The sequence below is a fragment of the Electrona antarctica genome, assembly GCF_951216825.1.
Source record: "Electrona antarctica genome assembly, chromosome: 19".
NCBI classification, from domain to species: Eukaryota; Metazoa; Chordata; class Actinopteri; order Myctophiformes; family Myctophidae; genus Electrona; species Electrona antarctica.
This window is the reverse complement of record NC_136800.1, coordinates 17,829,679-17,973,857: the sequence shown is the minus strand read 5'-3', so window position 1 is coordinate 17,973,857 and position 144,179 is coordinate 17,829,679. Positions and strand designations below refer to the sequence as shown.

The 144,179-nt window shown below is 43.5% G+C and overlaps 1 protein-coding gene across 1 annotated transcript; it reads right to left on the bottom strand.

Annotated features, from left to right (window-relative positions):
- Window positions 1-49,123: 49,123 nt before the first annotated feature.
- On the bottom strand, window positions 49,124-131,652 carry LOC306943012 (vertebrate ancient opsin-like; the record flags this gene model as incomplete). Its single annotated transcript, XM_079529217.1, has 5 exons — window positions 49,124-49,591; window positions 49,680-49,868; window positions 63,786-64,019; window positions 114,826-115,154; window positions 131,238-131,652. The coding sequence occupies 5 exons, from the start codon at window positions 131,650-131,652 to the stop codon at window positions 49,124-49,126; spliced, it is 1,635 nt and encodes a 544-aa protein (XP_079385343.1).
- Window positions 131,653-144,179: the final 12,527 nt, after the last annotated feature.

Genomic DNA, 144,179 nt, shown 5'->3' with positions numbered 1-144,179 from the left:
TTCAGTGGTGAGGTGACCACTGCTCCGGTGGTGAGGTGACCACCGGAGCTGTAATAACGTGGAGCGTTGGTGAGAAAACAGAGAGAAGGGCTGGGGAGAGCGGTGGTTTGCTCTTCACTGCGGCTCCGTGACGTCATGTTCGGTGGTCACCTCACCACCGAAAATATTAGACTATGGATAACGCTTTATACTCTAGTCCCTGAAGACAGGAGCCAATCACCTGCGAGGTACAACCTACTAATCATCCAGTCACACTCAGCCACCACTCATTCACCATTTACACCAGCTGGTACTCACCAGTCACTCAGTCACCACTCAGTCACACTCACACACACAATAAGGGAAGACACATACACAGAAAAACTACACATATGACCCAGGATCATAATAACAACAGTATATAGGGCAACGGGGGTGCGCACGCTTATCCGACACACCAAAGGTCAGACATGCGGAAATCACCCATCGCTAACGACATGCGTGCGTTGGTCAGACATGCGTTGCGTCATGCTTGCGGCTAGGGTTAGGTTAGGGTTTGGGGTAGGTTGTCGGTCTAATGACTGGCGGACCTTTGGTGTGTCGGAACTAAAGCCTGTACCTGAAAAACGTGCTCCTCGGAGCACAGGTCTCAGGTCTCCACCAGGCCAGGTAGTAGAAGTCAATCTTAGGCAGAATCTTAGGCAGAATATGTTAAATCAGACAGGTCCGTCTCTGGATGACATGACTATAGAGATAATGTGTACCGATTTGCGCAATGTTACTTTGGACATCTGTAGGAGTAATGGCAAAAATTGGCCTCCTGGTGGCACTAGAACAGGCCAATGTGAACACAAACACACATGCACGCACACACGCACGCACGCACACGCGCGTACACGGACAGACGGGACGGGAGTGAATACATTGTATAGGCCACGCCTTCGGCCTGGCGGAGATCAATATCAATCACACTGCCGACTGAAATCTGAGATTTGGGTATTTAAACTGAAATGAGCTTTTGTTTTAGCTCTGTTGTATTGCACCCTGGCCGTATCGCTCTGTAAATCCTCCTGGGTGCTATCACTGTGTGCACATCATGGTCATAAGTCCCCCCCATTTCCAGCAGAGCCCTTTATCATTAAGAGGATTCTGCCTCGTTCCCAGTGTCAGGAGGGACTTCCAAAAGGCTTGTCCACAGATGATGGATTCAGTTTTCAAAGCTTTATCAAAAAGCGAACCATTTCAAAAGCTCAGTGTGTGTGATTATCTCCAGCAGTCACAGTTAAAAGTCAAAAGAGGCTCAGGTGTTTAGCCGTCGGGGGGCAGAGGTGTCCAGCTGTGTCCACATCAGTGCTTCGAACCAGCAAGGCTTGTTTGAAGTTGTTCTCTGTTTGTTTGAACAATGGAGCGAGAGAGAGAGTGGGGGCAAAAACTACATGAGTATGCATTATTTACTTACACACTGAGTGTGTCCTTTTGCTTTTTCTCCACTGGTACAAAATGAGCCCTTGTGAATTCAATAATCAGAAGCAACTCTGTCTGTACATCCTAGGAGCCTATTTCCTAGAAAACACTTAAAACCATTCCCTAGAACTGGATGGCAATATAAACTCTGCAGAGTACGGACCGTAGCGTTTATATATATATATATATATATATATATATATATACTGGAGGTGGTGTGACTCTGACTGTATAATGTGCTACTTGAAGAGCTAAATATTTGTAATTTCCAACACATTTAAAATGGTCTTGAACGCAAATGAATCTTTTGAGTACAAATAAATGTCAGGATTTCATATTTGGTCAATTATATACTACAGCCTCTGAACTCCGAAACAATGATACAAATTGCAAAACGTTACGAAGCAGTTTATTTAACAAATGTGCGAATAAAAAAACAAACTACAGTATATGCATTAATAGAACAATGCACCGTAAATGCTCAAAAGCAAAAAGAATCAGCAACAAAGCAAACACAGCAAAAATGAATGCAAAAAGTACAAAGTATATACGTACTCTTAAGGCATAAGAGGTCAAGTCCATGCAGCTGCAGTGCAGAGAAATGTCTAGTAGTCCAGGGGAATATGCCGGCAACTCAACGCCTGCACAAGCTGGCTCAGCATGCCAAGGAAAGCTTGATTGAATGCTGCAGTTGCAGCTGTCTCCTCTCTCCTCGAGGCCGCTTCCAGCTCCCTCGTCCGCACCACATCAGAGGGCCATCACTCGGCCCCTGGTTCAGCTCCTGCTGCACCGCATCTGCCACCTGCAGCTCCCTCAGGACAGTCACAACATGCTCCTCTGCCCGATGCCATTTCCTCCTGCCAGAGCAATAATAAAAACCGCACTCGTATGAAGTCAGGGGCGCCTTCGGGGACACACACAAAGTCCAAAGCAGTGGCGGAGGGAATGTCCCATGGGCCCTGATGCGAGATTGACAGTGGTAAAGTTAACGTGTGCATGTGTCCATTTTTATGATTACTGTTGTTGTCTTTCACCGGCATGTGACTTCACTCACCTCCACTCATTGTGGAGCTGTTGTGTTTGTTGTGGTGCCATTTCCAATGCCACCTTCACTCCATCTATCTTGCCCAGCTCTTTTGAAAGAGTCTGTGGTTCTGGTTCTTTTCAAAACTCAACTTTACCAGGCGACTGTCTGCAGCGCTAAAACGGTTCACAGTCAGCAACACCGGAGCAAATACGTCTAGCTGTAACGCGCAGCCAGACGAGCCAGACAGTAAGCAGTCCAGTTTAAACACTCTTTCCGGCGGGCGCCGTGAAGGGCTCTTCACAATAAAGGGTCTCCCTTTACCTCCCAATGAACTATATTTTACAGTGGTTACTATTGACAGGAAATGTAGTCTAACACCAGGGCTCCACCGGGCGCGTCAGCGTCGCGTCTCCGTCACCGCCAGGGAATGTTCCCTTTTTAATCAATGAAGGGTGGCTCCACTGCCCGCGTTGCGTTGACGGAGACGCGACGCGTGCATTAAAATTTAACCGGTGCGTTTTTTGACGTGCGCGACGGAGACGCAACGCGTCCGGTGGAGCCCTGGCGTTAGTCGCAGTAACTTAACAGTGTGTGTTTGTGGGAGAGAGAGCCAGAGAGAGAGAGAGAGAGAGTTTACTACGGTAGGAGCGGCCGCCGGGCCCCTAGCTTCCCCCCGCGGGCCCCGATGCAACTGCATCTACTGCTTCTACTATATGTCCGCCAGTGGTCCAAAGACTGCCCCACACATGATGTTGTGAGGGAGCATGCTTAAAACGGCTAGCGCCCCTCAAAAAGCTGGTTAACCCCACAGCACTCAATTCTTTGCATTGCATTCTTTGCATTGTTATAAAAGTATAGTATGTCCAATACCGCAGGCTCTTAATTTTAAAGCAGAAATTTGATTAATAGACTACTAGGATTTCAATTTTTTATTGAAGGGATGAGATGCAGCATCTAATTTCCAAGAGAGTCCCATAAAACATGCACAACAGACATATAGATACATACATGATACATTAATACACAGATAGCTTGCACACCCTCTCCCTAGTTTTCTCATAGTTATGGTTACAGAGTACAGCTTCAAGATGATATTTTTCAATAGTGAGAAATTATTCTATACAATTTGTGTACTTCTAGCAAAGGATGTACAGCAGTAGCCAATACCCATGGCATGTTTTGGGTGTAAGATGGAAAGCGTTTGCCACAGTTGGCAAACTCCCGCAATAATAAAAGTATGAGCATCATGTAAAGCTCCCAGGCAGTCTTTCAAACACATTCCAGAACAGTCCCTTTCCATCTACTACATCTTGAAGGATGATGGAATGCCAGCTTTTACTGTTGAAACAGTCACAGTCAGTGGTGCTCCTGTGATGGGTATGTGTGTGTGATCCATCAATGGCACCAGTACACTGCATGACTGCGGGAGCCCCCTCCTGTTCTCAGTGTATGCAGCCGTTTCTTCAAACTTTTGGTCTGGGAAACGAACCTGTTCCAATACCAACATACAACATATCTGCAGTGGTCGAAAAAGTACTCAAATGTTTTTCTTAAGTAAAAGTGTCAATGCTGCAATGAAAAAAATACTATGACGCTGTTACAAAAGTCCAGAATTCAAGATTGACTTGAGTAAATGTACAAAAGCATCTTGACACACAAAAGTAGTAGTCATTATGTAGAATATCCCACTTCACAACTTTTCAAGTGTATAAAAATCTTTTGAAAATAGCAGATCTACAAGCTCCCAATGCGTCGCCATGCAACGCATTGTGAGCTTGGCAAATTGGCTGAAATGTGGGTAATGTGGTTAATTATTAATAATCCAAATCTACAAAGTAACTAGTAACTAAAGTTTTCAAACAATTATAGGTTATGTCTCTGAGAGTAGAAATAAAAGTACTGATTATTGGAAATACTCCGGTAAAGTAAAAAATACCTCACAATTGTACTGAAGTACATGAGTAAATACACTTTTACACCACCACTGCACATAACTCTTGCAAACACCGACAGATAGTTGTAATGGTAACACCAAAAGGATTGCCAGGCACTTTTTTACCACCCCACAGTAAATGGTAAATAAATGGTAAATGGTGCATTTATATAGCGCCTTTATCCAAGGCGCTTTACATAGATTGTGCATTACATTCACCCATTCATACACCGATGGCAGCGGAAACCATGCAAGGCACCAACTAGCACATCGGGAGCAATTAGGGGTTCAGTGTCTTGCTCAAGGACACTTCGACAGTAACTCTGGGGGAGCCCGGGTTTGAACTGGCAACCTTGCGGTTCCCATCCAGGCACTCTACCCCTGAGCCACCGCCGCCGACAGTAAAAACACTAATCTCTTCTTTATAGGCAAACAAAGTGCTGTTCCTCTGCCTCTACATCACTGGACTCAGTTTGTTGTACAGGTAGACGAATGCACCCACTGAGTGGTAGTGAAGCTGGGAACAATTACATCCTGCCACTCTGTAGCTGTGTTGTACTCCCAAACAGATGGTCAGCACAGTGGCAACTTTGCAAAGAGTGAAGCATTTGCAATACACTGGCAGCATCAATACCGAAGTGGTAGCTAAAGTTCTTTAAATACCTTGAACTATTTATGTATTCAAATAAGATGGAAAAAAACCAAGACACTCCCCCAAATAAAAGCTTTAATATTGTCTGTTCTCTATCTTGTCTTTGTATTTGTACAGTATTTCTATTATTGTGTTGTGAGGTTTTATTCAATTGTGTGTACTGTAATTTTGTAACGGGTGGTTTGCATTGGAGGAAGCTATTATGTATCTACATACTGTAGTTCCAATTTTGACAATGAATGTTTCTGTGGGAAATGCAAAGTAGCCTAAATATCGTAAAAGCTTTAATATAATGCTAGTTTGAACAAAAGGCCATACAGGCCAAAACATGTTGCCTTGTTTTTATATTTCTTCAAAGATGAGCCTTTATATTAAAGCTTTTTAAACTTTTTTGGAAGAGTGCCTTGGTTTTTTCATCTTATTTGACTTATTATTGCCTTATGAAGTCAACTTATTGACTTATGAAGAGCACTGCCTTTAAGAAGAATAAGAATGCTGCAGCACTCCTTTTTTTCTTTTTTCTTTTCAAAAGTCTTGTACCGTATATTAGTAAAAGGACACAAGCATTTTTTTACTTCATTACTTGAGTATACTTACACGTAATGAAGTAAAATCAAATTTACGTTTTGTAAGATGTTTTTGAAAATAGTTGATCTACAAACTCTGCAAGTTGTGACCTTGTGGCTATTTTCTTATAGCCGAAGTATAAAATACGACTTAAATGGTTACTGTATTCATGACCGAAAGCTTTACTTTTCTGTTGTTAAAAAAGGTTAACAAAAACAGGTTCACTTTGGCAAAAGAATCTCGGACCGAGAACATAGTGTGTTGCCTACAGCAACCACACTAACTAAAGCTGTCAAATAATTGTAAAAGAATAAAAAGAAGAATATTTCCCTCTGAGATGTAGTAGAATAGACGCAAGTATTGGAAAACTGAAATACGCAAGTAAATTAAAAGTACCTCAAAATTGTAGTAGTACTTGAGTACTTTTATTTAGCTACTTTCCACCACTGCCTATAAGAGTAGAATCTGGTTGAGTCTAGCCGAGCCAGTATACCAATGGGAAGAAATGCTCCTATTGTACAGGTATGCCTCCTCTTTTCATTTCCTTTCCTCGTTTTCAGTATATTCATAAAATAAAGATCATTTTCAGTATAGGCCCACCTTGTTCATTGCCATCTGTCCACCTTCATCGATGTTCCCATCTTCATCCTCCCAACCCTCCTCCTTTCTCATCTTGTTCATCTTCATCATCCCCATCGTGACCACCAGTATGACCTCCCCTAACTATGCTGGGCTGATGGGGCTGTAGCTTTGGTGGGCTCATCAATGAGTAATGACTGTACCGTCCAGGAGCCTCCGCGTGCCAATGGCTGCTGTAGGATCTCCCTGAAGACCACACTGATACATTGTTGAATCCATCACATCTCATGTCGGAGACCGTGTGCACCTGCCGTTGTGTTACGTGCAAGCGTATACGAAGGAGGGGAAAATAAATGGGCTGGAAATGGAGGGAAATAACGAAGAGAGATGGGAGAAGTGCTGCACAGATGGATGGGAAAGGAGAGGGATGATGCACGGAGATGGAAGTGTTATTATGGTGTGACAGAAGGCTAAGCCTAAGGCTTAGCAGGGCTAAGCAAACATCAAACAGGGTTTGTCTGTATGTCTATATAGTGTCTGCCCTCTCAACAGTAGACCGGTCAGTACGTGCATGTTGCATCTCAAGAAAGAACCACCTCTGTTGTTGTTGGTGGTGTATTTGTCACTGGCGATAATGAATGCAGCATGAACCGTCTGGCTGCTCAACCAAAATCAAATGTCTACTAAAGTGACTTAATAATCCATGTAAAACAAAAGGAAACACATTGTTCATGTGAAGCACTTTTGTAGTATGTATTAGTTATACTTTAACATTGTTATTAGTTGCGACTGTAGGTCGCAGATTATTATGAAAACCTGCAATTTTGTCGATCCATCTGTTCTGACATTCCACATGTTGATCTGACCTCATCAAACATACACTCAAGACACTGCCCCTGCTGTCACCCTTAAGCTCAAACCACACCAAAGGGTCGGGTCTGGACAAAACATTTTTTAAGGTAAACTACACCAATGCAACTCATTGAGTTGCAAGGAGTTGCATTGGTGTGGTACAGTGGTTTACCTTAAAAAAACGTTTTGTCCCAGTGTGGTTTGGGCTTTAGATCTCCATATATGGAGATTCCACATGTTGATCTGAACTCATCAAACCCTGTACACTCATGAAGACATGCTCCACATATGGCCAGGATGTTGATCTGACCTTCCAAGCCAAAGCGCCAGCGCTCGCCCAGCAGTCTCCCTACACCCAGGGCAGATGCGTGCCGTGTACGCTTCTCGCCCTTTAAGGCGAGGTTGCGCTTCTCGCCCTCAGGGCGTCTTACTGTTATATATATGCCTACAACCAGTCAGTTTGTCGATGCTGATAGTGGTTTAGTCTGTATAGTGCAGCTTTGCTTCTGAATACTAGTGATTTGTGTGGGAGGCATACTATGGTCCGCCGGAGCATTGGTTCGAAGGAGCATTGGTCCGAGGTGCGTTGGGGGTCGGGAGAGGGTTGGGGTTGGGGTTAGGTTTAGGTGTGCTGCCCCAGGGGAGGTTAGGGTGAGGGTTTGAGGTAGGTTGTCGTTCGGACCAATGCTCCGTCGGACCAAACACATGAACCCGATTTGTGTGGCTTTGTTCACAACTTGCAGGGTGGAGTACCTGCGGCAAAGTGATGAGATGGATTAGAGCAGGCTGTGTGTATTGTCATTGGTTGTGCTGCAGGTGGATTCAATCAAGACGAGCTGGAATTAATTACTTCCTGTCAAACAACAGCGTGTACATCGGCAGGCCAGGCACCAATTATATCCTGATGACATCCAGCCGACATCAGTCGATCATCCCCACAGGGCAATGTTCGTTATTCTACAGAATAACACAGGCACATTACAATATCTAATTTTAAAGGAGTAGTTCACAAAAATCTATCAATTACACACCCCATGAGGCTATGAATTCATGCAGAGGTTTTTGTCACATTCTTAAGCCAATAATTTGGCAGGGTGTTAACTAGCCGCAATTTGCCATTGACAGCCCATACATCAAAAAATAAAAGTCTATATGATTACCAGATCACCAGCTGTATGAAAAGCTTGAATTATCCTCATTTTTCATAAAAATCCACTAGACATGTTACCCAGTATAATGATAGTCGGGTAAAAGATGTGTCAACCCTGTTGCTGCGATTGGCTGAGATGCACACAGCTCCTATTTCACTAGGAAATACATCATGATACTCTCCTAATACGATTTAAGCTTGTCTATTATAGCGGTGGACTGCACTCAGTGCACCAACATACTGGCTATTTTGACAGTGTGATGAAAAACATTATTTCTCCCATGGGCTAACTGATGTCCTTGTGCAGAGATGTCAGCCGACACATTTATGGCACCGGGCACCTCAGACTATGAAAAGGAAGTAACAAATGCACTTAATATGTATGGCACTGATCCTAAGAGAAGCATTTCTCAGTGTAAGGAAAATCTCTGGCGATGAGCCAAATAGCTCCTGGCATGTATACATCCAGCTACTGTAGTTCAATTTGACAGCATTTATGATATGGAAACACTATTTGGATATAATGCCTTAATATACAGTACAGTATTATGTGTTTGTAGGATACACATACTTACAGTAACTGTTGCCACATGTGGGTTAGAAATTATCAAAATTATTATTCAATAATAATGATCGAAATTATGACTCGAGATCCACATGTTTCAAAACCTACCTGTTTTGGCCAAAAATCTATCCATCCATCCATCCATCTTCAACCGCTTATCTGTAGTCAGGTTGCGGGGGCAACAGCTCTACCAGAGAGCTCCAGACTTCCCTCTCCAGAGCAACATTAGTAACTTAGTAACTGTTTTTGGAGATATGATCCCTCCATCTGATCCTTGGTCTGCCTCTGCCCGGAGGTCTCCTTCTAGTGGGACGTGCATCGAGGACCTCCCTAGGGAGACGCTCGAGAGGCATCCTTACCAGATGCCCAAACCATCTAAGCTGGCTCCTTTCCAAGTGAAGAAGCAGCGATTCTACTCAGAGTCTCTCTCGTGTGACTGAACTTCTCACCCTATCTCTAAGGGAGAAGCCAGGACGGAATCCACATTGCTCCTCTTGAATCTGAGGTTTGACTATCGGCCGACCCAAGCTCCTTTCCAGTACCTTGGCGTAAATGTTCCCCGGTAGGTAATGTGATACCTCTGTAATTGGCATTTGGCACACACCCTCTGATCCACCTTTTTGAAAAGTGGGACCACCCCCTCGGCACTGTCCCAGACTTCCACGCAATGTTGAAAAGACATATATCAACCAAGACAGCCCCTCAACACCCAGAGCCTTCAGCATTTCTGGACGAATCTCATCAACCCCCGGAGCTTTGCCACTGCGGAGTTGCTTAACCACCTCAGTGACTTCCTTCCGGGGAGATTGACACCAATCCCACATCATCCTCAGCCTCTGCTCCTGCCAGGAGCCAAAAATGATTGCAAAATATAGCGAAAATAGTTTATTATCTACAAGTTTGCAACATGTCATGATGCGGCACGTGAGCTTGTGTAGGCCTATAGAATGGCTATTTTCACTATTCAATAAAGTACTGTATTCACTACATGGCTAACTGTAAGTGGTTAAAGCCTTTGACCTCTTTCTCACTTTCTCATGTGGCATAGCATGCTGGCGACAAGAACATTGGTAAATGGAGAGGGGAAGGCAGAGGTAAAAGTGCCTGTGAAGGTAATGAAGGTGAGTAGATGGGATGGAGGAGAAAATAGGAACCTGTGGAGAAAATCGGAACCTGTGGAGACGATGACATAGACCTGATGAAGACAGAGGGAGAGTAGGTGTGGAAGGAAAATCTGGAGAAGAGAGGAGTAGTACTGGAAGGAGCTGATGGAGCGCGAATCATTGACCCTGCCTCTCCAATTTAGCCCAGCCGTCAGCCAGGCTGGTGATAAATGGAGTCTAGAGTGCCATCTGTTTTCCCTGGGAATTTTCCTCTCTCCGGACCAAGAGATTCCCGCTGCTGATATTCCCACTCCGTCTCTCTCTTTGCGCGCTCCACTCTACCGGACCTGGCAGCTGCAGTGATTTGGGACCGTTCCGCTCGCACCTTCGCCACCACTGTCCCACCGATTGTTCTGCTTAATGAGACGTGGGAAGAAGAGAGGGCGGGGGGAGGGAGGGAGAAGACAATAGAAGGTGTGGAGAAAAGGATATGAGATGGTAGTGAAGGCCTGCTCGATGAAGCAAGGCTGAGAGCCACGGGGCATGATGATCGAGGCAGCCTAGAAGATTAGTATCTGTTGTGGACAGTGCTGTCACTGAGGCCCACTGGGATTACAGTATACAGTATGCTACAGTATGCTGTCACTGAGGCCCACTGGGATTACAGGAGCTACAGTATGCTGTCAATGACAAGACGAGCACTAGCTGGGCTGTGATGTACAGTCTAGAGCAGGGGTTCTCAACGTTTTTGGCCGGGGACCCCCGGAAATGCTTTGGCAATGTCTCGGGACCCCCGCCCGCCCCCTCCCGACCCCCGATGACTGCTACAATAACCTTAATAATCGAGACAATACACCATAAATAAATACTGAAACCAGATATAATCATTAGGGAAGGTGAATGCATGTACTATGTGTACTATATGTAAACTCTTCATTTCCATTTTCCAGCCATTCAGTTGCAAAAAAAAAGAAGAATTTAATTTGTTTTTGGGGACCCCCAAAATAATTTGGCGACCCCCTGAGGGGTCGCGACCCACGGGTTGAGAACCCCTGGTCTAGAGGGGAAATTAGTTTTTTTCATCATCATGGCCCAAGTGAATCCATTTTGGGAGCCTAAACTTTGTGTTTACAAACATACCATTACACATGTTTTGAGAGGCGCTGGCCCTCCTATGCCCAGCTTTGTGTGTCTGTGTGTACGACGGGAATGATTTGATTGGTTGAGCATGGAATGTGATGTATGATTATGATCATACATACATAGTCACAAATCGTGCATAGAGCCCTGGGGACCCTGGTATATTGTTTAACAACATCCATTGTCATTTGTAACTCTTGCCATGGACATTTGGAGGCTAAAGTGTGGCACTTTATTTGCTCAGGCTAAAGTGAATTATGCCAGAGAGATGGTCTATCAAACAAGAGAAGGGCGCACACAAGTATTGATGAGGTGCTGCTGACCCTCATGGTAAAGAAGTGAAGAAAAGTTTTCATGCAGCCAAAGCCACGATACAGGATAATGTATTGAATACCCCTGGGTATTCAATAAATTATCCTGCAATACTGGCTATGAGTGTGCATTATCTTCACTTTTAGAATAACACGAGAGAGTTTGATTACACTGCAAATGGTGTATTAAAGGTTTCATGACATTCATTTTCATTTATTTTTATTTTTCGTTTTTCTTTTAGGTTTCATGACCTCAATCACACCCAAAAAACCTGAACTTTGAACATTCAGTGGATTTTCTGTGGTCTGGGATTTGTTCTGTGTCTGTGAAGCCTTTTCGAGCTGCAATGAAAACAGGCAAAACAGTGAAAACAGGGACATCTGCTGGCAAATCTCATTGTCATATGGGATTTGCAGGCTGTTTAAAGTTTAAAGTTCAGTTGTTTTGGGTGCAATTGAGCTCAGAAAACCTAAAAAACAATTAAGAAAAATTACAATTTTTTTTTTTATGTCACAATCCCTTTAAGAGTAAAAGACTGAATCTGAATCTGTCTACAGTGTACGGCGTACTTAATTTTGCAAGTAATGTTATTACATTGTGTGAACTCATTCGTAAAGCATGACTCATTAGATTGGACTACTGAAAGTTCACAGCCACATCAAAGCTCCTTTCAAGGTCCGTAAATGCTGGCTCCAGTCGGGACTGAAACCCCCCCAGTTCCAGCTATGTTCAGGACCCAGGGTGGGTAAGTGTGTTCAGGACCCAGGGTGGGTAAGTGTGTTCAGGACCCAGGGTGGGTAAGTGTGTTCAGGACCCAGGGTGGGTAAGTGTGTTCAGGACCCAGGGTGGGTAAGTGTGTTCAGGACCCAGGGTGGGTAAGTGTGTTCAGGACCCAGGGTGGGTAAGTGTGTTCAGGACCCAGGGTGGGTAAGTGTCAGTGGTGGAAGAAATGTGTACGTAAGTTAAAGTCCCAAATAATACCACACAATCTACAAAGCAACTAGTAACAAGTAACTAGTTTTCAAATAATTGTAGTGGAGTAAAAGTACAATATTTGTAAGTAAAACATTAGAAATGTGGACATTATTTCAGTAAAGTATAAATAGGCCTCGCAATTGTACTTACAGTAAGTACAGTACTTGTGTAAATGTACTTACTTTGCACCACTGGCAAGTGTCCCACACCCTGATATGCTTACACTGACTGCCCATTTGTACGAGGGGACGTGTGTGATGGGTAGGCCGTTAATAATACACGATTGTCGACATTGTTAAAATGCAGTTCATTCTCAACCTCAAGTAAAACTGCAAAACAGCAGTGTTACATCACTTAGTTCTCACAAACACTAATCGAATAGTACACCTTCAAAACATACAAATGTACAAAAACACTATTATAATTAAATATAGTAAAAATGAGATACAGCACTCATCTCAGTTATTGTACTAAAGAGCTTGCTTGTAAGACACACAGGTCTTTGCAGTTCTTGTTCAAGGACAATGTGAGGATATTTGCTTTAGGTTATAATGTTGTGTTAAGCAATGTTTTAGTTAAAAAAGATTCACTTAATTATTGATACATAAACAGGGGCTGATAATGGTGAGTCATCCACAGGGCAGACGCCAGGTTATTATTTTCTGTGACAGGGGAGGAGACAGCTTATCTACTTTAACTTGATGAATGTCCTGCGGAGCCCCTGGCCGGCCCTCGGTGGCGGTGTGTCAAATGCATCAATATCTGTTCCATTCCTGGGAGCCCTACATAGTTTGGCATCTTCGAGGCCTCCATCATCACAGTCCTCTTAACACTGCAGGGTTTTAATATCTGATGTGGAGGAACAGTGTTTACTTACTACTGCTGCTATATATGCTACAGTACATGGGGAAAGTTACAAAAGTCCCCTCAGGAATACGTGTTTTGCACAGGTACTGCTCCATTGGGCAAAGCAGTGGCGTGTTTTAAATATTTTGAACGATAAATTGATAGATACTGTAGATGCCTTTATTGATCCCGCAGGGGAATTTAAGTCACCCAAAGGCAGCACAACAGTTAACATTTATCTTGCCCAAAATGTCCACAGATGTAATTATAATTACACCCATAGAAGGCCCAGGAATCAGGATGTGTGGAGACGTCTTTAAGTCCTTTTTAATGGTATAAAACCGGATTACTAAAATCCATCCTAATTTCTGACTTAACCAAGCATCTTGTTTGGAATATTAATGCTTCTAAAGAGAGATCAGGCTTATTAGCGCAAGGTAGTAATGGAACATTATACCTCCCGGTTTTGGGGGGAAATAGAAGGCGGGGCTTTTCAGAGTAAAATCTGCCTCATCTGCTGGGCACTCTACCGCCTTTATTTTGGAAAATTCCGGGGCATAACAAGTATTTACTGTATAGGTACAAAGTAAAGAGAGTACTGTTATATACAGAAATAATATAATAAAGGCAAGAAAAACTATCAGATGCACAGCCAATACAGAACAACATACAACTAGCTTGCATGCACTATGTAGGAAAACACAAGGTTATAGTGTCCTCGCCGTAGCCGGCCCCAATACAGCGTCCATTACAATCAGTGCAATGCCAATCAAACAAAGTGTCCATTTCAATCAGTGCAATGCGAAAGAAAAGTGACAGTATTCACACTCACAGTGCAATCAGTACAACAACCATACACTAAACGTGTCATTAGAGGTCAGAGTCCTAAATTAGGGGGGCAGACCCAGGGGAGGAGGGGTCATACATCCATGAATAGGAACCTGCCCCTGTCTGTTGTAGGTAACTGTCATTTCTGTGTGATGTAATCACATTACCCGATGCAGTTGTGGCACAACAAATAGCACAGCAAAATTGCATGCTGTAAATGCCAACGTATCACTGTATCATCTCTATGTCATCTTTTTATTCAACAAATCTATTATTAGCCAAGTCAGCATCAGCCTTTGTCACATCTTCTCGATACACTGTACACCGACCTTCAAGCGTAGTAGAGATTTGATTCTGTGATATTTCTGCTCAGTGTTTTGTTTTTGTTTTCTGAAATGTCTGCCATTTCCATTAATGTTTTCTCATGCCTAATTCAAAATTCACATGAAAAACTATTGAATTGTAAAACCACCTTTGCTCTCTTCTCTACTGCTCTCTCTCTTTCCCGAGTTGTTATAGTGCTTTATGCTGCTCTGACCAAGCAGAGCGCTCATCATGAATGCAGCCAGGGAGCGTAGTGCAGTCAGATTAGAGCAGGGATGTCAGAATCATTTTACTGCAGGTCACAGGCTGGATTGGTCAAAATGCAACTTCAGATGGCATTTTCTTTTTACTTTGCAAATGGTGTATTAAAGGTTTCATGACATTAATTTTCATTTATTTTTATTTTTCGTTTTTCTTTTAGGTTTCATGACCTCAATTACACCCAAAAAACCTGAACTTTGAACATTCAGTGGAGTGTGCGACTGTGCATGCTCCCAATGCTGAAAAGACAGTGACATAAAGTAACTATGTAGTCTACATTATTTTACTCAAGTACTGGGTGCGGTCACACCAAACTGGAATTTTACCTATGAGGGTGGATTCTGCCAGTGCTTTTCAATGAGAACAGAGCAGTTGCTATTTAATTTTTGCAAAAATATATAAAACAAATTATTTTGCTCTGTTCCCATTGAAAAGCATTGGCAGAATCTGCCCTCATAGGTACAATTCTGGACTTTTACTTCTACTCCATTTCAACCTCAGAGGCAACTAGAAAAAGTGCACAGGTCTCCACCAGGAGGATAGGACTGTGTGAGATGTTTGGCAAAATGTTTAGGAGTAATATAATATATGTGTTTTTGTTTGTTTGTTTTTTGCAACAATTTTCTTTTGTTGAGGAAATGCAGAGCCAGATCACTCAGAGCATCTCTGAGGATGAGTAGGACATGTGCAGCATTTTGAACAAAACGGGCCACTCCTGAAAAGGCAATACAGAGTTCATGTGTACCGATTTGCGTGAGATTTGGATGAAATCTGTGTGACTAACATAAGCAATGTGTTTTGCAGAAATCGGCCTCATGGTGGCGCTATAACCAGGAGATGTGGAGGGATGCAGAGACAATGTTTTTCCATGGCCTCTAGGGAGTGCGCATACATAAGTTGTATACAGATCGATAAAGTTATAGCTAAAAACAGGAATTGGCCTGTTATAGCGCCACCATGAGGCTGATTTGGAAAAATGTGCGTGTAGTAAAAAAAAAAGGTAAGTGGTGCATTTATATAGCTCCTTTATCCAAGGCGCTATATAAATGCACCATTTACCTTTTGTTTACACATTTGTCCGTGTATGGACGACTGGACGTATGAATGACCCCTGAGCAAAAACCTGGAAATGGACTTCCATGGATTTTACTACAAAGCGCCTTGGATAAAGGCGCTTTACATAGATTGTGCATTACATTCACCCATTCACACATTCATACAACGATGGCGGAGGAAACAATGGCACCATTATTGAATGTCAGACTCTGTTTTGGTCATGTCATTCATTATAGGCTAAATGGCATTTATTACAATTCTTAACTTAATAAACTTGTAGATCTGCTATTTTTGACACTTTATAGTCTTAGTAGGACAATCAACCTGCCTGGCAGTGACAACATTTTATTTGGGTGCGTTCGAATATTAGCACACTGTGCAATACAAACTAATACGTGAGTGCGCTCAGGGTGTGCATATCCGAACGCACCCTTAGTACAGTATAGTCCGTATTCCTTAATGCATTCTCCTTCAAACTGCAACTCTACAAGATTGCAGACTACATTGATATTAGGTCTTGTTTTTAAACGTGAGAAAAGTTGGGAAATGTTGTTGAATGACCATAGCTATGTAAACAGTCAACTTGGAAATTGAATCTTATGAACCATGAAATTGTTTTGGGTTCTGACTGTTGTTTGTGTGTGTGTGTGTGTGTGTGTGTGTGTGTGTGTGTGTGTGTGTGTGTGTGTGTGTGTGTGTGTGTGTGTGTGTGTGTGTGTGTGTGTGTGTGTGTGTGTGTGTGTGTGTGTGTGTGTGTGTGTGTGTGTGTGTGTGTGTGTGTGTGTGTGTGTGTGTGTGTGTGTGTGTGTGTGTGTGTGTGTGTGTGTGATGTGGATCAAGTGTGAGTGTGTGAAGGATTCTATTTAATATTCAGGATAGTGAATTGTATAATAATAACGTGACAAGAGTCAGTTCATCCCAACAGTACACACTAACCTGCACGTGGACATATAATATGATTTTTATTGTAATGCTGTTTCAATCAGGCAACCTTGGAAAATAGGAGTTTATGACCATGTGCCTCTGTGAAAAGAATTTCCATTTAGCAATGCAGAGTTATTTTTATACAACACAGCTAGATATTTGAATACCACAAGCCTTTTTTATTAACATAAATGAATGGGCCTTGAGACTTCTTGCAAATGGCCTGATGATAAAGGTTTGCTCCTTCCGATGCTTCTCCATGAAGAGCTTCTAATGACAAAGGGTCATCTCTTTACCATTACAGGGCACTCAATTATCTTCGTAAAGTCACCTACCTCTCACTTCCCTCCTTATATAGTCCTCTCTTTTCATGGAGTCTGTAGGCCTACTGCTTTGTCATGTTCATATCCCACAAGGTTAAATAGCTTAATGTTCTTATTCATTCATTCAATCATCTATACATCCATTATTCTGTCCAGCTGTCCAACCATTAATCCGGTCTGCTTCAGGCTGGTGTGTGTGTGTGTGTGTGTGTGTGTGTGTGTGTGTGTGTGTGTGTGTGTGTGTGTGTGTGTGTGTGTGTGTGTGTGTGTGTGTGTGTGTGTGTGTGTGTGTGTGTGTGTGTGTGTGTGTGTGTGTGTGTGTGTGTGTGTGTGTGTGTGTGTGTGTGTGTGTGTGTGTGTGTGTGTGTGTGTGTGTGTGTGTGTGTGTGGGGTGGTTCAACACAACACAACAAACTTAACAAGCTGGTGAGGAAGGCTCTGGAAGTATAGTCGGGGAGGCGAGGATGAGGAGGAAGCTGGACACGGTCCTGGGAGAATCCCTCTCATCCGCTCTGTGAGGAGATAGCAGGGATGAGAAAAAGCACATCCAGCCACAGACTCCCTCGTCAGAACACTGCAGCAGAGTTTGTGCCAGTAGCCACCAACAGTGTCCAGTAACTAAGTACATTTAATAAAGTACTGTACTTATACACTTCAATATTTTCACTTCTACTCCACTGCATCTTGGGACAAAATATTGTCCTTTTACGCCGATCTTCAAGCTCACAATGCGTCGCGATGCGATGCATTGTGACCTTGTATATCTGCTATTTTCTAAAGATTTTGATAGGCCTACATTTGAAACCTTGAAATGTGACATTCTGCACAATGAATACTTTTACTTAATTGGTACTTACATCTTGTACATTTTGTAAATTTTGATGCCAATGCTTTTGTACTTTAACTCAGTATACTAGATACATTTTGAATTCCAGACTTTTATTTGTAACATTCTATATAGCACAATTGATACTTTTACTTAAGTAAAAAAATGTGAGTACTTTTTCCACCACTATATGAGAAGCACATCCAGCCACATGGGCACACTGCAGACCACACTGCAGTTTGTGCCAGTAGCCGTCATCAGGCTCCTCAACCACGCCTGACCCCCACGTGAAAGCTGAAGACCTGCACCGTCTGTTCTGTTCTCAAGGGCAAATTATCCCCCGAGGGCCAATTTGTTGCACAGCCAGCCTGCAGTAAATACAGTCATCAACAATCAACGCACAAATTATCACAGAAGCAACGTATAATTACACAGTGTGTTATTTAAAAGGCCAATAGTGGGTATATGGCTGCAACTATCGATTTATTTTCTTAGCAATCAGATCCAAAGTCCTTCTAAAGTCATTAGATCCTGTCTCGAAACAATCAATGGCTAATTTAAGAAACGGATTGGTGAAAAGTGTTTCTTGTATTATTAGTAATAGGCCGGGGAGTGTGAGTCAATGTTAAATCAGATATTATCCTCAGCACCTGTGGTTCTGGAACTCACACACACACACATACACTCTAATGAGCATGAGTTCTTTCCATTGGATCATCCAACTAAAGCACGTGCTCAACAGACAGCTGACGGTGCATCACTCTCTCATAGCCTAGTTGAACTCCTCCTATGAGAACAGACGTCTTGTTTACGATGGATGATCATGTCTGGATATCATCAAAGTTGATATTCAATCACCGGACAATTCTCCTCTGTGCCAACAGGTTAATAAGGTCGAACTAGATATAAAATGTGTATAAAAATTGATAATAATAAAAATATTATGTATTTTATTCACCACCTGGCTACATCGTTACAATGTTAATGAGACTGTGTTGCAGAAGCAGACTGTGGCGTTTACAGCTAGCCAAGAAAGGGTGTCAATGTCATGGTGACATTTCAGTTCAAATAACATTATTGTAGGTAAACTGTTCATCTCAGAATACACTGTAAACAGTGTTGTGTTTTTTTAAAATGTATTGTTCAGTTCAAGGTCAACCTTCATTAGTGTAGTTTTTTCTCTCGGCCCCCTACTATAGTAATGCGATCTGGCACCGTCGGGGTCACCTGATCACCCCCAGAATCACCCCCCTGCTGTCCCCCAACCGTCAGGCCCACCACTGTCAGGGAGGTTAACCAAGGCGTGATTTAAACTATCCTTATCCATATTTATATCACAGACATGCAGATTTATTTTTCTCCGACACAGGCAGGAGCAACCGTGCAGAAATCCAATGAATTCAATACTATGTCAGACAGATTTATATAGTTACAACGTAATTATTTATACATTATTTGCAATGCCACTACGAATACCACCAAGTGAATTTAATTAAAGATGACAAATCAAATTTAGTTCAAAGGAAGCGTATTGATTGTATCCAAACAAAAATGCCAACGATAGCACACACACACACACACACACACACACACACACACACACACACACACACACACACACACACACACACATGACATTCCAATCACTGGCTGATTTGCTTCTGTTGCCTGCACTCGTGTTGCTCCTTTTTTTATTTATTTAGTGATTGCACCATCTGTGAATGTCAGTGAGGAGAAAATCTACATTAGCTGATCCAATATAGACTTTAAAAAGTGTCTGCAGTCTGTCATAAGACACTTCTCCTTGACTTTTTGTTTTCATTTCAGTTTAGTTTTAATTGGTTTTTAAAGAGGGATTACTAGTTTAGTTATTGATAGTTTTATTGTATATGGATTAGTTAGAGGCAAGATTCAAAGGTAAAAAAAAATTGACCTTGTAAAAAATTGCAAATGTACACAGCGTTGCTGTGCGACACATTGGGTCTAAGCATGTATATCTGAGAGGAGACCAGCTCTGTGAAATGTAACTACCCTTTTTCTTTGAACGCAGGAACTGGTGTAAAAATGTCAGTTTTTCCTAATTCCTATGAAAGCAGCGGATCAGCGGCACTATGATATGTGGCTGCAATCATTTGCTTAGATTGATCAAGCACTTTTATAACTGCAGTTTTAGTGAAGTACTTTTATGTTTCGTAAAACTGAAGTTCTGAGGAATCAGACTTAAAAGGACTTTCACTTTCTCAGCCCAAAACATATTTTGAAAAATGATTGATGCCTGAATTGATATATACCCAACAAATGAATAATAGAACATGTGCTTTGATCTTCTACCTTATTTCCACTTTCAACCGGGCATCTCTATTTTGGGAATATAGGCAAAATGTTTCAAATATTTTCCTAAAATAAACAAAAGCCAATTTCCAAAAATAGTGAAAATAGGAGATCTACAAGCTCAATGCATTGCGATGTGACATGTTGTGAGCTTGTACGTCTATTCGGCATATAGGGATTAAATGGCTCATCAATGCATTTTTTGGTTCTCATGATAAACTATTTTCAACTTTTCGCCTGGATACATCCATCAATTAATAAATCAATTAATTTATGAAACTATCAATTTTTTTTAAATACGCGATTTAAATTGTTTACTTCTTGACTATTGCACCCTCAAAGTGATATTGATTACTCACCCTGTGATCTGGATATTTATGTTTTTGTCACACTTTAGATTCCATGCGCGGACAGAAGAAGCTGTGTTTTGCGTCATTTCCGTTTTTTTAGACAGCTGGTGGATGGAAATGAAGCTCCACCCACGCGGCAGGTTGCCGCGTCGGCCAGATTCCCGGAAAAGCTTTCCTTTGGCCGCGCATGAAGGGCCACCATCATCAGTGGGTGGTGTTATGACGTGGGTGGTGAGGGTGGGAGTGGCTGGGGAAGCCACATTGTCTCCGCCCCGGTCTGCCCCTATCCCACACGGAGGGGGCTGGGGCAGCCACATTGTCTCCGCCCCGGTCTGCCCCTATCCCACACGGAGGGGGCTGGGGCAGCCACATTGTCTCCGCCCCGGTCTGCCCCTATCCCACACGGAGGGGGCTGGGGCAGCCACATTGTCTCCGCCCCGGTCTGCCCCTATCCCACACGGAGGGGCTGGGGCAGCCACATTGTCTCCGCCCCGGTCTGCCCCTATCCCACAAGGAGGAGCTGGGGCAGCCACATTGTCTCCGCCCCGGTCTGCCCCTATCCCACAAGGAGGGGGCTGGGGCAGCCACATTGTCTCCGCCCCGGTCTGCCCCTATCCCACAAGGAGGGGCTGGGGCAGCCACATTGTCTCCGCCCTGGTCTGCCCCTATCCCACACGGAGGGGCTGGGGCAGCCACATTGTCTCCGCCCCGGTCTGCCCCTATCCCACACGGAGGGGGCTGGGGCAGCCACATTGTCTCCGCCCTGGTCTGCCCCTATCCCACACGGAGGGGGCTGGGGCAGCCACATTGTCTCCGCCCCGGTCTGCCCCTATCCCACACGGAGGGGGCTGGGGCAGCCACATTGTCTCCGCCCCGGTCTGCCCCTATCCCACACGGAGGGGGCTGGGGCAGCCACATTGTCTCCGCCCCGGTCTGCCCCTATCCCACACGGAGGGGGCTGGGGCAGCCACATTGTCTCCGCCCCGGTCTGCCCCTATCCCACAAGGAGGGGGCTGGGGCAGCCACATTGTCTCCGCCCCGGTCTGCCCCTATCCCACAAGGAGGGGCTGGGGCAGCCACATTGTCTCCGCCCCTGTCTGCCCCTATCCCACACGGAGGGGCTGGGGCAGCCACATTGTCTCCGCCCCGGTCTGCCCCTATCCCACACGGAGGGGGCTGGGGCAGCCACATTGTCTCCGCCCCGGTCTGCCCCTATCCCACACGGAGGGGGCTGGGGCAGCCACATTGTCTCCGCCCCGGTCTGCCCCTATCCCACACGGAGGGGGCTGGGGCAGCCACATTGTCTCCGCCCCGGTCTGCCCCTATCCCACACGGAGGGGGCTGGGGCAGCCACATTGTCTCCGCCCCGGTCTGCCCCTATCCCACACGGAGGGGGCTGGGGCAGCCACATTGTCTCCGCCCCGGTCTGCCCCTATCCCACACGGAGGGGGCTCGGGCAGCCACATTGTCTCCGCCCCGGTCTTCCCCTATCCCACACGGATGGAACGAATGTGCAAGCAAAAAGCAAAGAGGTCATTTATGCAATTCAGCGCTCGCTGTCATTTAGGGTAATTGTAATCTTTTCTCCACATAATGACCACAATAACTCACTTAATCACCACTACTGGGCTTGTTCTAGAAATTGCATCGAAGGCAATTTCCTTTCATTTCTTCTTTAGATCCAGAGTGCTCAATGACTACAACAATGCCACCAATGAGCACTATGCAATTATTAGCTTTATGCTCATTCCAAATCGTATCATTGCACTGTTCTGTGACAATCACTTGCCGCATAATCACCCATATAAAACATAGCTGAATAGCGAACCCGGGGTGTATAAGCACACCGCTGAATACATAACGTATTAATGAACTGCTTACACATCAATATTCTAGCCATTACATGCACTATCCCTCAGCGAAACACACAGTATAATAAGGATTTATCTCATTCATCACAGTCTGACTAACACATCCCAATGGCTAACAGAGAGATTATGCAGATGCACTCAACCACATGCATGCACGCATGTTGGCAGTGGTGGAACGTAACAAAGTAGCCAATCTAGAAAAGCTTACAACACATTTGCTGCATTTCCATGTCAGTATTGTGAGCTTACATCAGGTATTTTCAAAAAGGTTTTATACATTTTGAAACATTTCTGGACTTTTACTTTGGTACATACTACTATTTTGATGCCAATACTTATTTTTACTTTCACTCAAGTAGCATTTTCAATATAGGCATATTACAATAAAAGTGTTTTTATATTGTGGTATTGTTATAAATCTAAGTACTTACTTCCAAAACCTTTGCGACATTGAATTCACGTACTGCACATCCCCAAATCCCACCCTAACCGTATGAAACTTCTGTACAATCTATTTGGGGACACCAATTCTGTCCCCAATTTGACATGCCGACCCCAATCAACTGGTTTTCTGTCCAAGATTTGTCTTTAATTGTGTGTTAGGAACACACACACACGCGCACGCACACGCACACGCACACGCACACACATGCACACACATGCACACACCAACATGCACAAAGCGTAACAGAGAAAGGGGGGAGCTGCATCATCTGCAGGGAAAGTCATCAGGAGAAAATCCATGGGGTCGACTTCAGGTGCTTATGGACTTATTAATCAATTAGCTGTAGAATCCCTGCACTGCCCTGTCTGCCTGCATTTACTCAGTGTTTCATCATCGTTGCACTGGCTGACCCTGCTGCTCACAAGGCAGGAGGCCAGCTATTATAAAACACTGGTGTCTGCTTGTTTGGCAAGCAAAGACAAACCATGCATCCTCCACCTGTCCAGCAGGAAGCACATACTGTAGCAATAACGGATGTCTTCTAAATAGAACAGTTTTCAGAACAATGTATATTTCTAGATCAGTTGGTTCTCAAAATATTTTATGTCAGGGACACCCACAATTATATGTATTTGGTCGCGGACCCCCATCTCAAAATATGTTGTTCCAGGGACCCCCAGAAACAAAGATTTGAGTGAAAACTTTTCACTTTAAAAAAATGTATTCAAAGATTTTCACACATTTTCACGAAGACCTGCAAGCTCGCAAAAAGTGACGCGCTATGAGCTTGTACATGTACATATGTATGCAGCCAACGCTAAAATCTAAAATGACACAGACGCTTTCCCGGCAAAGTTGCAACTGTACTTGGTACGCTCTAGTCTACACCAAGTGTCTTCTGTCGGTGTGAGACGCCCTGAGACAATTATATACAGTCTTGTAGCTTGTAGATATAGTACTATTCTTGGTGAACGTTCCCGCTAGAATCAGGATGCTGGTATAGAAGTGGTAAGCAGCACCTCGTCTAAGGTTTGCAACATTTGTGTTAGATGTTACATCATGCGTGTCACCTGGCTCTTTTGATGCAAAGGGAAATATTTGGGCTTTTGCTAATAGGAAAACTTCAGTACTACTGGCTGTCATTCCAGGGACTTTTCCTTGCAAATTGTCGCAGCCTGCTTGTAATTCATGCGTTTGCACATAATTGTACTAATCCTTTTCTAGAGATTATTCAAACTCACAGAAAGCGTACTGTACCCCATATTGACATCCACATGCAATGTGGATGTACACCATAGTCAATCACACTGTGAATGTGTCTCCCTCAATACCAGATGGTCACACGCCAATTTTAGAGATGCACACATACAGTACATGCACACATACAGGTACATTACAGCAGGGGTTCTCAACGTTTTTGGCCGGGGACCCCCGGAAATGCTTTGGCAATGTCTCGGGACCCCCGCCCCGCCCCCTCCCGACCCCCAATATAAATTGACTGCTACAATAACCTTAAACCATTTTGGGCGGGAACCCCTTTTGGTGTTTTAAGCATTGTTATAATTTAGCTATTGAAAAATAGCAGATCTACAAGCTCATAGCGCGCCACCGAGTGGCGCGCTACGAGCTTGTAGGTCTGCTATTTTTGAAAAATCGTGAAAAAAACAAAAAACAAAACTTTATTTTTTTATTTATTTTTTGAAAATAATTTGGGGACCCCCTAAAATAATTTGGCGACCCCCCGAGGGGTCGCGACCCACGGGTTGAGAACCCCTGCATTACAGTACTGTCTGTCTGCACCTCAAACATGGGTCTATGTCTCTGCACAGCCTTTGTGATCTACTGGTAGATCGCAATCTACCTTTTGGGCACCCCTGGTCTATATGGTTGGCAAGTTAGGAGGAGTCTTACCCTGAATGAAGAGATTGATTGTTCTGAATGAACATTTGGTAATGGAAATCTACCCGACTTGGTTGAGAATTACAATTAAGCCTCTAAATACAGAGAAGCATTCATTTAAAGGACCACTTCACCACTTTTCAACTTCTCTTCCTATAATTGGTCCTAACTAATGTTCATGATAAAATACCACCATTTTTTCCTACTCAGTTTGTGTCTCATAGGAAGGCTGTGGGCAGTTCAGAAACCCGTCCACCAGTGACATCATCAATGGTGAATCCAAGCTAATAGAACCGGCAGGCTTTCTTTTCCTGAAAAGTTGCAATGCAAAAGTTGAAGCCATCGTTCTCACGATAATACAAATCTAAATATATTTTAAAACAAATCTTGTTTAAAAAAAAATCTGCCTAATGATGATGTCACTGGTGGACGGGTGTCCGAACTGCCCAAAGCCCTCCTATGAGACACAGACTGAGTAGGAAATAATGGTGGTGTTTTATCATGAACATTAGTGAGGACCAATTATATGAAGAGATGTTGAAAAGTGGTGAAGTGGTCCTTTAACATAACTAGACCTGTACGTGCCCGTCGGCCACCGGCCTACTTGGGAACGATGGAACTTGGGAACCTAATAATACCCGTTCTCATAGCACCCATTTTAAATATCTGTCTGTGTCCCTTTTGTGCCCATATTGTATATGGAGATCTCTGTATCTGCCTGTGTCTGAAGATGGCAAACTGACTGTGAAAAGTGGACTGGTAATCAATTGGCAGGTGTGGGGTTGCCATGGCAATCAATTGGCTGAGGCAGAGGCTGGAAATTGCACAGGTGAGGGGACTTTGGCTCATTAGGCCCACTGGCAGAGCCTGACCAGAGCCTTTTGTGGTGGTTCTGGTCCGACCGACTCTATACCGGGCACTGCACTCCCTGCGGGGGTGTGGAACGAACGGGGGTGTGAAGTCGGTGGGGCAAACGGTTCTCGAGTTACGTGCATTACAAGTTACAACCGTACACACACACACACACACGCAGACAGACAGAGACGTGGTGCATTTTTAGTAGGATATGGATTCCTATTAGGGCTCCTGCATTTTATGAACAAATAGCTCTGCCTAGAGCTAAGACAAAAAAAAAAGATCTCATGATTTTGTTTCCATACGCTCACACAATTCTGCATTTAATTTGGTTAAAAAAAATGTACACATGTGCATGCAACTCCTTCAGTTCTCTAGGCTTTTCTTCCAGGGTGAGACACAGTCAGATGCATTAATGTGAGCGTCTGCAAGGCCATGTGAGACCGTCTCCTCCCAGGGTTCAGGCTTGTCCCAGACAGAGCGGAATGGTGAAAGATTGCCCTGGATTTCTAAACCCAATTCTGGCTTTCCCAAATTATGTCAGAATCGAGGCCCCACCACAATTGCAACATTCATTTGCAGTTGTGAAGGTCGGGTATAGTTCCAGTGTGGGCTATGTTGTGCCTATGGGAGGAAAAATCATGGGGCAACCTCCGCCTGCGCTACTACTCAGGGATGCACCACTCTCTGGAGCTGTGAGGACCTGAGTCACATGCTCACGTGAGCCTTGCATACAAGGCCATTGATTGATTGATTGATTGATTGATTGATTGAATACTTTATTAAAGAGACATGTAAACAGCACAAGGTACAGTCAGACATTTGAGCTAAAAGGTTAACACAAAAAAGTCCTGCATGAGACTTCCATTCCATTGTGGTCTTATGTATTCAATTCATCAACATAGCATAAGAATAAAAAAGCTACCTGAGGAGAAGCACTGGCCACAGGTCTCCACCAGGAGGATAGGATTGTGTGTGATGTTTGGCAAAATGTTTAGGAGTAATATAAACATGTTTATTTGTGTGTGTGTGTGTGTGTGTGTGTGTGTGTGTGTGTGTGTGTGTGTGTGTGTGTGTGTGTGTGTGTGTGTGTGTGTGTGTGTGTGTGTGTGTGTGTGTGTGTGTGTGTGTGTGTGTGTGTGTGTGTGTGTGTGTGTGTGACGCGTGATGCGACTTGGCCTGTTGTAGCGCCACCATGAGGCTGATTTGAAAACTGTCAAGTGGCATTTCTTCCTCAGCCTAGTAGTGGGAATAGGCATGCATGCACAGTTTCACCGCAATCGGACGCTGCGTTGCGGAGTTGTGGCAATTTGTACAAAACGGGTACAAAACGGGCTACTCCTGAAAACTTTAGAAGCCAATCGTAGCCAATCAGGATGGATAATTATGAGAAATCAAACAAATCACATGATCACATGACTATGGAGAGCATGTGTACCGATTTGCGTGAAATTTGGATAAAATCTGATGGAGTAATATTAGAAAATGTGTTTTACATATGTCGGCCTCCTGGTGGCGCTATAAAGAGCAGATGTGAAAAATTCCAGGCAAAGGTTTTTCCTTGGCCTCTAGGGAGTGTGCATACATGGTTTTACACAGATCGGTGCAGTTATAGGTAAAAACACAAATCGGCCAGTTATAGCGCCACCATGAGGCTGAGTTGAAAATATTCAAGTGGCATTTCTTCCTCGACCTAGTGGGAATGTGCGTGCAAAATTTCACGGAAATCACACCATGTGTTCATGATTTGCAGTATTTTGTTTGAAACGGAGCACTCCTGCAAACTTTGGAAGCCAATCTTAGCCAATCAGGATGGAGTCTGAAAAATCTGAAAGACCCATTTCGTTGAATGGCTCTAGAGAGACTGTGTACCAATTTGCGTAATGTTTGGACAAAATCTGTAGGTGTACTGTCAAAACATTTGTTTTGCACAAAGCGGCCTCCTGGTGGCGCTATAACAGGCCAATGTGAAAACTTTGGGGCAGAGGTTCAGCTCTGGCATTCAGGGAGTGTGTGTGCAGAGTATGGCTGCGATCAAGCCAACGGTGCCAGAGATTAGCTGTTCACAGACGGACGGACGGACACACGGACGGACGGACGGACGGACGGACACACGGACGGACACACGGGCGGACGGACGGAGTGCAAAACATACTCTCTCCCCATGCCTTCGGCCTGTCTCTCCCCATGCCTTCGGCCTGGTGGAGACAAGAAGCCAACCATGAAAAGAAAACAGAAGAAAGCAATCACTACAGTATATGTACGTGTACATTAGACACTGACAATGGTGAAATAAAATGGAATCCAAAATGTCAATAATATGGTGTGTGATGAACTAAAATAATAATATGCAAATGTATTCTTCACCAAAATCCATGTCAAACAAGATTTCGGGAAATTAAGTGATTAAGTAAATCCAATTTACTTATTTTTGCACGACACTGTAGTAACACACCATTAATTTACGAGAAATATAGGCCTATACCGTTTCTGCCCAATAGCAACGTTAGTTGCAACCTCATCCTTACCATGGCTTGTTTGTGTGGTTCAAGACTCTTCAGGGCTGGTGCCCCACTAAAGTGTGTTCATGGAAATGCCCAATAGTTTGTGAACTAATGGCATGGATAATGCTCTCCTGGTTTGACAGAGGCTCAGTGATGGAAAAACGTACTCAGGTAATAAGAAGTATCAATTCTACAATTTAGAAATAGGCTACTCTGTTACAAGTGAAAGTCTGGAATTCAACATTTTGTATAAAAGTATTGGTATAAAATGTACTTAAAGAAGTAGAAAGTACTCATTAGGCAGAATGTCCTATTTCACAAGTTTTCAAATGCATAAAATGTAGATCTACAAGCAGATCTACAAGCTCACAATGTGTTACATCGGGATGCATTGTGAGGTTGTAGATCGGATATTTTCAAATGGCCGAAATGTTTGTATAGGGTTAATGTATATTTTGTAATAATAATCCAAATGTACAAAGTAACTAGTGATTATAAAGCATTCAAATAATTGTATAGTGGATTAAAAGCACAATAGTTGCCTCTGAGATGTAGTGCAGAAGTCAGAAGTCAAAGTACGAATATTGGAAACACAATAATAATGTAAATGTACATACAGTAGTTACTTGACCACCCAGCAGAGCAGCAGGTGTACGAGGTCTACAAAGTGGAGCAGGAACCGTGGTGGAGGACGTGGCTGCAGGGGTGGATGGTCTCAGGCGTCCATCTTGGACAGGGCAGCTACCGGCTTGCTGCCAGGTGTCACTGTCACTGCCACACGGCTGGGGCTGCAGGGGGCTGTGTGCAATGACAGTTCGTCTTTGTCACCACAGTGGGATCATGTGTGGAAGAACACAAATATAGCACTGTTCTGAGTAATGAGAACACAAACACAACAAGACATTTTGACAACTGTCTGTGCGAAAAGGAGTCGTGAGGTATTTTTAGTGTAAAATAAACTGCTGATAAAAAATAGTGTCTTGTGAAGTTTCATGTCGTATATAAATGGTAAATGGTGCATTTATATAGCGCCTTTATCCAAGGTGCTTTACATAGATTGTGCATTACATTCACCCATTCACACACACATTCATACACCGATTGCGGCGGAAGCCATGCAAGGTACCAACCAGCACATCGGGAGCAATTTGGGGTTCAGTGTCTTGCCCAAGGACACTTCGACATGTAGACAGGAGGAGCCGGGATTCGAACCGCCGACCCATGGATCATTGGACGACCTGCTCGACCTCTTGAGCCACAATTATGAACACATACAGCCTGCACACTTAGTGGCAATATATGCCAATTGCATTATACTATATGCTACAGCTACTTACATATCTTCTCTACTCCCTGTACACCCATGATTGCGTGGTTCTGTTCAGCTCCAACAAAGTGATCAAGTTTACAGGCGACACCAGTCATAGACTTGATCACAGACGATGATGAATCAGTCTACATGAGAGAAGTAGAGAACCAGCTGGAGAACAACCTGCAGGCCCTCAACGTCGACGAAACAAAAGAGCTGATCTTCGACTACAGGAGACCTCCCAGAGACCACTCTCCCATCAGGTGCTGCAGGGGGGGGGGGCTGCAGTGGAAAGGGTCAGAGTCAGAGAGTTCAAATTCCTGAGGGTGCACATCACTGAAGATTTCACCTGGGCAGTACAGACGGAGCGGGAGGTGAAGAAAGCACAACACCTCTACTTCCTGAGAAGACTCAAGAAAGCTGGCATGGGCCCCAAAGTCCTAAAGGCTTTCTACAGAGGTACCACAGCGAGCAAGCATCCTGACTGGCTGCTTCACTGCCTGGTATGGCAGCTGCACCGACCTCAACTGCAAAGCAATGCAGAGGGTTTCGTGGACAGCTGAATGCATCAGCGGATGTGATCAGCAAAGCTTGTGGAATTATGAAGGACCCAAACCATCCCAACTGCAGACTGTTTGAGATGCTGCCGCTGTGCTTGCTGTGTTTCTGTTTTTAATGTTATGCTATCTATCCTACTGCATTGTCTGAAGGAAGACACTATCCTGCTACAGACTACATTTGGCACTCTTATTCATACTAGCTACTTGTGTTCATTGCTTATTTAAATATCCTACATATACAACACTGGACAGTTGAACCTGGATCTCTTTTCTAATCTATATTATCTCCATCGTTCGTTGAGTCTAAAACCGGAACTCCACTGGCACTGTCTCACCCTGAACCTGTCCTATGAAAGCTCAACTCTTGCAGTTACCGTTTTTCGATGCGACATCCCAAATCAAGCTAAGCTTTGTGAGCTTTGTGAAAACATCATCTTCCACTGTAGAGATCAGATACACATCGGTGGCAATCATTTTGACAATCAACCTGGTCACGCTTTCTTAATACGTTTTGCCATATTTATTCAAAGTGAAAGGCCGTGCTGATATTTTCTGTGAAGAAGTTGGGCTTCTCATCACTCAACGTCACTGTCAAGTGTTTAAATCTTAAATGATTTTCCATTGCTCCCATGCTGTTAGAATATCAACTCACTGTCACAAAAATCTCCCACATTATCCCATGCTATTCTCTGTTTAAACGGCAATATAGATATGTTTCTGTCAGCTCCTCAAATGTGAGATGATCATGTCTTGAAGAGGGTCTGTCTGTGTGTCTGTGTTTCCAGGCCTAATCTCACTAACGGCTGGATCGATCACTGGCAGATTTCTTGTGCACTCTGCCAGTAGTGTCACCCCACATACGTATGTTTTATATTTTCATGGTACTGATATCATATATGACTGACATCGCCATAGACTGGCCACATGATGTCTGAGAAGCCACACTGTCATTAGACCCTGTTAACATTTAGCATTTAAATGTTTAGAAGTCACGCCCCTATACTGCAGGCACAGAGAGAATACACTCGGATGACTCCATCATCTTGGCAGGTGGATTTGACGAAGGTGAGGAGGTGAAGATCATATGCAAAACAGTCAGCGGTTTGACAGTGATCAAGAGGAGGCTGACACAAGTATATGCTTGCGTAGTATGCTTGCATCATTGTGAGGAGTGATGAAACACATGTGGAAGTATACGGCAACAATATATTCAAACCAATATTTAGAATAAACCAATAAACGACTTAATCTTGCTCATGTACAGTAGGTTAATTATTAAAAAATCACACCTGTGTGAGGTGAGGGGTGCTAATATATTATAACTCATGTTGATTCGGTGATCTAATGGTGATGTAAAACAAACGGGGCCAACACAAACATTAAACGCCATTAACAATAAAGAGACAATATGACGTAATGAGGCACATTATGACGTAAATGTTCACTTCATTGTCAATGGCGTTTACGAAACAAACATTGAACTAAAGACAAACATTAAACCTGTGTATAGGACGGGCTGGCGCCCCTCAAAAATATAGGCCTACTGGCCCGGGCGGTTACCTACTGGCCCGGGCGGTTACCTACTGGCCCGGGCGGTTACCTACTGGCCCGGGCGGTTACCTACTGGCCCGGGCGCTTACCTACTGGCCCGGGCGGTTACCTTTCTGGCCCGGGCGGTTACCTACTGGCCCGCCGGATGGCGTGCCGCGGGCTCGACTCCCGAGCCCGACGGCCTTTGCCGCGTGTCACTCCCCATCTCTCTACCCTTTCCTGTCCAATTACTGTACCCTATCAATAAATGCAAAAAAAACAATAATGATTCTGATTCTGAATCGACAAAATTGATGAGTGTGATTAACCACTTAAATACAAAGTAAGCCTTTTCTGTAGCGTGAGGCAACTTCATGTACATCCCCCAGCCATGATGTACAAGTACACCTCCTGGACATGACGCTTGTACTGTACGCTGCAGGGACTAACACGCAATCCAACCCTTGATGCCAACCAGGGAGGAACTTGGTCCCAGTCTTTGGTATGACCCGGCCGGGGATTGAAACCCAACCTCTCAGGGTGGACGCTCTAACCACAAGGCCACTGAGCTGGTGATAATCACTTAAGCCTGTGTTACACATCGTTGTACAATGGTGGCATACATAAATAGCAAAAGTATCCAAACTAGTAGATCTATTCTTTTTTTTTATCACACTGAGTGCCACCTGGTGGCCAGAATGGGTAGCGCTTGGGTGCCACATGATATGGGGCATTTTTATACTATGAAGCCGTCCTGTTTGTCGCCATCTTGGATGCTAACAGTAATGGCATCATCTAACACCAATGTTCCCTTCGCGATCACCGGATAATCAGAAATGACCTCCGAACATCACCGATCTGTTCAAAACCACGGACAGCTATGGAGCAACAGAAACAGTGTGGGCCGGAGGCCTATAGCAACCGTGTCTAGGCACCGGAGCGATTTGAGACAAAAGTTTAAAATGATCATGATATTGATTTGAAGTCATATCGCCCAGACCTCATGATTGTGAGGTGTGCAACATCGCAAAGGGGACATAACCATTATTAGAGCTATACATTTATATATTTGATCTCAGTTCATTTTGGGTCCAACACCTGGCTTCAACAGGTCTTTTGCATGACTTATCTTTGATCCTCCATTTTGGACTCTCAGCATGTTTGGAATGGTATTTGCTGGCCCAGTAGCGAGAGAATGTGTGCTTCTGCTTTACGGGGAAAAATTTAAAAAGGAAATGGATGGATGTGTACTTCATTAGGCTCATAATTGCATCTGTAACAGATGGAAACTGTAAAGCTGCAACATGGACATAATGGTGCCACTGTCACATCTGTAAACGCCTGGTGTCCGATAAGCAAGGGAAGGATTTTCAGAGACGCACGCATTGAACCAGTGGTGGAAGAAGTACTACTCAGTATTTACAGTTTTACTTAAATATTACTATGTTACAAGTAAATGTCTGGTAGTGGTATTGAACATTTACTTAAGTAAAAGTACAAAATTATTGGCAATATACTTAAATTACTCTATTACTATGTTTTTCCAAGTGTATAAAATGTGTACACATATTTTGAAAATAGCAGATCTACAAGCTCACAATGTTGTGCTCTGCTATTTTTAAATTGCCAAAGTTTAAATATGTGGTTAATGTATGTTTTGTAATAGGCCTACTAATCTAAATCTACAAAGTAACTGACTACATTTTTCAAATAATTGTAGTAAAGTCAAAATTATGATTATGTGTCTGAGATGTAGTGGAGCAGAAGTAAAAGTATATTTTACTTACTTTTTACTAAGTAAACTACCTCAACAAATGTGTTATTTTACAGTACTTGAGTACATGTACTTAGTTACTTTACACCACCAGTCCTATTTAAGAAACCCCAACCCCACCAGAGACATTTGTATTGCAGAGACATAAGATAGCTAGTGGAAAGTGCCATGCAGCAGATGCCTCTTTGTTGTGTTCTTGCTGGGCAGAATGTCAAAATACCCCCAAAAGGTGTCTGAAAAACCTGGTGTTTGACATTCTGGTAGTATCTCTATATGTTATCCCTTCAACACTTACAGACACACATATACATAGACGTACATATTTTGTAATCCTTTGTTTAACCAGGGTCTCATCGATATGTCTGTCTCCATCTCAAGTGGGCCCTTGGGCGTTTTCGGAAAAGCCCAATACACACATTCACATGGGATCCCTCAGCCTAAGTGCAATCACAATCAACTTCATCACATTTTCACAGCTGTAACACAGTGGGTGGAATTTGTTTTACTGCAAGCTCCATAATTTTTTTTCTCTCTCATTCAGAGAGAGAGAGAGAGAGGGAGAGAGAGAGAGAGACTAAAAGGAAGAGGGATGTATGTACAGAAAACTCATTTGTCAAATAGCCAATTTTTTTGCCTTTTTTAAGGAAATGTAATGTTTGTCTATTATGTTCATGTGTTTGACTTGTAGGCTATTATGATGACACCATCCCTCATTCAGAATGACCTCATTTGGCCGTTTCAAAGACGACATACATGCAAATTAACCTAATTTGAATTGAAACTGTACTAGACATACAAAGAGCCAGTGGTTATTCTGCATCCTAGACACTTCAGTAACAGTATATTTGACAGGATTTTTTTTTCCTGAGAAACAAGAGAGAAGTACTGGATATATTTCCCGCGAAGGTACAATTTCTGTATAAAGCAATTTTTTAGGACTATGTTTCAGTATATGTTTTTTGGGAAATTGCATTCTGACTATTTGGTGATGCAGTTCAAACACTTTGAACTGCATCACCAAATAGCTCAACAACTCATAACTCAACAAATCTGATGAAAATAAGAATGGTGTCACAACAGATCGGTGTAGGTCTAACAATAACACACAAGACGGGGCCTAATGACAGCACGGCTTCCCTGTGCAATCCGTAGCTATTGGTTGTGACAAATAAACGAAATATTTCTTTGACTAGACTAGACTATCTTTGTCTTGTTTTTGAATCCTTTGCCTCCCTTGCTTTAACCCATTAATACAAAAAAAACATCTGTGTAGTTTTTGCGTTGGCTATTCAAGAATACCAGATCTACAAGCGTGTCACTTCGTGCCATGCTGCAAGCTTGTACATCTGCTATTTTCGAACATTATTGAATTATCTTGAAAGTGTGCAAACTGATTTAGAAGAACTTTGTAGAATCGGCTTCAGGTCTTAATTGTTTAAAACTAGCAGCAGTTTGTCTTTCCAGTCAAATGTTATTTTATTTTTTCAGAGCAAGAGAATGTTGCACTTGACTGCTCATGTGAGACTGCGCCTGCTCATCCATTATCTAACACAGTTGAGTTTACTCTGTTCTGGATGTTAGTTTGAATCATTTCCCTATAGTTTATGAAATACACATCCAATTTCCATCTCCTAAAAGGTGGATAGTGAGGGGGAAGAATCACTGTGAAAAGCTTCTAAAGTTTTCAGTGTCCATTACATTTACAATGAAGCTCAAATGCAGCTATTCAGATTATAGGCCTACTTTAATCCCAGGTTTGGTCTGCACTGCAGGATTGTTGTTTTGTCCACTTCTATGTTTAATGAGGATAATATTATTATCCTCATTAAACCTATAGTCTACTTACTAGTCTACTTACTAGTACTACTTAAAGTAATAAGGAACCAGTGATTCTTTTCTTTTCTTTTTTCTTTTATTTAGATATTTTATTTAGACAAACGTGTCATACATCATTTCCACAATGATACAAAAAAAAAGAAAGGGCAACAACAAAAGCTAAAAACAAAAACACCCCACCCACCCAACCAACCACCCACCTGCACACACATCTACGGTACAGTACAAGTTCCATCTTTACATTTGTATGAATGAGAACATCCAATTTAGTTACCAGGGTGCATTGATGGTAATAAAGACAAAGGAACCCCATATTTTCTCAACTGTTGCTGGATTCCTCCTTACATTGTATACAATCTTTTCAGAAGTACAATGGGAAGTTAACTCGTTCAACCATGTCTCTGAGAGGGAGAATCTTCAGATTTCCAATTTTGAAGAATACATTTTTTCCGAGCTGTGCCAGCCAGCAAAATAAAGTATGTCTTATGATAGCTTAATGCGAGTCCCTGTATACGGTATCTCCCAAAATCCAGATCTTAGGATCAGGTACTATGTCACACCCTACTACTTCTGATGTTGTTCTAACTGTGTATTTCCAGAACTCCTCCAAGCGTGGGCACTGGGCAATTCCACAGCATGTGAATGCGATTTTGCATCTCTGGCAGTTGGGGGAATCATTATTGAATATTCTGTGTAATCTATGTGGGGTATAATAGGTTCTATTAAATATGTTAAACTGCATTTGTCTGTGTTTAGTGGAGATTAAGAAAGTCTGCGAGCATTCAAGTAAGTTATGCCAATCAACGTTAAAAACGCAGCCCAAATCAGAGAAGCAGTGATTCTAAGCCACGTGGGCTGTGGCCCATACAGGTCAGGGTCCTATGTCCTGTTTCCTTAGCATGAGGCAGCATGATGTCAAAGTACACCCTCTGAACATGATGCTAGTAATGTCGCATGGACAATCCAACCATTGATGCTGAGTGGCAAGCAGGGAGGCATTTTATCATTTTTTGTAATCATTTTTGGTATATGACTCGGCCAGGGATTGAACCCCCAACGTCCCAATCGTCTAACCACAATGCTGCTGTGCTGGTTGGTTAATGGACTGTTTTATTTACTAAGAAATTACACTAGTATAGTTATAAATGCTACATTTATGTGACCTAAAATGGTCTTTGAAATAGACTTCACGCATGGGTTGTTAAAGGACCACTTCACCACTTTTCAACCTATCTTCATATAATTGGTCCACACTTAATGTTCATGATAAAATAGCACAGTGACATCATCGATGGGGAATCCAAGCTAATAGAAACCGCAGGCTTTCTATTGCTGAAAATTCGCATTTGCAATGCGAAAATGGAAGCCATCGTTCTCACGATAATACAAATCTAAATATTTTCTTTAAAAAATCATGTTTAAATTTGTTTTGCCTAACGATGATGTCACTGTGGTGGACGGGTTTCTGAACTGGCCACAGCCCTCCTATGAGACGCAGACCGAGTAGAAAGAAATTGTGGAATGTTATCATGAACATTAGTGAGGACCAGGTTGAAAAGTGGTGAAGTGGTCCTTTAAGAGTACCCATTGAGTGTGTGCTCGCTTGTCCTCAGTGCATTCTGATAACGTGAGTCAGTGTCAGGGGAATGGACATTTTTCCTTGCATAGTTTGAGTGAAGCCTCTATAGTTTCCATGTGGTGACACTCACTGCCATACAGTACCCCTGGCATGCTTTCCTTTTATTCTGTTCAAGATCGGTAGCCATGCCTGCCGACTTCTCTATCTGCATTCTAATTGCCTCTCTAGGTAGTGCTGAATGTGAGGGACATATGGGCGTGAAAGCCCCAGAGACAGGAGTACTTGTCAAAAACGCACACCTTTCTAGGTTAATAAGGTTAGTCATTGTAGTAAAGAGTATTAGTTCACGTTTAACAAGCTTAGGGCACTGCTGTTTAGGGGATATTAAAGGGCATCATAACATTGCGATTATACAAGTTTTCCTCTCCACAGACTCTTGACTTTCTAAAAGTCAGCTAGAGACTGATAGGACATTGTGAGTTGAGTGAGAGAGAGAAAGAAAGAAAGACAGAAAGGAGAAGATCAATTAGGACACAGCCCCCTCGCTGGGCAGCTATTTATCAAAACAAAATGACTGGCTCTTATGTGTGCTCAGAGGTGAGTGGGATATGGTGACAAAAGGGGTCATATGAGATTCCATTCATCCCTGCTCCATCTGTGATGGAGGGTGGGACGGAATGGGACGGGCTGTCATAAGGCCATTCAGCGGGGTTAATCAGACACTAGCCTGGGCCTGCAGCAAACGTGTTAGTCCCAACGCCACAATACATTCTCACCGCCCCGTTTTCAATTATCAAGGGCGCTTCTTATCTCTACTTACCAGGGGGTTCCAATACAAATAGTGGAGTCCAAGGACCCGAGCGACACACGAATAACAAACAAGAAAATTCCTCAAGACGATACGGATCTGAGAAGAACGGTGCCGGGAGCTGATTTGATCAAACTAAAAGGCCCATTACCAGGACCCTGATCAGTCCATAAAATGTCCTCCGCAGAGGTTTACGGGTTTGTTTTTTGTGCTTGTGAGAAAGGCTGTTATATTGGGCAGATTGGGTTGTTACATAACTGTTGTTATAAAATATATTTCCTACAAAACAGGTGACTGACTGGCAAATGGAATATTATACATTGCTTGATATTACATTGCTGCCATAATAAAATTAAAATATATATATTTTATGATTTGAGGCATAATCGACCGGATTAACGGTGCCGGAGATTAGCTGGTAACAGACGGACGGACGGATTCACACACACACGGACAAACTTTGAAAGCCAATGTTAGCCAATTAGGATGGAATATGAAATATCGGACAGATCCGTCTTGAACACATGACTATAGAGATAGTGTGTAACAATTTGCGGGATTTTTGGACATCTGGAGGAGTAATATCAAACAAAAGTGTTTTTCAAAAGTCGGCCTCCTGGTGGTGCTATAACAGGCCGTTCTGGAAAATTTTGGGCAGAGGTTCATCGTTGGCATCCAGGGAGAGTGTGTGCAAAATTTGGCATCGACCGGATTAACGGTGCCGGAGATTAGCTCGTAACAGACGGGCGTACTCACTCACACACAGATGGAGTGCAAAACAAAACATACTCTCTCCTCATGCCTTCAGCCTGGTGGAGACAATGAAATTACATCCAGGATATGACAGTATGTAGTATGAACATGATCAGTGAAACAGTAATGAGGAGCAATTTTATGTTGCATCACCATACTGTACTGTACTGTACTGTACTGTACTGTACTGTACTGTACTGTACTGTACTGTACTGTACTGTACTGTATCATACTGTCGTGTTTAACAGTACCCGACTGCACTGTACTGTACCATAATGTACTGTACTGTACTTTACTGTACCAGACTGTAGTATGCAGTAGCATACTGTACTGTAATGCACTGTGCCGTACCATACTGTACTGTACCATACGGTGCTGTGCTTTACTGTACTGTACCATACTGTACTGTACCATACGGTGCTGTGCTTTACTGTACTGTACTGTACTGTACTGTACTGTACTGTACTGTACTGTACTATACTGTACTGTACTGTACTGTACTGTACTGTACTGTACTGTACTGTACTGTACTGCACCATACTGTGCTGTAATAAGGCCAACATAAAGCATATGTTATATTATAAAGCAATTTGTTTCTGTAAACTATGTGATTGATGTTGACAACAGACATGGCATGCATTAACATCAGTATGGTCCTTTAAATACGGGCCTTGCACTTTTGTGAAATTGTAGTTGCACTATGCAGATTAGATGTGATTATGTGCTTTGCACTAATATGACATTTCTTGCCTTAGATATAGACAGAGTTACGCAAACTGCGTTCACTTCATGGGGCCAGTCCAATGGTGGCTCTCCTTTCTCTTCTATTGAGAATGGGGACAACCGGGACAAGTCCCGGACTGGAAGCAGGCAGAATTGCAACAGCCCAGCTTTAATGATCTTAAATCCCTTTATTTTAGATTGTTTTGTAGTAATCGTACAACATAAACATTAAAGTTGTTACTGTACAATACTTTAAAACATTTGTCATGTTGCACACATGCTTAAATAGCTCTTATTTATAATAATAATAATAATAATAATAATAATAATAATAAAGCTTTATTTATATAGCACCTTTCAAGAACAAGGTCACAAAGTGCTTAACAACAAAGGGAACACAATAAAGAACACAATAATAATAGCAAAACATTGGATAACAGAAAGTGAAAAGAAAATACGTAACATTCACAACGATAAAGGATTAAAAGCAGCTTTATAAAAATGGGTCTTCAGGAGTGATTTAAAACGAGGAACCGAGTCGGCAATCCTGATTTCCAGGGGCAGGGCATTCCATAGTAAGGGTGCACGGACTGCAAAGGCCCGGTCGCCTATAGTTTTTTTTAAACCAGTTTTTATTGTAAGTAGAGCCTTGCCTGAGGATCTCAGCTCAAGGGCAGGCTCATAGGGGTCGAGTAGGTCCGAGATGTAGGACGGAGCAAGGCCGGTCATGGCCTTGAATGTAAAGAGCAGAATTTTAAAGTCGATTCTAAATGAGATTGGTAACCAGTGGAGGGTGGCCAGGATAGGAGTGATATGGTAAAACTTTCTTGCCCCTGTTAAGAGGCGGGCTGCATTTGGACCAATTGTAGCCGGTGAATGGATTTTTTTGAAAGACATGAGTAAAGGGAGTTGCAGTAGTCGAGGCGTGAGTAGATGAAAGCGTGGATGACTTTAGTTAAGTCGGGGCGTGAGAGGAAGGTTTTGATTTTGGAAATATTGCGAAGGTGGTAGAATGAGGACTGGACAACCTTTTTTACATGGCCCTCCAGGGAGAGGTTGGAATCAAGGGTGACACCTAGGTTTCTAGCTGCGGGTGTAATGTTGTGGCGTAGGGAACCAAGGTTGCTTTCTAGGCACGCTCTATCAGAAGGTGGGCCAAATATAAGGACTTCGGTTTTTGTTTGGTTAAGTTGGAGAAAGTTATTGCCCATCCAAACTTGAATGTCGGAAAGGCAGGAGTGCAGTTTGGCTAAGCTGTTGGTGTCGTCCGGGTTGATGGTTGATCGGCGTAGCAGTGGAAGTTGAGATTGTGTTTGCGTATGATGTTGATGAGCATATATAGGGAGAACAGGATGGGGCCAAGGATTGAGCCCTGGGGGACACCACAGTGTAGGGGGGCTTTGGAAGAAGTGGAATCACCAATACAAATGGAGAAGTGCCTGTCACTTAAATAGGAGGTGAACCAATTGAGGGCTGTGCCTGAAATGCCTACGTGTTTCTCAAGGCGGTTAATGAGTGTTGGGTGGTCTATCTATGGTGTCGAATGCCGTGGTCAAATCAAGGAGGAGTAAGATGGAGCAGTTACCTGCATCTGAGGCTAGGAGGAGGTCGTTGACTACCTTCAGGAGGGTCGTCTCTGTGCTGTGCAGGGGACGGAAACCTGGCTGGAATTTTTCAAAGAGATTGTTCGTGTTTAAGTGGCCTTTAAGAGTTTGGTAAAAACAACCCTTTCTAAGACCTTGAATAGAAATGGGAGTTTGGAAATTGGTCTGTAATTGCTGAGTGTAGACGGATCGAGGTTGGTTTTTTTGAGCAGGGGAGAGACTAATGCAGTTTTGAAAGATGGGGGAACAGATCCAGAGGACAGAGAGCTATTGATGATGGATAGAATGTGGGGACCAACAGTGGGAAACATTTCCTTGAGAAGGGAGGTGGGAACAATATCTAGGGGGCAGGAGGAGGGTTTCATGTGGGCAATGGTATTCTGGAGGGTTATGAGGGTTAACTGGTCAAAGGAGCAAAGGGTGGGGATGATGGGGGCATCATCTGCATCCAGGCATGATGAGGTGATTGAGAGGGGTTGTACGATAGCCAACTGGGATCTAATTGAGTCAATTTCGCTGATAAAAAAGTAAAAAATTGCTCACAGCGGTCGGGGGATGCTTCAATGCGGGACTGGGGACCTCCAATAACCTGCTCGATGGTCTTGAACAGGGTTTTGGAGTTGTTGTAATTCTCAGTAATTATATTAGAAAAACATTTGGCTCTAGCTTCTTTAACTGCAACGTTATAGCCTTTCAAAAGGTCTTTTAGCAGCTCATAAAAGACGACTAAATTGGAAGATTTCCATTTGCGTTCAGTTTTCCTAAGTTCTCTCCTCAAGGTGCGGGTGTGGTCATTTAACCAGGGTGACGCTATGTTGGTGGAATTTGACCGGATTTTAAAGGGTGCTACTGTGTCAAGTGTGGCCTGACAGACAGTATTAAAATAATGGAGTTACTGGGGGAGTGGTGGAGAGCTGGAGGGGTTACAGTAGAATTAAAAATATTACAAAATTTGGTGGCGGTTAATGAAGCGAGAGCGGGTGGGGGCCGATACTTTGGTGGAAGGGGGAACGGATAACATATTGAAGACAATGGCGGAGTGGTCAGAAACCCCCCCCCATTGCATTTATTTCAATATTCGAAATGTTCACCCCAGATGATATGACAAGATCAAGAGTGTGGCCTAGTTTGTGTGTTGGACCAGTTGGATGGAAAGTAAAATCAAATGATTCCATTAGGCTGAGGAATTCCATAGCCACCGCGTTGCTAGGGCAGCAGGTGTGGCCCGAAGGGGAAGCGGGGCATGTGACGTGAGTGCCCCTAGCTGTACAGCCGGAGTTCCCTGAAGTTGAACAGGCCTTCACTGAATCTGAAATGCCACAAATTTCAGGTTGCAGAATACCATTCAGATTTGGGCATTCGATGTACCTGGATCTGAAGCAAAAGTGCCCGATACTGAAATTTACCCTGATGGATGGAGGGGAGACGGAGGGTAACTGTCTGGTCGAGCTCCCGGGCCTTGGAGGAGGAGCAGCGGGGACGTATGGATCCATCGGCGGGGAGAGTTGCGTCAAGCTCCCGTGTCTTGGAGGGGGAGCGGCGGCGGGGACATTCGAGTCCGGTGGCGGGGACAGTCAGATCCAGCGCCTCGGCGGAGGGGGTGGTTTCAGGGTCGGGGGGTAGAGGAATGGGATCATGGTGGAATGAATCCAGGAACAGCTCATCGTCCTTTATTTGAAAGAGGATTGAAACTTACCAACCAGGCCTGTGAGTTGGAATGGAGTCGGATCATGTAGCGATGTTTCTGGTTTTGTATTTCGTCATCCGTAGCTGAGATCAAGTAGAGCTGGCAGAGATGAAGGTTTGCTCCCAGGCTAGCGAGCTGTCAAAACAGGCTAGCTGTCATGGCGCGCTGTGGTTGACAGGCCAGCTAAACCCCACTGTAACTCAAGACCGGGAGGACTGATCGTGATAAATCGCGGCTGTGAGTGGGTTTTAAGAAGGTGAAGCTTAAAATTGCTTAAAAGGCTAATATGTTGGGCGCAGACAGCGAGTGGAGTAGAACACCGGCAAAACGCCAGCGCATGCGCATCAGCCTGTCATGATTAGACGTACAGTACAGTACAGTACAGTACAGTACAGTACAGTACAGTACAGTACAGTACAGTACAGTACAGTACAGTACAGTACAGTACAGTACAGTACAGTACAGTACAGTACAGTACAGTGCAAAAACAGAGCGGCCACTTTGGAACTAATTTGCGCCGCCCTCGTTGAAAACAATGTATTTTCAACTCCAGCTTGTCTCAGTTCAGGCTGCATGAACAGCGCTCGAGCGCTCGGTTTCTGCCCCCTCAACATCGCAACTCTCCTATTAGATGGCTCTGACCTGCACCACCCTCCCTGCGCTTCTTGAATTGTGTGATTGTGGCAGCCATAATATTATGTTATCACTGTTGTGTTGGTTGGTTTTGAAGTGGAGCTGTAGTGTATGCTGTAGGCTACATAAGAAGAATGTTCTGTTCCTTGCAGCGGGGCAATTAAGGTCTCTCGCTGAAAAACTTGAAAAGTCGAAGCATAGGTAGGTATTATATATAAATCTGGAAATGATGGTGAAATAGCATTTAAGGAAAAGTTTTTATTCCCTGGTAAGAGAAGTGGGTTCACTGGAATATTTCCAGTTTTCAGTAGGCCTACTTTTACTTCTACTCCACTATACATCTTAGAGACAAATGTTGCACTTCTATTATAATTATTTGAAATCTTTAGTTACTTTGTAGATTTTGATTATTATTACGAAACATACATTAACCACTTAAGCCCTATATACTGTAGATTTTGACCATTTGAAAACTCGACAAACTCACAATGCTCAAAGTGTCCGATCCCTTCCTCTCAATACATCGCATTGTGAGCATGTAGATCTGCTATTTTCAAAAGATTTGTTATACATTTGAAAACGTATGCATAATTAGTACATTCTACTTTTGTTACTTTAAGTACATTTTGATGCTTTTGTACTTTTACTCAAATAAAAAAATAATTCCGGACATTTACAGTATTTCTACATTGCCATATTGATACTTTTACTTACCGTAAGTAAAAAATGTGAGTACTTTTTCCACCACTGCCAAACAAAACACAGTCATTTGCTTGTGTTAGCGAATTGATGTGCGTTTGTGAATATATTCATAATATATATCATACATGGGCAACTGGCGGCCCGCGGGCCACATGCGGCCCCCACCTTCACTTAATGTGGCCCTCAGATTAATTTTGGAATACTGATATGTTATTGATTTCAGCTGTTACAATTCCAAACATGACCCGCTTTAATTACTTAGTCGAAATTAGTAGCTTGCTGAGTAGTATTACAAATAATGTTTGTCTTTTATGTCCAATATATTTGTATTTAGTTAAAATGACTTTTCAGGATCCCAATTAAAAATTGCGAAAAATGATTCAGGATTTCAATTCAAATAGAGCAAAAAATGACATGCTTGCAATGTGGCCCCTCTGGAGTGAGTATGGAAATATAATGGCCCTCTCCATCGTCAAAGTTGCCCACCCCTGATATTCAATCATAACTAATACATTCCTCGCTTCACCTGCTGCATCTATGTCCACTGTCTATGACTGTATAGAGAAATAGGCTCCTACCATCATTTCACCATGCCTAATAGGTTTGAAATAAGGGCAGAAAATAGGAGTTATAAAATTAGGATTAGGAGGATTAACATCCTAAAACATTATACTTATACTGTATGAATAAAGAAGAAAGATAGTATGAAGTGTAATCAGCAAGTCGACTGCACTCACCAAAATACCTTTGATTCTTGGCATGGAGAGGAAGACTTAAATGCTACATTTCCCCAAGAGTCATAGGACCCCTTTTTCCTTATACAAAAAATAAATAAAATAAAATAAAAAAGAGACACACAAAAGCTGATCTACAATAAATATAATAAAATATCATTTTATGGCATTTCTGCTTTTATTGGAAAGTACAAGAACAAAAGTCTAGAGAGGGAAAAAGGCATGAGCCAGGTTTAAATCTGGAATGATGCGATATTGTGACCAACACACAGGTTTAAGTCTCCAGGCCATTTCCAAGAATCACATCAAATTTAATTCAGTGTTTCCAATAACAAAAAATATATATAGCCTAATAATAATAAAATAAATACATAATAGAATCCTGTGACCTGCATTCACAGTTGGCCATTTGTTGTAATTTCATATCCTGTTGGTCCCATTTCAGAATGTACGTTCATTACATTACCAGCACTTATTTCCTTATCACCTAGGAGCTTTCTGAAACGGCGGTTAGGCCTAGTATGTGAAGACATATGGACACCGCAATGATCTCATGTGATATCATTGGTTATACACATTTTATTTTCATCATAAAGAGACATAGGGAGTTCTTTGGGTGGATACGTAAATAAGTCTATGATGGAAACCCCTCCCGTAATATGAAAGTCCAGTCCACTTGTGGATGCAATAAAGACCATGCACATCTCAACTGGAGCCCGTTTAAGTGGGAGTCTTCTTCCCTTTGTGAGACAATCAGTGTTCTGCTCGGCACCATGCCTATACATTGGGGTTCTTTTGTCGGACGTGCGTGCCTACTCCTAATCACAAGTCCAATCTTTGGCAATGGTAACAGTACAGTCAGTAGCTATGCCACTCTTGTCAGCATATCAACGAATAAGGGGACACTCACTGTTGAACAGGCCCGACAGGCCGTTTGACACACATCATTATCAGAACATGGCAGGATGTTTGTCAGTAAAATTGGAGGTATTAGGGATGTTTTGTTGTGTGCCTCGACGGAGCGGGGCAGGAGAGTATCTGCTATCTGCGTGCTGGTTGTGGTGGGCCGGTCTAGGCTAAAATGTCATGGCCTAATTTTTGACACAGACTCTTGAATTGTGATTAGACTACCCCTCAAACAAAATTGATTAAAAAAATAAAATAAAACATTACTGAAAACAACACAAGGTATCAATATCCCACGAGTTTTGGCATCAACTAATTCACAATGGAGTAGAAAATGTCTTGACTATCATAAACAGTTTATGTGCCAGGAATAATACACAAAGAAATATTCATGCCGTAATCCAGAGGATTAGGCAATATAAATATCACAACAATAACACATTCTGACAATTAATAAAGCATTGATCTAATGCCTTTAGAAGCCCTACAAGTACTGTGTAGCAAGCAGAACATACACAGAGCATATCAAATAATGTTCTAAAAGTTCAACAAGATGCAAACAAACAACACTGTAAACAATACAACAATCTTTTAGGTGCTTGTTAACTTCCTCAGCTAAAAACTAATTTAAACTTGTATGTTTAATGTTACACCTTTTTGCCTTTTTACAGCATCAGGGATTCAAGTAATCAGATATACATACAGTATGTGCAATAGTGTCAGACATAGTAGACCGGTGGTTGAAAACATTTTCATTACCGTCTCTGTGCTGTTGGACAATCTTTTATGCCGTTTCCCTCTTATCTCCTTTTCTATAAATAAAGTGTCTGAAAGTACAAAATTTGATTTGACAGCCAGCTTTATTGAATTTGTGCTTGAGGGAGGTGTCTCAGTTTAATTGAACTCTGAGAGTGTAAAACGTTTTTACGGTGTACGTGGCTCTATAGCAGTGTTTCCCAAACCTTTTAGCTCAAGACCCAAAAGAGAGACGTTTTCCCAAACTAGTGAAAATAGCAGATCCACAAGCTATGTTGTGAGCTTGTAGATCAGCTATTTTCACTACTTCTTAAACCTTTTTTTTTAGTGGTGTAAACCACTCCAACAACTGGCTTTGTTAGTACCCGTGTGTGTTTGTGCCTGTACGGGTGAGCATGGTTGCTATGGTTAGTATGTGACGTCACTGCTGTTGCACCACTCGCTTCAGACTGGTCTGATTTTTTTAATTTATAGAACTTATTATATATATTTTTTGAGGGCCTATGCCCAGCTGGAGTGAGGACGCAAATTGTGATTTGCTGCCCCTCCTATGCCCAGCTTTGTGTGTCTGTGTGTAACACGGAAATTATTTGATTGGTTGAGCATGGAATGGGATGTATATGATGAATCATGAGGCACTCTTATCATCATACATCATCATTGATGATTTATGATGAGCGCCCCTCACTTCACACAGGTCTGATTTCTTTATGGAAATTGTGATTTTGTTTTGTTTCAACCTTTTGAACAAAACAACGTGTTCCTTCCACGCGCTAAGTCCAACCAGGAAGGAAGAGGCATTGAAGCATGAGGTCAGTCCGTTGCTCTCCCCAGGTTGGCAGAGGGAGTGTAGACTGTAGAGCCCATGAATACATTATAGATAATTGACACTGGGTGAAAAAATGGGTTACAAAATCATAGGTTAAAATGAAGAATTTCAAAATCTTTCGAAATATTATTATTTTTATATCTAGGAAACAAAAATCACACCTGTGTGAAGTGAGGGGCGCTTATATCATCAGATTCATCACACATCATCATGAATCATGAATCATTTCATTCCGGCCAATCACAATTTGCGTCCTCACCTGTGCACAAACCCTCAAAGCTGCTGCTGTACATAGGAGGGGCTATAGCGCCCCTCAAAAAAGGTGATAATTACTCATGCCACATAAAAATTGGTCCACAACCCAAACTTGGGCCCCGACCCGCTGGTTGGGAAACAGTGCTCTATAGCAGGTCTGTGTGTCTGCAGGTAATCTGCAGCAAACCGCTGGACCGATTAGCGTCACATTTCTTAGCATTGACGACCTTGCAGGCTTATGTAGGCTAAAATGTTTTTAGCCTATTTAGATAGCAGCATGTTATGTAGACAGAAGCCAGGTTCATTTGTTGACCTGTAATCCTATAGTGTTATAGTGTGTATAGTTTCAACCTACAGTACAGTACAGATTTTCTTTCTCTGATATTATATACCGTTTAGACTGATGATAGGTTCTTGGTTTACCTTATGATCATAGATACTATTTCTACTATTTGATGTATTACCTCATGTTTTCCTTGTTTACGGTACATCACTCTGGATCAAGAGCATCTGCTAAATGCCTAAATTGTAAATTGTATTTCTTGTGCACACTGCCACTGCCAGCAGGCCAATGAAGTATATATATATATATATTTAGAAATATATACCGTATATAAATATAAATACTTTGCTTTAATTTTATAATGAAATTTAATGGGGCTCTGATGGGGCTGAAAAACCTTGCCCAAAATTGGAGTCATACGTCATGCTTTAGTTGTGAAGATTGACGTCATAGATGACGTCACAGAAGTCCAAGATCCGCATTGGAGCCACACTCACATTTTTGCTACATTCTTCAGAGTTCAAATGTGACATGCATACATGTCCTTCACACTCGATGTGGTAATTTAAAATGACATCTTATGGGGAACAATATCTTGGGGAACAGCATCATTGCTGTGAAAGAAACATCCGCACTGTCTGAAGACGTTTAGGAGTCTTTCATAATTATTAAAGTCTCCTAAACTTGCATTCAGAGTGCTGATTTAGTTTAGTTCAGAATATATCTTTTCATTTCAAGAGTCTTAAAGAGTGCCTTTTGAGTTGAGCGTGTCTTTCCCTTGAAGTGAGCTGCTTTGAACATCATCATCATCAGCAGCAAATGCAAAGCAGGTCAAGTGATTAATATTTGATAGTTTGGCATGATGGTTAAAGACACCACGGCTATCCACAGGTTTCCATTCAAGCTGCTGCCCAAGTGCCAGTGAGCAAGGCACTGAATTTTGAATGGCTTCGGGGGACTTCGTGTAACTTGCGGAATGTGTTGTTTCTATTGCTTTAGACACGATGTGCCCAGGCTGAATTTAGATATTTAAGAACTTCCTACATTCACTACTTATCTCTCAACTTTAAAAAAAGTTAAAAACCTTTCAGAGTAGCGCTTTTCATCACCCCCTATCCATTTAAACATTGCACTTTTTTGTTCAAATTCAAGAGCCAAACATTCATTGCACATGCAATTATTTCTATGGCCTGATAGTTACCATTCAGAAATACAAATTTACAAGCAGCTACGGTCGTTGTCCCTTCTTTTTTTTTGCATAATATAAATATTTACAAAATCCATAAATCCATTTACTTTTTCATTTTTCTTTCATTGTACATCATGCTAACAATGCTAGAGGGATCAATATTTCCGAACATTCCCATCCTTGTGCTGAGCTCTTCATTTTGGTATTTATTGTGCTGGCAACTCGAGGGAGGGGAAAGTTGGGATCTAGAATCAATAATAGATCAATTGAAAAATGTATTCACACATCCCTCTTGCTGCACCAGGAGGACATTCCTCTCAAGTTGTAGGAATAAAACATTTGAACTGCACAAAACAATATCAGGCCATGTTTTCCCTCTTATTATGACCATTCCACACACTCTCTCTGCAAGCAATATCTTCTAGTATGTGACAAACAATACATTCTTTGAAATGACGGTGAGGAGAATTTTCTGTACAAGCTCATTTCTATCCAGACAGATTTACAATCATCCTCTCCAGATAGACACCCCTAAAGTCTGCCAGCTTCTGCAGATTTATCCCCCCCCCCCTCCCCCCACCCCGTTTCTGCTTTTTCAGACTGTGCAGAGCCAATCCAAGATCCACTCTATCTTATTTCCTGTCCATCAACCTCTCTCAATTTGCAGGCGCATATCTGATGCAACAGAGGCATTTAAATCCATCCAGGATGTTTCCTTCATGGCCTCAACAACTACACTTCTGTTCTCTTATCTTCTCTTGTTAGTGGGTCGGACCTCAGCCCACCGCCATCAGCCATTGTAGTAGGCCACCAGTGACACCACCGTGGGTGTGACTGGTTCTGACGGACCCTCGGACGGGCCCCCGGATGGGTCCTCGGACAGGCCCTTGGATGGGCCCTCGGATGGGGCCTTGGATGGGCCCTCGGAGGCATCGACTGCCGGTTCCTCTTCGGGAGTGTCCGTCTTTGGCCATGAGGCGATGGCTGGTTCTGGTTCTGGTTGGGCCAAGACAGCTGGTTGGTCCGAGACAGCCGGTTGGTCAGAGACAGCCGGTTGGTCAGAGACAGCCGGTTGGTCAGAGACAGCTGGTTGGTCAGAGACAGCCGGTTGGGCCGGTTGGTCAGAGACAGCCGGTTGGTCAGAGACAGCCGGTTGGTCAGAGACAGCTTGGTCAGAGACAGCCGGTTGGTCAGAGACAGCTGGTTGGTCAGAGATAGCCGGTTGGTCAGAGACAGCCGGTTGGTCAGAGACAGCCGGTTGGTCAGAGACAGCCGGTTGGTCAGAGACAGCCAGTTGGTCAGAGACAGCCGGTTGGTCAGAGACAGCCGGTTGGTCCAAGGTGGCCACCATGAAAGGGAGGTTGTGGTCGTTGGTTCGGCCTCTGACGACCTTGGTGGCGATCTTGGACGAGCTCCTTACGCTGGAGCCACGTTGGGGCGTCTTGCACTGCCACAGCGCCCAGAAACACCTGTAGAACTGTGACCAGCATCCGCACGTTCAAATGCATGCGCACATGCTCACGCACACATTTGTGTACGCACACATTTGTGCACGCACGCACATACACACAGACACGCACACGCACGCGCACACACACACACATAAAATCAGACACAATTGCATATAGAGAAAAGTCAAATAAGACGTAATGATCTGGAGAAAATGAGGGCTACTGCAGTTTGAGTTTGAACAGTCGAATATGTCACCTGACGTGTACCTGACGTGTACTCTTTCACATTTAGCCCAGTCTCACAAAGGAGAAGAGAAATTAATCTGCCGTATGCCCAGTTGCCCACTCCCCCTTGTATAGTGAAGCCCAGGAGATAATTATAAATAATTAGGACTGAGTAGACTCCTTCTCTCCTCAGTCCTTTCAGTCTCTCGTTCCCTTTGTCTCATGTCTCTCGATCCCACTGCGCTGCTCCATTGTGAGGGTCAGCATGTAGCTTGCCTTTTCATGAACAACAATGCGCTGAGAGCTGCTTGTCATTTGTACATTTCCCACAAGGTATTAAGTGTTCATCTATCTATCATTATGTGATAATAAAGTAAAGATGACCGCCATTATCTACTTTGTATGGACAGTTTAGATATTCTGTTAATGCCATTGTTATGGCTTTAGGGCAGTTCACAAAGTCTGGTCAGATCTAAGAGCTCTTATCAAAGTGCCCCAGGATATTAGAAAGTGTTGCCATGCAGAAAAATATTACAATACCTGCAAAATATTATTTTGCATGTCTTCTTTTTATTCAAGCTTTATATAGACTCTTTGCTGAATAGTCTTTACTCAACAATACTTTGTTTCAGCATCAGAACATGAAACGTACAATTGCACTTCTGTGAAAAATAATAAATAATAATAATCGTACTAGTTAAAGAAATTAAAAAAGGGGGGAAAACATACAGTATGGAAAAATTGGGGGGGTGGGGGTGGACTTTTACAGGGGCCAGTTTCGAATTGCAGCCGCCCATAAACTTCTCTTTGAGAGCGGTTTTGAAGGAGTCTAGGGATTCACATTTCTTAATGGCCGATGGTAGGGCGTTCCACATTTTAGTGGCATAGGTCGGAGCTAAATGAATTTGTGTCACATATCACCAGAAAATAATTTAAATGAAGACATGGGAAGCTGCGTTGGAAAAGCACAGCAAACACGTTGATTCAAGTGCACTGGCCAGAGTGCATAGTCAAATGACCCCATGGCCTGAATAATGTCCTGCACTTCGACAGACACAGTATCCCTGGTTTCCGCTCTTGCACAGAAGATCATCTTGCTTCGCACCAAACACCAAACTCCCAAGGTTCCTGAGATATCCCCAGCTCAAAGTCCAGGGTTCCTAATCTCACTGACAGACAGAAAGGCAAGACGCTGAATAATTGAAGACGTCAGGAGCAGGTTGAAAGAATAACAATGCACTGGAGGCACTATTGGCTCTGGTTTGAATTCCGAGTGCACGGATGCACACATAGAGGCAAGAACATACATATACATGCACATGCACATGCACACGCGCAGTCGCGCACACACATACAGTATACAGTCACACAAAAACACATGTGCGCACGCACATAGACACGTAAGCACAAATGCACACAATCCGTTTGTAGTTCGGTGTGTCTTCTTCAGCCCTGACTCCAAATTGCTGTCACTGCAGTCGTCTCTCTTGAGTAAACGTAGTGTACTTAGTATACTTCAGGAGTTTCATGTATACTTATAGTCTACTACATTTTCTCAGGGGACACATGACACTGATGACCCCGACGTCATTGTCTGAGAGGAGATATTGCACGTGTCAAACTCATACTTGGGATTTACATTGATAACATCAACTCAACAATGAACAAAGCTGATAAGAGAATAGGTAAACAAGACAAAGTGATTGATCGAATGATGTGATTTGATTTGATTTGATTTGATTTGATTTGATTTGATTTGATTTGATTTGATTTGATTTGATTTGATTTGATTGACGGATCACAATAGATGGGAGATGAGTACGGATGACACATGAGAAGGTGTATTCTAGACACCACTGGTGACATCCACTTTTTCTGCTGTCGGTGTACACGCACGCACGCACGCACGCACGCACGCACGCACGCACGCACGCACGCACGCACGCACGCACGCACGCACGCACGCACGCACGCACGCACGCACGCACGCACGCACACACACACACACACACACACACACACACACACACACACACACACACACACACACACACACACACACACACACACACACACACACACACACACACACACACACACCCCTTGTCAGGACATATCAGCCTCTGTTCATCCAGGTTAGCGGGAGGGGAGAGAAGCACTGATTGCCCAGGCAGTACCACTTCCTGTTTGTTGGGGCCCCCAAGCACACTCAGCTGTCCAAAAACAACTGCTTAATGTAACAACAAGCTCCACAGCAGGTAGTATAGCACCGTTGAAAAGATGGATGAGACAGGAGGGAAAGACAGACAGAGAGAGAAAAAAGAGAGACATTGTCGGAAGGGGAGAGAGTATAGAAGGATGTGAGAGAGGAAGAGAGACTGGAGAGATGAGATGGAAGAGTGATAGAGGGATGAAGGTGCAGGGAAAGAGATGGAGAGAGTTAAGGGAGGAATTGTAACGAGAGAGCTAGACGGAGACTGATAAAGTCAGCAGGAGCACACAGAGGAATGGAGACTGAGGTCAGCATAAAGGTGAGAAGAGTGACAGATAAATGGACGGAGCATGACAGAGAGATGGAAAGAGGTGCGGAGCGCCTGTATGTATGGAGAGAGGGGGTTAGCACGGTTTTCGTCAGGGTCTACTCAGACCGGTCAGATTGAGTTTGGGGATGCTTCTATAGGAGAGACGGAGAGATGTTCTCCTGCCCACTGGAATTGACAGTGTGAGGGTCAAATGTCAGATATCATCTCAAACAATAAGGCATTCATACATTTTTTAAAGGGTGGCTGGCTGAGTTCAGCTCTCCACCGTGTGCCTCTGTGTGGACTGTACTGTACAATGATGCTCAACTTCCCAGAAACACTGCCATCTCATCGGCCTGTAAAGGAATCCTTTTTTGAGTGGTGCAACCACTCCTATAATATTATGGAGCTTTGTGTGTGGCTGGGTCCCTGGCTGTGTCCCTGTGTCCCTGGCTGTGTCCCTGGCTGGCTGTGTCCAAGCACGAAAATAGCGTTTGGTTGGTTTTCACCACCAAGTATCACTGTTGCGCAGCCTCACACACAGTACAGTGACAGTACAGTATAGTACAGTAGAGGGCCCCCCTGGGGACACCCCCACATGGTCAACTCTGTCATTCCTCAACCGTTTAGGACATGGGGCAGCTCGCGTTCCTGTGGGTCTGGAAGTTCCGGGGACCGCCCTGGGACCCCCACATGGAGTTGCACCACTCCCTTCACACAGGTGTGATTTTATTTCTTTTTAAGGCAACAGGACTGATTGCGTGTGTCTTATGTAATGTGAAGTCATCGGTTGGAGCTGCTGTTGGTCTACTCGTTAACTCACGTTAACGATTAGACAAGACAAGTAGTATAAAGACAGAAATACACGAGTAACTCATAACTAAGGTGTATGAAAAATCTAGATCATTTGAGCTCAATTGCAAAATATACACAAGCACATTCAATGATCTACTGCTTAGTGGCTTTATATCAGACCCGCGAAGCCGGATCAAGAATCCCCAAATCATGTTTTAATTGAGCTCTTAAGTGATGGCAAATTTAAATTCAACATTTCTTAAATGCTGTTCGCAGGCCTCAATGATGTACTTTAACTGTCAAAGATAAATCCTTTCAGTCGATTTAGCCAATGTATTGCTCTCACACAAGTATTCAAACTGAACGGAGTGGTGCAATTCCCCCCTACCCCCCCCCCCCCTCTCTCTCTCTCTGTCTCTCATTAGCAGGCAACAGTGCAGCACTATCTCTCTCTCTCGGTTTCTGGCACAACAGCACCACTTTTGCCCCTACTGGTACTCATGAATAGTCACATAGGTGAACGAACACATAGGTTAACACGGACATTGCTGTTCCTTGGAGTGGTTGCACCACTCAAAAATAAGATCATGTAAAAGACAGTATAATGATGAGGAAAGCTATTGATATTCATCTCTCTACCTCAGATGATGGGTATGGTAAGTTGTAACCTCTCCCAAACTTTATATGCTCACTCACACTCCCGTGTTGGACTGTGTTTGGATTGTCTGGAAGCAAAGTGAGATAAGCTTCTTTTAATGCAAAGTAAAAGTAAACTTGTTATCAGCCACTATGTCAATGAAAATTAGGAAGATAAAAAATAAGCCTTTAGGTGACACACAGTTCTGTATGATAAAGTTATCTGTGTTTATGTCTGTTCAACTTTTATGCACACCCACACCCCAGTTTGGATTGGGCTGAGCCTTTCCATATCGGTGTGTTATGATCGGGGGAAGGTTACATGTACATGAAATTATCGACTGTTCTCTGTTTAATGCCAATGGGGTAATTTAAACAGATGTGATCTGGGTATCATTTCATTTTCCAAATCAAACGTTCCATTAACTGATGATAAAATAAGATAAGCATCTGCAAAAATCAAGACGTTCTGCCTAAAGGCACCCCCACATCTTGTCACAAATGCATTAGCCCATTTAGAATGTCCTGATTTGTGTTATGAAAACTAGTTCATGAAATGATCAGTGTCCTGCAAGGCCTGCCTGGTCTGTCTTGAATATATACAGGTGTATGAATAGGGAATCATACTTGGGTCTCCCCACGCCAACAGCTATAGTGACTAGTGACTAGCCTAAAGGGGAATTCTCCCTTGGCCAGGGGAGATATTAAGCATTTGGTCATCGGGCAGAGGCTCTGAGCCACTACTTCAGTCTGCTACATACATATAATCATAAAGCTTGCTTAAAAGATTGCTGCAGACTTTTGTTTCTCAAGCATAAAAATACATTGGAGGCACTTGATAAATCACTGTTGGGTGTGACAGCATCATAAATGGAAAAATGAACGGGGAGGACATGGCTTGATTGTATGTTTTCCTACATGGTTCTTATTAATAGCATGACATTACGTTTTGAAGAGCAGGAATGTGATTGCATCTTAATGATTAACAAAGTTGCAAGCCAAGGATATAAAGCAGAGCATTAATCAGTGTTGTTGCCCTTTAATGAGAGCGGTGTCAGAGATGAATGCATTGGCCACAAACAACTGAAACAGCTGGAGCTCTATAAGGAACCCTTTGTCTTCTTTTATTATAACCACAACTTAATTATATCTATGTCTCTATGTTAACTGATCTTACATTGATAACATCAACTCAACATTGAACAAAGCTGATAAGAGAATATAGGTAAACAAGACAAAGTGATTGATCGAATGATTTGATTTGATTTGATTTGATTTGATTTGATTTGATTTGATTTGATTTGATTGACGGATCACAATAGATAGAGATGGGAGGGCATTTTAATGAGGTATGAGAGAACAAATTGAGCAGCTACTGTACATGTGTATGTCGAGGCTCAGAGCTATATAATGAGGTATTAATTCTTTGCTGTTGAACCAACCGTTTTGTAATTAGGCTATACCTTTCTGAAAACGTAAGGTCTTAGAAAGCCAAATTACAATTTAGGCATTTAGCAGACACTCTTATCCAGAGTGACTTACAATGTGAGATTACATTTTGTTGTTAAAGATATTTTAACAACACACATCTTGTATGGGTGGAACCCTGGCATACAATATTTTCTAATGGTGGTCCGCGGCCAAATATACAGGGTCCTCCTAGACAACAAAACGTTTCAGAAGTACCACACTGCTCTATCTTTTGACTTTCTATATACTATATGCAACTGCATGCCTGAGTGCCATGTCCCTCAGCCCCAAGAGGAGGAGAATTCATCCGGGAGCCAGACAATTTGAACTGCCTATTCAAATCTTCAACCTCATTGACTCCACAAGACAATTACTGTGGACTCCTTAACAGAGTGGAGAGGTGTTTACCACTTGAAGACTCGCTGGGGATGTTTCCCCCTCGTGCTCAAGTTTTCTGCCTCATGCTGTTTTGGTGGTGTGGCAGTGATGCTTGCTTTCCAGGATGCAGCTCACAAAATGCAGACAAACACTGTGACTGGAAGAACTATATGTTTGTCTCACACATTCCCAGAATGTGCAGTGGGCATTGCTTATCTTTAAAATCGAATCTGGTTTTACTGTGGTGTTGTTTGCCTTTTTATTATTACTGTTTTAGTGAAATGACTTTAGCAAAATACCTACCTACCTACCTACCTACCTACCTACCTACCTACCTACCTACCTACCTACCTACCTACCTATCTACCTAGTACCTACCTACCTACCTACCTACAGTACCTCTCCACTTCCCTCCCTTCCTGGCATGATTGCAGTATACAACATCACTTCTGACAGAATTTAATGAGCCACGGCACTTGGAAATGGAAAGGTAGCATTACATAGTGTACTCACAAAAGAAAAACTCACCTCGTCATGTTCTAACTGGCCAAACATCACCACAGATGACACCACTGCAAACACTATAATATATAAACCACACACTATAATGTTTTATTGTATTATTGAATAGACGTGGTCTGAAGTCTACTCTGAACTAATGGAACATTCAGCACTCAGAAGCAGAACTGCATCGACTATAAAACAGTTTCCTTTGCAGATAAGTTGGTTTTCTAATAGATTAGTTCTATTTGAATGATTTGTTCTCGAATCACACATCACTAATTTAGAACAAGGAGGCCGTGCCCTTCTTAGATTTGGTCTTGTTTGAAAAGAATATGGCAATATACTGTACCAGGTGCAAGACAAGCAGCAATATCACACAAGAAAATAGATACTACACACTGACAATGCTGAGAAAGCTCAGCTGCATTTTTATTGCATTTTATTTCGATCAATCAGATCTTCATCATTCATGACATACTCTATTTGTCCTGAGGAAATGTTGACGACGCAATAGAAATACAGCAGAGCTTTTTCAGCATTACATTTTGACCAGCCCATGTCCTTCCCATTACCAGTGTGCAGACCCAGTGTTTTGACCAGCCCATGTCCTTCCCATTACCAGTGTGCAGACCCAGTGTTTTGACCAGCCCATGTCCTTCCCGGGATCACAACAACACACCACTATGCAAATTGTAAGGTCAATTTGTCCTTGGGTGTGGACATGCATACCTTTGACCACCAGGTCATGATCTTCCCCAGATCATATCACTATTATTACCACTACTTGTATGCCCATTTCAAGCCCAATCCGACCAGGGGTGTGGGCATGCTGTTTTAGGGGAACATGGTTGGGTGGGGGCTGGCTTTTCTGACCGTGGCCCTGGTTTTGACCTGCCACAGCATTCAGATCTACAAGCTCACATGTCACGTCGCAACACATTGTGAGCTTGTAGAGCTATTTTCAAAAGATTTTGACACATTTAGAAAACGCATGAATTGGGACATTCTGTATGAGTACTTTTACTTTTTATACTTTAAGTATTTTGATTCCAATACCTTTGTATTGTAACATTTGAACAGGACTTTCACTTTTTTTAAGAGTACTTTTTCCACTACTGTTGACAAGTAACTTATGCAGTACCAGCAGGCCACAGACATTTTGAGCATTTGTAATAGTCTTAGTATTGCTATTATCATTACTATTATTGATATTTAGAATCATTACCAATACACTAAAGTACCTCCGACTCTGTTCTGCAAAAGACCTGATGCCAAATGATGAGCGTGATGTTTCAATGGAAACAAAAACAAAACAAAAAAGAAACTGATAATGTTTCAAGGCTTGATGGAGTTTGTTGATAGGATGTGTAGTCACTGTAACGATTGTCAGAATGCCTTTCACTGGAGCGCTGAGTGTGCTGTAAAAGAGAGGCTCTCGACCAATCAGGCTCTGTGGCCGACACAATCCATTTGTGCGGTTCTTAATTAAAACCAAGTCATGAAGGGAAATAACGATGCACCATTAACTTCATCAATTATCCCAAAGTTCAAGCGGTTTCTTCCTTAGCCAGGCGGGTTTTGGAGGTGAGAAGCTGTAAAGTTCTCCAAAGTTGCGTGTGGTTTACAGGGCAACATTCATGTTTTACAAAGGTGATGCATGCATGGACAAACAGCGATGCAACAGGAAAGGAATAAAAGTCCACAACACTGGTTATTTCTCAGCTCCACTTGTTTGATTCCTGAAGAAGATCCAGCAGGATCGAAACATTGAAACTGTTGAAACATTAATGTATTATCGAAGGAAGAAGGCACTGGAGCAAACTTGGACAAATCTAGACGATGTTTAGATTTGTCTTTGATTTCCGATAAAAAGCTTTGTCAGAGTTTGCTCCAGTACCTTAGCCTGACACTCAGCCTGAATTTTCATTTAGTTTCACTTAATTATTCAATGAATCGCCAGAACATATTTTTTTTTAAAGCATGGCTAACGATTCAGGGCTGGAACCAGGCTACCAGTACCTTCCTCCTTCTGCACATACCAGTCCCGCTCCTGAGATATACCAGACCAGCCTGCATTTGGCTTGATGCACAGTTTCATCATTTACTGTTAGTTGACACACATTTCTTTCTTTTCCGTAAGGCTGTCTTATAAGCTTAGAAAAAGTGGGACACATCAGGGTTCCGAGTCTTGTGGGGACAAAAGAAGAAAACTGTTACGGTTGAAGGCAACAGCCTGGCTCCGGAGACTACAATTGTGTCATTATTTAGTCACATGCTATTGGTATTGGTAATACTTTATTGGTTCAACATTCATATAAGTAAGAGTCAGAATTAAACATTCTCACTTTCAAAATCTTTCAAATATAGAGAAAATAACCGATCTACAAGCTTGTAGATCTGCTATTAAGTAGGGCATTATAGTTTAGGGAAAAAACTAAACATAAAAAGCTGAAATATGGGGTCAATGCCCGACAGCAATGAAGAGCAGATTACCCATAATGCACTGCCATTTACACTCCTTTGTCCCTTGAGTCAAGTTGGCCATCCACTGACCTCTTGATGCTTGCTGGAACAGACATGCAGTAGGTGATATTCGTATCTGTACAGCATTTTTAGTCTTCAACTCGCCTCAACTCACAGTTTCCATAGTAACGGGCTGGGAGGAATTGAAGACTGAAAATGACATACAGGACATCTCTCTCGTTCCCATGCTCTCTCCCCCTCTCTCTCTCTCTATCTGTCTGTCTGTCTGTCTCCGATGAGGGACAGTGACGGGTGGGCTAAACAGTCCCTGGAAGGTCAGTTAGTTCAGTTGTGGTAGTGGTGAGAAGCATTCATAAAATGGTCTATCTTAGGTAACGCACAGACCAATGATCAAGTATGTATCAGAAAACCTTACTTTAGACCAGGAAATGATCATGTGTCTACAGTACATTTCCCGCTGATTATGTTGGGTACCGTATACTGTAGGCACAGGAGCCTGCATCTTCGGAACCGCAGAGAGCCGTGTATGAGCAAACGGACTGGCAATTGATCAGGTACAGCTGTGAGGAATTAATTCAATATCCCATTGTGTTTTCAATAAAATATATGGTGAGAGATGCTTCAATTGGTGCAAATCGCAACCTCCTCTTGCATTATTGGAAGGCATTGTCAGCAGTGTGTTTTGAAGAGAAGGGGTCTTCATGGAGGAACTATATGACAGAGAAAACTATAGGAAACTATATGACAGCTGTTTGCATCAAGCCCACGGTTATTTTCTGTAACTTAACAGTTATAAATCTCACAAAATAGAATCAGAGTCTTACAGACCAATTATTTGTAAAAAGAAAAAAAAAAGACTGCATACACAGATTCCCAAACCTGGAGAAACTTATTTTACACATGAGTTCTGTGACTTCTTTTCCATAGCATCTTATAGCATCCATAGCATCTTATGAGTGTTCTAGTGGAATCTGCCTGCTTGATATCAGCGTGATGTGGTCTGATAACCTAGCTGTGGTATTCAGGTGATTCTGGCCTGTATGTTCTTGTGCGCACAAATGTAAGATAATTTAAGATTCATAAATCAAAGTTCTGTAAGACTCAACTTACTTTGTCTTTAAGTATTTTATATGACTCGCTCAGGCATAAGTATTAAAGTTTAATCATCATAAATCCAAGAACACTTTTATGAATGAGGCCCCAGTAGTTATATTCAGGGCTATGTGTCCCTGTGAGGAAAGTAACAACTGATTAACAAACTCTTCAACTTTAATTAGTTTTGGAGATCAATGCAACTTGATAAAACTTCCCATCTCTTGTTTGTCATTTTCTTGTGCAAAGAGCCCTGAGGGCGAATATATAATAATATTTTTAAACCCTCAGGCAACACTTCTGTGCCTCACCAAATTGAACAAGGGAGATGAGTAGATTATGTTGAAGTAAATGTTTTCCAAAACTGCAGCATCGATATGAAAATACCAGTGAATAATATTATCATATTTTCATTTAATTTCAACATTTACTCTGCATTGGTCACGTCTTTAACAAAGTGTCGTTCTTAAGGCAGGCTTGCCATAAAATAGCATGTAAGAGGTGAACGCAACCAGCTGAAATATGCAGATTGAATTTTTCCAAATATGTTCTGTCTCTGAGGAAAGGATAGGGCAGCTGCAAAATGATGCAATGGTCAGCTGGAAAAAAGTCAGACATTAATACAGCGATAAAAAACACATTTTAATCATTTGGCATGCAAAAATATAGTTTTCGGAGGGTTATACAGAACTTTAGGAGGGACAAGAGCAACAAATCCAGTCATGATAATGATGAGACTGGTGTGTGTTGCCTTGCATTTTATTTTTTACGTTTTATGTATTATTATTTGCTTGAGATATGACACAAAGCAATCCAGAAACTTGTGGTTTTCAAAATCAGGAACACTTCTTATCTGAAGCATTCTGTCAGCTTAAAAATATAAAAAAAGATAAGAGACCAACAGAAAAAGAGTATATATGCGACAGCTATTGAGCTAGCCGAAAATGACTTTAAATGCAGATAAACTGACAATTACATAGTTTTAACACAATCTGTCAGCAAGCTATCTAAGCCAACAGCTTTTGTTGATAAACACCAGATGTTCATAGAGTATTACCAAATAAAAATGTCATAGCCTGTGAAGTTAAAGGAGAATTTCATGCTAGAAGGCTTTCTTACCTTGTTGGATCCGCACCAAAGTGGTCCAGGTGTTATTTGTGCAAAAACGCATTATTGGCTATTTCCCCTACCCCACGCAAGACTTTGTGAGTGGATGGAGCTCGCGATAGATGAGATTTCACGCTTTACGGCTGGAACACGGCAACGGCGTTATACTATGGAGTAAAGTGTGAAGCTATACATTTTACACATGTTGACATTATGAAGAGAGGATTTATACAAAAAAAATGATTTCCAAGTGATGGAAATAAGCTAATTAGCACTAAAACCCAGTGCCCCATTGAGGGCTTATATGGTGGGGTATAGGGGAAATTGCCAATAATGCATTTTTGCAAAACAAATAACACCTGGACCACTTTGGTGTGGACCTAACAACTGCAACTCTAAAGGTAAGAAAACGTAAAGCATGACATTCTCCTTTAAACACTTGTTGAGCACTTATTTCTTCTTTTCCTTTCTGCTTTTCCCTTCAGGGTCGCCACAGCGAATCTGCCTCCATCTCACCCTGTCCGCTGCCTCCTCTTCTCTCACACCAACTAACTTCATGTCCTCTTTCACTACATCCATAAAACTTCTCTTTGTTCTTCCTCTAGGCCTCCTTGCCTGGCAGTTCCAACCTCAACATCCTTCTACCGATATACTCACTATCCCTCATCTACGTGTCCAAACCATCTCAGCCTGGCCTCTCTGGCTTTATCTCCAAAACATATGCACTATCCATCTGATGTACTTGTTCCTGATCCTATCCATCCTTGTTACTCCCAGAGAGAACCTCAACATTTTAGTTCAAATAGCCGATCTACAAGCTCACATGTCTCGATGTAGATCGGCTAGTTGAACTCTTTTAAAAGGTTTTTCAAAATAGTAAAAAATGGCAAATTAGTTTAGGGATAAGGGATAAGGGTGGCGCAAGATGGAACCTGTAATCTTTTCTTATTTTCTGTTTTTACTGTGTTTTGAAATGCATTATGTTTTTGTATGCTGTCGCAGCTGTCCTCTCATTTCTTGTAATGTCAGTTTTGTTTAGTGTTCAATGTCCGGGGACTACGGGTGGAAATGAGCATCTCTGCTAAATCCGGTGTATTTTCGCTACATTTTCAATGTAATGTTCATTAATATACTCTGTCCTGTCCAAATAAACAAAGTAAAGTAAATAGCACACCTCACCACTGTTTTACAACTGTCATACATGTCCTGCACCACTCTAACATACTTCTCCGTTACGCCAGACTTCCTCATACAATACCACAGTTCCTCTCTCAGCAACCTATGATATGCTTTCTCCAGATCTACAAAGACACAATGCACCTCCCTCTGACCTTCTCTGAACTATAGAGGCACTGGGGAATAAAGTTGAACTGGACGGCTTCAATGTTTGAGCCCTCCTCCTAGCACAAGAGTCTGTTGCATTTTCATCCTCCTAGCACAGCAGTGTTCTGTCTAATCTTCAGACTCTTAACACAGCGGCCTGTAGTGTTTTCATCCTCCTAGCACAGGTGTCTGTTGCGTTTTCATGCTTTCTTATTCCTGTTCTGGCCCTCTGGCCAAAAAGAGCATATTGTATGTGTATGTAACAAGTTGGTAAAGTGTTTGGGAACAGTGCACACAAAAACAAATCCTGGCATTATTGTACACTGCAATTCCTTTCTACTTCGTTGAATGCGATAATAACCACCGCAGAGCTTTCGACTTTAGCTCAGGAATGAATCCAACTAAGAACGAAGGCTGCATATTAAAGCTTTATGCAGAGGTGTCAGAGGAGGCGAGCTGAATTAAAGAGGTCACAGGGGGCGCGATGGGGATATTCAACACAATGTTTTTTTTATCTTCAGGGACTTTTCTATTTACATACCCTATCTTCTGACTGGAATTAAATACAAATGAACCACACGCCTAGAGGAAAAGTGAGAAAGTGATAGAATCACTCAAAAATAAATGTCTGGCAGTTATGCCAGTTTGATTAGCCTACAGCGAGATTAATGTTTCCTTCAGTTCACGGGTACAGTCAAATTTACTTTCAAGCCTGTGTTACACTTACTGTAGTACATCTGCTATTTCCGGTGCACGACACCAGTGCAGAACCAAGTAAACATCGGGTATGCAGGACTGCAGAAATGTTGAGTGTTGTAGTGTCCAAAGGATGTTGGATAGAATGCTTTGATTTGACAAGGATCTCAGGCTCCACGTCCTGCCGACTATGCCAGATTGTAGTGATATGCAGGTAGCGGGGATTGAACCCCAGTCCCCCACTCGCCAGACTGACGCACAACCTGTCATGCCAATAGGTCTGAGCCAGATTGGCAGGTCTGTGTAGCCCCACTTGCATTGAATCAATAAATATTTCATAGTGAAAGTGCATCGTGCAGGTAGAATATTTCCTTCCTAAGCCATTCCGTGTGTTATGCACGCACACCACCACCTCCTCCTTCGATGTCACGTTGGACATATATAACGTTAGTCACTTTTTAGAAGAAAAAAACCCCATGAAAATCTGTGAAATGCTTTGAATATTATACATTATATATACATCTTTGCTTCCGGGGATCCCTGACACACAATATTTTGAGATGGCGGTCTGCGTCCAAATACATATAATCTTGGGGGTCCTTGGCATGAAAAGGTTTGAGCAGCGCTGATATAGCAACATAAATTTTTCTGAAAACCGTTTGTAGAATTGGCCCCACTCAGCTCTTAATGGTGTGAATGCCCGGCGCTCACCTGTTTGTTCATGAAGATGTAGATGATAGGGTTGATCACTGTGCTGGTCTTGGCCAGGATGGAGGGCACGATGCTGGCCTCGGGGGTGATGAGGCCCGCGGGCCCGAATGTGGCCAACAGTGCCATGATGCCGTAGGGCATCCAGCACAGCAGGTAGCACGCCACCATCACCACCACCATGCACAGCACGCGCTGCTCACGCTTTCTGCTCACCGCCCGGTTGATCCCGCTCACCTGGAGGAGGGAGGGAGGGAGAGGGAGGGAGAGAGAGAGAGGGAGGGAGAGAGAGGGAGGGAGAGAGAGGGAGAGAGAGAGAGAGAGAGGGGTGGTGATTTGACTGGGCATCTTCTACATTACATCAGTTGTTCTGTAGGTACATGTGGGTCGGGCCCCCCAGTGGCTCCCCATATGATTTTTGGGGAGTCCCCAGATGAAAGTAAAGGACTAAGACTATGACCAAACATCACAGCTAGGCCTGAGGCCATGTGTGTTTAGAGGTTGTCAACATGTTGAACAAAATCTTTCTTTCACCCAGAAAAAATAAAGAAATAAAACTGGTGCTCACAGGAGATTAAAAAGGTAGGCCTAACAGCAAAATGTGTCCGTGGTGCTCACAGATCAAACGGGATAGCAAACACACGGAACAACAAAAAATGGGTGTAATCACCCGGTGCCAATTGCCTAAACTGTAATCCTGGGTGCTACTCTTCCTCTGCCAACCTAGGGAGAGCCCCAAACTGAGCTCATGCTTCCTTCAATGCATGAGGAGTGAGCAGGCCGCTTCTTACCACCTGCCAGGGGTAAGACTATACGTCCAGTAGGACGTATAGCACATGGAATAACACGTTATTCCAACCAGTTCCTTTCCCCTCCATCGGGCTGACCAGGGGGAGGCAGTATAGAGACCAGGATTACTAGATGTTTTTTGTTAGGGTATACCTACCCTATAGGGCACACGGGGAGATCATGCAAACTCCACACAGAAAGGCCCTTTCACCAACCCCACCTATAGGGTATGGGCACTCATGACGCATAGGAGAGACCACGGTCGCCCACGCTCACAGCGTCGGAGGGACCCTAACCACATGTGTGTACGACTGTACAAACATATGTGGGGGGCCTCCGTTTTTTTTTTTTTTTTTCAGACAGGAAAGGGGGAGAGAGATGAGGAGTGACACGCGGCAAAAGCCGTCGGGCTCGGGAGTCGAACCCGCGGCACGCCGTCCGGCTGGTTTGGCAGCCTAGGTGCCCAGACGGTTGAGCTAACCATCCGGGAGTCTCTGTTCTTTTGTCAGATGTAAGAGGGGGCTCAGAGGAAAAAGGTTGGGAACCACTGCCTTACATGTTCTCTCCAGCTGCTCCCATCAGGGGAACGTCAACGTGTGGAGATGTGTCACGCTATACAGTAGCTTTAATAGTAATTGGAGAACCATTGCTGTTGCATCCTCTCTACATGTTTTATGACTCTGTCCAGCTTGCTCGCCAACGTATTAACAAGCTGTGCAAAATCATGAATCATAATCTAACTCCAAGATTAATAGACCTGTAACTTAAATTAACTCTCAGGGTTTTGCAGTGCAGTGGCATATATGCTGATTTGCACCATCTGAAAACTCCATTAGAGAAGTGTGTGGTTTTGTGTGTGTTTGCATGTGCGTGCGTGTGTGTGCGTGCGTGCGAGTGTGTTTGTGTGATTTGAAAGCGTAATATAATGACTCCTCATGGACAAGGAGAAGAGGCCCGCAAATGAAAAGAGGAGATGAAAGAAAAGGAGGGGAGGTCATACAGAGATTGGAGAGAGAATATGACAGAGTGACTGAAAGGCAGACAGACGGCAGGCGGTGGGGAAGAGACAAGATGAATAAAGGAGAGCAAAACCTCATCACCCTGCCGCAAAAGAGAGTCCTGACATTAAAATTACACTGGGAATAAAAGGAAGTAAACAGAGCAGAATCATCGGCATAACCATCAGCCACGGAGAGGTGAGAGTGTGTACACATCACGGCTGGTTCACATGCACCTGCTCACATGTGGAATGGCATTATGCTCCGTTTACTTATGGCGTGTGGCAAGATTACTGACTTGTGGATGTTTTGACAGTAAACAGCAATAGCAGACTGCGTCAGTGACTGTCTCAGCAGGGGAGGGCTGACAAAATGTCACTTCCCTTGAAGCCTGATTTGTATTTTGTTGCGTGACGGTAACACGCACCGATGTTCATTGGGCAACACTGTCGTACGATGGAGTAAAAATGTATCATTACATCAGGGCACATGCACAGCTCTCCGTCATACTTAAATGAATGCACACAGGGCCTGGTACTGCCCCGGGCCCTGTGTGCAGTAGCTAAGCAGTTTTATTTGGCAATCCAATGTACTTTAGGCAATCCAATCCAATGTACTTTACACAGAACATCAAGCAAAGGTAAAAGGTAACTACCGGTATATGACATTAGGATGCATAAAACAAAATAAATAAAACATTATAGATACAGTTGGTGCAAAAGGAAAAGTAACTCAGTCAAAAGCAGCGGCAAACAGAAAGGTGTTTAGTTGCGCTTTAAATAAAACAACAGTGGCATCCGACCAGTTTTCTGGGAGTTTTTCCAGATATGTGGTGCACATCATGAACTATAAGCTGCTTCCCCAAGTTTACTTTTGGTTTTAGGGACAGAAAGCAGACTTTTTCCAGATGACTCCAGATATCTGGATGGTTCATGATGTTGAAGATATCTGGATGGTTCATGATGTTGCACAAGATCAGAAATGTATTTTGGCCCAAACCATTCAAAGCTTTATAGACCAACAGTGGTAGTTTGAAATAAATTATTTCACTGTTACAGTACAGTAAACATGCGCGCGCACGCGCACACACACACACACGCACACGCACGCACGCACACGCACAGCCGCTCACAGCATGCTACCCACACACAGATACGGTAGATAGATCCAGGGTGATCCATGTGGACATGGAGCTCAACCAGAATCAGGCTGCTTGGATTTCACTGCAGCTCTGTCTCCTTGTAGGTCACATGACGGCAGCTGTCACTCCTCTCTCTCTCCACACAGTGACAGACACAGACTCTTTCCAAAATCATATTTATATATGCTGTATGCTGCAGCAGGGCTACTTTTATACGCCTTGACTCATATGCTGTGCACTGTGTGCAGTGACCGTATCAATATATGATACACGGTATGTACTGTAGGCCCATGTAAACATGCGCGTGCACACACACTCATACGCACACACACACACACATGCGTGCACGCAAGCACGTGCACGCACACACGCACACACGCGCGCATGTGCACAGTGCACGCACGCACACGCACGCTGTGTGTTGCATGCACACACACACACACACACACACACACACACACACACACACACACACACACACACACACACACACACACACACACACACACACACACACACACAGCCAGGGAGGAATAAAAACATAACTAAAACATTAAGAGTGGGAAAACTTCCCAAGGTCAGCTGTCAATCATCTCTCTCTCTCTCTCTCTCTCTCTCTCTCTCTCTCTCTGTCATGCTCAGTGTGAGCACTGGCATATTCAAACATTGCATACAGTAGTATGTGTCCATGTGAGTTCTGAGGGTCTATTGAAATGTGATATGAGGAAGCACTCCTTCCCAACCCAAAGTCTAGCATGTATTATTCAGTTCACAGCGGGCAGTGCCGCAGTGGACTGACATGTTTCCAGACATTTTGAGGCCATTTCGTGACTGACACTATATGGAACATGTTACTCGAGTAAAAGTGGTAATACCACAATTTACTATAGTACTCTGTTACTAGTGAAAGTCCTGTATTCAAACAGGAGTACTAAAGTATAGACATCAAAATAGGCATATTATACAGTAACAAGTAAAATTAATCATATTTTACAAAATAGTTCAGAAAATAGCAGATCTAATAGCTCACAATGCGACAGGTTGTGAGCTTGTAGATCGGCTATTTTTGAATAGCTTAAGTATATGATAGGGCTTAAGGGGTTCATGTATAGCTTATCTTTAATAAAAGCAAATTAGATTAGATTTCAAATAATTGTAGTGGAGTTGCCTCTGAGATGTTGGGGAGTAGAAGTGAGTGAAAATGTAGGCTACTTAAGTACGGTTCTTGAGTACATGTACTTCCACCACCAAACCGCAGTTTTTAAACATGAATTGAGCGCTCCATGCCACTGCACGGTAGCATTGACCTGACTTGTGATTGATTGACTGATCAAGCGATGCTTCTGGAAGAGAGCTCAGTCTGATTCTCAGTCATTTAACCTTCAAGTCAATCTTTCTCCCTGCTAGATGTGACGATGTCAGAGGACTGCCAAAAGTGACTTACCCACTTTATAAAAACATCAAAAGCTTTTCAAAAACGAAAGTCTAACTTTTTCCACACATTGTGAGCTTGCTATTTTAAGTAGCATATATATATATATATATATATATATATATAATTATATATATTCTTTTTGAGTTTATACCAACTTTATCTTTTGTGTCTCAATTCAAGCTGACTTACTGACATTTTTGCCTTTGTTATTCAGCGCTAGCTATATCTTTCATGTTGGCTTTTCTCCTGTTTTAAATCATTGATGCAACTGAACTACTTAGATGTGCTGGATTTGGACATGCTTGTGATTTGCGAACACGCATAATGTTTTTGCTAAAATGCTTTATTTATTTATTTTTTTAATAGAAAGGTTTGCTCTAAGATGTCGGGAAGTAGAAGTATAAAGTAGCGAAAAATTGAAATAGACATTAAGTATAGTAAAAGTATCTCAAAATGGTATACTTCTATAGGACAGTAGGCCTACTTGAGTAAATGCCCTTAGTTACGTTACACCACTGACATCAGCCAAACATTAAATAATATGTGGAATTTCATATGTAACCTGTAAAAGAAAATACAAGAGATGTCAATGTGCGTCAAGCATTTAGAGTATTTCTGCTGACAGCTGGATTATGGATAGAGTTCATTATTACTTTGTGACCCTACAGGTCATCCATCATCTCGGCTCACAAAAAATGCCATTTTGGCTCTCAGTTCGTACAGCTTGGCTTCCCCCGACAACCGGTATGACTCTATCAGCCCTGGAAAAGTGACAGCTAATGGATTCAATCTGAGCACCGATTGGATACATGCGATGGCTGGCCTGCACATTCAAGTGGAGGAAACGGAAAATAAGTGTGGAATGATTGCAATCAAAGCGTGGGAGAGAGAGAGAGAGAGAGAGAGAGAGAGAGAGAGAGAGAGGAGCTGTCTACACACTAACCAACTGCTCTTATAAGCTCAATACACTAGCTCAAACACTAGCTCAAACACTTTACCCTTCTGACTCAGATCTGTGTTGTCTTCTCGGATAATAATATATTTTTGTAATTAAATTAGAGTAGCCAATCAGTTTTCCCCTTTGATCCCCATTTAATCGTCGTGCCAATTCACAGATTCCCCACATGCTTGAGTATGTGCGTGCGTGCGTGCGTGCGTGCGTGCGTGCGTGCGTGCGTGCGTCTTGCCGCAGCTTTAAGCTTTAGGCTGTGATAGGCGTTGCTGGGGCAGCGACAGCGATCAACCTCGACCAACCTGACTTTCCTCCCGCTAACGCAGCAAATTATGCTCCAATTAAGCAAGAGCCACCATTGAAGGATTCAAACCTGCGATCTTCATGCTGATGCACAGGAAATGTAGTTACCCCTGTGCCAGGGTTGCCATGTCGCGTGCATAATAAGAGACTTTGGGCATGTTGGGAAAATGAACGGGGAATTCACTTCTGGGTCTCTCGTTGTCATGAAAGGGGACGGGACTGCAACGCTCTATAGTCGCTTCTTTTGGGCTTGTTTTCACATATCTTGTTGCTTAATTCCTCTTCCAGAATCTGGCAACAGTGCCCTGCGCCACCAGAACACCCCAGTTATTTCCGATGTTGCATAGATCAGCCTTAACCACTTAAAGACCTATTTTACAGTACATTTAGCCAAGAATGGCATGTCCCGAAATAGGGACGCCATGGTACTTAAAAATAACAGTGGGTGCAGCACTAAACAGGCTTACTAAACAAACAAAGAACACCATGCCCCCTTTATTTCAATTTGACATGGAAGTGTGATGTACAGTAGCCTAGATATTGAAGATGAAATGATGCACTGACCTAGTTTGTACACTGAATAAAAGAGAGTGGGATTGATTGATTGATTCAGTGGCATACGGACCTGGCGATAGGCCCCAGTGCAGAGATGTTGTTTAGGCCCCCAGTAGTACAGACTTGAAGCTGTTTAAATAAACCAGTCAATCAGTGACATGACAACACCGACGAATCCTTGGTGTTACTCTTCATGCGACCTCGATAGTATACCCAGGCTTTCTTTTCACCATCGCCTTGACCTTTCTTTTCCTTCTTCCCCCTTCATGGGCCCCTTGGGGGCTGGGCCCCGGTGCATTGCACCGGCGATATTTTCGCCACTGGATAGATTGAATACTATAAGGTACAGGTACCATGTAGGCTAAAAGGATAACACACAAAAGTCTGCCTGGGGACTTGTTTCCATTGTGGTCCTATACTTTAATTCCTCAACATGGCATAAATGAAATAACACAACAATACATATCAACAACAAATGCAAAAACTACATGGTACAAAGGAGAAAAAGGGAAAAAATGCAATGATACCTTTCTATGGGAAAAATGTGTTTCAGTTAATACAAAATAAATCTTCACAGCCGCCTCTGGCTAAATGTACTGTAATATCCCCCCCGTTGACAGCAGAACCATTGTCTGCAGTGCAATCCTGGCAGGCCGTCATGCTCAATTACATTTTTACAAACATCAGCCGACCTGAAGTCTTGGACAGTGATGTTAAAAATAGCTTGAAAAACAGTTAGATCACAAGCCGGATGAAAGTGTTCCAACTGTGTCCAACAACAAACTGCATCAGTGGTGGGTTCATCTGTAAGTATTGTGTGTGTCCTTACGTAAAGGCTGTTATAAAGGAATTAGATATTTGTTTACTTTTGATGCACTCTCATTCGTGTCTGTGTCTGTCTGTCTGTCTGTCTGTCTGTCTGTCTGTCTGTTTAGGGTCCCTATGTCTGTCTGTTTACACGGGCGGCTCGCGGGAACCGGGCCGGCAACCTGGGCGCGTTACTGTGCGTCTGGATGTTCCGGGGACCCCCACTTGGTAACTCTGTCATTTCTCAACCGTTTCGGACACGGGGCGAGTCACCGAAACTGGGCCGGCCCCCTGGGCGCATTCCTAGGGGTCTGGATGTACCAGGGACCCCCCCATGATAACTCTGTCATTTCACACACTCATATTGAGGCCAGGGAGTAGGGCTTGCAACTAGTACAGTGCAGTATAGTACATGTAGTACAGCACCACTCAGTTCAGACGGGTCAGATTTTTTTTTAATGTATCCTAACTGCACCTGTAATGTGTGCGTCCTTGAGAGCTTACTCCCATGTGGACATGATTCAATTGTTAAAGATGGGGTGCAATGGCTTTTTGGGCATTTTATTTTGAAGTTTCAGTCTAAAACGGAAGGCTGTGTGTTTCTGAACCAATCAGAGCGTCGCATCCCTTCAGGCTATGGGATGTAGCTCTGCGATGCGTGGAGTTGTTTGTTTACAAAACTTTACAAGTCAGACAGACGGGCAGCAAAGCATGAAGCTACTATGTGGGACTCGACACGTCATCACGCATCACATTTTCGTTTAAAGGAGCATTCATTGATTTGGGTGATTTGGAAAAAAAACCTGGTAACAAGATGTGCACATGCACGCACTACAGTGGGGGGACACACGACAGGCCAACAGCACGCACACCAAGGCCCGCCCCCGCCAATCATGATTGGCGGAAGGCCCCTCTCTATCCTGATTGGATGAAGGCTGGGCCACCTAGCCAAAAACGAAACCTACGGTTTTTTGACCCTCAGGGGTTAACTGGGGACAGGGAGGAACTCCTTATATGGTCAGCACACTCTATAGTAGGGAGGATTATCACAACAAAACAAAAAATAAGTGATATTTGGAATTAAGTGAAATCACTGAATATACCTTTAAAGGAAGTATTTTGGCATCTATTGTTTTGGCATCTATTGTTAGGTATGCCCATGATGTCTAAAAGTGTGAAAGTGTGTATTCTTCATTTCACTACGTCTTTAACGTGTGTGCGTGATAACACCAAGTGCTTTCTGTGCTTCTATTGATGCAGTCAAGCAGGTCTATGGTCCACAAGCGTGATTTCTTTCTACGTGCGTGATTAGACATGGTAACACCCCGCCTGCCTCTGATTGGCCTACCGACACTGCCCGTCTTGCCTGTCCTCCGAGATGCAAGGGTACTCCGTGGTGGGAAATAATACAAGTACAAGAGAATGGCAACACGCGACAGTAACTTGTAACTTTAATTTTTGTAGAAGAGGCAAACCAATATTGTTTGTACCGTTTGCTTTGATTTAATAATTGATTGAAAAACTATGATTTGATTTGGCTGTCTAATAGTACTAATACTAAAAAGATAAAGATCAAGGGAAAAGATACCTTTTTACAGTACAATAATGTTTCAAGTTTACACATGTAGATGTATGCAAATAAACAGGCCAGCGGCATAAACAATATTAGTTTGCCTCTTCTACAAAAAATAAAAGTTACTGTCGCGCGTGCCAAGCTGTCATTCTCTTGTATTATTTTTGCATTTCCTCGCCTCGCCTCACCCAGGCTTTCCACCACCTCAGAGGCAGGCGGGGCATTACCATGTCTAATCACGGACGTAGAAAGAAATCACGCGGTCCACAACACTCTTCACCTCTCCTGAATGCAGATGGATCGACACTCCTCACAGAGAATGGAAAAGTACTTGCAAAGAGGGTTGAGCACTTCAGTGCAGTCCTCAACCAGCCTGCATGCATAAAGCATAAATTAGACTATAGTCCTGCAAGTTGAAGTAAAACCATGCTGTTCGAACTTCCAAAGGGGAAACCAGGAAAGCCAGCTAGGGCATCTGACTGTGGAGACTGCGGTTCGATTCCTACACATGCAGGGCCTCTGGCTTGGGCGCTCCATCACACCCAACCAATTAACAGTGTTCCCGCATTGGGACCTGTCCAGAAACTGAATGACCTCTTCCAGTATGTGTGCAAATTACAAGCCGTTCTACATGAACCCCTAATCTGGGGGCGAATATTCAGCCAAAGACAACTCAATCAGATCTCCAATGCGTCCCGCAGTGGCAACATGTTGTGAACGAGCTTGTAGATCAGTGTCAGTGATGAGATTAGCTGTAGTAGAGGGGAAAAGCAGGGGGTCCCTATCTGCCCGGTGTTGTCAAAGTATAGGCCCATATGGTTTAAGAAGGGGGCCTTCATCATCCATCTCTCCCTGGAAGGCCTGCAAAAATCACAGAGGCATTATGTCTATGAAATTCTGACAACATCTTAATTGTCCACCTACCTGTAGTCTGAATGTCAGTGTGGTTTCAGAAAAGGCTATTTTCTGATTGGCAGCTACAGGGGAAATGCCAATAACAAGGTGCTGATCTTTATATTGTTGCTGTCTGGCAGAAACCTCATATCTCCATGTTTGAATGTTGCATGATGCGAAGCCTGCGTAGCTAATTCAGGCAGACAACTTGTGAGCGCGCCTACAGTATACCTGATCAGGTAACTAGTCTCATGCACTCTTTACCTGATCAGAGCGGCTATTTAAACTTCTCTGCCAACCTGCTCATTCCTGGCTTCTCTCCTGCTGTGCAGACGTGCGTCGCTGCTGCTGCTGCTGTCTCCCTGCCTCGCTTGCTGCTAACCTGCTCCTCATGAAGTTTTTGCAAATCCCACCGCCTCTCCAGCATCCACCAGTAGGCACTTTTTCTAGATCCCCCTGCATGGGGTCTTATTCATTCCCTGTCATTCTGTTTGGCTTATAACTTAACTAAAATGTTAATGTTACAGGGAATGAATATAGGGACAGAGCCCTGACGCCAATCTATGCTTCATCTATGCTGAATTTATTATGCTCAATATATTATTGATGAATGGTCATTATATATTCTAAATTCATTCTAAGAGTTGTCTGAAATGTTTTTAGTAAATGAATGCCTGACTTCATCATACTACAGCAAGCTATGGGCTAATTCAGAAACTTTTGAAAGTGAAAGTGGTTTATCAATTTAATTGTGTTTGACGTTGAACACTGGAACATATGTTTTTTTTTTGGAGGGGGGCAGATATAAATAACTTACGTATTTAATGACTTTTAATTAATAGTGGAAATAGCCAATCTACAAGCTCAAAACGTGTCGCATCACGACATGTTTTGATCTCTTGTAGATCTCTTGTACATGAAAATTAATGATTGATTAATGATTGACAATTATGACGATTATGTAATAAAATTGTGATTATCTCAAATACTTGCAATTAGGCGATTATGTAATAATTGTGACACGCCTACTAACAAACTGCACAAAGAATTCAGACTGACGTCCTTTACCACCATACACTGAGCCCACCATCTTTGTGAATGGCCAAAAGCTTACAGACACAAGTTTACCTACCTTGAATATAATTCCGTCTCATGATGTGCATAGATGATGAAGTTTAGCATGAGGCTCATTGTCAAGGCCAGCTGCAGACTTTGGACATGCATCCTGACTCGGTATGGGGAAATGACTGGCATCAAGCAGGAGACAAAACTGGCAACCAGTCCGTACAACTCTGCACATTATGGGTGTGAAGCCAGGACAATGTACCAGCACATTGACGGGAAGTTGAACCACATCCACCTGAGCTGTCTGAGGAAACTGCAGGGGATCAAGTGACAGGAGAGAAGCCCTCAGCACGGCCAATATTCCCTTCCTGCTTGTGAAGGCAAGGCTCAGATGAACTGGCCATGTGCCCAGAATGCTCCTGCAGAAGACCGCCAAAACAAGTTTTCTTTGAGTTGAAAGTGAGTACAAGGTGGCCCCAGAAAAGTGGTACAAGGGTACCCCCTGAAAGCTTCCTTAAAGAGCTTTGGAAGTGACTGGAAACCTGCCCTGTAGCACTGCACGACCTGCCTGGAGAAGAGCCGTGGAGGATGGTGCTGTCCTCCGTGAAAACAGGTGCTATGTTAACGAGACGGCAGCATGAATCTGCCAAGAAAGGATCTTGTGGCTGTTCGTACCTCAGAGCTCTGCAGCCTCCCTGACTTGTCCATTGTGCCACCGAGAATCATGGTCTGTTCTGCCAGTGTGTGTGTGTGTGTGTGTGTGTGTGTGCGTGTGCGTGTGCGTGTGTGTGCGTGCGTGCGTGCGTGCGTGTGAGAGAGAGAGAGAGCCTACAGCTATATTAGTGAGCACTCCTGTGAGATTCTGCCTGTCAGCATGCATGTGTGTTTGCTCTCTTATTGCATCAGGATCTCCCTGTCCCTCTGGATGACACAGTATTGCCATTACCTGCTAACAGTCAACGTGTGGCAGCCAGGATGTTTCTGTCTGGGAATAGAAAGTCTGTCTGCATGGGGTTTTCTTCAGCTAGCACACTGACAACTGTTATTTGCCTTCCGGGCCGGTCTTTGTATTCATTACCGCAGGATATTTCGTATAAGGCCAGGATAATTGTGTGTAGCTGTGTGATGTATGTGGTAGGTTATAGTTCCTTGTATCTTTGGAATTGGATTATGTGAAATAAACAATAGCAAAGTTGATACTGAATGAGAAATTCATATCATAATAAAGAAAGATTATACTCTGTCAATGAATATGCACACTAGAAATAGGCACACACACACACGCGCACGCACACACACACACACACACACACACACACACACACACACACACACACACACACACACACACACACACACACACACACACACACACACACACACACAGTGCACGCATGAAAGCAGGCGCCTGAATGACCTGGACTCGGTGTGCTATAGCTTCTATGGACATGCATTGCACACATGCATTGCACACATTATGGGCATTCCACAAGTGTGGAGAGCACATTTATTGTGGTGTATATTTAGGTATTGTCTTGTCTGAATGTATGCGTTGACATGAGCAAAACGATTTTCCCTGGTGGATAATAAAGGACATCTAATCAAATCTGTTGGAGCCAGTATAAAACTGGCTCCAACAGATTTATTTATTTGTTCACTTCTTTCATAATGTTTCATTTTCATAATATCAAATATTGTTTTGGAAAAGAATGTTATAATTTGGATTATTAGAAGCCTCCACCTCTAATTAGAAACCCTGGTATGTCATGGCAATTTAGTTACAGACCTGGGTCCATTTGGTGTTTGGTTCCATCCGCACCACTTAGTTACAGACCTGGGTCCATTTGGTGTTTGGTTCCATCCGCACCACTTAGTTACAGACCTGGGTCCCTTTAAGGATCTCTGAGGGTCCCTGAGATCCCACTTGTGAGAATTGGTTGCACTCACAATGCAGCAGACAAGCCAAATTGGAAACAAAATGCAATCAGAAAGGATTTTTAGAGGATTTGGTGCTTTTGCTGCTCAACCCTACTCGATTTGTTTTCCTCTGCAGATACGTAGATCAATGTAGTTGGTTTTCATAGCGACATGCAGCCCTCTGTGCAAGACGGCACTAACGTATTAACATTATTATTTTGGGCCAGTCCTCAAAGGAGCACCTGGAGAATAGCTTGGTGCGCACAGTGGGGGTTCTGGTTCTTGTGCTGGTTCTGGTTCTGGACAACGTGTATCCCACAGACTCGAGGCCGGGCACTGCACTCCCTGTGGTGGTGTGTCAAATTTGAAGTCGGTGGGGCAAACGAGTTATGTGGATTACAGACGTACACACGTGTATACGTACACACACACGGAGACGTGGTGCATTTATAATAGGATAGTTTAAAGGTTTTTTTAAACAATATTTTTGAGCTTCCATTCAGTATATACCAAGTGATGGTTCTTGCTCTGACCTTAAAGGGATTGTGACATTAAAACAAAAAAATTGTAATTCTTATTTTTTTAGGTTTTCTAAGCTCAATTGCACCCAAAAATGCACTATTTACCACTTTATTAGGCCTACAGTAGATCACACATAGGCGAGTAGTCTAAATAATGGGATTACAAAAGGTACATAAAAGGCAAGATGAGTATATATGAAAATTCCCCATCAATTGCCAGAATGCCACCATAATATACAGTATATAGGGCTACTATTTGTTCCCACATATGTGTTATACTTTTTGAACATATTCAACTTTAATTTGATTGATAATGCAATTATTTCCACTAATATGTTAAAATGTGCAAATTATCTAATTAAATATGCACAATACAAACAAGTCGTGAGCAGAAATGGATTCTATGAGAAATTAACCTTAGGATCAACTCTTTATAAGACCACTGGTTACCAAAATGTATTGCCTATAAGTCATATAAAGGATATACTGTACACACAGCACAGTTTCATGTGGGGGTAGGTTTGTTTAAAGAGTGATAACTGGCATTAAGCTACTGAATTGGAAGGGTTATCATACCAAAATATAACTAGAGACATGTAGGAACACTTTTAAAGATACCAAAATTGTACGGCCACTTCAGGTGGTACCAATTTGTGAAAATATCAGTATTAGTTCGTTTTGTAACTTGGTGCTCAAACTTTTGTTGATGTTAATGTTAAACTGTTAATCACCCCTAAAATGTGGCCCCGATCTCAAAATATTTTGTTCCAGGGACCCTCAGATTTGAGTTAAAAAAATAAACTATATATATATTCAAATTGCACACATTTTCAAGATTTTTCAAAAATAGCAGATCTACACAAGCTCATATCTCCGCTATGAGCTTGTACATTCAGGTATAAAATAATGGTTAAAGTGGTTACACAGATGCTTTCCCGGTATTAATGGGTTAAGTATAATCGGCAGTGTTTTCACAACTCCTTTTGGCATTGCATCAGCTCATTTGGAAAGTTGACAGGGAAGGTGATACCAAAAAGTAGTACCTGGTACTTTTTATTTGCATTTGCCCGATGGAAAACCAAAAATAAAGCTGAATAGAGTCCAGTGGAGCCAGTACCATGCAGTGGGAAAACGTCATATTGACCTAGCTTGGAAACCTTGCATACTTATCTCCATTGCCCTGTGGGCAATGGAGATAGCTGGCCATAAAACTTAGTTTATGAGGACTGTCTAGAGACAACTAGGACATTGGGATTTGCTCTTTCTGTGTGGAGACAGTGCCTCTGAAACGAGACACTATAATTTTACTGTAAAGGCGTGGCGATTATGAGGAGCCTGTGTGAGGTTAACTGCTACAGCCTTACAATACTGTGCATTATTCTCACCCCAATATCTCAGTGATTCCTGTCTAATACAAGCAATGATTACAAGCTTTTATAGCCTTATTCAACGATTCCCAGACCCTTAAAGTGTACCTTACGTATTCACATGCAGAGAAATGCTGGCAATTATGTCATTTACATAATGACATGTACCATGTTTTGTTAAAAAACAAAAAACAAAGACAGCCCACTATTACCTAGATGAGATGAGCAAACATCAGATGACATAGGAAGCATCCACAGGATGAGTAATATGAAATTATATCCACCACATGTACTACCTTTGGAGGGATATCTTCAAAGTATCTTCACATCAAACTTTCAATTAGCCACAGTGGCATCTGAGCGTTTTGAATATAAACCTCAACACCTGCACTGAATGCCATCATCTGACAACAATACATTGTTACATCTGCTATAGTGGAGATGCCACGGTTCAACAGCTCAACGGCCTCATATGAATTTTTCCAAAGCGTATATTAAGTGAACTAACTATGTCATGGGATCAGACATATGGTGTAGTTAGTGGACCGAAGCCTTTGATCATCTACCTGCCGTATCGAAGCACAGCGTCGTCCAGGTCAGAGATTACACATTGGACTCCAGATTGGATTCTCTTCCTGCGCTAAAAACTACTTTCTTTCGCGGTCAGAGATGGTCCCAACTGTATTGCACATGTTAATCAGAATGCCTATTAAGGCCCGGTGTGCGGGGGAGGAGAGAGGGCCCCGTTTGAAATTCGATCGGAGGCGAGCAGGGAAGAACTGTACGTGTGAGATAAGTCAGCCTGCGTGTGTTCCGAGAACACACCACATTGATCAGCACGTAGGGAGAGGTACAAGACTGCCACAACATATTGACACTGTGCTCCATGAGGCCAGACTGGACTGGATCAATTGGACCACGTACTGTAAACCAAGAGGCCAATAGCAAGAGGGTCCAACTTTGCTCTGCGTGAGGTGGGCAGACACATTATTAGGAGACAGGAACAATGTTGGAGTCTATTCATTTCCAATGTGAGAGTGAACGTGAACACAGCATCCATTCCTTAACTCCATGGTCACTGAACTAAATACTGGACCCAATCATCACAAGGCACACAACATTTCCAAGATATTCATACTAAAATGGCTTCTTTAAGCGAGACAAATCAGAAGAAAATCTATCGTTTAGACCCAGCAACAAACTCTCGCGAGATTTGAGAAGAGTCCGGAAGAGTCTCTCTGTCCATCTGCAATTTGACGCACGACACATAGGGAGCTCTGGCCCCATATTTAAGATGAGAATATGTGAATATGTGAGTATGTGAGTATGTGAATGGACATAAAATAAAATGTGTGTTCCCATGCTTAATAATATAATTTTCCATAACGTCTTAGACTCTTGGTTGATGGTTGCTGATTCGGGAAATGGGAATCATGACATTTGCCATATAATGCTGTCAATGCTCATCCACATGACATTGTCAATGTTGTTGTCAGCCTCGGAGAGGGTAGGGGGAGGGTGGTGGCTATAGGTTGAACATGGGTAAAGTTGTCCTTTAAGTAAAATGTTGAGGTATTTTTTTTAGCCGATCTACAAGCTCACAATGTGCTGCGATGCGACAGCTTGTAGATCTGCTATTTTCAAAAGAATTGTATACATTTCATACATTTGAAAACTTGTGAAACGGGACATTCTACATAATGAGTACTTTCTACTTTTGGTACTTTAAATACATTTCAGTTAACAATACATCTGATTGCACAATAGATACCAATACTTAATAACAATACATCTACTGATGCACAATAGATACCAATACTTTACAGTTAAACAATACATCATAGCGCTGTCCATGGCAGCTGTGGTAACTGCAATCTGTAACTGTACTACCGAAACAAATTCCTAACATGTTTACATGTATGGCTAATAAAGGCTTCTGATTCTGATTCTGATGCACAATAGATACCAATACTTTACAGTTAACAATACATCTATACTGATGCACAATAGACACCAATACTTTCTACTTTGATTACCGGACCTGCATTGCAGTACTTAAGTAAAACATTTGAGTAATTTTTCCACCACTGGTGATCACTGACAGAATTGCATTGTGCTGGTTGCTTTACCCTATAGGGATATTTGGTGCAGTTCCAATTATTCCGACACTGACCTAATTTTCCTGCTCACCATTAAATACACCGGAGATGAAATCACACCTTGGTGTCATGGAGGAGAAAGCAATATCGAGTGTTTCATAATCTCCCCCAAATTCATGACACAATTTGCCATAAGAATAGAGATAATACGTCGTACAGTAGTAGCAGGTATTGTATGTAGCATACATGACTCTTGTAGCTGTCATCAGGATTAAAAGCTGCCTTCAGAATTAAAAGTTCAATTTTATAAATAAGTACATAAAGTTAAGAAGTTCATAATGTTTTTTGTTTCATGTCAATTTCATGTTTCTATGTGTTTCTACTTTGTTTCAATGTGTATTGAGGTGATTTATGTTTGATTGATTGATTAAGGTCACAGTAACCTCTGAACAGCTGAAGCCTGATCTGTTGATGAGCAAGGGTGGTTTCGATCACTGTTAATTAGCAGAGCAGGGCAGAGCCAGTTCATTCTGAGAAGAGAGCTTCAGCGTGCAACAGCTAAAGTGCATTGCTGCTGCCATATGTAGATCGGCTGTTTTAAGAGTCCAGCTCGAATAATATCAGTTAAAGAGTCAAGATACTGATACTAAGAAGATTTCCCAGTTTATTCCCCCCAAAGTGGATGCGGCCAATGAGGTATATTTGTTACATTTGTTTGTTTATTGTAACTTGTGTTTTGTTCATCATTATTGTTCTCTATGAGAATATTGTACTGAATGTATTGTCTTTTATGTTTATTCAGTTCTCACGGCATTTGGCATACGCTAATAAATGTCTGTACAACAAAAAGAACGCCTTGTGATCGTATCTATCTACCGGAGGGGGCTACAACTCTGATATGAGATATCGACTAGCTCATGGGTTTTCATCAGGGGGTCATCAGTGTTACTACAGGCTAAATGTTTAAATGTGCCAGTCAGGAGCTAGGCTCGACTGACTGCCTGGGGGGACCTCCACAACCAGGCAAGTAACAATGTAGCTTCAGCCAGGTAGGCGAACCCGGGATCTATGAATACGATTGACGCGTATGTTACCATTCGGCTAAAGAGCCAGGCTCGATAGCGAGCAGCAAGGCAGCACCGCATAGCCTACACAAAAACAAGAATACAAGAACCGCCCCAGATTTTTAAAAAAACTAAGCCTTAAAGCAAACCTGCTTTAATAAACAAATTCAAACTAAACAGAAATGCACGCATCCCCCTGTGTGACGGCAGACTGCTGGGCGAGCGCTGGCACTTTGGCATGGGGGGTCAGATCAACATTATGGAATGAATTCTGTGCAGGCCATATATGGAATGTGTCTTGAGTATACAGGGTTTGATGAGGTCAGATCAACATATGGAATGTCAGAACAGGTCAGCTCCATATATGGAGATCTACAGGGTTTGATGAGAGCCCAGGTTGGGCCAGGCCTTAATTTGTGGCCCTGTTGAGAACTCTAGTTTTCGCCGGCTGCCGGGCGCGGCTGCACTAATAACTTTGGGGCGGGCCTGTCAAAAGTTTGAATGGACAGGTATCAGTCAAAAGGGAGACATCGAAGAGGAAGGATGGATGGGGAAGGATCAACATATGGAATGTCAGAATGATGTGGCGTGATGGACTGATGGCCATATATGGTGGCGTGATGGACTGACGGACTGCAGGTTTTCATAGTAATTCCCTTTAGTTTTTGTTTGTTGTTTTCTGCCTCGTTCTAGAGAGCAATCTCTCTTTCTGCCTCTGTCCCTGTCTGCCAAGTATACGTAGTTTAATTTATGACATACAAAAATGTAGGAGTGAGTCTGAGCGATAAAGAAGGGAAATAAAACGAAGCAATTACACTAAACGATCAAAGCTTGACATGCCGGCTTCGTCAGTTCACTCGTAAGGGGTGGCTCACCAGCGAAACAAAGTTATACCTCTACCACAACCACCCGCCCAACAACCGATGCCAAGTTGCAAATTACAACACTTGAAATGTTTTAATTAATACGCATAATCGGCCAATTTAGCTGAAAATCACCCCTGCTCTTGAGAGACTGGAACCAGTCGATACTAGCCGCTCTACCCCCCATGCACCCGCTCCCATCAGAGCCAGCTGACAATAGCCAGGTTATTAGAGAGAGAGAGAGAGAGAGATGTATCGCTATCTCTGACAGAAAATGCACAATCTTTTTATAGTTTCACAAAATAGTATTACTCAAAGTGTTAATGTAACACACCTTTATTTTATTCCTATTTATATTCAATCATTATTTGTACATACATTATTTTATCTTGATTGTCCACTTTTGCTTTGGCAATGTAATCGTACGTTTTCTCATGCCAATAAAGCTCCTTTGAATTGAATTGGAGAGAGAGAGGGGGAGAGAGGGGGAGAGAGAGCGAGAGAAACACACCTTGCTATCTCTTCTCCTGTGGCACGGTGGCACCATGGTTATCCCTGCACAGAGCAAGGCCCTTTTCTGTGTGGAGTTTGCATGTTTGCGTACTGTATTTGTCTTTTTGATTACTACTCGTTTATATGATGTTTTTTTTGGCCAGGTGAAACCTGGACTATTTTTGCTTGGGTTGGCTTTGACGGCCTAGTCATGATTGGCTGCCCCTTGTCTGAACCCATACTCTGAAATGCCGCCTAAGCCAATGGGAAACAACGCACCATGGAAAAAACCAGCCAGTGACAACAGCGGCTAATGTGAGCTAACTGGAGCTACAGAACAAAACAGTGATTGAACCAACAAAAGAACGTCGGAAACAAACGCAAACTAGAAAAAGTGCCCTTCTGGGCACAGGTCTCCACCAGGAGGATAGGAGTGTGTGAGTGAGGTTTGGCAAAATGTTTAGGAGCAGTGTGTGTGTGTGTGTGTGCGTGTGTGTGTGTGTGTGTGATGCAGCTTGGCCTGTTGTAGCGCCACCATGAGGCTGATTTGAAAACTGTCAAGTGGCATTTCTTCCAAAGCCTAGTGGGAATATGCATGCACAGTTTCACCACAATCGGACGCTGCGTTGAGTAGTTGTGGCGATTTGTCCAAAACGGGTACAAAGCGGGCTACTCCTGAAAAGTTTAGAAGCCAATCGTAGCCAATGAGGGTGGATTATGAGAAATCAAACAAACCCGTCTTGATCACATGACTATGGAGAGCATGTGTACCGATTTGCGTGAAATTTGGAGAAAATCTGAAGGAGTAATATTAGAAAATGTGTTTTACATATGTCGGCCTCCTGGTGGCGCTATAAAGAGCAGATGTGAACATTTCCAGGCAAAGGTTTTTCCTTGGCCTCTAGGGAGTTGGCATACAAAGTTATCCACAGATCCGTGCTGTTAGAGGTAAAAACACTTTTCGGCCAATTATAGCGCCACCATGAGGCTGAGTTGAAAATGTTCATGTGGCATTTCTTCCTCGGCCTAGTGGGAATGTGCGTGCACAATTTCACGGAAATCACACGATGTGTTCATGATTTGCAGCAAAAAAAAAAAAAATAATAATAATAATAAAAGCCACTGTAGTGTGGCAGCCATTATGTTTGTTCTGGCAAACATGGGCGCTCCACTCAAAGGGTTGAAGGTCACTACTGCACTACACAAGCAAAACGGAGAAAATGAGTGCCCCGCCGCGATTCCACTCTCCTCACTGTGAGGACACCCTCAGGAAAAAGGGGAACTAAATCAACTGATGCAAGTCAGCTTCTAGCAAAGTGGTTTTCTTTTTTTTTTAAGAGAAAGAGCTGTCAACACTCCTGGAACTCCTGGAAGAGGTGAGCTGGAACGGTTTCAAGACCTCTCCCTATTCCACTTGAAAAAAAACAAAAAAACAAAGAACCAATTTTCGGAGTGCGGTTAGAGTACTTTTCGAATTCAGTATCTTCCCCAATTGCTTTTACAAACTTTTGTATTCCATTTCCGTGTCAGTAAGTCTACATCTAACTACATCTGACTTTGACGTGCAGAGAGAGCCAGAAAGGTTTCTTGTGAGTCTCAGGACTGACTAAGGTCACATTCTCACCTAATACTTCGGTAGACTCGATGCGAATGTTGGGATTCTTGCATATTTAATTTGCTGCGGTTTACCTTCACACTGTCATCCGCAGCAATTGGAAACGCAGCAGGGGGACCTTTATCAATGTGTTCCATTCATAAACTAGCCTACACAGTGAAATCTATGGTGATAAAATTATACTCATAACGTGCATGTGTCGTGCCGTCTGGGACTGCCTCTCTCTCTCTCTCTCTCACTATACGCACGCAGCCACGCACTGTTCTTTTGGGCAGCAGCGAAAAATGCTTACAAGTTTATCGAGATGAAAGTCCCTACTCCCCAGTCCCCACACAGTGACAGCACTCCATGTTTACGGCACGCACAGACAGACAGACAGACAGACAGACAGACAGACAGAATATTCTGTAGGCTATACACTGCAGTGTTTTTATGTGTTTCCTTAAGCAATTGATTAATGTACTCGTCCTCATTTCGATCAGGGCTTCAGTCTCCTCATTCGACCACGTCTATCCACGGTAACGGGACATCTTTGCGCTGCGTAAAATATGCCTTCTCCGTCTCCAACTGTGTTCAGCTCCTCACCCGCCACATTGTTTGCTTAATTTCCTTTATTTGCTGCGGATTGCATTCCCACCTGCACCGAATCGAAATCAAGTGCGATTGGAAGCGAAGCGAAACCCCCGTTTTTGGTCGAAGTAGAATGCGGTTCTTTGATGCGCATTAGGATTCGAATGAGCCTTCACACCTGCCAAACGAAGCGCAGTTTCTGACAATGTGCAGCAGGATTCGTTTTAATGGCAGTAAAGCTTTCTGGTGTGAATGTCACCTAAAAGTGAGTGGAAGAGTAGTTGTAGTTAGTGGAAGCGCTGTGATTGTACTGTGGTCAAACTGCTATAAACAACTTTCTCTGGCGAGATTTGCCAACATTTACAGTACTCTCTACAGTTTTAATGAGGGAGAAATGGTGAGCTTCATTATGCCACTACAGTTCCTGTCTGAAGTCTGAAAACTCAAATCTGCAAAAAAGCAGCCAGGCCATCGCAAGAACAACCAAGCTAATTATTTTGTATTAACATATCTCTTGTCACTACAGAGAAAGACAAGTCTTCTTCGTGACCAAAAAATGAAATCATTACTTGAGCAAAACCTCAAGTAAAACCAGGAATTTAAATGTGATGGAATAGAGAAGAAAAAGAAAGACAAAGTGAGACATATTCATACGATATATACTAATAGGTTTAGATTTCAAAGCTTAGGAAGTAAGCTTCGACCTCGCTTGGCATGAAAATTCTTCTGTGCAATTTTTCTCCCTTTAGTGCATCTTTGACAGACGAAGCTGTGATATCAAAGCAACGTCGATATCTAGCCGTGGAACAGAAATGCCTCTGAAAGCTACAGTGCATCCATGCCGAACTGATGTCGCCCTTCTCCTTTCCGCCATCCACTGTTCCACTCGAGGGGGAAACAACAGGCAGAGACGAGTCTCTCTACTAAAAAGGAGAGCACATGTCGGCTCCCTATAATTGATAGTGGAGCCTCTGGACAGAGGGGCGGAATAGGGCGCAGTATAACGTTAGACTTAAGTAGAAACTAATTACTCGAGTCACCCCTGAAGTCATAGTGCAGTGACTCTCAACCTTTTTAATTTCCACAATAACTCCCTAGTCTGATAGACATTAGTCCACAAACTCCAATTTGACATTTGATGGGACACCGAAATTGCACTGTAAAATCCATTTAGTTCCTATATACTACCAATCATTTAGTTGGGGACTCCCGGCCACCCATCAGTCAAGGACTCCTGGGGATCTCATGCAGAGCCCATGTTGAAAATGTTCAAACAGTGTAATAATAATGACATGCCCATGTGACAAGACATACTATAGTACACAAACAGTCACACCACACATGCACACACCGCACCGCACCGCATGTACGCACGCACGCACGCACGCACGCACGCACGCACACTGCAGTCAAGTTATTTAAAGGCACCTCCAGACAGACAGATCAACAAATGCAATCGCAGACACTTACAGCCAATCACTGGAAAGACACACACGCAGCACTTCTGGCTGTCTCGTTGTGCCTCAGCGCTCCGGCATGCCTGAGTCGCGCCTGATCGCTGTTGGCCCCGTTAAACGTGATTGATCGCAGGCATTGTTGTCGACTTGCATTAGCGCTGGCACGCTGGCCTCCCGTGGCCCGGCCGAGCGCTACTCTGGGCTGCCTGTCGGCCCGCCAAAGGGCCTCTCTCAGCAAGAATCCCCGACGTACGCTCCACTGAGCTCCGGCACAAACACTCATGGCACCCCCCCCCCCCCCCCCCCACAACACTGATTCTACTGCAACCCCAATCTCTCTGTTCCGGCTTAAGGGACCACTTCACCACTTTTAGTTTTCAACCTATCTTCATATAATTGGTCCTCACTAATGTTCATGATAAAATACCACAATTTATTCCTACTCAGTCTGTGTCTCATAGGAGGGCTGTGGGCAGTTCAGAAACCCGTCCACCAGTGACATCATCGATGGGGAATCCAAGCGAATGCAGGCTTTCTATTCCTGAAAAGTTGCAATGCGATAATGGAAGCCATCGTTCTCACAATAATACAAATCTAAAAGCCTATATTATATTTCGGCAATTTGAAAATGGCTGATCTACCGAAAATATATATCTTTTTCATATGAAAACATGAAATGGGACATTCTGCATAATGAGTACTTTCTACTTTTGGTACTTTAAGTAAATTTCAATGCCAATACTTTGGTACTTTTATACTCTGGACATTTACTTGTAAGTATTTTTGTGAGTATTTGTACATGGCAGTTTCGATACTTTTACTTGAGTAAACAAAATGAGTACTTTTTCCACCACTAACCATCACTGCTTAGTGCTACTACTGCAACCCCAATCTCTCTGTTCCTCCTCCACTTTACCCCTCCATCCCTCCCTCCATCCCTCCATCCCTTCCTGTCACAGCAAGGTGTTTTCCGTGGCGTCGTGTGAGAGGAAAACGGCATCTGCGCTTATAGGATGACGGGGAAAAAGGGGCTAGTGGAGTAAATCTGTCTACTGTAGCATGACGGGGATGGGGGGGCTAAGTATCACCAGACAAAATGTAATGTCAAGGTGAACAACTTGTGAAGAAGAAGATCAGAGGAGAAATTGAGGGTGAGGCACTGGCTGTGTCAAGCTGCTGAAGGAATTCACAGGCAGATGAAGTCAATCTGTGGTGTGGTGTGCGTGTGTTTGTGTTGCTTGTGTGCACTATAGCCTGCAGAGAGTTGGAAGCTACATTATAGTGTGCTAGTCCTGGCTAGTACACTATAATGTAGCTGTACTGTTACTTAAGGCACAGGTCCCACCAGGGATGTCCTTTAAAATGATTTTGCAACATTTAGCAACAAATCAACCTGCCGCGCCCGCACCCCTGAACAGACTATCTGCTGTGTAATGTGTGGGGTTTCCAGAGCCTGCCTGGGCTGGGGTTACAATCAATTTGCCATATTAGGAAGATCAACAGGCATCAGCTTCACTTAGTGGCCAATTAAGCTTTTGTGATGTCTCTGAATTAATAAGCGGTAGCACACTATCAGACTCCATTATTTTATAGAGCAGGATTACATGAATCTATATCCCATCACTGTTTGTCAGCTGTGAAGAAGATGTGCTGGACGATACAAGCCGTACTCCTTTGGAGGGCACAGTGCACGAATCATACGACAGATTGATGTGCACATCTTTAGCGCAGTGTTTTTGCGACGGATAAAGTTGCACCCTGCCTGCAGTGATAACTGGAAGAGGAGAAACACAGCTGTACTTATAGTAGATGTGTATGTTCAAGCTCAAGGTTTCTGGGACTGTTTCAGAGGCAAGGTGCGACCAAGGTGTCTTGGGGAAGTTATGGAGGACACCCCGCTGACAGGTTATTGCAGACTCTCACACATTTAGTGAAAAATGCAGTTGTGAGATTGGCGTTAGATTGCCGCAAAGTGGTGGTCAAGTTCAGTCCTGACCCCTTCTAGCCTCGCGTAACCTTAGTACTACTATCACTGCTCAGTGTTAAGCCCTAACCACACCATGCAACTCCTTGCAACTCCTTGCAACCATTATTCCCAATGGCAGTTGCAAGGAGTTGCATTGGTGTGGTTTGTTTTGTTGCAAGGAGTTGCGAGTAGTTGCAAGGAGTTGCAGATGGTGTCTTTGGGTCTTAGGATTTTTTCCAAGGGGCGGTTACAAAAAGATTCAAGCAGACTCTATTGCTTAGACCTACAACCAATTAGAACAGCGCAGCCCGCTTGACTGAGCACTCTCCCAGGCCATCACCATGAACCTTTTGCCCGGGTTTAGTGCATCTCAGTGGGGACACAGGGGGCCTGGTGACTGCGGGAGATCGTGGAACTGCCACAATGCAACAGTTACCCTAAAAAAAGATTTTAGATATTCAATGAAATTCATAATTTTGTAATGCCATATTTAGCCAGTGTGTCCCGTTTAGTGCTATGGCAGCATCCATCTTTGTTGTGAAAAAGGAACAAAATGTCCCGCCCCATATTTGCATACTGGGCCCTGGTTCCAGACGAATCGAGTTGGTCCTACTGTACGCTACTTCGGGTCAGTGAAGTCCTCCCACAATTGAGAGTGGCCTGACTTAATCTGCCTGGGGCCATTTGCATTGCAATGGCAGATTAAGGCTGGCTACGCAAAGCTAGAACCCTGAGACATGGTAGGTGAAATCATGATTTTTCCCTTTCTTTTTGTTTTGTTGCTATTTTGCTTCCTAAACATGTTTTCTCCCAAACTAAAGCAAAATAAACATTCAAAACACAGATTTAGATGTTTATTTTAGTAGTTTATTTTAGCCAATGACAGCTCGTTTTGCTGGGTGAAAATCCACCCTCTCAATTTTCATGATTGGTTGTTGGTACAAAGGAAGTGACCATATTTGGATCAAACCACAGTCAGCTCGAGGTCCAGACCTTTCCAATGATATATGGCATTATATGTTGTTGCCAAGATTTGGATGAGATATTTTGTCTCAAAATAGTGGCTTCAAATAAAACGTTTTGGAATTTTACAATACAATTCTTTAAAGGCCGTTTACTCAAAATGAGTTTTACTCATACCTGGGACAAAGAATCTCCACTTCAGTTGCACTCACTGCACTTTCTGTAGGAAAATCTACCTACAGTATAGCCACACATAATATGCAGAATTCTAAACACCATAGGGAAATTGATAGGATTTAAGCGGGAGCATTTAGGGATTGCCACTTTCAGTAATGCAAGTCCTTGAATGCTCCTTGGGTCAATATTGAATCAAACTCAATATCTGGCTGGCTCATTCAACTCAGTATCAGTGTGCGCGTGTAGTGCATGCGCGCGCACACACACACACACACACACACGCGCGCGTGCGCACACACACACACACACACACACACACACACACACACACACACACACACACACACACACACACACACACACACACACACACACACACTCATAATTGAGTATACAGTTAGAGCATCCTTGGTTAATCAAATTAAGTAGGAAAAATCAAATGCGGTACAAACCTGACCCCATTGCCAGTTAATCTCCACTGTGAAAGTAATTTGTGTGCATGGCAGTCTAAGCGAAATACGAAGCAGAGGTTTTCTGAGGAGTCAAATTGAGATACAAATCTTTTGAAGACACAATAAGACAAGTAATTGTCTTATTGTGTCTTATTGCGCACACACACACACACACACACACACACACACACACACACACACACACACACACACACACACACACACACACACACACACACACACTGTAAAGTACGTCTGTGATGTGTCCTTGCATGTGTACCAGATGTCCAGTACATAGCAATACTCATCCTGTCGACATTCACAACTGAAGAGGAGACTTTGTTTGCAAATGTTTTGTTTTTGAGGATCTGTCAAGGACACAAGTTAATTGGTCAGTCCCCTTAGTGTCCAATTAACACAGCCTCCTCATCACAGGAGAAGGTCACCAAGACCCATTAGCAGTTGTGCACATACAGTAACGAAGTACTGTGTACTATTTACTTGAGTACTGTATTTCATTCACTCTAATATCTGTACTTTACTTGAGTATTTGTATTTTTGGATGCTTGTGTTCACTGAATTTATGAAGTGTTTATGAAGTATCTATGACATATTTAGGTATTTTCACTTGTTGAATAATATCGGACTGGAGTGTGACAGTAACAGTGAATAATATCTGACTGGAGTGTGACAGTAACGGTGAATAATATCTGACTGGAGTGTGACAGTAACGGTGAATAATATCTGACTGGAGTGTGACAGTAACAGGCTCGCTGTGTTGAGTATGACACATACTGTAGTATAAGTATACACAATATAATAGGTATACAACGCACGCACGCACGCATGCACGCACGCACGCACGCGCGTGCGTGCACACACACACACACACACACACACACACACACACACACACACACAGCGCAAGTCTGTTTGCTTTGTCCTTGCATTTCATCACTTAGCAGTGGGGGGTTTGCAGCCCATCACTCAGTGTGTCCTCAAACTGCCTAAAGCTCCCAACGCACACACGCACGCACGCACGCACGCACGCACGCACGCACGCACGCACAGAAGCACGCACACACAGAAGCACGCACGCACAGAAGCACGCACGCGCGCACACAGACGCACGCACGCAGACGTACACACGCAGACGCACGCACGCACAAAAATCCTTGTACTGTTATACTTGAGAGGACTTCCAACTGATTTCAAAGTATACATTAATTCTCGAAGCACTAAGCCGAAAGGGGCGGCACACTGTTTATGAGTGGAGGAGAGCTTATTAAGAGTTCTTCACGGTTTACAGAATAAATACAAATCCCATAATGCCCGAGACAGGTATGTGTTCATTATGTGTTATGTGGATATACAAGGAGAGCCATGTACTCAGCATGCTCCATGGTGATTAGGCTGATCTAGGATCAGATTACTGCAGAGCAAAATAAAGGGGGAAAAGGGTTATTCTGCGCATGCGTGCCAGCTAGCTGGCTGAGTTTAGTGACCCACTTATTTTATTTTTTTCAATTGGGTCTTGGAACACATTTCACATGTCCATTGGGGCAGTGGTTCTCATTCTCAACCTTTTCTGGCCATGACTCCCATGTCTTATTTTAACCTGGGACCCCCCACCCTGGGAAGAATTTTTTGTTTGACTCTGTTCCACAGATACATTGTGAAAATAGCTGATCTACAAGCTCACAGTGGCGTTGTGAGGTTTTACATCGGCTATTTTCACAATTCTTGCCTCTTTCTTATATTATTTGACAATTTGGCCAATGTGTGACCAGTTTTTATAGAATAGTTACCTGTGATGCAGTAATGGTATTTTTCTTTTCTTTACTTTCTTTTCTTTTTTGTCGATTAAAGGACAATTTAGTTTTTTTCAACCAAGGTTCATGTTTTAGGTTGTTATTAGAGAAAGTGAAAGATGAGTGTTATTTATTTAAATTGTTTTAATTTGCTTTCTTTCGTTTTAGCGATTTTAGCTATTTTTGACCGGGGCATTCAAACATGGCGCTAAATATGTATTCTTTATTTATTTTTTTACAAAATGTTATAGCGATTTCTTTTTTATTATTTACTATCGTCCTACTAGACCCCAGGAAATTACATCTGGCCATCACATTCAGTAGATCCCGTGATCTTTTGTGGCCAGATGTAATTTCCTGGGATCTAGTAAATAATAATAAAGAAATCGCCATAATAAAAAAAAAAATACATTATTTAGCCCCATGTTCGAATGCCCCCGCCCCCGTCAAAAATAGTCATCTTTTACTTTCTCTAATAACAATCTAAAACATGAATCTTGGTTGAAAAAAAACTAAAGTTGTCCTTTAAAAAGGTCTTAAATGTCCTTAGGGACATCATCTGGGGACGGGACCCCCCTTCCCCAGATGATGATCAGCCAGACAGGACAGTTTCCCATTTAATCCTGCCTCTCTCATGTCATTGGTCGGACAAAAAACATGACACAAGTTGAACTATACGTTCTATAGTGCACAGTGCACAGGGTGCTCCGCCAACACACGCTGCATGCTATATGTTCTATAGTGCACGGTGCCCAGGGTGCTCCACCAACACACGCTGCATGCTATACGTTCTATAGTGCACGGTGCCCAGGGTGCTCCACCAACACACACTGCATGCTATACGTTCTATAGTGCACGTGCCCAGGGTGCTCCGCCAACACACACTGCATGCTATACGTTCTATAGTGCATGGTGCCCAGGGTGCTCCGCCAACACACACTGCATGCTATACGTTCTATAGTGCACGGTGCCCAGGGTGCTCCGCCAACACACACTGCATGCTATACGTTCTATAGTGCACGATGCCCAGGGTGCTACGCCAACACACGCTGCATGCTATACGTTCTATAGTGCACGGTGCCCAGGGTGCTCCGCCAACACACACTGCATGCTATACGTTCTATAGTGCACGGTGCCCAGGGTGCTCCACCAACACACACTGCATGCTATACGTTCTATAGTGCACGGTGCCCAGGGTGCTCCACCAACACACACTGCATGCTATACGTTCTATAGTGCACGGTGCCCAGGGTGCTACGCCAACACACACTGCATGCTATACGTTCTATAGTGCACGGTGCCCAGGGTGCTCCGCCAAGGTGCCCAGGGTGCTCCGCCAACACACACTGCATGCTATACGTTCTATAGTGCACGGTGCCCAGGGTGCTCCGCCAACACACACTGCATGCCAAGAGCACTGATACTCCATGCATGGCACTGGGCAGAGGAGCGCTCCTCCTAGCACGTCTTTACCATGGAAATGCATGCTGGCAGCACACGGTCCCCTTGACCATCAATCACCAATACCTGCCTAAATTGAACTCATTACCATCGCCTATTGCAGCCCTTGCCAGCGTTTCTGAGCATTTTTACTAACCAGTACAGTACACACACGAGTGCCTCAAAATAAAGACCAGAGTCTCCACTTTCATTGGGGGATAAAAGTGTGTCACTGTGGTGCTCTGTTCGCTAGTTATTGGCAGTTGAATGTAGCTTAATTGCAGAAAGCAGAGAACAAAAATACTTTTATAAATCATTTAACGTATGTATTAATATCCCTAAAACGGCCTCCTGAATTGTGAGCACCAGTAACATACATACATAAAAACATAAATAATTTCCCTCATCGCACGCACGCACGCACGCACGCACGCACGCACATACACAGCTTACCAGGCGGAATCTCCTCCCTAAGGTTTTAAACCCATCCACTATTCCAGGATTATTATTAATTTTCCCTCTATGGCTCCAGTTTAATATATCGAGGGACGTTAAATTCCTGCAGCAAATTAATTACCAACATGAATATTTTATCCAAAATAGCAATAGAGCAAACACTAAAGGTAAATGGTAAATGCCAAGAATTACGTTTTTTATTCCACCCCAGAGTCTTAAAACAATATTTGTGCTGATTTCACCATTAGCATGCTTATATACCTTTAAACGGTGAGTAGTGACTCGCAAAAAAAAAGTTAAGATCACTGAGTAAGTGGAGCAGGCATATAGGAACATCCTCCATGTTGTATCCCACCCTGAGGCTGCAGGCGAGGGTTAACGACTACTGTCAAAAGTCCCCTCTGGCTATGGGGCCACTCCATACAACCTAAATTCACACACGAGGCAATCACACTGAAATGGGATGCGGTGTCGCCGAGGGTTAGTAATGGAACCCAACGTGGAGGATACCTGCCAGACCCGTCAAGATGACAGAGGTTCGGCCAAGGTCGGACGAGAGACTGCACGCTGCTGAGATGAGATGAGGGAGGACTGAAGTGGAATATATTGTGGTAGGGCGGTGTGGTTTGGGCTCTGCCCGCTGCCGTGTGGAGATAGGTGGGACCGTGGGAGAGGCTCCCAGGAGCACTGCCAAGGCTAGTTAATTGACACAGGTGTTGCCACTTGATTAATTATGCTCCTCTCCTTCTAATAGCACACATGGACATGCTGAAGTTTACATCGTCAGAGGCGGCGGGGATATGGTGCGAAGATATACAGTCATATTGGACTTTAAGGCATGGCAACGAGAAACACCCAGCGCAGCTGGGCTGGTCTCGGCTAATGAAGCATCGGCAGAGTGTTGTGGTCGTATCAAGCCTTTTAACGCATGTTTTTGGCAAATGAAAGTCACTGGCGTTTTCGATAAATCTCTCTCCTCGTCTGTCATTGTGTCGCAAAAACAACCCACAGGTAGCAGGTTCCCGCTATAAAATACGAGTGAGGGAGAGGGGAGATACAAAAAGTAACGATATACCATATAGAATTGAGGCTTCAAGGTTGGTGCATTTCCTGTACGCCTCCTTCTGGGATTGTGTGCTCTAGCAGACGGTGCCGTCATTAACATTAACATTTATGTGAACACATGAAATTGGGTCAGGAGGCATCCCATCAAGCAATATAGTCATCATGTGTGGCCACTGCTCCATTTCCAATACGGCATCCTCCAGAGGTATGTTAGATTTATGTCTAGAGGAGAAGGACAGACGGGGGCGTGCCGGGGCCAACAACATTTGCATAACAGCAGGCTGCCTCCATAAATAAGCCACAAGGTGTGGCACCGAAATGAAATATGCCACGGAAGGAGTGCTATAACTTCATGGAGGGCAGAGCCGTTTGACACCTCCCCATTTGGAGGAACGTGTGTTTCAGAAGCGGCCATCGATGAAGCGCTTGCTGTGCTCTGCACAAACAGATGGCTGCGGAGGCTGTCTGTGCCAGAACAGAAACCCTCTCCCATTCGAACACTCCAATTAGACCATGGCTTAACAGGTCAGGACAGACGGAATGTTTTTTTTTTCTCGCAATGTGTTTGGTGGCATGCCGCTGCGCACACAGATGCAGTAGCAGCCAAAATATTTAAGAGGGTTTATGCCTACTGCACTCACAAGAATGACTCGTTTTTTATGTCGCACACACTTGGCAGAACTTGTTTTGTACAAAGAAGACACTGTTAATGAAGGACTGTGTATGAGATATAGGAATATCACTTTGTTTTGGACTATGGGTTGTGGCTTATAATGGCTTTGTTGTGTGTCTAGTTTTTCAGCCTTCTGTCTGGAAGTGACAGAAAGAAGTGACAGACATGACAATAGACGTGACAGAAGTGTTGTTGACGTTCCTCGGAGATGGGTGTTTGTAGTGTTGCTATGAAGCAGACACGTGACGTCAGCTCGGTGTTGGGGACTTCAGAGACTTCTTCCTTTTCAACTAATGCTGAGCAAATATTGAGGAGATACTTAGCTTACAAGGCCACGTTTTTCGAGATGACAGGTGGCCATTTCAGTTAGTTTAGACACATTCCGTATACTACACCTCATTTAGTAACCTTGATACCTTGTAGAATGACGGCGGAAGTACGCTACTTTGATTATTCCAATAACTGTCTGTATAAGCTATTCACGTGTAGAACTGACGTATTGTCTTAATCGCAAACAGCTTGCAACGTGTCACGTTCGACATGTTGTGAGCTTGTAGAGCATTTTTTTTAGTGTACACAGAAAAAAGCGGCCCAACTTCCCAAGTACACGCCAGCTCAGGTCTGGTTTGCTAAAGTAGGGTTTAAGTGGTTACGTTTTCTCATATTACAATGCCTCTGTTTGTGCGGTAGAGATCCACAACATCACTATAATCCCAACAGTGATATTGTTTTTGCCCTGCACCGTTTAATTTTCGCTCTGTCAGTTCTTCCTCCCACAAGTAAGCAAACTAATTACGAGGGCTTGTGTTCCATCAGATGGCATCTGGACTCAGGACCAGGAGGTGTGATTCACATCATGTACTGTATGGCTCAGCACTAGCTGACATATGGCACAAAGCGGAAAGTCATTGCAGAGTTGACAGTGTGATGAGTGTAATGTAATGCAATCTATTTAGGGTATGGCGTGGCATACAGTATGATCTGCATTGGAATGAGGAATCAGCAGAGGTTTCAATCATGATTACACATGTGCAGTGTTTGCAGGATTGCTGCAAAACCCAAAGACCTGATTTTTATTTATTCTTTCCAGAAAAACGTATGTTTCTAAATCAGTGGTGCTCAAAACGTTTTCATGTCAAGCAGAAGAAGTCCCTGATTGTAGCTTTAAAGAATATCACCACAAATCTGTAATGTTTTTATCTGCAACCACAGAAAGACAGTATAGTATATGGTACTATAGGCAATCTCTGTTCAGAACCTACAGACATAAAACTGAAGGTGCCCATACCCGAGGCGGGGTTGGCGAAAGGGCCTTTCTGTGTGGAGTTTGCATGTTCTCCCCGTGTCCCCTAGGGTAGGTACCCCCAAAATAACATGCAGTAATCCTGGTCTCTAAACTGCCTCCCCCTGGCCAGTTGGGGCACCTGATGGAGGGGAAAGGAACTGGTTGGAATAACGTGTTCCTTCCATGCGCTACGTCCAAGTTTTATTTTTGTGCCCGCTATTATTTTGTAGGCTATATTGGATATCTAATTTTGGAATATGACAAAAAAATTGGACAAAAATGGGCGCTTGGGTAATAATTGCATGAGACCTGAGATAATTGAATTTCAGACGTCCTAGAGGAACTGAAAATGATTTAATTGGTTGGGAATTAGCTAATGTGATCTGTTTTTAAATATTGTATATTTCTAAATGTTTCTATTAAAAAGTATTAGCTATGATGCTTTAATCTTTTTTTGAAAAATAAAATAGTTTTTGTTCTGTGTTGAGATACTAAAATTTGAAAATAGCAGGGACATTAAAATTAAGCTATCCCACATTTGAGACAGGATAAAGAATAATTTTGCCTTGCTTGTATGTTTTGTTTCTATCACAAATGAAATGTGCAACTGTGTCACAATAAAATACTAATTACCTACTGTACACTATAACATAATGTGATGCTCTCACTAGAAGGCATGCACCACATGCTTAAGTTTCCATGCGAATTCAACAAGCAGTGTGCTGTGTCTAATTCAATCTCTCTGTGCAAATATGAATGGAAGATAAAGGACAATTAACTGTAGATTACAGGCATGGACAGGCATAATACTATGGAGAATGATACAGATACAGTATAGTTACCGTTATAGTCCTTGGTTGTGTGTGGACGGCCCTTCAAATTGTGGTCAATGCCAGAGGGTCACGCAGGTGGCACATGGGTACAGTTGGAGGCCATCGATATTGTCCTTTTCTTTTTGCTGAGGTTTGCGTGATCTGCGCAAAAGGACAGTTAACCCATTTTGGGCGGGAACCCCTTTTGGTGTTTTAAACATTATGTTATAATTTAGCTATTGAAAAATAGCAGATCTACAAGCTCATAGCGCGCCACCGAGTGGCGCGCTACGAGCTTGTAGGTCTGCTATTTTTGAAAAATCGTGAAAATATTTATTTCAGAAAACTGGAGGATTTAGAAGGATTTTTTAAAATTTTGAGGTCAGGCCTGAATGGGTCAAATGATAAGGGACAATATCGGTGGCACCCAACTGTATATATACCTCAGTTGTATATTTGTACTTGAGACTAAAACAAAACCATTAGTGCTACTATAGGTAAGATAAGGTGTTTTGCTATAGAGTCACTAGAGTCACAGAATCACATGCAGGAAAGGTTAGTGTAGTGTGAGTGCATTCTGAAATGTCACAGTCAACACAGTATCTTACCAAATAGACTGCAATTGGGTGGCATTTATCTGCGTTTATATGCAAATAGTACATGCTCGGCCCAGGAGAGCTGCATGGCAGTACGCCCACAGCAGCTCATCACCAACTCAGTTGAGGCCAATTACAGATTTCCAGGCAATCAGAAGAAGTTTAATGCTGTCAGGGATGGAGGGAAATGAATGAGCGATGAGGGGAAATAGATATATACAGTATATATGTATACTGTATGTATATATAGAAACAGATAGGTGGGTGGTGGGGGGTCCAATATGGCCCAATTGCAGAGTGGGCCCACAGGGAGCTGGGTTCCATGTCACCATTAAGGCTGAATAATGCTTCTGCGTTGAGGTGTTGCTTGTAGCGACGTTGTGTGTTAACGAGTGATTTATAGTTCTGCATGCATTGGGGTTCACCCAATACCCTGTTGTATCCCAGCCACAAAGGCAGATGTTGCCATGGAATGTGTTGCAGGATGACTTAAACTCAGTGAATGTATAGTATACTATAGTGGTTTAACCAAAGAATGAATTATTTTCTATCAATAAGCATTGAATTCATGGAGATAGATATTTTTGGTCACATTCATAAGACAATAATTTGATGACCGACTCAATTGAGACTCTTTGACTCCGCTGCAGGTCATCAAATTATTGGCTCAGGAATGCATAAACAAAATAAAAATAAATAGAATCCATGACTTCAAGGCTTCATAGGGTGTGTAATTGATTGAAAATTAGTCCTTTTTTACTTGGATATGAAAGTGAGTCCTCGAAATGTCTCCTTTGAAAGGTGAGTTATTTTATTTTTGTCTACTTCTGTGTTATCCGCTAGTAACGATCGGTTTATGGCCAGGTCTGACTTGAAACATTATAATAATGGAAGGGACACCTGTGAATCTTTCAAACTCTTCATTCACACCAATCACAAGAGATGGCACTGCAGTTAAAACACATGGTTGAAGCCGGTGCTGGGTTGGAAAGAGACATATGCAGGTTTAATAATAAACCTGCATAGACATACTCATCTGCTCCAATGTAATTTATTGACAACATTTTGAGCCAAGGCTCTTCATCGGGTCAAATCTGTTTTGACCCGATGAAGAGTCTTGGCTCGAAACGTTGTCAATAAATTACATTGGAGCAGATGAGTGTGTAGGTTTATACTTCTTTGCAGTTAAAACCCCATAATTACGTGTCACCATGCAAAGCTATGTGAGCTTAATTGTAGATCGGCTATTTTCAAAGTATTTTTATACATTTTAGACAAGATAAGTACACTTTGACATTGATCCTTTTATACATTTACTCAAGTACATTTTAGAGTATTTCTACATCGCAGTAGTAGTAGGCCACTGGAATTCACCAGCTTGTTCATCAAATGAGAATCGATTTGATGATTACATCAGTTTCACCCATTTGTCTTTCACGTCCACTCACTCACGTCGCTCCCATCAATCAATCACCCATGCAACTATGGAGCTGCCCCATGCACATCTCCTTTCGCCAGTGCAGTGGACCCACCTACAGTATAGCAAACACACTGGGATCTAGTGCAGTGGACCCACCTACAGTATAGCAAACACACTAGGATCTAGTGCAGTGGACCCACCTACAGTATAGCAAACACACTGGGATCTAGTGCAGTGGACCCACCTACAGTATAGCAAACACACTAGGATCTAGTGCAGTGGACCCACCTACAGTATAGCAAACACACTAGGATCTAGTGCAGTGGACCCACCTACAGTATAGCAAACACACTGGGATCTAGTGCAGTGGATCCACCTACAGTATAGCAAACACACTGGGATCTAGTGCAGTGGACCCACCTACAGTATAGCAAACACACTGGGATCTAGTGCAGTGGGCCCACCTACAGTATAGCAAACACACTGGGATCTATCTAGTGCAGTGGACCCACCTACAGTATAGCAAACACACTAGGATCTAGTGCAGTGGACCCACCTACAGTATAGCAAACACACTAGGATCTAGTGCAGTGGACCCACCTACAGTATAGCAAACACACTGGGATCTAGTGCAGTGGACCCACCTACAGTATAGCAAACACACTGGGATCTAGTGCAGTGGACCCACCTACAGTATAGCAAACACACTAGGATCTAGTGCAGTGGACCCACCTACAGTATAGCAAACACACTAGGATCTAGTGCAGTGGACCCACCTACAGTATAGCAAACACACTGGGATCTAGTGCAGTGGATCCACCTACAGTATAGCAAACACACTGGGATCTAGTGCAGTGGACCCACCTACAGTATAGCAAACACACTGGGATCTAGTGCAGTGGGCCCACCTACAGTATAGCAAACACACTGGGATCTATCTAGTGCAGTGGACCCACCTACAGTATAGCAAACACACTAGGATCTAGTGCAGTGGACCCACCTAGTATAGCAAACATACTGGGATCTAGTGCAGTGGACCCACCTACAGTATAGCAAACACACTGGGATCTAGTGCAGTCGACCCACCTACAGTATAGCAAACATACTGGGATCTAGTGCAGTGGACCCACCTAGTATAGCAAACATACTGGGATCTAGTGCAGTGGACCCACCTAGTATAGCAAACATACTGGGATCTAGTGCAGTGGACCCACCTAGTATAGCAAACATACTGGGATCTAGTGCAGTAGACCCACCTAGTATAGCAAACATACTGGGATCTAGTGCAGTGGACCCACCTAGTATAGCAAACATACTGGGATCTCATGGGGACGAATACGGTGTGGGTGTCCGGTGTCTTATGCTTGGAGAGGGATATACGTAAGGCCTGCAATCTGAAAGGTCATATGGACTATGTTAGACAGACTGTTGACTGAAACGAGGGCGCTGTTTTTCCTTTGTTTTGCAGATGGGTTCCCAGTTTGGTTAGTTATGTAAAGTTGACGGGACAGGGGGAACTCTGGAACTCTACAGTCCATGGGAGACAAAATTCTTTGCAACCGAAGGTCGCAGTTTACTATGAAAACCTGAAAAACCCGTCCGTCCATTGGTCACACCTCCATATATGGCATTGCGTGCGTGCGTGCGTGCGTGCGTGTGTGCGTGCGTGACAACTGACCTTTTGGAAGTGTAGATGATCGTTTGTTTGTTCTGTATTGTTGTTACTGGTATTGTGGGTGTTGTGTTTGTGTCTAAAAAAGAAAATCCAATAAAATACTAATCACAAAAAAAAAAGGAAGTGTAGATGAACACAGAACATTAATTAACATTACATTACATCAGAACCAATCGTGTTGGTGTTGAATGAAGATTTAAATAATCAATGAAGTTATGCTGCTGTGCCTTGTGTGTTAATGAGCCTATAATCTCCTGGATGGACATCTTAAGCTCCATTGTGAGACATGCAGCATTCACACACATCACGCTCCCAATACTCTATAGCTTAGTTGTAAGTAATTAATTGTTCGAAATATCGTGTAATGCCAGCTGTATTCCCATTGCCGCTTGCTTGGCCAGTTCTCAGTTCCTATAAGCTTTCTCCTTTGTAGTACCGTAGTACATATTCTCTTGCGTTTCCCTCCTCATTCCCTTTGCACTTTAATTATTTGGATTCTTGGCTTCATCCAGGTCTGTCTGTCTGTCTGTCTGTCTGTCTGTCTGTCTGTCTGTCTGTCTGTCTGTCTGTCTTATTGAAACAATCACTAAAACATGATGTAATATTCTTTCTTCATATATATATATTCTTTCTTCCAGTATATATACCGGCGTGTGCATACACAGTCAGTTCTATATATATACGCTAATACTGTATTTCTCAACCTATTCCAAAGAGGAGAGATTGACAAAGTGTTGACATACTGCCCTAGCAGCACAGTCTGAGGTTCCATGTGTTATTCCAGGAGATTAATGAGGAAGATTATCTCTCTCTCTCTCTCTCTCTCTCTCTTGCCAAACATAATTTTGGGTGGTCCTTGACATGGAAAGGTTTGAGTGCCATGCACTGATTATAGCAACATATACACACACGTTTTTCAGAAAACTGTTACGATTTAGAAGGCATTTGTACAATCTGCCTCCTGTCTTAATGGATTCAAAGTAGTCCTATAGCCATGTGGTTAAACACTGATGTTCAGGCCGTGTTAGTTCTTGCTGCGCTGCTCCCCTCATATGATTCACTGGAGTTCACATTCAAACCGGCCAACATGAGCGTGATTGGAATATGAATGTATTGTTTATGTCTGGGTTTTTCAAATTGCTTCGTGATCGACCAATAGGCCTCTGGGATTGGCCGGTCGATCTTAAAGACATGGGTTACAAACCCTCTGAACTATTATAGACAGAGTGAGAGAGAAGTGTTGTTGTCTCGCAGGGATGCACACCAGTGGGAAATACTAAAAGATCCTGCAAATGAGAACCGCTGCATTAGACAATAGGCCGTTTCTGCAAAGAAAAAAAAAAGCAATCTTCAAGTTGACTTGTAATGTAGTCTGCCGAAGAGATACTGTTAGACAAAAACATCCCACACCATCTTTGGTTTACAACTCATTTTCATCTTGCCCTGTAGACCCCCCCCCCCCCCTCTCTTTCTCTCTCACACACACACAACAAACAAAGTGTCTAATTGGTGTGTGTGTGTGTGTGTGTGTGTGTGTGTGTGTGTGTGTGTGTGTGTGTGTGTGTGTGTGTGTGTGTGTGTCTGTGTGTCTGTGTGTTTTGTTTTAAACATGCTGAACTCTCCACCGTGCACAGCAGCAGCCGTTCTCTCCAGCAGCTCCCTGCTCCCCTGCCAGAATCGCATCAAACACAAGTACCCGCCATCCTCATTTTCCAGGATTGATGAGAAGTGCTGCCACAGCTGTCTCTCTCTCTCTCTCTCTCTCCCCTCTCTCTCTCTCTCTCTCTCTCTCTCTGCTAAAACATCTCTGCAAAATAGACTCTCTCTGTCTGTCTGCCTCGATCATATCTCTCTCTTAATTGAGTATCAGAATAGCAGTGAGTGGAGAGGGGCTTATCCTCAGATAAGAGTTTTTCACACAACATTTAACATTGATTTAAAATCACCTCCTCTGTGGGAAAACGCTGTGTGTGTGTGTGTGTGTGTGTGTGTGTGTGTGTGTGTGTGTGTGTGTGTGTGTGCGTGTGTGCGTGTGTGCGTGCGTGCGTGCGTGCGTGCGTGCGTGCGTGCGTGCGTGCGTGCGTGCGTGCGTGCGTGCGTGCGTGCGCGCGTAAGAAAGAATACAAAATATCTACATATTTACATGGTGCTTGAAATTGATATAAAAGGTGCACGGGCATATCAACAGATATGCTGTTCCTAATATACTTATGAACATTAGTTAAGGAGCTGTAAAAAAAAAAAGCAAAAAAAGCCCCCAAAAAATATATGAAAAATAAAAATTAAACATCAGTGTGTTGTATATGCATGGGATAGGTGCAAAATGTCAGTGCGTGACGACCGCATAATCCACCTAATGCAGAATTGACAGTCCATGAGGAAAAATGCCACAAAGAGTCGAGAGCCGACAAGAGTGATATAGTGTCTAGAGTCTAGACAAACTTCAGTGTTTGGTGCCCATTACTGCCCAAGGACAGAGCACTTTACTTGGATGAATGACCGGAAAGTGAAATAACTAATTATCTCTGATAATGTCTGAACCTATAGACCTTGTGGGGTCACAAACACGCTTCTCTAATTAGACAGGCCATCAAGCTTGCTCTAACTTTAACGAGACAATGGCACACGTGTGCTTCAAAAGTGAAGAGAGACTGGAAACTGTGGCCAGACAGAGGGCATGGCAAACAGCACAGGTCCAGGCTAGAGCTGGATTTAAACGTGGGAAACCACCGTTCCCAACAAAGTCAAATTTAGGACCCATGAGATAACAGCACATCTCCAGACACACAGACAAATACATGTTGTACTGTGCATCACCAGTTCAACATTCTATATTTATTTTGCCAAAGCATAACCCTACAAAATACCAATACATTACTTTCTAAGGTTTATACTTTACATTTGTGATAGTTTCAGCAGAATCGTCCACACTCACATAGCAACACAGACTATTCAAAAAAGCATGTTTTGGTATACTTCTCTGGCTATGAAAATATCACTTAAAGCCCTGTTTTATCCTTCCATTCTACAAGCTCACATTATTATTTCCAACATTTTTTGAATCTTTGCTAAGCTTTTCCACCTACAGTATAATGGCATCCCCAAAACAGTTGAAAGTGGTTTTAATAACCCCACCTCAAATCGCCTCACTTCGGCTCATCTACAACCTTCACACAAAGACAAAGTCGTAAACAAGGGGGCCAGCGTGGAGCTGCGGTCCATCTGTCTGGATTAACATGTCCCTGGATGTCTGTCTGGGAAGAGCAGGAGACATAGAGGACAAAACCCTGTGCCGATAAACACCTCAATGTGCCATTACAAGGAGGACTGGAGGAGGACAAGGAGGACTGTGCCATTACAAGGAGGACTGGACACAACAAGGAGGACTGTGCCATTACAAGGAGGACTGGAGGAGGACAAGGAGGACTGTGCCATTACAAGGAGGACTGGAGGAGGACAAGGAGGACTGTGCCATTACAAGGAGGACTGGACACAACAAGGAGGACTGTGCCATTACAAGGAGGACTGGAGGAGGACAAGGAGGACTGTGCCATTATAAGGAGGACTGGAGGAGGACAAGGAGGACTGTGCCATTATAAGGAGGACTGGAGGAGGACAAGGAGGACATTACAAGGAGGACTGGAGGAGGACAAGGAGGACTGTGCCATTACAAGGAGGACTGGAGGAGGACAAGGAGGACTGTGCCATTACAAGGAGGACTGGAGGAGGACAAGGAGGACTGTGCCATTACAAGGAGGACTGGAGGAGGACAAGGAGGACTGTGCCATTACAAGGAGGACTGGAGGAGGACAAGGAGGACTGTGCCATTACAAGGAGGACTGGAGGAGGACAAGGAGGACTGTGCCATTACAAGGAGGACTGGAGGAGGACAAGGAGGACTGTGCCATTACAAGGAGGACTACAAGGAGGACTGGAGGAGGACAAGGAGGACTGTGCCATTACAAGGAGGACTGGACACAACAAGGCAATTCAATGAGACTACACTCTGTCGATGTCCCAGACACATCTGTCTGAAGGGACACAGACAGACAGACAGACAGACAGACAGACAGACAGTGATGATGGAGACAAACCATGACGTGGACCCATCCACCCTCTAGTCTCGGAGCAGTCATTGGTGGTAAAAGGAAATTGATTCTGGTGTTCTGCCCGCAAGGGAGCATCGCTTTATTAGACTGGGTAGAATTTGGCTGTGTCACATCCTCTCACTATTAATTGGACGAGCTCCACGGCTGCCTGATAGGAGACGTCTGCGCTGCCGTTTTTACACCCGTGAAGCCGTCGGAACAGCACCGAGCGGAGCACCCCGGTGAGCGAGAGCAATCTGACGCGTGAGCTGTTAGAGAGAGAGAGGGATGGACGACAGACTCCACAGAGGGAGGGAGAGAGAGAGACGAAGTGGTGGAAGTTTTCAAATAATTGTAGTGGAGTAAAAGTGCAATATTTGCCTCTTATAGAGCTCCGAAGTCTGACGTCACTTTCAGTAGAGGGTGTCAATCTCCAGGTTCATGTATTTGTTTATTTGCATTGAGATCCCCAAACGGCGATTTTAGGTCGCTTCATATAAGAACTGTGTTTGAAAAATAAACCGACCACCTCTGCGTTTCTGTCAGGGGAGTGGCTGTGCGTCGTTAATGATGTCCATTCATATTTGATACAGCCAGTTTCTAGAGAAAATGGAATTAATGTGACCGCAAAAGCCTTGAAACTACATATGAATGCAATGTCGCTGAGCATATACGTCACGCCCAGCTGTCAACATATTGCGTTCCTGAGATTCCTCGTTGACGTAAGCTCAGCTGGTGGTGACTCGACTCGTACTAACCACGATACATTATATATCAATAAAATAAAAATACAAATAAACGTAATTAACGTTCAGTTTCTGTTGTGCGACGGGCTGCGGGCAGAAGCAGCCTACCCGGAAATGTAGTCTCTGGGTTGTTTGGCTCGTTTATTTACGCTTATTTTGTTACTCTTTGGGTATATTTGTACATTTCCACCTTCAGTCGATGCTTCATATCCATATGAGTGAAAAGGCCGGGGTGATCGGTTTATTTTTCAAACACAGTTCTTATATGAGGCGATCTAAAATCCCCCTATGGAGAGTACAATGCTTATAAAAACATACATGAACCATGAAGCTCACTGCCCTCTACTGGTAGTAGAGGGCAGTGACGTCAGGACTTCGGTGCTCTATAGTGGAGAATAAGTAAATGTACTGAAAATTGGAAAGTTGAGTAAAAAAACCACTGGAGTAAGAGTGATGGAGGACGATGAGACGGGCAGCGAGGAAGCCCTGCAAGTATCACAAGACATCGTGAATGTTCAGCGTACTGAGCTTGTAGGTCTGTGTGTGTGTGTGTGTGTGTGTGTGTGTGTGTGTGTGTGTGTGTGTGTGTGTGTGTGTGTGTGTGTGTGTGTGTGTGTGTGTGTGTGTGTGTGTGTGTGCGCGCACACGCGTGTGTGCATGTGTGTGAGTGCGTGCATGTGTGTGTGTTTGTGTGTATGTATGCGCATGCACATCTAATTTCGGACACTGCAGGAGCGGTCGTTGTGTGAAACACCTTCCCAGTAGGCCAAGGAAGAACCTCCACCCCAAAATGTTCACTTTCGCCTCAGAGGGTGGAGCTAAAACAGGCAACTTAGCGTTTTGTCCTGTAAACTATTGAACCGTGTAGGACGGTCATACAAAAAATATAATAATAATAATAATAATAATAATAATAATAAAAAGATTAATTGGATCATGACCTCACATGCTGGCCAGGTCTTGATAGTAGACCTATCAATATAATAATATTATATTATATTATATTATATGTTTTCTCAAATATAATGAAAACATTACAAGTAATCATTGTGCTTTGGGTGTCCTGTTTCTGGTCTGCACTGTAGACTGCAGGGACACGTCTGACTGTGACTTGTTGGTTACAATTGAAACAAATATATTGTTGTCAACATACAGTACATACAACATTGTTTTGATGGTGAATTAAACAATTACTGCTTATCAATTAAATCCAACCTACTCTGTTTAAGTGCTGCAAAGGCTCTGACCAGATCACCCCTATCCAGATTCAATCGGAATCTGAGCAAAATATGTCAAGCAGGTCTTGGGTCATTGTTGACCTCGAGTCTGAGAAGACAAGGTCAAAAGGATAAAACACAAAAATTGGGGGATTATTTCCATCGTAGCCTGAAATAACCCGGTGCTTTTCTGGGCATAGAGGGGCGGATCAAACTAACACTGGAAACGGAGGCCGGCTCCCTATTGGTTCACCAACCTATGAGCCCGCCTCCCCTATACCTCCCCTCCCCGGTAGGGCACAGCAAAGAACACTGACGTCACCAAATTTGGAGCGACGCCCCTCTGCTCTGTTATTGGTTAGCAAAATACAAGGTTCACTCCCACTCCTACACTATATGCCACTTTTCCTGCCTCGTTCACCCAGGCCTTTCTTTCTCCTTTAAAAACAAAACGCCCCGGGGGTCCCCGAAGCTATTTCCATCGTGATCCTTTGAGTGTAAATGTGTGTAACTTGAGCGCCAGCAGGTGTTGGGAAGAAACATCTTGATCAACTGGAGAAGCTCCTTTACCCCGATGCCACAGTCACAGCTATTGACAGACGGCTGCTCCACCCCTGAGCCGCTGCTTCCCCTGACACGGGGCTATTTCTCTGTTATATACTGTACATTATCATACTGACGTTCAGTGGCTAGAGATGTCTGCCCAGATTTCTGTGCAAGGTCACCCCAGTCAGTTTTTGTATGAAGTCTCAGACTAAAACTGGCGCTTGGATTTTCTCATTCTCTCAGGGGGAAAGACCATGGCATTTCCCATTTCTTCTACGGTTTCATGCGCATCTGTCTGTGCTGATGCAATCCCTGTACTCCTGCAGGAATTTCAGCACCTCTCTCTCTGACCTCTCTTTTCGGTGCCGACGCCAGAGCTCTGTTAAAGTCTGCTCTACAGTGTTTTATTTATTGTACCAGATGATGACCTCAAGGAGAAGTCTAAATCTCCATGACCTTACTTATTCCGCCAGGCTTTTTGCTGTGAAAGTCGTTTTGCTAACAGTGTTTCTCGGAAACATGATCTGCAAGTGCATCGAAAGGATACGTGACTTTGGGGAATTGATAACACAGCACTTTCACACTATCAATTCTACATTGTAGTGGTGGAGATTGGCTTGAGCATCACATATTGTATCACAAAATCTCCCAGCGATGCACAGATTTGCCTATAGTATCTCAAGATAGACTGTTGACTCACACAATAAATGCATGACGAACAGCTTCCTGAAAAAGAGTAGAGATCTGAGCACTAAAACAAATAAATAGAGGGGAGGGCGTAAAATCTAGGTACTTTTTTAATCATGTTTACAAAATGTTTTAAAAGCCAGAATGACCGCTTCCGTTCGTGGGGTCTTGCTAGTTCATTCTATAGGCTTGTTGGATAATCATTTTTCCATAGGCACGATTTCTAAAACTAAAATGAATAATTAATTGGTGGAATTGAGTTGCTTTAACAAATTCAACCAATTCATCTGGATAGCAAAAAAAAAGCTAAAATAGGTCAACATATGGCGGATTATGGTAGCGTTGTAGCTTGTATATAATCTATTTTCGATACTTAATGTACCATAAAGTACAGTACTCTATAGGGTGTGAGTGGTTAACCATTATTCAATTGAACACATCAGCGATGGAAGGTTGAGATAAATGACGGGAGGAATAGAACCTCTCTGCACAAAGTCTGTTTATTTTCTGTTCTTTGTGAGTCACGTGACATGTCATGTAATGTGTAGAATAATATTTTGCATGTATGACTTGGTCAATTAATTGTAGGCTTTTGCTGAGATATAGTGATCATCATTCTTTGCCTTCACAGTGGGCAGGGAGCAATCTCCCATTGTGGGGTCATCTTTGTGGCCACGGAATGCTTGGTTGCACTCCACAAGAAGACAAATGACTGTATATCTATATGCGCCTTTTCATAACACTTTTCCAATGTGTGTGTGTGTGTGTGTGTGTGTGTGTGTGTGTGTGTGTGTGTGTGTGTGTGTGTGTGTGTGTGTGTGTGTGTGTGTGTGTGTGTGTGTGTGTGTGTGTGTGCGTGCGTGCGTGTGTGCGTGCGTGCGTGCGTGCGTGCGTGCGTGCGTGCGTGCGTGCGTGCGTGCGTGCGTGCGTGCGTGCGTGCGTGCGTGCGTGCGTGCGTGCGTGCGTGCGTGCGTGCGTGCGTGCGTGCGTGCGTGCGTGCGTGCGTGCGTGCGTGCGTGCGTGCGTGCGTGCGTGCGCGCGCGCGTGCGTGTGTGCATGTGTGTTTTCAAGTGCATCTCCAGCTGGTGCCACCTCTCCATGTCGTTGGAGCACTGTGCTTTTGTCTGTTCATTATCTTGCAAAATGACTTTGTCACCCCCACATTTTAAAGCCGCCTCTTGAGAGAATGTTTTCTCACTTTTCTCACAAAAAAACTGAATCCAATGACTGTGAGTAGAGCCGCGGAGTTCTTCTCCATTTTTCATCTAATCCTCACGAAAGAAACATCAGTGTCCTGTGGGAAGTACAACTCTAGTGGAAGGGTGCGCCCTCGTCACAAGATCGCAGCGCTGCTCATCGCTAAGTTGCTGTGGCCAAAGGTCGTTCTGTGTAAAGGGTAGGTTTGGCCGCAGTGGAGTGGGGACCGTGACAGCTGAGCTAAAACAGATGAACCGTACATGGGGCGAGGCACAACATGCAGCACAAGACAGGTCCCGAGGGAGGCAGGTCGTCAAAGCCTTAAGTAAGTAAGAAGTTGGGACCCTCAGGGGTTCCAGGGTCCCCCCCAAAAAAAGAAAATGTATATTGATATAGTTAAAGTAGGAACCAAATGAACCCTTACAAATCTGTAACTCAGAGACTAAATATTTTTGATATTTAGTCCACTAAGACTATAGACGAAGACTCAACTATTTCAGTTAATAGGACTAATTTCAGTCAAATAGGACTAAAACTAAATTATCTGTTAATCAAAAGACTAAGACTAAATCAGATTTTGCTGTCAAAATTAACACTGGTTCACCAAGCCATGATGTAATGATGAGTTAATGTGCATAACCTTCTGTAGCCAAACAGACCACTGTTGGCGGGGAAACTAAAAGTGCCCACGGGCGCCCCTGGTGGCTGAGCGCCCATTGCACTGGAAACAGCTGAAACGTAGCTCTGATAGGGGGAGACAGTGCGAGCACACCAGTAGTGAAGATGTGTCCGCGCACACTCTCTCTCACACACACATACGCACGCACGCGCACACACACATACGCACGCACAGTCACACACATACGCACGCACGCACGCACGCACGCACGCACACACGCACACGCGCACACACAGTCACACACACAGTCACACACATATGTATGCACCAACTCCCTCATTCTTTATCAGCAGACATGATGCAAACATTTTCAGTGAGCGGTAATCCTGGAAAGATTGCCGAGGACTAGCTCTTGCTCGTGCGTGTGTACGGGCACTCGCGTGTGTGCACTTGCGTGTGTGTGCACGTGCTTGCATGTGCACGTGCTTGCATGTGCGTGCACGTGGTGTTCCCCGGAGAGACTGCACATGCAGCCTTCCAGCCAGTCTCACCTCATAACTCCTTGGGTCTGTCAGGGATGGTGTGTGCAAACCAAACAACGTCTACCTCACACTGCCCTTCAGGGCCTTGGAACCCAACATAACACTAAACTACACTCTCTGCGATGCAGGAACCTTCCATTGTCTGCTTGCTCACACAAAGAAAAAATAAATAAAATAACCGCTAGGTCTGGCCGGACAACAATACTCCTTCTAAATAGTGTGTTAATGCAGCAGCAGTCACAGATAGCCAATAGCAGCCAATAGGCGTTTCGTGCCTATTGGCCTTCATCAGTAGCTACTGCATCAGTCCATGAAACCGACTCAGTGCTAGTGACCTATATAGTTTCCAAAAGTCATTAGTTATGTATGCGAATCCCATCGTGAATGCAATACCAAACTATTAGGACACACAGGCTACAGCTTAAAAAAATGCAGGAACTACAACCACACAATCTTTTCTTTTATGAGAAGCAATTCAGTGTTAATTCCTCATTTGAACCTTTAAGCAATACATGCGTTTATAGAGAATAAATATGCTTCTCTTTGGGTAGCAATAACCTGTCTCTGTCTCCTCCTCTACTTAACAGATTGATTACTTCCATTCCTTGAAATCTGAGCCTACAGATTTCGTGACTTGTGGCATCAAAATGCCTAGCAACCAAGGATTTTTCGTCAGGATCTTTCATATTACTTTTGTGTTCGTCGATTCAGATTTTTAACTCTCTCTTTGTTTTGCCAACATAGCAAAAAACCTGACAAAATAAAACATCTTAATATTGTTTTACCAAAATATATTGATATTGTGACAATAATTTGTATTGTAACAACTACAAGCTCAGAATGAGTTGCATCGTGACAAATTGTGATCTTCAATCACAAGATCGGCTATTTCAGAAGATTTGTTTAACATTTATTGAATGTATAAAATAGGGCTTATGTGATTAGGGGAGAGTCTCATATCACGATATGATATCATCGATACTTTGCCCTGCCCAGCCCTCATAACCACCTTAAAACGACAATTACTTCCGAATTCATCTATGACAGAAGAGAGACAACATTCACTGACAGGGCCAACATATTAAATACTGTATAAGCTTTTTGTTTGTTTTGTGGATATCGTCTCTGTCGGGTGGAAACCTCATTATGTCCATAACTGTTACTGTTCAGGATTCAGATTCAAAAGCATAAAAAGTAGACACACACACAAAGTTTGAATGAGGCGATAAGAGGTATCTGCCCAACAGCAATGAGATACTGTATGAAACCCTAGAACTCCTCCACAGTATAGTGAATCAGGGGATGACTGTGTAGACACAGGGACGACAGCACCCAGGGTGGGGATTTGCTGCAGGTTTATACCGTTTATGAGCCATCACTGTTACAACAACTACTGTAGTAAAGGTTTAATGAGTCCACACGGGTCCGCTAGGTAGCACCACGGTGTCAGAGTGCTTTACTCCTCCGGCTGCAGCCTTGGTTTTTTAGAGATCATGATCCATGATGTCGCCATGGACAGGACGGCATAGTTTCAGGGTCGATATGCACTTAACGAGATTGATTCATATCAATGACGGTTCCCTTGTGACTTTAGTTGCTTGACAGCGTGAATTAAGCAGCCAGACGAGGTGCACGCGGAAAGATGAATGAGGCAATCAGACGTCATTATGTCAAGGAGCGTGATGTACTGTACATCAACTCTGTGTACCAATGGAACCAAATGGACCCTTTAAGAGTGTCTAAATGTGATGGTTCCTTAAGGTTCCATTTGGTTCTACTGAGGATTTCACTGCGTTGAGCGTTGACAATGTTTGAATTCTATATCAAAACATTTTCAGACAGTAGAAGATTTCATGATTTTGTGAAGCTTTGTTAGATATTTTATTGCATGTTTGTGCGTGCGTGCGTGCATGCGTGCGTGCGTGCGTGCGAGAGAGAGAGAGTGAGTATGAGTGTATAAACAACAATGTGCAAAACACAACAGCCACTACTTACAATAATGCTCCCGGTCACACCAGAATTGGCAGGACAGGAGGAGTTAGTCAAGTCAATTTATTCATAGGGAACATTTAAAATATGCTGGACTGGAGGCTTTGTTTGGAAGAGCTGATCCAGAGAAGAAACAGGTGTTCGTGTTTTGGCAAATAGTATCACCATGCTGCCGCCAAAACGGAAAACAACACCCAAAACGCAAAAATACTTTTCATTAAATATACTTTTAAATGATTGCGAGGAGAACCAAGATGAACAGGAACAGGAACAGGAAGCAAATTCATTTTAATCCCCATGGTCATTAAAATGAATGAGGGGGCAAATCAGTGATTCCACTGGTTTGACCAATCCAATGCAATCCAATCTAATCCAATCCAGGACTGTGTCCCTCAGCCTGGAGCCGTTGACAGAATGCCCTCAGCTATATACAGTAGGAGTGGTAACCTGTCCTCCTCCACCGAGAAACGTTGTCTGTAATCATCGTTTATAAATCATAATCAAATAATCATGAGTCTTGCGACATTAACGGGAGCCTCTGTCATTAAATCAAAAGCTAATTTGTATGACATGGAACATTTTCGTATTTGTCACTTTGACATAGCAATCAAGCGACATTGTTGAGCTATCATGACTGCCACTAACCCCCCCAACCCAAACTTTATTTTCATCAGTGACTCACCTGTCACTCATCATTGTTGCACATGATGTTGCACTGAAATTTGCAGAGCTACAAGCTCACAACCGAGCATGCTGAGCTTGTTGATCTGCTATGTTTGATGTGTGGCACTGCGTGCAACTAGGGTTGGGATACTTTAGGATTTTAACGATTCTGGTTCCTTAACGTTCCCCTCTTAATGATTCCTATATTTAATTATAAATGTATAATGACTGATAAACGCAAATTCAATCATACAGTATTTTATTATTGTAGTGGTTCTCTGAGTGGTTCTCAGTGGGACTCTTTAGGAGAGTCCAAATGGACCCTTCCAGTTCTGTGTGATAAGGGACAGGTCGAAATTTAAATAGGGATACCCCTGGAGAAAATGTATGTGCCCTGATATAAAATACCATCATCCTCCCTGTGAATGAAAATAAAAATCTAGTCCCCTCCCCAGGTGATTAAACAAAAAAAGAATCACCCTTAACATCACATTTACCTCAGTATTATTTATTCCTAACTTTAATCTGGTAGCGTTTTTAATATGTGAGAAAATAAAGTGACCGCAAAAATCGCGAAAAATCACTGCCCGCTGTGAGGTTCGAACTCACAGCCAACATGGACAATGGTCTTGTAGTCCAACACCTAATACAGCAAGCAATGCAAGTCATTGAAAAGTTGGGGTTGTAGTGTGTACTTGTAGTGTGTGTATTGTAGTGTGATTGACACGGGGAACAATGAAAACCGGTCCTGTTGGGAAGAACCAAGTGAAAGCAACAGAGGGATATCGTTGACCAAAGTTGTACTTTAATTCAGAAAAGCTGTAGTATTAGATATATAAAATCCGGACTATTTTATGATCACCCTCCCTTGGACTCGAAGTAAAATTAGCTCACCCTCCCTCTGTCTAAAATTAAAAAGACATGGCCCTCCCCTATTTTCCTCCAGGAAATTGTCTAAATTTCGACTGGTCCCTAAACCGATTTTCCGGAAACTGTTCCAAATGCGATGGAACCGATTCGATTCCCGATTCCTCAATGTTGGAGCCGGTTTCAGATCCAAAACGCTACGTGCAACAACCAAGCATAAATCAGGCATTACCTATTACTATTTAGGATTCAAATTAAAAAACAGCAAAATGTACAAGCTCAAAATGTGTTGCTGCTTCATGATGTGTTTGAGTTTGTGGGTCTGTTACTTTCGATGCTTTTGTGTGATGTTGTAGTATAGCCTGTGATCAATTAGGGCTTTAATTTACGAAAAAAGTCAAGAAACACAAATAGTTTGGATATGCAGAACCCTACAACTCCTCCACCAGTAGTGAATCAGAGGATGTAGACACAGAGACAGGCATGATGCTGCCGGTTGCAGTTTATGAGCCATCACCATCACGACTACCGTTGTTATGTAAACGTTTAACGGGTCCATATAACGTTATGTAAACGTTTAACGGGTCCATATATAATATACTGTATAACGTTACCTGCTTGATGGCCAGCAGCAGCTTCCCGTAGCACACCACGATGACCAGAAAGGGCACCAGCAGGCAGAAGACGAACAGGCACACGATATAGGAGATGTTGTTGGCCGTCTTGCCGGTCCAGTCGACGGAGCAGGTGGTGCCGGGCCCCTCGTAGCCGTAGCGGCTCCACCCCAGCAGCGGCGGCGTGGTCCAGAAGAGCGAGTAGCCCCAGGACACGGCGATGCCCAGCGACACCTTGCGGTAGTTGGACACGTCCGCCTCCATGCAGCCCATCATGGTGCTGTAGCGCTCGAAGGACAGGGCGGCCAGGGAGATGAGGGACACGATGCCTGGGGGGGGGGGGGCATTCAACAAGGCACGCACGCACGCACGCACGCACACACACACACACACACACACACACACACACACACACACACACAGTGTTAGTAAGTACAAAAGTATTGGCATAAAAAAACAAATGTAAAAGTACTCATTATACAGAATTATGCAGAATTTCGCAAAATGGTCCTTTAACTTCAGTACTTGAGTAAATTAACCTAGTTATTAAGCAGCGAGTGCATAATCCGGCAACGGCATGGGACGCAGCACTGCCGGGGGGACATGGGACGCAGCACTGCCGGGGGGACATGGGACGCAGCACTGCCGGGGGGACATGGGACGCAGCACTGCCGGGGGGACATGGGACGCAGCACTGCCGGGGACATGGGACGCAGCACTGCCGGGGGGACATGGGACGCAGCACTGCTGGGGGGACATGGGACGCAGCACTGCCGGGGGGACATGGGACGCAGCACTGCCGGGGGGAGGACCGGCAGCTGCCGGGGTAGGTGGATGGATTATGACAGCTCCGTTCCACTGCTCAGTCCGCTCGGCAGCCACGCTCCAGCCGCCGCAACTGCCGGTAGACTGCCGGTAACAGCCGCGGCGCTGCCGGGGATTATGTCAACCCACTGCCGCTACATCTCGTGGCCGCCACTTCACGCAGCAACTGCCGGTAAACTGCTGGTAACAGCCGCGGCGCTGCCGGGAGAAGGGGTGGCAGCTGCCGGGGGAACTGGGAGGATTATCACATGACTGCAGCTCACTTCCGTGGCAGTGTTTGGTCCAACATGCGTTGCGTCGTGGTAAAGTGTCGGACTGATGCCGCCGAGAAACACTACCAATTGCCACGGGTGTTCCGGGCAGATGCCGCTGCCAGAAAATGCACACACTCTCTCTCTTCCACCACACACACACACACACACACACACACACACACACACACACACACACACACACACACACACACACACACACACACACACACACACACACACAGGCACAGCAGACTACAGTGCGCAAGTGCAACACCACACCACTGAACTAATAACGCATTTAGCACCAGTTAGGTCATGCGTGCAGCGTGCAGTGTCAACCCCGTAATGAAAATGTCATACTTTATGGAGCCATCAGACAAAAGACAAATAGTCAGTAGTTGTCCAAATGTTTAGCCACCTTATCTTCAAAAGTAAATAGAATAAAATGAAAGCATGGCATTGATCGTCAAATATTTTCAGTTCCCCTGCGGCCATCCCCTCAGCAGATGGCAGAAGCACATTGTAAATCATATCCAGTGCTATGCCTGCTTGACAGAGCCCATGAAATGTAGTAGGAGATAACAGAAACGCCCTCAAACCGCAAAGAAGTGTCCTTTCCCATCATAACAACTCAATAAACACAAGCTTAAAACAGTGTGCACTCTCTCCCTCTCTATATCTACTTTATGGCTCTTTATTCTGTCCCTGTCTGCTTTCTCCTTCGCTGTCTCTAGCTGTTTCTTACACATCACATCTTACCACGAAAGAAAATAGGAGAGGCCGCATTCTCTTTTTATGCACCAAAATTATGGAACACAATTCCTCAGGAAATCAGAGAGGCCAACTCCACCAACATTTTCAAACAAAAACTAAAAACACACCTCTTCAGATTAGCCTTCTCCACCCAGCACTTTATTGAGGCTTCCCATTTTTTTTTTTTTATTATTATTATTCTTTTTTTCTTTCTTAAACAAATACCTTAAATGCTTGACCTTCTCATGCCTATTTTTATCTCGATGTCTGACTTTATGCACATTCACTGTCTTGTCTTGTCTTGTCTTGCATTGTGTCTGATATAACCTATGACCTAACTGTAAAGCACTTGATGTATGTCCTGCCTGTGAAGCACTTTGAACTGCAACCCTGTATGAAAGGTGCTATATAAATAAAGCTTATTATTATCATTCTGTCATCCTATTGCTGTCCTTTGCTTGTCACCGCGTTAGTGATCAGAGGTCCATACGGCATTGCAGAGTGGCTTCAGGTCAAGGATGGGTGATACGGACAAAATCAAATATCTTTCTTGCATTTGTTTTAAGGTGGTTAATATTAGGAAAAGGCATAGTTTTACTGATGTTAAGTTTAGGAATACTGCTCCGAGGTCGCCGGATTTGATCCGGGGCGAGTGTGTATTGGGTTGAGCGTTCTTCTATGCATCTGAGGGACGTGCGTTCCCAATGGGTATCGTTCCCAACAAGCGTATGCGTATAGTGTCTGTCAAAAACCGACCAATTACAACTCATGCCACTACAATACGTGCATGATGTCACAACATTTGAGCACATGTGGCCATACATTCCTGAAAGGTAAAATATTTATAAAGATTGCTATTTCCATTTGGTCAAATGAGACAGACACACCACCAGGACATGCATGCAAGCAGCCAGCCTGTAAACTGCACACATACTTAAATAACTATCGATTGCCAAAGAGTGCATCCATTAGACTCTTATGTCTTGATCCTTTTAACCCTATACATGTGTTGTTTTTTAAGCCAATTACAAAATGAATTTGAAGCTTATATAAAGGTAATGGGCCCAGGGGTGCCTGGGGCCTCAGGCAGTTTAGTGCACAGACCATATGCTCCTTTAGAATTTGACTACGGTCTTGTCTCCCACATGACTCTCCTCTCTGCCCTTGGGTTCATGGCTTTCTTCACTGACCTATCTGAAATAAGGCATACAAATGTCAAAATGGCATTGTGGCCAAAAAGCTCAGAACAGAACAGAGAGTGTGAGAGAGAGAGAGAGAGAGAGTGGGACGGCAGGGGGGAGGGGTGAAGGAAGGGAGGGAAGTAGGATAGAAGGAGGATAGGGCGGTAGATGAGGAAGAATGAGAGAGGAATGGACAAACGGAGGGAGGGTGGAAGAAACAAACAGAGGGAGGGGTAAAGGTGATCCTGAAGAACAAGACACACACACACACACACACACACACACACACACACACACACACACACACACACACACACACACACACACACACACACACACACACACACACACACACACACACACACACACACACAGAGTCGCCTTACAGCAGCCACCCGTGGCCGTGTTCCTCTGCCCACTACCGTTACTCAACACATCACAGGCGGTGAAATGAAATGCCTTTCACAGCAACAACACACCTTTTGTTTCTGTGCTTCAGGATTGATGAATCTCCACCACGTCTCAAATTTAACCCCTTAAGCGATTGAAGATTGTCGCTATATTTTTTAACATGTTTGATCATTGGGAGGAGAGGGTTGTGTTTTGAAAATGTTAGCCCACAACGACATGCCCGAAATAGGGAGGGAGGCCAGGTTGAAAGTGGCTCAATTCAACTCGTCTCGTTATTATTATTATGTCTTATGCGGTCGCTCCATTGTCTCTGGACCACTGGCATGTTTGGAACAATCCTCTACCACCTCCCCACAACAATTTATTTAGTATAGGAAGACATCATAACACATAAGACGTCAATTCAGTTGTATTTTTTTAAATTAATATGTAACACTACTGATGTGCTCATGGTAGTAGTCAGTATTTCATTTTTAGTTTTTTTTCCTACACACGTTGATGGACTTAAATTATTTAGACATATTTTTTATTCTAGAGTAAAGAGGTACAGGTACAATAAACGTACGCATGGACCACCTGTAATGATGCCATGGACCACTAAAGGTCTGTGGACCACTGGTTGAGAAACGGAGGTCTGCATTATTATAATTGCTCCCCCCTCCTATCCTCCTCTTGTTGATTCCTGAACTCTAGCTGTCATCAACTCTAATGTCATTTTGATCTTTAACGATTAGTGCTGTCGGCATTAATTGATTTTCTTTGGGTATTAGGTATAATACCTGAGGGGAATTAAATTCTAATGACTATAGTATGAAATAATGATCACGTTGGCATCCTGACCCTTTTTATTTTCTGCTACAATTCAATCATGATTGCTTCATGTCAGACGCACTGATGCCTTTGCGCCTGACATAGCCTGCATGGTTTACCACTCCTCCTTGAAAATGTCCATTTCCATTCATTTGTGCGGAGTCAGTGCTAATGCATGGTTGGCTGCAGGAGTACAGACAACCCCTTCAGCCGTTCAGCATGACAACAAAAAGTGATCTCCAGTCTCCAACCAGTAATTTAAAGCGCAAATAACATACATTTTAAAACTGCTTTTAATATTTAATATCATATTGTCTATGTCCCTCAAAGTTATTTCTAATGGTTTGAGCATCAATCACCACTCTGATATAACCAGGCCTTGTCATTTCTTTCTGGACTTTCAAAGCAGTTTTAGCTGCAGTACCACAATGTCCTGAGGTGGTGGGGGTGCTGATGTGCAGATTATTTAATATTTGAGTCATTATAATACTGATGCTAGATAAAACCAGGCTTGTTTCCATTCCATGCCAGCTTGTAAAATCAACAATGGTGGACATTGTAAACAAAGTGGAAATGCAAATTTGGAACTGAAGACTGAAGAAGAGGAGGAATTATACAAAGTAGGGTGACATTGATGACATCACGATGAGGCCAAAATCAGTTGAGCTGTTCCTGAGAGCAATTTCCATTAAAACACCAATATGATATGAAAGCCTGATTGTTCAAAATTGGTTATTTGTGGGGATAGAAAACACATATGGGAGCCCCAAAAACACAAAAAAAAATTAAAAAGTTGAATTTTATGTTATACGTCCTTTAAAACACTCATATTGCGTATAGCTCATTCGAGAGCTTTTTTGGCTTGACCCCGTCGTATCGCTGCTTGCAGCTATATTTTCTAATTTGTCCTGCAGGGGTTCACCTTAAACCCTGGATGAGTGTCTTATCAGCATTCCTCATTGACAGTGAGCAGGTAAAGGTTTCCTTAAGCTTCCTTTTACTTTTCAGAGTGAGTGTTGCAAATCCAATTGCTGCATATGAAGCCGCGAGTTTGAAAAATCTAATCAAAATGCAATTCCCGGAAAGGTACATGGCGTCTTTCCACTGTGAGTTGCATCAGTGAATGTGAAATCTAATACATTGTCTCCATCACTGAACAGACTGCCGCCGTCCCCCCGCCCTCAGACTGTGCAAGTATGCAATCTTCTTTAATAAAGCTGATTAGGATTTCTCTCTGCTAAATACAGTAGGACCTACAGGTAAATGGGTTATGCTGGCTACCAGTAAAATTATAAAAGTGTTATTTTACACTGAGGGTGGGTCCATTTGTACACTTGCTTTAGTAGTGTAGTAACGGCCCCCTCATTGACTAGTCTAGTCTAGAACACCCCCCATCCCCCCCTCTTCCCCTCCTGTGCTGCGAGTGACAAGGGACTCTATTCAAATGAATGGAGAGGGACACCCAGTGCAACTTTGAGGCTGACATCACAGCATTCCTCTCCTGGTCCGCCAGAGGGAATAACTAGTCCACCAGAGGGATCAGCTGGTCCCCCAGAGGGAATAACTAGTCCCCCAGAGGGAATAACTGGTCCCCCAGAGGGATCAGCTGGTCCCCCAGTGGGAATAACTAGTCCCCCAGAGGGAATAACTGGTCCCCCAGAGGGAATAACTAGTCCCCCAGAGGGAATAACTAGTCCCCCAGAGGGAATAACTGGTCCCCCAGAGGGATCAGCTGGTCCCCCAGAGGGAATAACTGTTCCCCCAGAGGGAATAACTAGTCCCCCAGAGGGAATAACTGGTCCCCCAGAGGGAATAACTGTTCCCCCAGAGGGATCAGCTGGTCCCCCAGAGGGAATAACTGTTCCCCCAGAGGGAATAACTGGTCCCCCAGAGGGAATAACTGGTCCCCCAGAGGGAATAACTGGTCCCCCAGAGGGAATAACTAGTCCCCCAGAGGGAATAACTAGTCCCCCAGAGGGATCAGCTGGTCCCCCAGAGGGAATAACTAGTCCCCCAGAGGGAATAACTGGTCCCCCAGAGGGAATAACTAGTCCCCCAGAGGGAATAACTGGTCCCCCAGAGGGAATAACTGGTCCCCCAGAGGGAATAACTAGTCCCCCAGAGGGAATAACTAGTCCCGCAGAGGGAATAACTAGTCCCCCAGAGGGATCAGCTGGTCCCCCAGAGGGAATAACTAGTCCCCCAGAGGGATCAGCTGGTCCCCCAGAGGGAATAACTAGTCCCCCAGAGGGAATAACTAGTCCCCCAGAGGGAATAACTAGTCCCCCAGAGGGAATAACTGGTCCCCCAGAGGGAATAACTGGTCCCCCAGAGGGAATAACTAGTCCCCCAGAGGGAATAACTAGTCCCGCAGAGGGAATAACTAGTCCCCCAGAGGGATCAGCTGGTCCCCCAGAGGGAATAACTAGTCCCCCAGAGGGATCAGCTGGTCCCCCAGAGGGAATAACTAGTCCCCCAGAGGGAATAACTAGTCCCCCAGAGGGAATAACTGGTCCCCCAGAGGGAATAACTGGTCCCCCAGAGGGATCAGCAGGTCCCCCAGAGGGAATAACTGGTCCCCCAGAGGGAATAACTAGTCCCCCAGAGGGAATAACTGGTCCCCCAGAGGGATCAGCTGGTCCCCCAGAGGGAATAACTGTTCCCCCAGAGGGAATAACTAGTCCCCCAGAGGGAACAGCTGGTCCCCCAGAGGGAATAACTAGTCCCCCAGAGGGATCAGCTGGTCCCCCAGAGGGATCAGCTGGTCCCCCAGAGGGAATAACTGGTCCCCCAGAGGGATCAGCTGGTCCCCCAGAGGGAATAACTAGTCCCCCAGAGGGAATAACTAGTCCCCCAGAGGGAATAACTGGTCCCCCAGAGGGAATAACTAGTCCCGCAGAGGGAATAACTGGTCCCCCAGAGGGAATAACTGGTCCCCCAGAGGGATCAGCTGGTCCCCCAGAGGGAATAACTAGTCCCCCAGAGGGAATAACTAGTCCCCCAGAGGGAATAACTAGTCCCCCAGAGGGAATAACTGGTCCCCCAGAGGGATCAGCTGGTCCCCCAGAGGGAATAACTAGTCCCCCAGAGGGAATAACTAGTCCCCCAGAGGGAATAACTGGTCCCCCAGAGGGATCAGCTGGTCCCCCAGAGGGATCAGCTGGTCCCCCAGGGGGAACAACTGGTCCCCCAGAGGGATCAGCTGGTCTCCCAGAGGGAACAACTGGTCTCCCAGAGGGATCAAGGGCAGTAGCTAAATCTAATATCCTAAAAAAAACCCATCTCATGATCTGATAACATTTGAAATGAAATGAAGCAATCTCTCTCTCCCCCCCCCCCTCCCCCCCCTCTCTTTCTCGTTCTCTCTCCCCCTCACTCTAGCTCTCTCACTCTCTCCTCCCCCCTCTCTCTGTATTTTAGGAAGTGTCTGATCATATGCAGGTATAATTAATTCCATTGAGATCCCACCACGGCCCCCACCCTCCCCATCAAAAAATCTGCCACTGCAAATTCGTTTCATATTTCTGTAAAGATCACTTCCACAGACGCTGCCGCGACACACAGCTTTGATATAAGAGACAGACCAAAAGATACCATATACACACATTTTTGGGAAACATCAAGGGAGCGGAGCGGTTGGCCTTGGCCACCGTGAGCAAGGCTGTGTATTGATCCAGCTAAAGTGTTTGAAGCCAGATATCCATCATCCATAATGGATGTTTTGGTTACTGCGCCTCAAACAGACCTTTAATTTACTATTTATTTTGTGGGCTCATTAGCTACCCACTCACCTCAACCTCTGTGGTCAGAGCAGCATTGTTCTGGTTCCTTTGTCCCCGCTGACACATCCACTGACCTTCCTGCAGGAATCAGCATCATCACTGCAGGTGTGTGTGTGTGTGTGTGTGTGTGTGTGTGTGTGTGTGTGTGTGTGTGTGTGTGTGTGTGTGTGTGTGCGTGCGTGCGTGCGTGCGTGCGTGCGTGCGTGCGTGCGTGCGTGCGTGCGTGCGTGCGTGCGTGCGTGCGTGCGTGCGTGCGTGCGTGCGTGCGTGCGTGCGTGTGTGTGTGTGTGCATTTTCTTTGCAGGTCTCTGCATATATGTATGTGTTTCCATGCCGCTGAGCATAATGTGGTATAACCTGAGGCTGATTCTAATGTATTCTAAATCCTTCTGAAAAACGTATGTTGGCTATATCAGTGATTCAATTATATGTAGGTATTTGGCCGCCGACCCCCATCTCAAAATATTTTGTTCCACGTACCCCCAGAAGCAAAGAATTGAGTTCAAAATGTTTGCTGAAAAGAAATATCTATATTATATTCAAATCTGCACTTAATTTTGGATTTTGGATAGCAGATGTACAAAGTTTGTAGATCTGCTATTTTTAAATATCCAAAGTATAAAATGACACAGATGATTGGTCGTCTTAATGGGTCTTAATGGGTTAAAGGCTACACGACTGATCGAAATAAGAAGTGGTGATTCTTTGCCATTTCAAATGATGTAACTGAGAAACTCATTGCACCTACAGTGTCCTCGTCATATGTGTGTGTGTGTGTGTGTGTGTGTGTGTGTGTGTGTGTGTGTGTGTGTGTGTGTGTGTGTGTGTGTGTGTGTGTGTGTGTGTGTGTGTGTGTGTGTGTGTGTGCAGTCTAACTTCAGTAGACAGAGCGGTCCAAGGTTAATCCACTGGGTGATGTGCACAATGCACATAGTCCACCCTGAGCAGGAGGTGGAGAGACTATACTTATTATGCGAGGGCATGCGGAGCTGATGGTGGCATGTCCCCCCCACCCCCCTACACACACACACGCATGCACGCACGTACACACACACTTCTGCACAGCACTACAAGGACAAGACGCTAGAAGGTTTTTTTTTCGTGTTTTTTGTTGTGATGCAGAGAATAGACCGCAGAGAGGTGGCAGCAGAGGTGAACCACAGCCCCGTGCAAGGGTGATAATAACAAAGCATGCTGTAGCCTATAAAAAAAACATACAATGCACTGTATTATTGTGTGTGTGTGTGTGTGTGTGTGTGTGTGCGTGCATGCGTGCGTGTGTGCACTGTGAAGGCATGAATGTAACACCTTGCAGGATTTGAACCTGGGTGTAAACGTAACTAAACTAAACAGAGTTTTTCTACTGAACACCTCGGTAACACAACCAACACACTGACAGGAAATGCACGATTCCATAGTTAACTGTGACCTTCGGTTGCAATAAAAAGGCTTGAAATGTCCGTGCTGCTCCAGTGTCCTCTCCTCCTTCTGCAACTTGTGTCCTTGTTCCTGTGATGCACCGGACCAGCCGTTCCAGGCTTGAAGCGTGTTGGTAGACTCCCTTTGTCCTTGTTCGAAAACACTTCAACAGTAACTCAGGGGAGCCCTGGATCGGCCGCTCTATACCTCCTGGGCCATGCACCCCCCCCCCCCCCCCCCCTCTGCACCCCCCCCCCCCCCCCCACACCTCTTTACTATGTGTATAGACAATTATTTTTGTTTGTTTTCTTTGATTCATCTCTCCCCCGTAAACCCGTAACCTGTAACTATATGTTCTCTGTGGACATACTTGTTGTATAACCAAATCCAGGAGGATCAAATGTATGCATAATTCATAGACACGGAATACTAAATGAGGGGAAAGAAAACGGCAGTCTACCCAACAATCAAACAAAATAAACAGCTGAAGGTTATGTGGTCTTATAGTGCTGTCCACCAGCATTGACCATTATTTACCCTGCAAACTGCAACCATTTTGTTCTTATTGTACATCATATATTATAAACAATTGCTGGTTCTCAAAGTGGGGTAGGGGACCCCAAGGGTCCCGGGGTGGTTCCAAGGGGTCCCCAGCAAAATGTGCTATAGAGCATCACAATTATTTCAACCTCTATCCATTTATACGTTGTCCATTTGTGGGATCATATCAATGTGGGTGTCTTTGACTTGAAAAAGGTGGAGAACCACTATCATATAGGCTACTTGGGGGTGGACCCCTCATGTGGTGTAACAGTGAAATATCCACCATGTAACACTGTATGATCAAAGCTGGTTTGTTTGAGGGTCTTTGAAATGATCTGTGCTGCCCTAACCTCACGTCACCAGACTTTGCCTGGTCTGTGTTCAAAAATCGCCCGTGTGATCCGGTCTAGGCGTGGACTAGACCGAATGGTAACATCTATGTTTTTTCCTTCGGATGAGGTAACCTTGTGTCACCATGCTTTCCACCTCGGAGAAAAGCCTGGTCTGTGTTACAAATTGCTGTGTGAACCGGTCTGGAGCCGATGATATCGTTACGTCATTATTTTGTAGTCATCAGGCAGGAACCATCATCTGGAACTTCCATTCCCTCAAACCGGAATAATAACAATAAAAGCTCTCGTAGCCTGCGGCTTTTATTGAGAAAAATCGGTATGAGGGAAAGCGAAGTGCCAGATTGATGGTTTGCATGACCACAAAACAATGACTACAACATGACGTAGCGATATCATCCGCTCCCTATCGTGTCATAAACCCGAAAAGGAATGCTGCCCAGGCTACGGATGCGGTAGTTCATTTTTTTTGTTTTGTTTTGCTTTGTTTTGGTCCCCCCTGTTTGTTTTTAGTCTCGCCAGTCGTTACGAATTGGAATAAAAGATGGATATACCAAACAAATTATTCCAAGAAACTTTTGGATTCATACGCCGCATCAAGGCTTTTATTCTGTAGGGCGGGCACTAAAATTATGATGCCCTTGATAACAGAGAATTATTTTGGGTAATACTGATTCTGGTTTGGTTGTTCCGGCCTGATGACTACAAACCAGTAACTACAACATGACGTAAAAGTTATCATCCGCTCCCAAACGGATCATGAACCCAACAACGGTATGCCTCCCAGGCTAATGCTGTCCACTTGCAGTGTCTCTGTCTCTCTGACAATGAGCCTTTATTCGTCAATAATGGTCTAGTATGTGTCAGCCAGGGTCTAATCCCAGTGGTTTAATTGTTTAAATGTAAATGGAGAAACAATTAGGCAGGATGCCCTCATGACGGGACACTGTCCAAAATGCTATTGATTTATTAAGGCAGGAAAATCAATACCTTAATCCTTAACAAGGATTGAAGCTATCTGCTGGAGGTTGCAAAGGATGGGATAGCGCGGCTGTGGAGGTAGAGCAAGTCGTCCAATGATCCCTGGGTCGGCAGTTCGAATACCGGCTCCTCCTGTCCACATGTCGAAGTGTCCTTGAGCAAGACACTGAACCCTACATTGCCTCAAATTAGTTGGTTGGTGTGAGCTTGCCACCATTGGTGTGTGAATGTGGGAAGTGAGGACACTGGCGTCGACTGTTCGTCGCTTCACCTCCCAATGTATGAAAGAATGAACCATTGTAAAGCGCTTCTTTGAGCACTTAAAATATAAAATGTGATTCATTATTATTGTGTTGTGTTGTAGTGCCGATCAGAAGCAAACCTGTTTTACCCTTTAAAGCTATTTTAGGAGGTTTAAAATGTTGGTTCAAAATCCACGCTTGCTAAATGTTCAATACACACCTGTTACATTGTCACATCTTAATAGTGAGCCATGGGAGAGGGGCTTGGGTTGTGAAATGGTTTTAATTGTGTGCTGGCTTGGCTACCTGCTGCTCTGTGTAAAATACAGATATTAAAACGTCTGACCTGGAGGCGCTGCTGGGCACCAATATACGTCCAGACAAATGATACAGCGGGTGAGAAGGGGACCTTTTATGCAAGCTTTATGGGTCCTTGCATGCTGGGTTTATGAGGATTATCAAAGAAAGCCTTAGCTGCTAAGCGCCGATGTGCAGACACTGCATGCAGAGAGACGTGTGTGGAGGATCGCAGTGGTGGAAAGTAACTAAGTACTTTTACTTAAGTGCATTTTCTAGGTATTTGTATTGTACTTGAGTATTTCTTTTTTATTTTTTTACTCCACTACATCTCGGATCCAAATATTGTACAATTTACAATTTACAAATGACAATGTATAGGCATTAAGCTTAATCCAGAGCGATTTACAGTAGGCTACAGTAAGCAAGAACAAAAACATGGTAATACATCAAATTCATAAAAATAATCATCATGAATCATATGTGAGCTAATAACCTAACAGTGGAATATATACTGTAATGAAACATTTACTTGTACTTTTACTCCAAGTTACTAGTTACTTTGTAGATTTTGATTATTATTACAACAATTTAAACATACATTAAGAAATATACATTTAGGCCATTTGAAAATAGCTAATCTACAAGTTCACAATGCGTTGCGATATTGTGCATGAGCTTGTAGATCTGCTATTTTCAAAAGATAGGATTTTTAATACATTTGAAAACGTGAAATGAGACATTCTGCAGAATGAGTATACTTTTACTTTTGGTACTTTAAGTAAATTTGTTGCCAATACTTTTGCACTTTTACTCAAGTAATACATTTTTAATTCCAGACTTTTACTTGTAAGAGAGCATTTCTACATTGCAGTATTGATACTTTTACTTAAGTAAAACACGCAAGTACTTTTTCCACCACTGGAGGATTGAACGGAGCCCTATGACATCGCCATGCCCATTAGACAAATGGTACCTTTATAACAGTGGTTCTCAAAATGGGGTCCGGGGACCCCCAGGGGTCCTCCCAGAATTATTATAGTTGGAACTCTTATGGGACTGTAACTCTGAAAGTGTACAAATGGAACCAGATGGACCCTGACGGATCCATTTGGTTCCATTTGTACACTCTCAGAGTTTAATTAACATTGATTTTACAATATAAATTGGGGTCCCAGAGATAGACATGCTGTTAAATGGGTGTCTGTAGCTTAATGCATGTCAAACTGGGGGTCCTTGAAATGAAAACGGTTGAGAATCACTGCTAGAGCCGTACAAATGTGGGTCCGCAGGCTGATAATGATAAATGTCAATTTGGGGGTCCTTGACATGAAAAGGTTTGAGAACCAATGCTTTAAAAAGCCTGTGTAACAACCTCAGTAGCAGCGTCTGAAACGACCTACCCAGACGGCAGACCTATGCATGCTGTTTAATTGTGCAGTTAGAAGGAGCCCGCGTAAACGTACAATCTAAACCCTGCAGTGTGGCGTCTATGTTACCCAGACGGTGTGGAAGTTCTAGGTATTAGTGGGATTGGAGGGCTTTTGAGGCAGGCTTTGTGTGTGTGTGTGTGTGTGTGTGTGTGTGTGTGTGTGTGTGTGTGTGTGTGTGTGTGTGTGTGTGTGTGTGTGCGTGTGCGTGTGCGTGTGTGTGTGAGAGAGAGAGAGAGAGAGAAAGAATGTATGTTCATCAACATTCCCAACAAGTCATCTTTGATCAGGCACTGAACAGTCAGAATCACAAACTAAACCTTTACATGTCCCCGAAATAAACAACTTAATTCTGCCGGCAACCATCATGTCATCATCTCTTGAGTTGGGTATGTTCAATAAAAACATGTAAAATTATAGTCTGAGTCTTTAATATGGCAACACAGACGCATGCACACCCAGTGGATTAACACACACGCACACACGCACAGACACACGCACAGACGCATGCACGCACGCACGCACGCACGCACGCACGCACGCACGCACGCACGCACGCACGCACGCACGCACACACTTGCACACACACACTTGCACACACACACTTGCACACACACACTTCCACTGCACACACAGACAGACAGACAGACAGACAGACAGACAGACAGACAGACAGACAGACAGACAGACAGACAGACAGACAGACAGACAGACAGACAGACAGACAGACAGACAGACAGACAGACAGACAGACAGACAGACAGACAGACAGACAGACAGACAGACAGACAGACAGACAGACAGACAGACAGACAGACAGACAGACAGACAGACAGACAGAACCACAGTCCCAATGTAACCCCCAGAGTCTAATAGACTGTGTGAATGTATAAGTGCATGCCTATAGTATCATAGAACATGAGTGTGTGCCTCCGTACCGTGCATCATGCGTCAGCACTTCACTCCTACACAAAGGTACACACAAGTGTCCTCTCATTAAAAAATCCCCAGAGATCTACAACAACCGCACGCACGCACGCACGCACGCACGCACGCACGCACGCACGCACGCACGCACGCACGCACGCACGCACGCACGCACACAAGCAAGCACGCACACACACACCTATGAGAGCCCCACACACAATACCTATCGACTAATGAATTTCATACTGACTACATGTGTACAGTTGTGGAAAGTAACTAAGTATTTACTCAAGTTATTTACTCAAGTACTTAAGTGCAATTTTGAGGTATTTTACTTTGAATGTTGAATGAATGTTAATTATTTTTCATTTGCTGCTTTTTTAGCTTTTTGCTGGGATTGTAGCTGTTTTTGACACAGGGCGGGGGCATTCGAGCATGGGGCAAAATATGTATTTTTTTACACAATTTGATAGCAATTTATTTTTGTATTATTTAGCCTACTATAGTCCTACTAGGCCCCAAGAAATTACCTCTGGCCACAAAAGATCACAGGATCTACTGAATGTGAAGGTATACTGGGGGGAAGCCACACTGTGTGTCATATATAGGCTCAATATGTCAGTTTGACACATTCAGTATAGATCCCGTGATCGTTTGTGGCCAGATGTAATTTCTTGGGGTCTAGTAGGACTATAGTAAATAATTTAAAAAAAGAGAAAAAAATACATATTACTAGCCCCATGCATGCTCGAATTCCCCCGCCCCCCTGTCAAAAACAGCTACAATCCCTGAAATGAAAGAAAGCAGCAAATGAAAAGAAAAAAAAAATAACACTCATCTTTTACTTTCTCTAATAACAACCTAAAACATGAACCTTGGTTGGAGAAAAAAAAGTTGTCCATAAAGTAAAAAACAAATGTCAGTAGCCTACTTTTACCACCACTGATGGATCTTTATATACTGTATGTAAGCATCATACCATGCAGGCTCAGTCAGTGCAGCGACAGCACAGCATGACTCAAAACCATGCTAATGAGCTATTAACAACTCTCTAATATCGATGCACTCTCTCCCGAACCACTAAAACCACCCACTGGGTGTTACATCAGAGTTAATTATAGGCTGGAACATTTGGACCCACGGTCAAGAAAAATCTGCAATTTGAATGAATCGAACCGACCCGCAGCCTCCAATGCCCTCCATACATTTTTTAGGTGCAATTTGTATGGAAATGCGCACGTGTCTGGCTGGTCTGCGGCTTTGGAAGCAGGACTTATACTTGGAAGTGATTTAGCCCATCATGAAGCCTAGAGAGAGACAGTCTGACTGAGTCTGACACAACGAGTTTGAGACAATTAACGAGCACTGCCGCACAGTCACCCAATAGCCTTTACAACAACTTAGCAGGCTTAATTGTCTTTGATCTCAAAAGATGCGTCGCCGATGACAATAACGTATGTGTACAATGTATAATTCCCCCAGTCAGTTCATATGTGGTCCCCGACCCGAATTAATATTATTATAATATATAAGCTGGGCTACACTATGGAGATAGCCTACCATGAGAGCTGTTTGATTGTGTGTCTGTCACACCATTCTGAATTATACATTTTCATAGCCTACCAAGAAAGATAAATAGTGATGGGAAAAAATATATATGAAAAGCTATGAAAAAATAAATGAATAAAAACTGCGATAAATAAGTATAGGCTACTTACCTGCACGCAGACGATGGTAACAAAGAGACAATAGCCTACATCTATATCAGGCATCGTGTCAATTATACAGGCATGTGGAGAGTGGAGACACGCACACCTGAGTCTGTTAAAAGTGCTCCTAATAAAAGAACAACGTGCAAGGCGTTTTCAGATTCGAAATTTGCCTACAGGCTACTGCATGGTTTGGGTAAATGTGCCATTATGAATATTACTTTGAAATCAAAGTTTAATGCCAAGACGTGATGCCCGATTGCCATCTATAAATGATTAAAAAAAAAACATTATGTGTTCCTGAATTCTCAATGTCGTCAATAGAAAACTATATGATCGATTAAACGCAGTGCGCTGGCAACACTCCATAATAACACCATGCAGCCCATCGATCCCTTTCCCCCCGAACGCATCTGAAACGAAATGGCCAAAAATGTCGATAAACACAGAATGATCTCAGTAAACTATCCTAATACACGCCAAATAATTTCCACTCACCAAACAGGGAATTGACGAAGCCGTACCACACGCAGCCCGTGTCTCCTATGAGCCATCTCCCCTGCGTGCTGGCCGCGAAGCTGAACGGAGTCCCCAGGACGCACACGAGCAGGTCGCTGACGGAAATGTTAATCAGCAGCATGTTGATGGGCGAGCGCAGCGTCTTGTAGCGGCAGAACAGCACCAGCACCAGCAGGTTGTTGAGCAGTCCGAACGTGCCGATGAAGCCCAGGCACGCGGCCACGACCAGGTGGCCGCCGGGGCTGAGGCTCGCCCGGTCCGAGCCGTCCCCGCCCAGCTCCAGCTGCCCGCCCGGCGTCTCCTCGGTGCCCACGGCGCACAGCACGGCGCTATTGGCCCCTGCTGCTGCTGCCGGCAGCGCGCAGTCGCCCAGACTCACGTTGGGCGCGATCATCGCAATCCCGCGGCGGGTGTGCGCCTCGCTCGCACTGAACGAGAGCTTAATTAATATGACATTGGCATTTTTGTTTGTTTGTTTGTTTGTTTGTTTTGTTTGTTTGTTTGTTTTTTGTTTCTTTGGTGCTGATATATCGTTTGTAAAGCAAAAGTCCGATGTAGCTATATGTGTATATATAGGCTACTTGTTGCTTCTAAATGAATGGTGTGAAAGTTAAAAGTGAGACAGGGATGGAAAGGAAGCCACCCACGGCTAGCTCTGCGGGAGGATCGGAACTTTAGTCACTACTAGGTTTAGGATTAGGTTAGGATCAGGTTCAGGTGGTTCAGGGCGATGGAATGGAAATCAGGCGAAAAAAGTTTGGAGAGGCTGCGCTCCACCCTGTGGTAGTTAGAATTCCACGCACACACACTCACACTATAACTATACCTGTCCACTCTGATGCGCTCTCTCTCTCTCTCTCTCTCTCTCTCTCTCTCTCTCTCTCTCTGAGTCCACACACACACACACACACACACACACACACACACACACACACACACACACACACACACACACACACACACACACACACACACACACACACACACACACACACACACACACACACACACACACACACACACGCAATCCTATCTCATGGAGCCCCCCCTCACTCTAATTCTGACCCCCCCCCCCCCCCCCCCCCCCCTATTTCTCTCTCTCTCTCTCTCTCTCTCTCTCTCTCTCTCTCTCTCTCTCTCTCTCTCTCTCTCTCTCTCTCTCTCTCTCTCTCTCTCTCTGACGGCTGACGGCTGGAGCCCGGGAGCGGAACACACGTCGTGGTTCGGTAGGAGCAGACAGAGTTGCTTGACAGTGGGAGAGGAGAGGAGAGGAGAGGAGAGGAGAGGAGAGGAGAGGAGAGGAGAGGAGAGGAGAGGAGAGGAGAGGAGAGGAGAGGAGAGGAGAGGAGAGGAGAGGATCATTTGACTCAACAGTTAGTTGAAGCTCCGCCACGATTCCGAAGCGCAATTTAAACTCAACCACCTCAAAGTTGAGTCCTGCAGGCTCCTCTGTCTGTATCAGTGAATCTTCCTCCCTCTTCTCGGCTTCCTCTTCGGCCGCTCGGGTGCAACCAAGTGAACCAACCACGCCTGATGTGTTCTGTCTGCTGTGTGGAGTGTTGAGTCAGAGTGTCCGCATCACGCAGCCAGGAGGCGCGGCGCTGTCCCTGGTGCTGAAGTGTAGCTATGCCAAAGTGCCGCTGTCCTTGGTGCTCAAGTCTATGCCAATTGCTGCAGATGGCCGAAATTATTATCATCACACATGAAACGGTTTGTGTGTCTTCCGCGTATTATAACAGCTGAGCTACCAAATTGCAATTATTCTATTGGGATTTTTTTGTTGTAATTATAGACCTTTTTATCTTGAATTCAATTAATAGGCGCATACCATACTGACCTCACGTTGTACGCACATCTGGACTGCACGCACGCACGCACGCACGCACGCACACACGCACGCACACACACACACACACACACACACACACACACACACACACACACACACACACACACACACACACACACACACACACACACACACACACACACATGCACACACTTGCGATTGCATTCTTCGGTGGGGACAGTCAGTACAGACAGAGTATAATAAAGTCATTTTATTGGCGTCTGAGGATAGCATTTGATTGGGAAAATAATCTAATGGTGAAGTATTGCCCTGGAAATATGTGCTTTTCATATTACCTCATGCACATATTATGCACTCAAAAATAAAAACATTTTGCCCCCATCAAATCAAATTAAAACTGTGTTAACATGTTTGCCCAGTGGCTATGACTGAGTTAATAAGTGATAGATTTTTACAGCCAGGAGGTATAGGCCTATATATAAACTCAATTTAATCTATTCCGTCTAGTTTGGCATTATTGTTAGCATGCCCAGGGGATGGCAGCTCCAGACTGGATGGTGAAGCAAAGCAGAATGCTTAAGGTGATAAGTGTTAGCACCTACGCTCTTGTAAATCCCACCACAGGCTAAGACATAATCTCCATGTTCAGAGGCACAGCATACATGCTCATCCCTTTGAGTCCTGACTCCATGGCAGCCAACACAAATAATGTCAGGGAAAGAGGAACCCACTTGAGTACATAAGTAATCTCTGAGGTATCACCTGCCATAGGAAATGGCTAATGTTTATTTAGGCTTTGACCCACTTGGAGAATGAGATGTCCCTATATGCTATACCCATCTGGACTTTGACCTGTTGAACACCATATGGCTCATATCATGAAAACATGATACAGCTAATCTTTGCTTTGATCTGCAGTATTACAGCAGTGGTTGTGTTCTGAATCTTTTTTTCAGGCCACAGCCCCCGCAAAATAATCATATTTGATTTGGAGAGAGTGGGGACAGGGTGGTGTTTGAAGGGAGGAATTGCAAACAGACTGTCAGAGCCATTGCCATTCGAGTATATCAGACGTTTTGGGGGTAATGATGACTCCAAAAACGGAACGTCTATACCTAATTCATGAGAAGGGACAGGATGTCCTAATTTAAACGGTATGGGCTTGTTTTTCTTGCTATGCCCATGAACACACCCTAACAAGCCCTGTGCGCGTATACGTAATACGTATACAACCATTTGCCACAGCAGAAGCGCTGTGCTTTGAGACCCAATTTAGATCCTATTTGCACTAGGTGTCGGATTTCTCATCATCATTTTTATGGTAAAACACATAGCCTATTTCCAGTATGACCCTCGAGGAACAGAACTCTACGCTCCCTCAAGTAGTGCAAAAAAAATCAACAATCAGTCAAAAGGAAATCTTTTTGGACCTAGGATGGCATTTAGAGTTATAGCATTGTTCCTAATTATGCACACAGGCTTAAAATGTGCCCTCTGCTACATTTGCCTTCACTTTGCACAGCGAGGATGGGGGGAATTACAGAATTGGATGGCAATCACACCGTTTCCCTCTACAGTTTTCACTTATCTTTCTCTCATAAAATAGTCCCCCTTGTCATTTAGGCAACAAAGTAATTACCTGTGGAAACTATGGCAACATTTACTCTACAGCATCTTCTCTCACTCTAATTGGAGTGAATTAGGACATCTGGGTTCTGGTTCTGAATACCATTTAAACATGTCAGCACAGCGGGGCTGTGGCGCCGGATTTGGTATTCAGTGTGAATTGTGGGTCAGCATGGTGGCTGGACCTTGAGGAGCTCTTAATAATATTAAGAGTTATATTATAACCGAGGTCACAAGGTTATAATCTACATACAGTATGAGTCAGAGGGGGGGGGGGGGGGGACATTTTATCGATATTGTCCGTTTGTGGATTCGTTTTTTGTTCTTTTTCCTCTCAAGCCTCATGCTCAAGTACAGTATTTGCCTCTGAGATGTATAGGAGTAGAAGTAAAAGTATACTGAAAACTGGAAATACTACAGTAAAGTAAATTGTACTTAAGTGCAACACTTGAGTATGCAATTAACTTTTTCCACCACTGCTGCTGACTGAAAGTACATAATGCCTCTGCATGCAGTACACATGAGTCTGATATACTGTAGGCCAAAGATTTATGTAAGACATAAACTTATAGAGCAATATCCAGAATCAAATTTGCAAGCAAAGTTAATAGCCAATTTTGCACTTGTGTGATTTCTTGTATCCTACAACAAAATGATTTGCTGACAACATGGGAAATCTGGAAATGAGTGTAATCTTTTATGCCTGTAATTGGTTTATGACCAAGTTGACCTCTTGGTTGTTCCAGAGACAGCCACACGGATTGGCTGAAGCCAGATTTAAAGAAGATCTACAAGCTCACAAGGCTGCAACGTGTTGATTTATTCATTGATTTTTATTGTAATTTGTTTTCACGACACAGTTGCATGAAATTATAGTAGTGGGAGGAAGGGGGTGGCATGCACAACCCCCTGGAAATATACTTCTAATCAGTGTTTCTACATTGGACAAAAATGTGTACAAAAATAACGATGAGCTATCATTTGAAGTTGTCAAAATGTCCCTTATACCATTTATAATGCAAATGAGTGCCGTCATTATTGAAAGATCTATTTTCACTATAAATCAGCCTATATTGCACCTAACTGCACAATTCAGGTGTCTAGACCTATATGTTTTGAGGCATGCTGGGGTGGTTAAACTGATGTTGATGTTATATTAACACTTTGACGCCATACCCCGCGGAACCCGCTTTTTAATCAAATATCCAACGCTGCCGACATTGTTTTATTACCTTTGGAGCATACGCTGAAGTATTTGCAGCTTTCAACCACGAAAATCCGGTAAAAAATGGTCGTTCGTCTTGTTATGATCAGATGCACCAGCGGCCATGACAATGCGAAACGAAACCAAAGTGCAGAGCAAGTTTTAATCCAAACAAACCCCCCCGTCCACTTGCATTGGGCTCAATTTCCCAGAAGCCTTATAGCAGCCCAGATGATGACTTGATTTCCGGTTTCGTCATCATAACGCGACGGCCTCGTCATCAGGTCCCGGATAAATGCGCTGTTTATTTTTAATTATTTTAAAACAGAGAATTAAACGCATTAAACAAATAGCGGGTATTATGCAGCGGCGGAACACTGGATCAAACAATTAGCGGCACTAGAACTGTTAAGTGATTCTGCTGCATGGGGATCCCCTGGAACCCCCTCAAGAACCACTGGTCTAAGGCACAGTTTCCAGAGTCAGGCCATCAGGCTATACTGAAAAAGCACTGATCCCTGTCATATCAGTCTTTCTTGGTTAGCACTATGACAGCCTATTGCCCTGCAAAATCAAAGTGCAGTAACTACAGTTTTGGACACTCTTTTCAGCAGTTTAATTATTTGATTAGTTAAGGTTATTTGTTATTTGTAAAAGAAACAACAGTGGCGGACCTGCAGTTTTCTGCAAGTTTGTTTCAGATATGTAGTTCATAAAGACTACTTTGAGATCCAGCTGTGTCTGTACTTGTTCATTTTGAAATGTCTATTATCTTGTTTGTTCCCTGAATAAATAAGGTAAACGAAAGAAAGAAAAACTAAATGCTTGTACTGTACTGCACTGTTACTGCACTTTGGCTAGGGCAGTATTGTAATCACTGTCATGGATATTTTATATATGCTGCTTTTATATACATGTAAGGCAGAGACTAAGGTACGACTGTACAACTGTAAACTTGGGATGTGCTTTGCAAATGCTTGTACAGTATATGTACTCAATAGTAGCCTACAACTAGAGATGTCTCGATACTGTATCGGTATCGGGGAAAAGTATTGGATCGGCCCTTATTTGTCATATCAGGTCATATCGGTATCGGTAAATATGCCAGTCTAACCAGCGATCCGACACAGGGGTAAGGGGTTGACACTAAATAAAATGTTGGGACATGTGGAGTTTGCTTTGGAGTTGCCCAAACTGCAAGTGCACATTTGAGTGAAGAGTCTGCTATAAACAGTTAAACACAACACGAGATATATAGCTAGATGGCTATAAACACAACATCACGACACTGGTATCGGTATTCGGTATCGGTATCGGCTAACACAGAAATTGAGGTATCGGGATCGGATCGGAAGCGAAAATCGGGACATCCCTACCTACAACAATACAGTTCATGAGGAAATCAGTCCGCCATCAAAGTCAGTGTGATTGTACATGAAAGGCTTACCAGGCCAGCTGGAGATACCAGCTGGATGTGCATATTTTGCCAGGTATTCTCAGCTTAAAGCACATTGGGTTGACAACCACCTTCTCTAGGCATGTTGTATCGAAAGGCAAAATGTGTGGGTGCATCTTGACAAAGAAACTGAAGTCTTTAGGTGCTTTAGCAGTGTCGAGAGAAGGAGCAACGTCCATCATTTGATTTCCCATGCAAGTACCCAAATTAATGCCATGTACAGTACTCTTAGGCCCAAACCACACAAATGCAACTCCTTGCAATCAAACAGTTGCAAGGAAATTGTGAATGCAAATCAATTATTTGAGTGTGCCTATAACGGACAACAACATGCTAACCATGAAGTAACCCTTTCCCCTTCCCTAAGGCAGAGATAGGCAGTTTTGTTGTCTGAACATAAACTCTTGTAATCTTAGCATTTCCACTTTTATCCCTGGAACTTTAATCCTGGAATCAGGACGTTTGAAGTGTTTACCAAGGCCTGCAAAATTATTATGGCAGCCTTGGGACTTTGTTGGTGTTGACATTATATCGGTCTCACAGGGTACACAACTCAAGGCACAAGTGTCATCCAGTATACGGTTCTGCATTCAAATTAGCTTTCAACAGTGTGTACAGGCCTTTGTATGCAAGAGGGCGATCCAGTGCTGCATAGTCAGAGACAAAAACAACAAAACATAATGTCACCTCACAGATTCAAGGAGAGGCAAGGAATGAATGGATAATGAAAAGAGGAGAGAGAGGGGAGGATGCTTGAAAAGGATTCAAGAAAAAAAATTGATAGAAGAGACATTTTTGAGCAAGGGGAGAGGGAGAGAGGAGAGAGAGAGAGAGAGAGAGAGAGAGAGAGAGAGAGAGAGAGAGAGAGAGAGAGAGAAGCTGCTGAAGTCCATGAATTGGGTTCATTCGGTTTGGTGTTTAGAAATCAGCCAAATGTGTACAGTGTACACCTGCATGTCTGTGAGTAAAATGAAGACAGTCTGACTGATAGAAATTGCATCAAGAAGGGCTGAGATGAGAGAAACATTTACGATTCTCAAATGTAACATATGCCATGTTGCCATGATTTCCTGCTATAATCACTCCTCCCCCTATGCACCCCCAGCAGGCTCCTTCATCCCCACCCCTGCCTCTCCGACATTGACCTTGGGACAGAGGCGGCCGCTGTTGCACTGCAACCTAATCTGCTGGAGGCTCCAGGAGAGCTCAGATGAAGTGTTGCAGCCGTGGATCATATGGATTTACTGTCCACATGGCTCTCCAACGCCATGGACTCCACCACAGCTCCGGTTTGGATATGTGTGTCACTCGAGACCTGTGCTTGAAATGCTTGAGCCTTGACATGCAGTCCGTCACAACAGGACCTGGGAGGATGGGAGGATATGACTTGGATGATTGGTGGGAAGGGGTTCTGTGGCGCGGGGCTTAGCGTGGGTGATGTAGGATTAAAAATACTGGTGGAGAAACAGACAGGTGTCAAATGGAGTGCTATTGGACTCAGTTGGCCTCAGTCCATAGAGCAGTGGTTCTCAACATGTGGGTCGGGACCGCCCAGGGTCCTCCCCTCCCCCCCCTCCTCAGATCACTGTGACAATTTAAGGACATTTTTAATACCTGAAAAAATAAAAGAAGAAGACCATTACTGCATCAAAAGTAATCAATCAAACATATTGGCCAAATTGTCAAATAATATATTGACAAGTTGAAAATAGCTACATGCATGCTCAATGCTCATATTTTCACAATGTTTACTGTATCTGTGGGAACTTACTCAAACTAAGTCAAACTAAATGTAATGCCCTAACTCCTACAATCCCAAGTGCCTGTCCCCAGTTCAAATATGATTATTTTGTGGGGTCACAGCCTGAACAGTTTGAGAACCACTGCCATAGAGTATGGCTAATTGGCGATTGAGAATCTGGGACCCATTGATCTGGGACCCATTGATGACTACAAGTATTTGGGTTCATATATATCTTCTTCCCAAAAGGACTTTCAAACTAGGAAGGGTCAGCCTGCAATAACATGCATAAAGGCCAAGCTACACCAGGCTTTTCTCGCGCGTTTACCCTAAACGCGCGGGGGTAAACGCGCACGTTTTGTGCGCGAAAAGCCTGGTGTAGCGTGGCCGTGAGATCTGGTCATCCCAGCTTAGTAAGATGTTAAAAGTAAAGAAGGACCGGTGCTTCAGTAGGCAGGAACTGGGGGTGGCAATGAAGGACCGGGAAGTCTGGCGTAGCATTGTGGAATCCATGATTTCGACCGCGGTCGAAAAATGATGATGATGATAAATGTAATCTGCCGGGAGATCAATTGATACTTTTGATTTTTCTCTTCCTGTGTAGCTCAACATGACCTTTTTCTCTAGACCTTGAAATCTGTGGCATGAGTCGCCAACTAAGTTCAAGTAAGTTGTACAATGTACAATGACGTTGACAGATGAAAGAGTGTGAGAGACCCAAAGCAAGAATATGGAGAAATGAATGAATATCCTACCTAGAGCACTAAGGTTTATTGCAAACTGTTGCCCAGATTGATTGGCTCCCATCGTGTGTGTCGAGGTTGATCGATGCACCATCTCCCCACTGCCTTATCCCGTTAAGACCGGGAAACTTCTGTGTCATTTTATGTTTTAGCAGCTATATAAATGAGTGTGTGTGTTAAGGGACTTTTAAAAAATAGCAGATCTACAAGATTGACATGAAAGGATCACAACAACATAATTATTATTTAGCAACATATGTCAGAAAACTGTTAGGATTTAGAATACATTATTTAGTAGAATCGGCCTCAGGTCTTAATGGATTATTACACCTTTATCCACAAACATATTTTGGGGTCCTGTATATTTGTGTTCTGCCACAGCATGTTGTCTCTTGTGAAGGATATTGAGGGATCCTCAATATAGGAAGCCATCTGTTTGTTTAGACAAGATAATTATGTCCAATGACGTTTTCTTTCCCCTAATGCTAGCGAACAGCGACATGACTACTGCCTTGTGATCATCAAATTAGAGCAACATAAAAATGCATTACACCAGATTGAGGCACAGCTGATTAAGTGCCATTATGTGGCTGGTCAAATGCTGCACATAATTAGCCACAATAATGATGAGGATGATGATGATGATGATGATGATGATGATGATGATTATAATAATAATAGTTCATAATACTCAGTTGTGGAAAGTAACTAAATACATTTACTTAAGTCCACAGGATACAAGGCCCTCATGCAGTGAGCGTAATTTCCGCAGGTATAGGCAATATTCCATTGCAAATACTTAGTCTCCTTTTTATTTTATTTGACCCTGGATTTGGATGAACAGCACTTTGCCCGATGATCTCAGGCTAAGTTTCACAAGGGGAGAGAGTAACTCTGAAACGTAGATCAGAGCTATAAAACAGACCTGGCGTTGAATGTGATGAGTACAATTTAAAAACGAATTGATTTGAAAAGAAAGCTATACTGTAAGGAAGACAGCTATACTGTAAGGATGCTATAGGAGACATGTGGTCAAAATGTGTTGGAACCAAATCCATGAAAACCTGGAAAGTATCTGTGTCATTTTAGATTTTAGCTACGTTTTTCAGAAAACTGTGGTTCTCAAAAATAGCACATCTACAGTACATTACAAGCTCGCGGCATGTCACTGCAAGGTTGTAGATCTGATATCTTTGAACATCACAAATATTTTCAGATGGGGGTCCGCGGCCAAATATACTGTATATCAATTTGGGTCCTTGGACTACTGATTTAGAAGGCATTTGTATTATCAGCCTCAGGTCTTAATGGGTTAAAAGCTGAGCTGCAGCGTTCTGAACCAATTGAAGATATTGAAGGAACATTTGGGTGAGACAGGTCAAGAGTTACAAGAGTCAACGCATGTGGAAATAAAAGCACAAACCATTTTCTTGAGGTCAGAGATGGACAGAAATGTTTCTCAGATAATGATAAAAGATGGAATAACCTTCTCTACACGTTGTTATAGCTTGAGGTCAGAACTGAATATGATGCACAGATTTCTGGATTTTACATTTCAAGACAGCTGGTCCAAGGTTGTTTTCAATCTGGGCTCCAGCATGGGTTGAGTCTGGGCTCCAGCATGGGGTGAGTCTGGGCTCCAGCATGGGGTGAGCCAAACACATTCAATCTGGGCTCCAGCATGGGGTGAGTCTGGGCTCCAGCATGGGGTGAGCCAAACACATTCAATCTGGGCTCCAGCATGGGGTGAGCCAAACAGATTCAATCTGGGCTCCAGCATGGGGTGAGCCAAACAGATTTATCAGACTTGTTTTACCATTAAGATGGAGGAAGTTGGAACCCGAGGCAGGGTTGGCGAAAGGGTCTTTCTGTGTGGAGTTTGCATGTTCTCCCCGTGTCCCCTAGGGTAGGTATACCCTCACAAAAACATGCAGTAATCCTGGTCTCTAGTATATAGAGTACCCATTTATCAGCTTCAAATTCCAGTTCCAATGTTGTCTGGTCTCTTGTCATTTCTTTGTGGCCATTGGATAGAATTGGCACCCCGACCTGAAAATGCAATTTATGTTGTTGGAAGGATGGTGAGACCACTGTTACCCCTGTTACTGAGCAAACACACTACACTATACTACCTCCCCCTGGCCTGATGGAGGGGAAGGAACTGGTCGGAAATAACGTGTTCATTCCACGCGCTACGTCCGGCCGGGGAAACTCTCCCATGTCAGGTGAAAAGAAGCAGCTTGGACTCCTCATGCATAGAAGGAAGCATGAGTTCAGTCTGCTGCCCCCCAGGTTGGCAGAGGAAGTGTAGCGCCCAGGATTACATTATAGATAATGATGCATGTGATATCAGCCAAAGGGCACATATTGGTATAGTGCCCAGAATAGAGCCTCACGGTGTAAAAGGTCTGGGAATGATTATCACCTAAAGGGGTATGTGATTTTACAATAAGTGTTAAATTGCTTTCTGATAGTACTCATTGATTGATTCCAACAACATAAATTGCATTTTCAGGTCGGGGTGCCAATTCTATCCAATGGCCACAAAGAAATGACCAGAGACCAGACAACATTGGAACTGGAACTTGAAGCTGATAAATGGGTACTTTCTCCTTATTGGCTGTAGACCTGAACATTTATGTTCTGTTTATTAAAGAGCTGGAGAGCGTCACGCAGAGACCCTTGCTACTGAACACTCTATAGCTATATCAGAATATAGTGCTTTAATCTTTTAGCTTTAACCAAAAAATAATACTTACCCTATACCTTTAAGGATTCCAAAGCACTTGAGGGAAACACCTGAGATGCCCACACAATCTTCCAGGTGGTTGAATGAGGACTGCATGGTAGAGGTCTTCACTGGTCGAATTTGACCAACCCAAACCCAAAAAGACCCGCAAAAAATGGACCCAGCACCGAATGGACCCTGCTATTATTAGAATTATAGCTCCGAACCGAAAAGCACTGAGAGATGTCGGAACCGGAGCGGAACGGACCCGGCTATTATATAATATAATATGAAGACCATACCCAACTACACATGCCGACCAAAGGCCGATGTTATTATTAAGAGTTGTATGTTATTATTAAATAAGACTTCTTTCTTACCTAAATGTAGCACCGCTGTTGGTGCTGCTGCAGCACCGCTGCATGGTCATTAACGGTGCTGCTGTAGCACCATAACTGCCCAGCGTTAGTTGGAACCAGTACATCGGTGTGGCCAGCTATTTGCAGCTTCAGACCACTTTTCAAGGTGACACAGTGACTCCATCTTGTTGTGCAAGATAGCATAGCATCTAACCGAAACATTCGCGGGAGGATCGCCGACCACCCGAGGCGATGGGCCGTCAAAAACGCATGTTTTGATTAGAATTGAAATCAGTGATTTAGATTCAGAGATATTAGCGTTAGAAGATTTGTCCTTCTGTCCACTATAATGGAGGGGGGACACTCTTTTCCCGAATCTCCGTCCTGGGCAGACAATGGGATATGCTTCAAAATACGGAACTTCCGTCCTGGGCAGTTAACGTCGTTTGAATGTATAATCCCATAGTAGACCAGTCAATCAATGCTCTACTGCATAGTCAATTGTGTCAAAAGCGGTGCTCAAATCAAGAAGTGCACGCATAGAGCAACAATCTGATTCTGAATAAGCCGACAATATTATGTTCAGGAGGGCCTGTTTTCATGCTGTTGTGTGGAGTGAGAGCCTGACTGAAAATATTCAGCCGCCTCCGCAGCCATGAGAGTCTACATTTCTGTAAATAAGAGAAGGTGGGGGAAGCCTGCAGGTGTAAAGTAACTAAGTACACTTACCCAAAGTACTGGACGTAAATACAATGTTTAAGTATTTTTACTTTACCGGAGTATTTAAAAAATAGTTTTACTCCTACTCCACTACATCTCAGAGGCAAATATTATACTTTTACACCACAACAATTATTTGTAGATTTTGATTATTATGACAAAACATATACAGTATTTAACCATTTCAGCCCTACTGTACACTACAGTATACACTTTGGCCAATTGAAAATGATCTCACAATCTCACAATGCATCGCGATGCAACACATTGTGAGGTTGTAGATCTGCTATTTTCAAAATATTTTCCCTGAGTGCAGGTTCCGGACTGTTGCTTGAAAAAGAGTATTTCTACATTGCATTATTGATACTCTTACTTCAGTATGAAATGTGAGCACCAAAGCCTCATTAAGGAGGCTGAAATCATCACATTTTTCAATCACGTCTCAGTGAGCAGGAAAATATCGACATTGTTTGACATGATAATAAATTCTGTGCTGCAGTGCTGAGCGACTTGTTATTGAGTGACCTAACTTTA